The sequence below is a fragment of the Xenopus laevis genome, chromosome 9_10S (genome assembly GCF_017654675.1).
Source record: "Xenopus laevis strain J_2021 chromosome 9_10S, Xenopus_laevis_v10.1, whole genome shotgun sequence".
Classification (NCBI taxonomy): domain Eukaryota; kingdom Metazoa; phylum Chordata; class Amphibia; order Anura; family Pipidae; genus Xenopus; species Xenopus laevis.
Genome location: NC_054388.1, coordinates 33,013,846 through 33,135,741, shown reverse-complemented (window position 1 = coordinate 33,135,741; position 121,896 = coordinate 33,013,846). Strand labels below are relative to the sequence as shown.

General features: G+C 41.2%; 1 protein-coding gene, 1 long non-coding RNA gene and 1 pseudogene across 4 annotated transcripts in view; 2 read left to right on the top strand and 1 right to left on the bottom strand.

Annotated features, from left to right (window-relative positions):
* Positions 1-16,934: 16,934 nt before the first annotated feature.
* Positions 16,935-65,074, top strand: LOC108702746 (annotated as a pseudogene).
* An 11,770-nt stretch (positions 65,075-76,844) lies between these two features.
* Positions 76,845-86,404, bottom strand: LOC108702745 (chemokine-like receptor 1). Of its 3 annotated transcripts, none has more exons than XM_041578808.1 (3): positions 86,339-86,404; positions 84,734-84,767; positions 76,845-78,357 (listed from the first exon to the last, which is right to left on the bottom strand). In XM_041578808.1, exon 3 carries the CDS (start codon positions 78,332-78,334, stop codon positions 77,228-77,230), a length of 1,107 nt encoding a protein of 368 aa, XP_041434742.1. In that variant the 5' UTR covers positions 78,335-78,357; positions 84,734-84,767; positions 86,339-86,404; the 3' UTR covers positions 76,845-77,227. The 3 variants fall into 3 exon arrangements, with proteins under 3 accessions (XP_041434742.1, XP_018093880.1, XP_018093881.1); XM_018238391.2 differs by lacking the exons at positions 84,734-84,767; positions 86,339-86,404 and adding exons at positions 79,049-79,098; positions 81,190-81,250; XM_018238392.2 differs by lacking the exons at positions 84,734-84,767; positions 86,339-86,404 and adding an exon at positions 81,190-81,233.
* A 33,570-nt stretch (positions 86,405-119,974) lies between these two features.
* The window catches only part of LOC121398955, a 5,171-nt gene continuing 3,249 nt past the window's right edge, over positions 119,975-121,896 (top strand). Inside the window, exons 1-5 of the long non-coding RNA XR_005964652.1 lie at positions 119,975-120,481; positions 121,007-121,188; positions 121,480-121,571; positions 121,670-121,731; positions 121,857-121,896. The exon at positions 121,857-121,896 is cut by the window's right edge and continues 94 nt beyond it. This is a non-coding gene — a long non-coding RNA (uncharacterized LOC121398955). The remainder of the gene's footprint in view (positions 120,482-121,006; positions 121,189-121,479; positions 121,572-121,669; positions 121,732-121,856) is intronic.

The window sequence follows — 121,896 nt, the reverse complement described above, 5'->3', positions numbered from 1 at the left end:
TGCATAAAGTAGCCTAACCCAGGCAATGAAATTGGGGCCAAAGCCAAAGGAATTTAGTGTTTCCCACAGATATGACCATTCAATGGAATTGAAGGCTTTAGCTGTATCTAAAGACACCACCACCCTTTGAAACAGTGTTCTCATGCTCAATTTGCATATTTGTGTACAGTCCCCTTAAGTTGATAGTAATAGATTTGTTTGGCATAAATCCCGACTGGTCCGGGTGAATTATTGATGTTATTACTTTCAGCAACCTAGAAGCCAGGATTTTGGCCAAAAGTTTGGCATCAGTATTTATCAATGAAATTGGGCGATACGAGTCGCACTGATCTGGGTTTTTGCCTGGTTTATGAATTAGAACTATCAAGGCAGAGTATAAGGACGGTGGTAACCTCTTTTTCTCAGCTGCAGCTTCTAGTCCCTGGCCACCTTTTTGTACCACTCGGCCGTCAGCCCATCAGGGCCTGGTATTTTGTTGCTGGGGAAGGACTGGAGTGCCACCGCCACTTCAAAGGGAGTGATTGGATTATCTAGGTAGGCCTTCTGTTGCTCATATTGTTGAGGGCAAGTAATTTTTTAAAGATATTTAGCCATGTCTTCCTGTGAGCAATTAAGTTGTGATGTGTACAATTTGGCATAAAATTCCCTAAAAGTCTCTATAATTTCTTTTGGGGAGGAGGTGATATTCCCATTTCCTGTCACTATTCTCAGAATTACCGTGCTAGGCGTAGTGCTTTTGGCCAAATATGCTAGTGTTGACCCACCCGTTTCCCTGTGGTCAAATAATCTTTGAGCTGTATATAGCTCTTTCTTCTTTGTGAGGGATGTAATGGCAAGTTACAAGGCCTGTTGCGCTTTACATAGTAAATTATGACTAGTATCTGTGGGATCATTATCATACACTATCTCTGCCCTGTGTAGGTCGGCTGTAGCGTCTGCTACTAGTTGCTTATTATAGTTTCTTGCCACCTAAATGGCCCTAGAGAGAGAGCCACGAGCCACTGCCTTAGATGCTTCCCAGCCCATTTCAGGAGAAACCGTACCTTTATTGAATTCCTAGTATTCTGCATACGCCTGATTAACCATCTCCTGTACATCCTTGCTTCTCAACCACAAGCGACTAAGCCCCCACAGCCTTTCAGTGAAATCAGTGCCTACCTGTACCGTTACCATCAAAGGGGAGTGGTCTGAAAAGGCCCGTGGTAGATATTGAATGTCAGATACCAACAGAAGAAGTTCTGCAGATGCGGGATAACATATTATGGGTAGCTGAGTGACAGGAATACTGTGTAGCCGCCGGATTTTTCCACCTCCAGATATCCCTCAGACCCATCGTATCCGCCCATATTGCCAAAGGTGTAGGTGCTGTTGCCTGGGATACCAATCTGTCAAGTGTGGGGTTTAGCTGGGAATTAAAGTCTCCCAACAAACAGTCAGGAGCAGGGGGGAGGTCCATTATCTTATTAAATACCTTCCCAAGCGTGTCCATTGACATAGGGGGAGGGAGGTATATGTTTGCTAATTTTAAAGGAGTTTAGTTCAATTTACAGTGAATAATGATGTATCTCCCATAATTATCGAGATGGATCTTGATCAATTCAAACAATATATGCTTCTTAACCAATATAGCTACCCCACGGGCATAAGTGGAGAAAGTGGCATGGTAATGATGTACTACCCATGCAGGATTTTTTGACCCACTAATAGGGTTTCTTGTAGCAATAACAATGCAGGAGAGTAGGTTTTGATGTACTGAAATAGCTGAGCCCTTTTAAACTTTGAATTTAGGCCCCTTACATTCCAGGAGCATATTTTAATGTTAGACATATTATTATGTTATACCTTTGTTGAAGCTACTCAGGACTGGAACGTGCATATTAGGATGATTGCTGAACACCTTCATACATACATAGCATGTCGAACATACAATACTCATAACTGAAAGTATCAGCCCCAAGTTTAGACTTGAGCCATTCCTCCATAAAGGCCTCCATCTGTGGGCTTTCACAGCCCTCGGGTAGGCCTATCACCCTCAGATTCGACTTGCGTTGCCTGTTTTCCAGGTCATCGACATGATCAATGAGCAGGCGTTGGTCTCGTTGCAACTGCTTGACCTGTTGCTGAATTGGCGTCATAACATCTTCCAGGGCCCCTATCCGTCTTTCAGCCTCTGTCGTACTCTCGCGGAGCTTTTGCACATCCTGCCGCATCAGCTAGAGATCCACTTTGATCTTCTCCATTTTGGAAGTCATCAAGGCAGCAGTATCGGAGATTTGCAACGTTAAAGAGGCTCTGGACTCGGATATCGCTAGCATTAGCGTTTGCAGTGTAGGTTCGGGAGCTTGATCTTCCGAGCAAGGGAGTTGGGTCCACCAGTCTCCACGGCACCACATCCGCCATCTTGCCTGTTAGGTATAGCAAATAACTTTTGGATACTCTCCGATTTCCCAGTACTCTTATATGGCATTATGATGTACTGCTGATCACTGACTCTTTACTAGGTCTTTGGCCGAAAATAGGAGCAGGAACTGGGTCAGGATAGTTATTCGTACGGGAGCTCTAGCACTGCATGTCTGCCTTGGTTCACAACCTAGCTCCGCCCCCCCAGGGTCTGCCCTCTTTACATTTATATATACATTCAGAATGTGTTTAAAAAAGTGGATAAAAGCTAAAAATTCTTACAAAAGCTTTTATTTCCATACAAGCAAATGCATTAGGAACACTGCACATTCTATTCCAAATTAAAACTTGAAGAAAAAAAATCATCAAATTTGTGTTATTCCTTTACAGAAACTGAAGAAAAGGGAATATTAGGCTGTTCCAAAAATAGCAGTGTCTGCATTCTTCTTACAAACTCAAACATTCACTGTATAAAGTGAAACATATTTCAAGGTTTTGCTTTCCTTTGAATCACTGAACTAATATTTAGTTGTGTAGGGGACATGAGGAACCCTTCCCCTGTTTGTCTGCCTGTGACATCATCCAGCCCAGTTGCATGCTGAATAGCGATCCGATTGGCTGGGAACCCCAGTGCATCCTTGGGAGAAAGGGTGTGCCTGACTTTGGAGCCAAATGCACGGGGTCTCCCAGAGAGCTGAGAAAGCCAGCACGAGTAGCTGTAAGACTGTCATGTACAGAGAAGATGTAAAATCTGTGTAATCTGTGGAGGTACAGATTGAGCCCAGCCTGTTCCCTGCCAAGATGGCCTTTGGTGAGATTGATCCTGCTGCAGAGCTAATTACTTCTGAGAGCACCCCGGTGAGTGAGCCACCCAAGGGAGGATACTGGCACGGATACAAGCTTGGGGCCCCAAAGTGTGGTGTATTTACTTGCTACGTTGAAGCTGCTGCTAACTTCCAAAGGATAGGTACTTTTGGAAAATGGTAGTGCTACTTGGGGAATAAGAGCTCTGGGGAAGGGACATTTCATTTGAACTGTGTGGTTATTAACGCCTTCCGGAGGATTGGGACTGTGATATTTAACAAAGACTGTGTTAAAGTAACAGTGATTTAGGTAGTGTCCCCCGTGTCCCCAGTGCAGGGGTGCATAGTGTATTAGTTGCCCAAATGTTTTTCTACATTTTATCTAAAGTTTGTATTCATTTGCAAACTGTGAGTTTTATTACACACCCCCCTGAGGTGTGTTCCTCAGTGTTCCCTAGCTGGAGGCACTGCGCTGTAATTCCCAGTTCCCAGTATTTTTCATAAGTAAAAGGGACTCAGAGCCCCTGGATTGCCAAGGGTAAGTTGCTGTTTAAAGAGACAGTAACCAAATTAGTGTTATAGTTGTATAAGCAGTGTTTCTGCTGCACAACTGTGTTGCATGAAGTCCACCAAAGTCTGGCACCTGTTGCATTCCACAGTTCTTCTGCATTTCTTGGTTTTGCCTCAGAAACAGCATTTTTGAAGTCACCCACAAGTTTCTGTTGGATTCAAGGGCGATCCTGGCCCCTCTGCCACCCGAGGCAGCAGCAGTTGCTGCCACTCCCCTCCCCCGTGCGCTTACCTTTTTGCGCCTGAGGGGGTCCGGGGGGGGTCCACTAGGGCAGCAGAGAGGGCCAGTGCACTAGTGCAGAGAGCCTAACTGCGCTCTCTGTGCTAGAAGAGCCAAATTTCCAGTTTGAAAACTGGAAATTGGACTCTTAAAGTACCAGGAGCAGCATTTTTGCCGCCCCTGGTACCTAGTGGGGTGCTGCTGCCTGAGGCGACTATATGTATTGGGCGTAAAAATGTTCAGAGGACCCCAAGCTTTCATATTTGGGGTGATTTATCTTTATACCTAATAAAATATGGGAAATACGATGGTGGAGGTTTTGAGGCAGGGGTGTCCAAACTACCGCCCGCGGGCCACATCTTCCGGGCTCTTGCACTGACGTCTGGCAAGTGGCCTGCCGCATCTTCCGGGTCCCTGCGCAGGTAAAGGGGAGATTGTAGGAAATGCTGCCGATACGGGTCGGTCTCTCTCTCTCTCTCTTATTCTTATTGTCTTTGTAAAAAGGCAAGTGAAGGCCGATGATAAAGCAAAATGAAAATCAACTCTGTGCAAATTCAAACAATAAGCTTGCACCCCACACTGTTGGTTGATGTCACAGTATAACACAGGAAAGGCATTGATTTGTGTGCACATAGTCACTGGTCTGTAGCATACATGTGTCTGTTGCAAGGGAGGTGTAGGCCTGTGGCAAGGGAGGTGTAGCCAGAGGCCTGAAGCAACAACACTTAACTTTGGACAAAATACTGTTTGCATTGAGCATAGATCAGTACAATAAACTCTTGATTCTGCAGAGTATTTCTATTGCTCAAATATACATTTATTAAGACTGTGTCTGGTGACATAATGGCCCACAAAACTTGGAATAGTGTTATTACATTGTGCATTGATGTCATGAAATTCAAAATGAAATCAGGCCAGGGACCTATCTTAAGAGTTCCTGATGCACTATATTTCCCTAATATTCTGATTATCTGGTTTCTGACCTTTCTGTTTGTTCCTGACCACTCTGATTGCAGGCTGCCCTGACCATTTCATGTATCTCTGTGTCTCGCTCTCTCTCTCTCTCCCCTCTTTCTCCTCCTGTGTCACCATTGAAAAGATCACAATCCCACGTGATGCAATTTGTGGGCGGAGTTACTGGCGTCTTGAAAGACGCGAGTGCAGGGGGATCGTGCTGATAAGCAGAAGAGCAGGGGACTGTGCAGACTGGTGATATGGCAGGAATTTTCAGCCATTTTTTCCCATTATGATTATGAAACTACTGTGCCCTCGATACAAATGTGTATCTCTTGCACAGAAATACTCACATCTATGGGGCTGAATTATGAGTGCAGGTAAATTTGACTTTTGCAGTGCCAGTAACAACCATGAGGAAATTCATTTGAGCAGTCTACTAAAGTTTAAAAAATACAAGCAAAGACCTGATTGGCTGCTAAGACAACTGCACCTATGTTTGCAAATGAGACCCCTGTTTCCAGGCTATAATTGCTTTTCTGTGACATAAGTATCGTGAGTCCCATGTTGATCGATAATTAGCGAGACAATTGCTAGCATTTTGTTGACATGCTTTGCCTCAAGGGAGCCCCTAAGGACTATGGGTGTGGCTTTGGGTGGGATTGGGGGTGGGGCTTTGGGCATGGCTAAAGCAGGTATTTTTTTTCTAGAAAAGGTGGCAACCCAAACTGTATCCCCAGAATCGTCAGGCTATTGCACAGCTGCCTAAGGAGGTAAAAAGGACTTCCGTGTGCAAATTGGCCAGTTAGGGAGCTTTAAGCAGCAGCACTTTAAATTTGCTGTAAAACCTGGAGCATACCTCCCAACTGTCCCTTTTTCGGAGGGACAGTCCCTCTTTTGACAGCTCAACCCGCAGTCCCTCATTTGTACTGGAAAGTCCCTCTTTTCTCTGCACTGAACATCCAGAAAAATAAACAAAGTTTCTCACTTAATTAGCTTTTAGCAGAGAGCCCAGAATAGCTAACAGGTGCAAATAAGATACTTTGTAACAATTTTGAGACACAAAAACAAAGTTTAGATAAGGAGAAATATTTTCAAACTTTTCATAACCTGCCAAATTTTGTAAAACAAACATGGTAATTAGGGGGTGTGCATCACAATAGATGCATATAAATAGAATTGCTACCGTTACATCTCGCTCTGAGTTCTGGGGGTATTTATACATGGAATTGCCTTCATGCCATCCTACTATTAATTCTGGGGGCAATTATAGATATTGCCTTTATACCACCCTACTATTAATTCTGGGGATATTTATACATGCTATTGCCTTTATGCCACCCTACTATTAATTCTGGGGATATTTATACATTCTATTGCCTTTATGCCACCCTGCTATTTACTCTGGGGATATTTATACATGCTATTGCCTTTATGCCATCCTACTATTTATTGTGGGGTGTATTTATAAATCGTATTGCTTCTGTTCCATCTTGCTCTGAGTTCTGGGGGGATTTATACATACAATTGCCACTGTACCATCTTGCTTTAAATTCTAGGGGTATTTATTCATAGTATTTCCTTTATGCCATCCTACTATTTATTCTGGGGGTATTTATAAATGGTATTGCTCCTGTTCCATCTTGCTCTGAGTTCTGGGGGGATTTATACATGGAATTGCCTCTGTACCATCTTGCTCAGAGTTTTGGGGGTATTTATACATACAATTGCCACCGTACCATCTTGCTCTGAGTTCTGGTGGTATTTATACATACAATTGTCTTTATGCCATCCTACTATTAATTCTGGGGGTATTTATACATGGCATTGCCTTTATCCCATCCTACTATTAATTCTGGGGGTATTTAAACATGGTATTGCCTTTATGCCATCCTACTATTTATTCTGGGGGTATTTATAAATGGTATTGCTCCTGTTCCATCTTGTTCTGGGGGTATTTATACATACAATTGCCACCGTGCCATCTTGCTCTAAATTCTAGGGGTATTTATACATGGAATTGCCTTTATTCCATCCTACTATTAATTCTGGGGGTATTTATACATGGTATTGCCTTTATGCCATCCTACTATTTTTTCTGGGGGTATTTATACATGAAATTGCCTTTATGACATCCTACTATTTATTCTGGGGGTATTTATAAATGGTATTGCTCCTGTTCCATTTTGCTCAAGAGTTCTGGGGGTATTTATATATAGAATTGCCACAGTGCCATCTTGTATAATGCCTTGTAAGGCTATACGTTTACTGGTATTTTTTTTTATTCAGGCTCTCTATCCCAGTCTTTCATTCAAATCAATTTATAGTTGCTAGGGTAATTTGGACCCCCAAATAAAAAAATGAAAAAAAAAAAACAATTGCAACGTTTTTCAGAATATCCCTCTCTGCACCATATTAAAGTTAATGTTAAGGTGAATGACCCTTTTAATGCTGCACTGATTAACCTTTGCTAGTAACACAGTAAAAATGTATCTCATACTCATGCTCAGATCCTTTGAGAACAGGTATGGGACCTGTTATCCAGAATGCTCAGGACCTGGGGGTTTCAGGATAATGGATCTTTCTGTAATTTGGATCTTCATACCTTAAGTCTACTAGAAAATCATGTAAACATAAAATAACCCTCAATAAGGATTAATTATATATTAGTTGGGATCAAGTACAAGCTACTGTTTTATTATTAAAGTGAAAAAGTTGGATCATTTGATTAAAATGGAGTCTATAGGAGACAACCTTTCCGTAATTCAGTGCTTTCTGGATAACAGGTTTCCGGATCCCATACCTGTACTAAAAAACTAGTTGTCTTTCTCAGATTGATTCTTTTTCTCTGTCCCTATAAATCAGCAGTATATATGTGTGTGTATATATTGCAGCCAGAACAGGAACATGATTCATACATATTATAGGCAGATATATTATAATTTTGCCTGCATTCTTTTCATAAGAGTAATGTTGCTGTGGACTTAAATGATTGAGAACATGCATGAACTATTATTTTGAATTAGTATCTACTGTATGTACGTCATGAGCAACAATATTGATTATATTAGTGTGAGCTTTACTGCAACAGTTTAACTGCTCCTATGACATTAGGCCAATAATGCTGTGTTCCACCCCAATGCACGTGTGTGTGTGGGGGGGTAGGGGGCCCAGTTGTAAAATTTATGTACCACGGCCTTTAGGGGTCTAGTTACGCCACTGTCTTGCACTATTAAAAGAAAAGAGGTCCCTTACAACTGAAAATGCAGAATGCAATTTTGGAAGCAAACAAGATGTATAGCCACACACAGTGCAGTATTTTACCATTGTTTCAGTGTAATGTAGTCAGCAGGGTTTGTGGCTGATGCAACTGTGACTGATGCATTGACATTTGCATGCTTTCTGTGCTTGCATTCTATCACAAATCAGATACAAGTTGCTGTAATTTCTGGCACTCAAGGTTAATATTTAGTCATCTTTTGTGCTTCTGATTCTTTAGGTGCAAGTATGCTGCTTCTGACTGGGACAACTGCAAGTGTACTTGCCGTCATAAATGCTCCCTGAAAACTTCTAATTCAACTATATACAGTATCTAGGTTTCAGTCTGGGTTCTGGGACCTTTTTAAAGATATATATAAATGTGGCATAAGCAGTCACTGTGCCAGGCCCGGACTGGCAATCTGTGGGTTCTGGCAAATGCCAGAGGGGCTGCTGGGCCTCTGTATACTTGGAATGGCAGGGCCTATTTTGACTCCCAGTCCAGGCCTGCACTGTGCTATTATTCTGATTCAGCTGCTATAGCTATGTAATTACTGATCCCTAGACTATCCCAAGTCCCAATGGAATGGCAATAACTTACATAAGGGCAGTATCCACAGATAGGCGACTCAATGGAAGACACAGATGAAGATTTCGAAGAGGTTTAATCTTGCAGTGTAAATCTTAGTGACAAATTCCATAGGTCAAAACAAAGTAGCTTTACCAGGTACAGAGAGATAGATGCAGTGCATGCTTACAGATACTTGTCTGCAGGAATACTGACTATGGGAGGGGTGGCTACCTGGGCGGAACCAAACTACAGGGAAGAGAGAGGAACAAACTAGCTACAGGCAAACTTAGCTGATGAACATCATAACACATGCATGTGGGACACAACACTCCCCGCCTGAAATCTTTAGATTTCATTAATATTATAGCAACATTAGTCTAATGTTAAGTTCATAGCTCAACAAATTAGTTCTTTAGAAACCTGGAAATGAAACAAACAACAATAAACATAGCAATTATGTGTGCTTGAAGAAGTCTCAGTAGGTTCTCTTGACAGAAGTTCTTGTAACACAACAAAGAACAACCCATCTTCAAGTCAGAGAGGCCACAATATGTCAAACCTCAGCTGACTCACAATTGTAATCCAAGAGATAATAGTTTTCAGGAGTCTCAGATCTTGCTTTGACCTAAATAGTGTTCTTCACGAGGTAGAAGCAGCACCACCTCGGTAACAGGTCTGAAGAAGATTTTAGTTGTACCTCCTTTATTAATCTTAACTTCGACCTTCCTCACCTTCCCATCTTCACTGGGAATGGCTTTGACAATAAGTCCAGTTGGCCAGTCATTGCGAGAAACTTCTTTATCTCTCAGCAGCACAAGGTCTCCTTCTTGAAGATTTGGCTTAGTCTCTTGCCATTTATGGCGGCTTTGAAGGGTATGCAGATATTCCTTCCTCCAACGACTCCAGAATACATTGGCCAGATGTTGAACCTGCTTCCACTGACGTCTGTGAATATTAGAGCAGTCCAAGTCCACAGTTGGTAGTGGGGTGTTGCCAACCTTCTGGGTGAGAAGAGTTGCAGGAGTCAATATTGTTGGAGAATCCGGATCTGAGGACACTGGTACAAGTGGTCTTGCATTAATTATTGCAGAAACTTCAGCTAGAAGAGTAGTCAATGTCTCATGGGTAAGTCGAGAACCTGAGTCTAACAACATGGAATTTAAGATTCGCCTTGCAATTCCAATCATGCGTTCCCAGGAACCTCCCATGTGGGAAGAGTGAGGAGGGTTAAAAACCCATGAGCATCCACTGTTTTTCAAGAAATTATCAAGTTGCAGTTCCTTGCAGGCTCCAACAAAGTTGGTTCCACAGTCAGACCTGAGTTGCTTGACAGGACCTCTAATGGCAAAAAATCTGCGAAGTGCATTGATGAAACAGGAGGAGTCCATAGATTCAATTACCTCAATATGCACAGCTCGTACACTTAAGCAAGTAAACAGTACTGCCCAGCGTTTGTTGTTAGCCATGCCACCACGGGTCTTGCGTGCAAAGACTGACCATGAGCCAAAGACATCTACCCCAACGTAGGTAAAAGGTGGGTCAGTGCTCAATCTGTCTATTGGGAGATTGGCCATTTGCTGATGATGATGAGTTCCTCTCAACCTACGACACTTAACACACTTGTGAATCACTGAAGAAATGCATCTTTTCATGCCGGTGATCCACAGACCTGCTGATCTGACAACACCTTCGGTGAACTGTCGGCCTTGGTGCTTCACTTGTTCATGGTAATGCTGAACTAAAAGAACAGCTACATGGTGACTGCCAGGAACAATGACTGGATTTTGCTCCTTGCTGGAAAGGTTGGATTTCCCAATCCGACCTCCTACACGTAACAACCCATGTTCATCAATGATTGGATTAAATTTTAGAAGAGGATTGTTTTTGGGAACCTTGCAGTTTTCTGTGATAAGGTTGATCTCTTTTGTGTAGATCTCTTGTTGCAGACATTGAAGTATGATTCCTTCAGCATGAGAGATTTCTTCAAAGGTGGGATGATTCTTACAAATGTGCCAACCACGGCACTCAAATGGTATTCCAGAATTACCTTTGAAGCAGCAAGCAATATGTCTCAGTCGGGCAATGACACGGATTATAGATGACCATGTTGAGAATCGCTGGAAGCGGTGTGATCCAAGTGTTTTCTTCTGATGTATGGTAGTGTAAAGAGTGACACTTTCAGGTCTGATTTCCTTGTCAACTTCGGAATCCACTAAGTTGAAATTATCGGTAGGGCTGGACTCGGATTGATCGCATAAGAAATCTGGGGGCAATAACCAGTTTGACCTTGCAAGTTCATTTGCTGGTAATGCTCTAGTGCCATGGTCTGCTGGGTTCTGATCAGTTGAAATGTAGTGCCATTGTTGTGGTGTGGAGAACTTTCGGATACGTTCTACTCTGTTGCTGACATACACGTAGAACCGTCTGGTTTGGTTGTGTATGTACCCGAGCACAACCTTGCTGTCAGTGTAGAAGTCAAAGGAATCAATCACAGTGTCCATTTCACTCTTTATGGTTTCTGCCATTTCTACAGCTAACACAGCTGCACAGAGTTCAAGCCTTGGAACAGTGTGTCCGGACTTTGGTGTTAGCTTAGTTTTGCCAAGGAGAAATCCCACAGCAGGTCTATTATCAAGTCCAGAAAGACAAAGGTAGGCTACAGCTGCAATCGCCTCAACAGATGCATCTGAAAAGATGTGAATTTCCTTTCTTCTAGCAGAAGCTAGGGAGATGGATGTGTAGCAGCGTGGGATTTGGAGACTTTGTAGTGCCTTTAAGGAATTCTTCCATGTTTTCCATGCTTTCAGCTTATTGTCAGGTAGTGGAGTATCCCAGTCTACCTTCTCCAAAGTGAGTTGCCTCAACAGAAACTTCCCTCTAATTGTGACTGGAGCTACAAATCCCAAAGGGTCGTAGATACTGTTGACTACTGACAAAACTCCCCTTTTGGTGAAGGGCTTATCGCAGGTTGGCACTTGAAAGGTGAATGTATCTTGCTTGATATCCCAGAGCAAGCCGAGACTGCGCTGCATGGGAATGTCTTCAGAGCCTAAGTCAAGATTCTTTAGGTTAGTGGCGCAGTCATCTTTGTCAAAGGCCTTCATTACCTTGTCGCTGTTGGAGGTGATCTTGTGGAGTCTGAGGTTGGCCACAGACAACATTTCTTGAACTCTTCGAAGAAGGTCAATGGCTTCTTCCTCTGTAGGAAGGGATTTAAGTCCATCATCCACATAGAAGTTTTTCTCCACAAAATGACGTGCATCAGTTCCATACTCTTGTTCACCTTCCTGGGCGGTTCTTCTCAGCCCGTAGATTGCTACTGAAGGTGAAGGACTGTTCCCCAATACATGCACTTTCATGCGGTAGTCTATAACCTTGTCATTCAAGTCATTGTTCCTATGCCATAGGAACCTAAGGTAGTTTCTGTCCTGTTCACAGACAATGAAGCAGTGAAACATTTGTTGGATGTCGGCCATTACTGCTATAGGCTCTTGTCTGAATCGGATAAGCACTCCTATAAGGTTATTGTTCAAGTTAGGCCCGGTAAGGAGAACATTGTTCAAACTGACTCCTTGATATTGAGCACTCGAGTCAAATACTACTCTAATTTGACTAGGTTTGCGGGGGTGGTACACACCAAAGGATGGAAGATACCAGCATTCTTCACCCTTCTTCAATGGTGGAGCAGGTTCAGCGTGATCATTTTCTAAAACCTTCTGCATAAAGGATACAAAATGTTTCTTCATCTCTGGTTTCCTCTCAAAGGAACGTTTCAATGAAGCAAATCTGGAAACTGCCTGCTGACGGTTGTTTGGCAGTCTCTCTCTAGGTGTACGAAAGGGTAGAGGGGCTACCCAACTGTTTTCTTGGTTTTGAGTGAATTCCTTATCCATGATCTTGAGAAACTCTTTGTCTTCAATGGCAAGTGCTGGTTTTTCATCATTACAAGTTGAAATGAATACTGTGTCACCAATGCAATCCTCCTGGTGATTAAAGGTGGATTTACTGACACTGGTGATGGATTGCCAGTCTCTGGTGCTGTTGAATCTCTCCTTTACACTGTAATGATAAGGACATGGTTCGAAAAGAGTTTCGCGTCCATTAGGTAGCACGTAAGTTTTGCAAGAAGAAATGTTGGTAGCTCTTTTTGTTCTGTTTATACACACATTGCCAATGATAACCCAACCAAGATCAAGGCGCTGGGCATACGGAGCGTCCTGGGAACCATTTATTTGCTGGCGTGCTTTATGCACCCTTAGAATGTCTCTGCCGAGCAAAAGAAGAATTTCTGCATTTTTATCAAGTGGTGGTATGTGTTCAGCTATAGCTCTTAAGTGTGCATGATGGAAGGCAGCTTCAGGAGTAGGGATCTCTTCTCTGTGGGAAAGAATCTGGTCGCATTCAACAAGGGTAGGCAGTGACAGTTCTATAGTACCATCAAGAGAAGCTATCATGAATCCATAAGCTCTTCTTCCGGACACTTCTGTAACACCTCCACATGTGCCAAGTGTATATGGTAGGGAATTTCCTTTAACCCTGAAGTAGTCAAAGAATTCTGACTTGGCAAGTGAGTGGTTGCTCTGATCATCCAGAATTGTATATAGTTTCATGGCTCTTTCAGGCTGTCCGTTGGGATACACTCTGACTAGGCATATTTTTGCACAAGACCTTTCGCAAAGATCTTCTCCGCAAACCTCAGTGCATGTAGAAAATATTGAAGTAGAGTCTGCTGTCTGATTTGCATTCTCCCCGCCATGATTTGTGGCAGGATCAGAATCTGCAGAAGAAGAGGTATGCTGAAGAGGATGGAGTGCTTGTACATGGGTATTGCTTCCACAATCGTTACATTTGATTCTAGCTTTACAATCTTTTGCAAGATGTTCTGTTGAAGCACAACACTTAAAACAAATCCCAAGTTTCTTTAAAATTTCTTTGCGTTCTTGCAATGGTTTTTTTCGGAACCCGTGGCAATTCTTAAGAGCATGTGGTTTCTTATGAATTGGGCATTGGCGATTGGGATTTTCTGTATTTTCTACTTCTCTGCTCTTTTCAGGGTTAGCAACAGGATCAGGTAGCACATTAGTCTTTTTAACCAACATGGGGCCCCTATGACTCCTGTGTTTATTCAGAGCAAATTTGTCTTTAGCGAAATTTGGACTCGAGATGTTTGACTCATTGAAAAAGAAGCTTGGATCATTCTTGGTTTCGGCAATGTTCTTGACAAAGTCACAGAAATAGAAAAATGGTGGAAAAGAAACTTGTTTCTCTTTCTTGTACTTTGAACCCATGGTTGCCCACTTCTCCTGTATTCCATACGGCAGTTTTGTCACAATTGGATTCACACCATGGGCTGTGTCAAGATAGCTAAGGCCTGGGAGGTGAGGATCTGCCTTAGCGAGCTGTAGTTCAAGCAAAAGATCACTCAGTTCCTGAAATTTCTGATTATCCTTACCGGATATCTTGGGAAAGTCTTTCAATCTTTTAAGCAGAGCATCTTCTACAGCTTCTGGACTACCATAACTCTGGTCTAGGCGTTCCCAAGCTGCACGTAGACCTGCAGACGGATTGTCAACATGAACAGCCTTCAGTCGCTTCACACGTTCTCTTGACTGGGGGCCTAGCCACTTTATTAACATGTCAAATTCTTCACCAGGAGGTATTCCCAGGTCATTTATGGCAGCCTTAAAGGTAGACTTCCATCCTCTATAATTTTCAGGGTGGTCATCGAAGCTTGTGAGGCCAGTGCTTGTGAGCTCACGGCGAACCATGTATCTAGCGAGATCTGACACATCGGCACATGGTGGCCTAGGAAAGTATGGATTTGCATGAGGGTTCGAGTCAGAAACAGGTTGGAAGTTCGTTGCTATAGCAGGATGTGATTCAGAAGAAATGTTGTAATCAGCAAGCATATTGGTAACCTGAAAAGGTGATGGTAGCTTCGTTTGGATGTTGACCCCTGGGTTGACAGACTGATACTTAGTAGTCTGAGACTTGTGAGGCAAGGTACAGCTTGAGGGCCCATCTTGATGGGCAAAGGGACCAGAGGGTTTAGAGTCTTGCGTGGTCACAATACGTTCAGAAGGCTGATGTCTTAAAGGAGTGTCTGTGTCATCAGGAGCCTCAGAAGTGGCAGAGAAATTGCTGTTCTGGTTAAGGACATAGTTCTTAGTGCGCTCCATGGGATCCTCTGAATTTGCCATACTGACACTGTCTAAATCACTTCCAACAGCTTGTTCCAAAACTCTTAATTTTGCTTCTGCTGTAGCTTGCTCACATTTTCTGTCTAAGGCTTCAATTTCAGCTTTCTTGCGGGCAGCTTCTACTTCCATTTCTGCTTTCTTGTCTGCGAAGGCTGCTCGCACCTTGGCAGCCTCTAACTCTGCACGAGCCTTTATAAGTTCACTAAGCGTGGAACTTCTTGAGTGGGATGATCTTGAAGATCTCTTAGTGTGTCTAGTAGATGTGGAGGGATGAGATGCAGTTTCTTGCAGCTGTGTAATTCTTGCCTCTACATTAGCTTTAGTTTCAGACACCTTTTTACTTCTCTCCTGGTTCAGATATCCAAACCTTTTTAGTTCTTCTAAAGATTCTTCTGTGTTAGTGCTCTTTAGGAATGACATGTACTTAGTGCAGAGCCTCTGGTAGCTTTCATATGCAGACTTGAAGTGTAAGAGAGTGCCCTCTAGTTGCAGTACTCTCTGGCTAGGCTGTGTGACTTCAGACATGTAATGCACAGTCCTCTCCCAGAGGTGTGTTAGATCAACTGAGAACTCATCCATAGTAACTTCAAAGTTTTCTTTGGATTTCCAAGAAAGTTTAGTTATACGTTTGGGTCTGACACTTGCTTCTGTCAGTATATCTGTACTTTCCTCTTGCAGCAGATTGTCAGGCATTTGCTGATCCTCAGTGTTTTCAGCTTGTCTCAGAGGGAAGACTTGTTCAGCCATGAGTGTCAGGTTACAGGGAGCTGTGTGTGAGTTGATACAAAGTAACAGTTTGCAGAACAGGAGAGATGTTCTGCAGGGAAAAATGCTGCCTCTCTTTAGCTTCACAGTGCAGGCTGATGAGCAGTACTCAGAATACACAGTTTATAATGCAGACACACAGTTTATATTCTCACTGGCCTCCTCACAGATTAGTGCAGTGTAGCTGGAGTAGTTCTGACTGAGATGCTGTGTAAATTCTGTAATATGCTGGTCGCAATGTACTGCGATCTGTAGTGTGACTAGCAGGGCTCTCAGACTGCTGAATATCACAGTGATGACTGTATGGTCTTCTATTCGTTTTGACTATTCTGATTCAGCTGCTATAGCTATGTAATTACTGATCCCTAGACTATCCCAAGTCCCAATGGAATGGCAATAACTTACATAAGGGCAGTATCCACAGATAGGCGACTCAATGGAAGACACAGATGAAGATTTCGAAGAGGTTTAATCTTGCAGTGTAAATCTTAGTGACAAATTCCATAGGTCAAAACGAAGTAGCTTTACCAGGTACAGAGAGATAGATGCAGTGCATGCTTACAGATACTTGTCTGCAGGAATACTGACTATGGGAGGGGTGGCTACCTGGGCGGAACCAAACTACAGGGAAGAGAGAGGAACAAACTAGCTACAGGCAAACTTAGCTGATGAACATCATAACACATGCATGTGGGACACAACAGCTATGGTTCCAGCAATCCCTTAGATCAGGGGTGTCCAAACTTTTTTCACCAAGGGCCATATGCAGTAAAATACACAAACAGCAGGGCCACTCACTCGAGGTGAAACAGGAAATGCTCAGCCTTGGAACTGATGACGTACATCTCCCAGACTCTCACTGACACTACTGATGTAAGCTTTCCAGACAAATACAATTTCTATTACACCATTAAGGGCTCATGGAAACGCTGAAGTGAAATATACATAACAAGCTGTCTTTATACACATTACAGTCAACCCCATCCTCGCACACCCGATCCATATGCACCAGTGACAATAAACTGCACGTCACGCCGGGTACAATCACAGAGCAGTGTGCGACCCGCTGAGCTCATTCACACCAGCCAGCCACCCTTAGTTTGAGCGACAACTATCTCCGCCAATCCGAATGCTCCAAAAGCAATGTTTGCCACACCCTTTCATTGCCACACCCAATCACATCGTATGACTCCATGGTGGCTTCCTTCCAGAAGCTGACGGGCCGGCGCTATCAGCTTCTGCGCATGGGCAACCCAGGCAGAATGAGTAAATTCCGATACAAATTCCAGCAGCACTCCGGTATAGTGAAAGAAATGTATTTGTGCAAATGAAGCAACGTTTCGGGCATCACCAGCCCTTTATCATGCCCGAAACGTTGCTTCATTTGCACAAATAAATTTCTTTCACTATACCGGAGTGCTGCTGGAATTTGTATCGGAATTTGCACTAGACCTGGACAGACAGAGTCGCAGCTGGCACCCGACGCTACAAAAAGGGGTGAGATTGATTGTGTAGCACTACACTCTATGCTCAGGCAGAATGAGTAGTCACGTGCTAGTGATACGCAATTCTCTGTCAGCAAAAGGGGTAGGCGGGAATTAGGATTGTGGGGGTAAAGTAGTGAGTGGAGATGTGCTGCAGGCCAATTAAAAATGGATATCGGGCCGCATTTGGCACGCGGGCCATAGATTGGACACCCCTGCTTTAGATAGTAAATAAATAAACAACCCCAGACTTTACCACAGATGGACTTCAGCCAGGATCGCTGCCAATTTAATGCCATTGTAAGTCCTGTAAAACAACATGTATTTATAAAACGGGACAATTATTTCATGCGATTGTGAAGATAAAGTATAAAATTATATTCTTGAAAAAAGCAGCAAAAACACTGGTGCTGAGGGCCATCACTTTGAAACCAGAAATTCTTTGGCACATCGACTTCAATATGTTCCAGGATCCCAAGTTATTTTACAACTGTGCCATACCAAATTATATCTTTTTTTTAAATTAAGCCTCACACAAACATTATATATATATATATATATATATATTATATCAGCTGTTTGGCAGAAAAAGTTCAATTAATCATATGCAAAGTCCTATGCTTTGGTCACTACAGACCTTTCTCAAGGACCTGTGTATCCACAAACATACAAAGGTATGTGACTATATATTAGAGCAGGGCCGTCCAACGGGCGGCCCGCGGGCCATATGCGGCCCGCATATGGCTCTCCACATCAAAGTCTGCCTGCTGTGTCTGTTTACCATATGTAAACTTTAAAAGGTATCACTACAGAGATTAACTGGCCCCTGCATTGTCTAAACAACAAATTCAGACTAATCCCCAGTATTGTTCACACCTGTGATCCCCCTGCATTGTTCACACTTGTGACACCTCTATTATTGACTACTCTTAAAGCCCTGTACTGTTCTACCTGAGACCCAGACTGAAACTGCCCACATTGTTCACCTGTTCACACTTTATTCAAAATGCTAATAGGGCACCAGCACTGTGTCACTGTATGTAGTACATTTAAGACTGGTCCTGATTCCTGTCTCCTGCTCTGTTCTGTCTTCCCTATGCTCCCTGTGTGTGTCATACTTTGGTATTTATTCTGGGGGTTTGTTAGCATTTGAAAATTATTGTAAGGGGCCCCTAAGGTGTTTAATCATATGCTGGGGTACTATATTATACACAGGGGAGGAGGAGGCATATGGATTTATGGGTATGTCTTATATGACAGCTTTTTTCCTTGGCATCTTTGCCAGGGCAGGCACAAGGTAGTTCGGCACCCCAGGCAAGAGCTTCAATCAGTGCCCCCCTGTCCTGTATTATCATTTCCCTCCTTACCATGATGGTAAATTTTTTAAATAAAGAGAGCAAGAAAGTGTGCAACACTTTTTCATTATTATTTTTATATTACTGCCCCCTGTACCTGTGCAAGCAAGCTCAGCAGCCATTCATCATACAGCCCTCCTGCAGCCATCGTATTGCCCCCAATCTTTACCTGTGTCAGCAGCAGCCAAAAATAAATCTGATCACATCATATTGCCCCCAAGTATTTATGTACCTGTGCCAGCACCCAGCCCAGCAGCAACAGCAAACATATGGGCCCCAAATCTGTACGTGGCTGTGCCAGCAGGAAGCTTCACACTTTACAGTAATAGAAAGAATGTCTTCAGTTCAGTGCAACTGTGCAAGGCTGAGAGCAGCGAGAGCCACACCAAGCAGTCCCCCAGCTCTCTGCTTCTCTCTGTCATCCATCACATCAGTGACATCATTGACGTGTGTATGCACGTCGCGGTGCACCGCACAGAAGGAGCTATTACTTGCCGGCAAGAGGGAGAAGGAGATGGATTCCACCCAACTGGGTGACCATGATTACTGAAACAAATTATTATATAAACGCTTGAAAAAAGTGCGCCTCTCAATGATGGCACCCTAGACAGCCGCCTACTCTGCCTGCTCCTAGTTCCGGCCCTGATCCCTGCAGTGAGCACCAACCATTTGGTTTTTTGGTGTGCTATTAATGTGGGCATTGTCTTGTGGTAACATGGGTGTGGTTTAAAGTGGGTTTGGTCTAAAAACAGGGAGTGCCTTACACTGGCTTCCGTTATTGGCCCACCACCATGTAGATTGGAAAAATTCCGGCCCTCTGTACCATAGAAGTTGGACAGCACTGTATTAGAGCATTTCAAATAGTGCTGCATGTTTCTAGCACCAAGTGAGGGTTTAGACTGCCCCCTGCTGGAGGTATATTTTGTAGCAAAGCTATTGTGTAAATGCAGAAGACAGGCGTAAGCTTCATCAGTTGCATCATATGAAGAGGAAGCTGTGCACTTGCCAGTCATGAGGTCACTGTGTGTACAAACATTTTTATGTGTGGGATATATGAGTGTAAAGTCACAGCAATTAGTGGGGGGTTTCCAAAGGAGGGCACTTACTGGCTTACTCAGTCTTGTTCTCTAGGGACAGGTGTTATTGGTACATTATGGTCTGAGGAAGGAACAAGCCCTTAAAAATTCTACTGTGGAGACATTATCTAACTCTGAAACATCAGCTAGCTAATGATCATTGCTGACCCTTTCAGATACACTTTTCTTGCTGGGGTCATAGTCTCAATGATTAATTTATTGAGGGTTGGCTAATGTCTAGACTATGGCCCATATTGGCTTATTGTAATCAAACCAGCAGACTCCTAGTCTTCTAACTGAAATAATTGTCATGGGAAGGCATTAGTGTGTTTTTAATGTATGTTAGACCCATAGGATCATGGCCCCTATGGCTTCATTCCCTACTAGGGTTGCCACCTTTTCGCAGGGTGGAATCCAGGCACGGGGCAGGGGGCAGGGGGCAGGGCAGTGACGTGGCAGAGGCGGGGCAGTGATGCAGCAGGGGCGTAGCTGTGATGTCAGTGGTTGGGCTTTGATGCAGCGATTGGCCAGTCATAGGAAATCCTGCCCGGTTTGCCTAATTTGAAAAACCGGGCAGGCAGTTTTGAGCTGGCCAACCCTTCAAAAACGTGGCTGTCTGTGTCAAAACCAGACAGGTGGCAACCCTATTCCCTACCAATACCACTATCCAGTTCTTTGGCCCTTAGGTTGATGACCATATACTGCCTCACTATAACATAATGCTTTGCAAGGGGAGGTCCTCCCTCTTTGGCCTGCAACAGTTGATCTGAGTGTATGTCCATTGAGCCTGGAGTCACCAAGGCCCCAGAAGTGTTAGGCCTTAAACGGACAACCCCTTCAGGGTAGTTGAGGAACAGGGACCCTGTGAACAAAGTTAGCTAGTTTGCAGGATAGCCACTGTTATAGCACTCTCTAGGAGAAGAGAGTCAGTGAACATTAGTTAGCAAGAGCAGCATTTCAGCTTCAACAAGGAGGATAGACGGGAGTAGCTCTCCTCCAGGCCTTGCTTGTCTGTAGTGAAGGGTCCACAGTACTAACAAGGGAAAGAGGTTATTGTTCTATCCCTGTTCCACGTCTACTGTTGGGGATCTGGACCTCATGGGGTACAACCTGGAAGGTGTATACTTTCAACTCCCCCTGCTATTCCTCCAGTGGTGCCGTTCTGGATTTATCTGCTACACCTGTGACTGTACCTGGCATTTATTGACTTCCTTGTGCATGAGTATTATCAACCATGTATGTGGCTCTTTATATTGAATAAAGCCTAATTGCTTTTTTCTGTTATTTTCTATATACACTTTTGGCAGTATAGAGGTATAGTCCAACAACACCCGTATGTGCTCTTTTTTCTCTCAGCGAAAGCCCATCCATCCTGTTGAAAGAGGGTCCAGTGTAGCCCATGCTCTACCTCACGAATTGCTATTTGCCTGTTTAAGCCAAATTAGGGTTACGGTTGCCTGTGGTCCTTTTCGGTAAGCCATGCCTACTTATTGGGGCTACAAATAACATAGAATTTACCTAATTCGAGTCAGATGAGGAGTAGAAGGTACCATCACATCCAGACATTGCTATGAGTGGTGGTATAACACTGATTTACAAAGGACACATCCAAGTTATCTTATTTTAGAGACAGTCCTCCCAAGATCTTCCTGCTCAGTATTTGCATATTTCTGCATCTTGTGCCTTCTGTTTGCAAGTGAACTTGTTTCTCCAGAATAATTACCCAAACCTCACAGTGGTGACCTTGCCACAAACTGAAAGGGGTGCTCATTATTCATTGTTTTGTGCATCTACAGCGAGTGACCTTCGGCAAGTGAAAAATGCATTATAGTACGGGCCTTCTCCATGGACAAGTGAATAATAACATTAAAGAGCAGAGTTTCTCCATAGCAGTTACTTTGCTGATTAATATTATGGGGATAGGGAATGATGGGTATAACAACAGTAGGTAGTAGTGTTTTCATTAAAGGAACATTAAAGCATTAGAAGATGTTGCAGTGGGTCCATGCTCTTAACTCAAGAAGAGTCTGTTTGTGGAGCTGATATTGTTGATATTAAAGGGGACTGTTATATTGTTAAAAGAATAGGATGGTATAAAATACAGGTTCATACTGCAAGAGAACCTGCTTAATTCTGCTCACAATTGGATGCAGTGACAGTGATCCCAAACACAAGGCCATAGTCGCATAACTTAAAGCATTTAGGCCCCAGGTAAAAGTTTGCTCTGGTGCCCCACCTTTGCACTGGGTAAGGTGCCACCTATTCCGTTTTTCATGGGGCTGTGCCAGTGGGGAAACTTACCTGACCGGGCCTCCCCACCAAAAAATTGTCCAGGTTAGCCCCTCACCGTCCATACATTATCTGCCCATGCATTGCCAACATGACTTATGAACATTGTGCAAAGCTGGCCCATACTGCTTTAAAGGAGAACTAACCCCTGAAAACAAATATTCTATTAATGCTGTATTTTATATACTGAACTTACTGCAGCTTACATCCGCCTTATGTTTCAGAATCTCTTTAATATTAATGATTGATGCCTTCACTGAGAGTCACCCTCTTGGGTTTTGTTAGGTTGTGTCCGTGACACTGCACATGCTCAGTGTGGTCTGGGAAGCTGTTGAGAAGCTCAGTTTAGGGGTTGTCACAGTTCATCTTGCAGAACATGAGGTTCACATGTAAAAGTTGATGCTACAGGCTGATTAAATAATGGTGCAAACTGCACTGGTTTCTGAACTGTCATATTATGACCTTCTGAAGTAATTAATAAAACATTTATATTACAGTATATTGTGAGTTTGTTCCTAAGCTCAGTAAGTGAGAGCAGCAAAGAGCATGTTCAGTGAATCAGCAGAAAAGAAGATGGGGAGCTACTGGGGCATTTTGGGGGGCTGTGGTTGACTGAGTGGTAGAGAATCCCAAAAGATAATGTAAAGCTTTTCTAACTTCTTTGTTTGGCTTTAGTTTTTATTTAAGGGTAAAACACATATGGGGGAATGTAATATGTTTCATTAGTGCAAAAAAAACACTGCAAAAACCATTGCAAACGCTAGCGACCATTTTTGCTTCCTTTTTGACCAATTACAGACCTCGACAACGTTTGCGACCAAGTGGCTTTTGTGAACATTTGCAGTGTATGTAATAACATTTTGCGGCTAAATATTTAAAGAAACTCCTGAACAAGAGTTAACATTAAGCTTTGCTTAGTGATGTAATGCGCCTGATTTTACATTGAGAGCATTTAATTACATTCCCCTGTAGTGCTTTGACAAGGAAAAGGACATTTTGATATAGGAATTTTTTAATTTAGTAACAGAATTAGTCTGGATGTGAGTACTTGTGCGAGTGACTGTATTTGTAGCCCGGCTAATGCAGAGTTAAGTGGAGAACAGCTGAGAGCCTTGACTCGTGATAGATCTTGATTGTGTTTCTTGGGCAGCACTGCTAAAGACTGTTTGTTCTGAAGCCTTTCTGAAGATTAATGCCCCGTCTATAAAAGGATTTTTCATTCATTACAGTCCCTTTAAATTATAAAAGCAATTCCATCTGCATCAGCTGGCGGTATAATCTCCTGCATAAATCTTAGCGCATATCAGCCGGCCCTGCTATTGTGATGAGACTCCCACCAGGGAATATCTATTCTATATGCTGTATCATACCTCCCAACTGGCCCATTTTCTGTGGGACAGTCCTGATTTTGACAGTCCCGGTTTCTTACTGAAAAGTCCAGGGTTTCTCTTTGATCTTCTGCACTGACGCCAGAAAAAGATGCAAGGTTTCTTAAACTGAATTAAAATAAGAGGCTTTTTGGCAGAGAGCCCAGAACACTGAGCAGCTGCACTGAGATACATTTATAACAATTTAAGATAAGCAAAGATGCAATTGTAACAATTCAAAATAAGCAAGTCTCAATGTCACCCAAAGGGGTGGTCTACCCTTGAGATAACTTTTAGTATGATGTAGAGCGTGATATTCTGAGATAATTTGCAATTGTTTTTCATTTTGTATTATTAAAGGTTTTTGAGTTATTTAGCTTTTTATTCGGCAGCTCTCCAGTTTGCAATTTCAACAGTCTGGTTGCTGGGGTCCAAATTACCCTAGCAACCACGCATTGATTTGAATAAGAGGCTGGAATATGAATAGGAGAGGACCTTACTAGAAATATGAGAAATAAAAATTTGCAATAACAATAAATGCAAAAGCTAGAAATAAAAATTTGCAATAACAATAAATGCAAAAGCTTTACAAAGCTTTTGCTTTTTAAATGGGGTCAGCGACACCAATTTGAAAGCTGGAAGGAGTCAGAAGAAAAAGGCAAATAATTATAAAACTATAAAAAATAAATAATGAAAACTAATTAAAAAGTTAGAATTGTCCATTCTATAGCATACTAAATGTTAACTTAAAGGTGAACCACCCCTTTAATTAGCAATACTGTTATAACACATAAAACATTGCCCTCAACATCCCAGAAATGTGTTTAAACTTTCATAACCTGCCAAATTTTGTAAAATGGACATGGTAATTAGGGGGTGTGGCCACAAAATGGGCATGGTCAAACATTTTTGCTGTTTGTCCCTCTTTACATTTTTCAAATGTTGGGACTCAAGTTATGCTGTATAATGCTTCTCCTAGCCTCATGATGCCTAGTCTTCACTCATCTAGCTGTTGCACAACTACAATTCCCAGCATGCTTCAACTGTCTAAATATATCTGGTTGAGCCATCGCTTTGCTTGCGTAATGCCCAAGAATTTCTTTAGAGAAGAATTGCCAATGCTCAGACTCCATTGAAAATTGACAGTTTTCTCTGGGTGACAAGTGGCTATGTGTGCCATCTTATAGATGGAACAAATCCAAGGAATGTATCAGTTTTATCTTAATAATTACAGGTATGGGATCCGTTATCCGGAATCCCATTATCCAGAAAGCTCAGAATTACGGAAAAATTATTTCCTTTTTCTCTGTAACAATAAACCAGTACTTTGTACTTGATCCAAACTAAGATATAATTATTCCTTGTTGAAACCAGATTATTGGGTTTATTTAATGTTTACATGATTTTCTAGTAGACTTAGGGTTAGTCCACACGAGGAGATTCGGGGAGATTTTGTCGCCTGGCGACTAATTGCCTCGTCTTCTGAGCGACAATCTCCTCGAACTGCCTCAGCGTGTTTTCGCATAGGCTGTAATGAAAAGTCGCCTGCGCTAAAGCACACGCGGCGATGCGTTTTCAATAGTTGCCCGAAATTGCCTCACATAGGCAACTTCGGGCGACTATGAAAAAGCATCGCCGCCTGTGCATTAGCGCAGGCGACTTTTCATTGTAGCCTATGGGAAAACAAGATGAGGCAGTTTGGGGAGATTGTCGCTCAGAAGACGAGGCGATTAGTCGCCAGGCGACAAAATCTCCCCGAATCTCCTTGTGTGGACTAACCCTTTAGGTATGAAGATCTAAATTACAGAAAGATCCGTTATCTGGAAAATCCCAGGTCCCAAACATTCTGGATAACAAGTCCCATACCTGTATTATGCGTGGTGCTTAAATTAATTACTAATAAGATCTTAGTTAAAAAAATGACCATCACAGACTGTGGGGAAATAAATAGAAATAATATAATGTAGTAGTTATGAACTCATGTATATTTGTGCACTGTATAGGTGATGGCAGATTAAAAGAGTTTGTATTATTGTATTTTGTATGATATATTGTAATTTTTGTATGATGTAGAGAGTGATGTCCTGGAACAATTTGCAATTGATTTTTATTTTATATTCCAATTGGTTTTCATATCCCAAGCAAAAAAGTCAAACTATAATAAATAATGAATGATTAGAATTGACCATTCTTTAAAGGGGTTGTTCATCTTCTAAAAACTTTTTTTGGATTGTTTTTAGATTGTTCACCATAAACAAAGACTTTTTTCATTTGCTTTTCATCTTTTTTTTTTTATATATTTTTTACCATTTTCCCAAAATTTAAGTTTAAAGTAAACCAATATTTACTTCTATAAAAGGTTGTCAGGATTCATTGTTCCAACATTTGACATTCTTGCTTGATTTTTCAGCCTGACTTACTACTTTCTCCTGTTCAGTGTCGGACTGGGGGGCCCGGGCCCACCGGGCCTGCAGCCTCAAGGGCCCTCCACACTGTCCCCCGGCCACCCAGCTGCAAACGATACCTCTTCCACTCCCTCCACGGATGCGCACGTGTGCTGGTAAGCAGAAGAGGGAGGCAGTGCAGGAGCGGGTCCAGGGCCCCCAGCTGCAACTATTGAGTGGCACCGATACCTCTGCATGCGCACGCACGCTGGTGAATTTTTTTCAGCAGAAGAGGGAGTGCAGGGGCCACCAGCCGCAAACTATTGAGTACCCCTTGGATCTCCTATTCATGCACACTTGCAAATTTTTAGTGCAGAAGAGGTAGCACAGGAGCAGGTCTGGGCCTACGGGGCCCAAAGGAGCCTGAGCCCACCGGGTTTTTTCCCGGTGTCCCACCGGCCCAGTCCGACCCTGCTCCTGTTACTATTATAAAAAGATTACATATACTGTGCACATAGGAGTCCTCTTGCGCCTGAATTTAGGCATATCAAATTGCCCATCCCCTTAAGTGCTCTGCCTTATCTTTGGGAGAACTTGATTAAGACATCACACAGAGTAGCCCGGGAGAGCACAGAAATGAATTTGCTTGCTGCCTTGTTTACATTCTCCCAACACATACGGACTTAGCCTTAAGTAACTGATTATTCCTTTTTCTAACCTAAGTAACATAGGAAACCTACATAAATGAATATACAATTTACCAACATAGAGGGAACATGTTCTGGTTCAACTGCAATGTTGTGTCACACTATTTACAGGGAATTGATGGCAATCCCAGACTGGCAATTTGTGTATTTGGCCAAATGCCAGAGGGGCTGCTATCAAATGCTAAATACAGCCATTGTTTAGAGGGCTGTTTGGGCCTCTGTGTATTTGACCTCCCAGGGCCTGGTTGATGTGACGGAGTTGGCCAATGCTGTAAACTTCGAACAAAGTTTCTTTCATAGTTTAAGATTGTAATCTCATATAATGAACTTCCCTAACCCAACCAGTTGCTTGGGCAGGAGTTGGGGGCTCCGGGAACATGTTTACTAGTTGGTAATGCACCTAGATCTTACTCCGTGTGTGCTTTGAGTGAGGAGTTTCATAGACCCACCCTGGGTCTACACATTGTCTTTTTACATTCACCCGTCCAAGAAGGGGGTTGAAATGAACAGGGCTGGATTTAAGAACGGTGTGCCCCAATGCCCCCCTTGCAGCCATCACCCCACTCACACGCACCTACCCTCTTCACTACCAATCACAATCCTCTTATCACCCTGCTGGCTCTGCTTTTTCTTGCCCTTTCCCAATCGCTTCCACCAAGGGCAGGAAGATCCAAAGGCTGTCAAAATCTGCAGCCCCCCTGTGAAGATGTGTGGCCTGAGAATGAAAGTGGTCTGTGTAAATTGATTAAGGTTCATTGACCAGAGATTGCAGATCCCTCATAACTGTGCACCAACCTTATTCTACTCTGTAAGGCCAGGGTGTGCAGGGAGCGGTCTTTGCTATACACCCATGATGGTGACACGCACAGCAATCATGTTGGCCTTGTTATTTGTTTCGAACAAAATTGCAGAGAGTCTTCCAGTGTATGGGGTCCTGGCCATGTGAAAGAGTCTACAATGCTACAATTGTTTTCTTGGCTAACTTGTATATTTATGATTGTTTCTTTCTTTAACTCTACCTCCACCTCATTCCCTTTCACTGTTGGAGTTCCACAAGGTTATTTCTTAGTCCCTCTTCTGATCTCACTCTATACTGCTTCTCTAGGAAAACTTATTGTCATTTGGACCTCAGTACAACCTTAATGCTTCAAGTCAACTTGTCTTCTCCTGACCTCTCTCCTTCTGCCCTTTCTCAACAGACTGACTGACTCTCTGCTGTCTCCTCCTGAATGTCACAGTCAGGGCCGGAAATAGGGGTAGGCAGAAGAGGCACCTGCCTAGGCCAAATACAACCTTACCTCTTAAACACAACTAGACAAAATTCCCACCAATGTTCCCTATAATTCTTTCTGTACTATGTGTGCAAAACAATTCTTTTGTGTGCACATTTTAAACTATTTTTTAAAAACTGTGTGATCAGGTCAGAATTGTTGGGTTTTCACATGAAATTCTTTGTGCACACCACAATTTGTTGTGTGCTGGCCTTAAAAATTGTGAGAGCCTTAAAAATTGTGAGAGCACACCTTAGTGGGAACATTGATTCCCACCTTAAAGACTGCAACCTACTCCTTGCAGGCTTTCCAACATATAACCTTTCACATCTCCAATCTTTTCTAAATGCTGCTGCTAGATTCATATATCCCTTAGCTCCACATCAGCTGTTCTCCCATGCATATTCCTTCTCTGACTCCCAACCTCTTCTTGAAGCAAATTAAAATTAATAACACTTACATTCAAGGCCTTTAACAATACAACCTCTGCCTATACCTCAACTCTGATCTCAAAATACACTAGCTATGCTTCTGACCTTTCTTTTCTTTTCTTCTCCTCTCATCACTTCATCTTATTTCCGACTGCAAGACTTTTCTCAAGCTTCTGCCTGTCTCTGGAACTCTCTGCCTCAAGCTATCAGACTCTCCCCTTCCTTCAAAACTTTCAAACACTCTCTAAAGACTCACTTGCAATGGCCTTACGAGATATCATTGGGCCCCTTAGAAAATCATTTTTCAGGCCCCCAAAATGTCCAGAGGTTTTACCAATATGTATTGAAATTGTATATGATTTAGTGCCTCAAGGGGCTCCTTTGCCCCCTGGGATTTTTAATTAATAGAGTAGATCTAGGTCATGTACTTCATTATATGTTTACCAATGGGCACATAATTCTGCACAAGAAGACATTACATCAGCAGCAAATGAAGATGTGAATCTGTTCCTGAAAGTAAATGTCAGCATTCTTGGTTGCTCAGATGTACTGGTGAGAAGCTGTCTATTTCAGGTGCTGATAGGAGGACTGCACTGTATTTTATAAAATCTTAAAGAAGACTATTGCATTAAATAAGACGTGATGGAGAGAAGAAAGGGGGAAATTACTATTTTTTTTAATGGAAGCTTAATTAAAATATGCATATTATGATCAATATTACGGCAGAACTGATAGCAGTGCAGTCTGCATCTAACCTCTCTAAGTAGGCCAGGATTCAGATGTATGTAGTAGTGCTGGACGGTGTTGCTGGGGATTGAAGATTCTAGCTTCTTGTCCAATTGTAAATCTCTGTTGCCATCTTGTGCACAGATTTGGTCACTACATTGTAAAGCAAAAAGGCCACAACATATTTACTCTGCTAGAGTCTAGACAATATCGGTGCTGCAGCTAAAATGTATTATTATACCATCAGTGTATGACTCTGGCCTTCTACCCACATAAAAAGCACAGATAAGAGGTGTGGGGCTTTGTAGAGAATGAACTCTGCAAAATACTCTCCTTTAATTAGAACGTCTTTTTTTAGTACCCTTGCCCATAGTAAAAGAGTTCTAAATTCTCTAAAACTTTTTTTATCTCTATCTCCTTTCACCTACTATTTAATTGTCTGATAAACACTTTAATACCTGCTGGTATTAAAAAAGTATATTCTCAATTTGCAGCATGGTCATCCGTAGCTTTCAATTACCCGGCACCAAAATAAGCCCTGTTTCCAATGTTGGCCTGAAACTGAGCATCTCAGGGGCTTTTATCCAGGTGGATGGCAAATGGAACGCTCACTATTTAGTGTAAGTATACTGTGCATAGCAGACAATAGCAACTGGGATTGGAGTGACTAAGGAAATGTATAACCTGGCTGTGTTACTTCAACAAGGGCTTAACCACACAATAGACTTTGGTCGATAGCTGCTGAACTGAATGTAGTTTACACTGCATGGAAGTGCTTAGATGTAGACTGTACTGTATGTAGTGTACATTGCATGACAGAGCTCAGGTCAGCACAGCAGGATTCACTTTCTTGAACTTCTTTGAATTTACAGTAGATGTTCCAATTGTTTAATTTAGTATGGCAAGGTCTGGCAAGTCACACATTTGATCCAACCAGATGCCAGATGAAGGTAAAACTGTCTTTAGGTGGATAAAATAGGATGACAACCCTGAGCCCAGTTCTGGACTGAGAGTTAAAATAGGCAGTACACAGAAACCCAAACAGCTTCTCACAGGTCCAATAAATAATGACTGTCTATATCATCAGCCCAGATAAGTTATCAGTATAGATTGCTATTCCATGTCTGCCTTGCCCTGCACATAGTGATGCCCTTAAAAGCTCCAGTTGTAGCAGGTATTATAGAGCAAGCATAGAGATAGTGGGCAAGATTGTGACAATAGGACAAGATGGAGCAATCAGTGTTGCTCAATATGCAGTTATTCGGCTGCTGTTGAAATCCCAGAATGCAACAACAGTGTAATTCCCCAAGTCTGCATTTTTTATACAGTATGTTGTATACCTTATACATTATATGTTTATAGCCGCCATACATTGATGTGAGATTTAAATAGATGTTTCTAATTGTAAAGTCAGCAATTTACCTTTTTTACTTTAGATCAGATAAAGGAAACTTTGACTTGAAGGTGGAGGGGCTCAGCATCTCTGTTGGCCTACTGCTGGGAAGCGATGCATCTGGGACCCACCATCTCCCCTTCTGATTGTAGCTGCCATATCTCAAATGTCAATATACATGTGTCCGGGAAGTTCAGGTAAGTTAGAAATGGGCTTGATCCATAATTCCATTTGGGCCCTATTTCTTAAATAGTGGATCCTCAATTGCTGCTGTATTAATCCTGCTGCAAAAATACATCAGTAGAACATATTGGCCATTGGAAATATTGTGCAGAATAAATGCAACATTGTAAATTGGTATATACAGAGAATGTCTGCTTAATAATAACTGTCACTATTTTCTTGCAAACCGTGACCTATAATGTAACAATAAAAGGCACAATCTCTAACCTTGCTGTCTGTTCTGATCTTTTTTTTTAGCTGGTTGGTTGATGTGTTCCATAAAAGTATTGACAATGCCTTAAGAAAAGCAATTGAGGGTCAGGTAATATCGTTACATAACTTGAAATGATTTACAGTAATATTATTGAATAGAACTGTTTACGGAGCCTTAAATATTGATGATAAAAGGGGAAGAAAACACGTAAGCACTAAAGCAAATAATGCAATAAGTCACACGCCAGCAAAAATCACATTGTTCCATTCAATTTCAAAGAGTCTAAATTTTTTTTAATGAACAGGGAAAATAAATAAATGATAAAGTTGTTAGAAGACAATAACCACTGCCTTCTATTGAGCCTTGCTAGCTTTTATGCGGCAAATTTTTTCTGGTGACCGTTGTTTTTATTCTTATAAATCTTGACTATTTGAGGTTCCAAGTAATATCCTTGAGGATATTCATGTTTTTTCGCCTCGATTTTGCTCAAATCATGAAAGACGTAAAAAACATTTTTTTTTTTTATAAATCTGAGCTATAGAGCCAAACAATATGTAAGCAGCCACAAATAATGTGATTATTGGACTTTTGGGGTTCTGCACCCAATTTGCAAGTCAGTTAAGAGTTCCCCTATAGCAACATTAAAAACTATCACCAAGCTGCTCATGGCACTAGCTGAGTGTTTTCCCTCGCTGACTTTTTACTGCTACATGTTTGGCTTCTTTGGGTGACACACCTGCATAGATGTTTTTCATTAGCTAAAAAAACCTAGAATTATAGAATAGTTACAGAATCAAAGAATTATAGAAATACTGATTGTCCTTATAGATAAAAGGGCTCATACCAATGGCAGGGAATTATGTTTTCCCAATGAATGTTTTCTGCATTTAGCTGCTCTGTATTTATAAGGGCAGGCTGGGGGGCAACATGAAGGCATTTCTTTTTCCGTGCCATAACTTGTGCATTGTGCAAAAGAGCACCGTCCATACTCGCTGTCTATGGCAGGCAGTAAGTACTTGGATGCCTTGTGTTAGATGTCAAATATCAGTGAATAAGCACTAATGATGGCACTTTTTTAACTCTTAGTGCTCTTTCACTTGCATCCTAGTCTTTTATAAATGACCCCTAAAATATATATGTCATAGGTTGAACTAGGCTGGTGGGACACCTAGAAAAACCCCAGTGGGCCCTGACAACCCAGGTCCGCTCTCTGACAGTAGCCATGGGCGATGCCGCCCTCATCCCTGATTTGGCAAAAAGCACAGGCCATTCACACATGGGGGGTGTCAGTATCAGGCTTGCCATGCAGAGGATCAAGGCTGGTGTGGGGGCCTCTCATGCTTTGAATAACGTTTGGATTGTGAAGTCATTAACGTAAATTGGTATAACAGTTTTATTAATTAGCAGAAGCCAGAAACGCCCCTGGTAATTAGAAATGCTCTCTGGTATTTCCTTTTTCTAGATCTGCCTGGTGGTTACTCAATCTATTACTAGCAAACTCCAGCCACTTTTACGGACCCTGCCAGGTAAGAGATGAGTCTTGAGGCTGATTCCAGTATACCAAAATAAAGGAATTAAACTTACGCACTGTTTTCAAAAGCTTGCTCTGGGTTCTTTAAGCTCCCATAATAGTATGCTTTCTGTTTCCACATGTGTTGTTTATACAGATTTGGGACCTATTATCCAGAATGCTTAGGACCTGGGGTTATCCCAGATCAGGGATCTTTCAGTAATTTGGATCACCATTCACCATAACTCTATTAAAAAATAATTTAAACATTAAATAAAGACAGTAGGATTGTTTTGCCTACAATGGGGATTAATTATATTGAAGTTGGGATCAAGTATAAGGTAGTAGAAGAAGATGGTAAACAACGAGGGGACTTTTAGCTGTACACAGAGAACATCCCTTCCTTTCTCAGGCAATATTGGGAGATTGATCATTTAGAAATGAGTAAGCTTTTCCTGCAGAGAATTACTGTTAAAGGAGAAATAAACCCTAAAAACGAATGTGGCTAAAAATTCCATGTTTTATATACTGAACTTATTCCACCAGTCTAAAGTTTCAGCTTTTCAATAGCAGCAATGATCCAGAACTTCAGACTTGTCACAGGGGGTCACCGTCTTGGAAAGTGTCTGTGACACTCACATGCTCAGTGGGCTCTGAGCAGCTGTTGAGAAGCTAAGCTTAGGGGTCAACGCAAATGATCAAGCAGAAAATGAGGTTGGCCTGTAATATAAGCTGATGCTACAGGGATGATTATTAAATTCTGATGCTAATTGCACTGGTTTCTGTGCATGTAGTTCATGTAGTAATTATCTGTATTAATTACTAATCAGTCTTATATTTATGTTCCATGTGTACAGTATATTGTATGTGGGTCCCTAAGCTCAGGAAGTGATAGCAGCATAGAACATGTGCAGAGAATCAGCAGAAAAGAAGATGAGGAGCTACTGGGGCATCTTCAGAGACACACATCTTCCTTGCTAACGGGCTGTGGTTGCCTTGGGCTGGTACAGAAGCCCAAAACGTAATTTTCAACATTTCTAGCTGCTTCTTTAGTTAGGCTTCAGTTCTCCTTTAAACTCCAGCTTGTAATATATTATAATGATGCTTTGTCTTGTTGAGAAGTAGACATTCTGTTAATCTGACCAAGTGAACAATTTCTGTTTTCCTCTATAGTCACAACCCAAATTGACCATGTAGCAGCAATTGATTACTCTATGATGGGGCCTCCGTCTGTGACAGCTCAGTCGCTGGATGTGCAATTAAAGGTACTCTCTATATATAAGGGCTCCTCAGTGGTAACAGTCCTAGTCACTGCAACAAACAAAAGTGCATTGACATTGAGACCAGGGTTATAACTGACAGCATGTAATTGATGGTTATATGGATGTAGTGTTAGCATTCTACTTTATCCTACTCCGTGTTTTGTCCTGCTTACAGCTGCCTGTTATGAAGCAAAAATACATATGAGAACTCTGGAAGGTCAGAACTCGCTGCTCACCCGGCCTTCACACTAGCAAATTCTTCCACGTACCTGCTGGTTATTTAATTTCCTATTGGTGGGGTTACAAATGATTACTGAACATTCAGTCTGCTATCATTATTCTTAAAGGAGACGTATTTTGTGAAAAACAAGAATGTGCTGGTGCATTATACTCATTTAAATATAGATGGTATGTGCTTAAAAAAAAGTCATTTTGCAGGCTGCTTTATTGAATATTTCTGTTAAAATCCTTCCAGCCCCTTCTTTTCCTTTTGCCTCCTTTCCCAGGCCGTGCAGGGGAGTCAGCGACACTCAGCACATTGCACTGTAGGCATAGCAGCTAGTGAACTAAAACCTGAATAAAATCTGAATAAAAAAAAAATTGTAACCATAGTTTGTATCCACAGGGGGAATATTTTTACATGGCTCATCGGACATCACCGGAAATTTGCATACAGAGAAAAATAGAAGTTTGAATGGACGTGTATGCTGCAGCAAATAAATAACACTACACAAGCCCAGGAAAACTTGATAAAATTAATAAAGGTGTCCTAATGCCCTACACATGTGCCTACAGTATAGTTTAGGTGCCAAATGTTAACAAAAGTAAGGGGGAAGGAGGGTACCCTAAAAAAAAATTCTGATGTTTTTCAGCCCATCACCCTATGAAAAGTAAAACACCAGCGTTTTTTGGGACTTAGAAAAATGTTCAACTTTTTTTTTACAAACTCCAATCTACTCTATTGCACTTCGCCTGGTCTGACCTGGCGAAAGAGGGAAAGAGAGAGTTAAAAAAAAAACGTAGTAAATTTTGGGTAGTTTCGCCCCTTCGTGCAACTTTGCCTGGCGTTAGGCTGTGAAGTTGTGCTAGTCTACTTCGCTAGCGAATTTTCACCAGGGACACTTTTAGTAAATTGGCAAAGTGGCAAAATGACTTAACGCTGGCACATTTTCGCTAGCCTTAGCCACTTCGCCGGTTAGTGAATTTGCCCCTCTGTGTTTAATGCATTTCTTGTATTTACTTGCAACTGTCAAAGATATACCCAAACATGCGCATGGTTTTGAGGATTTCAGTTCCCTCTGCACCATTTCTGACCATAGAACCAGTAAATCTGACCACTTCACCCGAAGTGGACATTAAAGCCTATGTCATTCTACCCAACAGCTCCCTGGCACTTCTGTTTCTTCTTAACCTGGTTAGTAGCATCTATACTAAGTAATTATTCATGTCCATAAAAGCTAAATCCAATAATATGCTATCTTCTTGAAGTGTCTGAGTGAAAGAGAACAAACTAATTTATTGGATCTTCAAAAAGACTATCATTACAGTTTTTTCATATACTATATCTATAGCCTTGTTATAAAATAAGGGCCTATCAGAATGTTGAGCCTTAAAGGTAGCTTGAAGATGCTTAAACCCAACATATGTGATTGCACTAGATCGATCAGCTGTGCTGTTTGGTTGCATCTGTGTAAATGGTGGCCAATGTGGTGTTTACCATTTTGCAACCTGGTAATTTCTAACATCTGTTCCACAGACAACTACTGTTTTGGTGAAAGTAGCAGTGAATTCAGCGAGAATTGTGGGTAGCCTGGAACTTAGCAGGTAAGTGTTACTAATATTTTACTTTTTCAAATGATTCACTCTAGTAAACAGTAGAACATGAATCTTTGGGAGGTGATGATGATGGAGTTTATGCGGTAACACAAGTAAATGTATAAAGCAGAAATATATGTATTCCCTAGGGAATATATATGGGGATCAGCGCCTGTGGCAACAGAAATGAGAAACAAAATATAGTGTAATACGTTCAAAAAGGGAATGTCACCCTGTGCGCTTGAATAGAAAGGTGTACTCCCCTTTTCCTTGAGCCGCTGTTAATTGAAGAAAGGAAAAAGAAAACTAGATCCACGTGAATATAAAAACGAAAAGGTGACCTTCCTTTAAAAGAAAGCAATTCAATAGTGGAGCGCCTCCATACTATGTACAGAATGCCTACTTACAAACCACTATTGTGGCAACGTGCATATCAAGATAATTCCTTTCTGATTCCTCATCCAGCTCTCCACTCCTGTTTGACTCCGAATAGGAAATAGGAACCGAGGATAGTGTGATATCGCTTTTATTAAAACATAATTAAAAACAAATAAAAATGTACACTCACATTTACCCTCCTTGGGTAATACGCATTTAGTCCCAACAAAAGTTCGAGTGCGCTCCCTCAGGGCGATTCTGCCAAAACTTTCGTGCTCCCCTGTGGTGCCTCTCCTGGGTCCAATAGCGCTCCCCAAGCGTACCTAACGCGTTTCGCTGTTACTGTAGTCAGCTTCCTCAGAGGTATAGTTCTTGTGGGTTCCTATTCCGTCTTTTAAATGTCTATTCCGGTGTTGTAACATGGCTTCTGCTTCCACTTCCGGTCCATGCGTTCCACTTGATGCGTTCCAATGCGCTCACTTCCCCTTCAGCGCATGCGATGTTTAGTTTTTTTTCTTTTATCAGGATTTACCTGATCGATCATGTTATCTTATTACATCAAAAAGTCATTACACAGTTTTGGCCCCACATTCATTGCCTATTTCAAGCATCTATCCCAACAAAGAGTTATATACATTCTTTCTAATCAAATCCACCGAAGTAAAATTTGGATGACAGGGGATCTTGGGAGATGTAGTTCCTTACAGGTCCCCTTCATTCAAATTTAAACTATCCCTTGTTCTTACTACTTCCTCGTTCTTTCTCCCATATCTTTCACCTATTTGACTGCATATTGGTATTTTCTTAGTTTCTCCTTTTCTGTTGTGTATTTAACCCTTCAGTTTACGGTGCAAAGTTCTCTTAGGGTATTTCTACTGTAAGGTGTCTTCAATAAAATACTGTTCAAATTTTGGTTTCATTTCTTAACCCTATATATTCACCATTCTACTTTTTTTCTTTTTTCAGTTTTTTTGGTTTTCTTTGCTTTCTTTTTACGATGTTTATAGAAACGCCCTTAGATTTATATCTATATTTAACCCTCGTGGGGCGAGGGTCTGCATTTTGTAAATCCATTTACTCTCTTCTTGTAGTGTTTTCTTTGTTAGGTCACCCCCTCTCCAATCTCTTTTTACTATGCTTATGCCCCAAAACCTTAGGTCCTTAGCTTTCTGGTTGTGATGTTCTTTGAAGTGTTTCGGCACACTGTGATTTTCCACCCCTTTTTCTATATTCCTCACATGTTCATTTATTCTATCCCTTAGTTTTCTATTGGTTTTTCCTATATACTGGAGACCACAGGGGCATTCTAGACAGTATATTATATTTTGTGTCGTGCACTTCATGCAATGTTCGATGTTATGTTTGCTTTTTGTGGCGTTTGATACAAATTGTTTTTTTTTCTTTCCATACTTGCAGGCTTTGCATAATGCGCATGGAAAGAAACCCTTCCATTCCTCTTTTGGTTTTTTGTTTTGTGTTCTGTCTGTTGGAATGAAATTTCTTACTAACATTTGACTTAAATTATTCGCTCTCTTATAAATTACTCTAGGTTTCTGTGGGATTTTTCCTTTTAGTAATTCATCCCCTTCTAGGATGTTCCAATGTCTATTCAAAATTCTTTTTATTTCTTGTGCTCCTGTAGTGTAGGTTGTTATGAATGACAATCCCACTTGTTCATCAGTTGTTATTTTTTTGGGCTTTTCTTTTAATAGTTCTATCCTCTCTGTTTCTTTTAGTTTCTCCCTGGAAAGAAACAGAGAGGATAGAACTATTAAAAGAAAAGCCCAAAAAAATAGCAACTGATGAACAAGTGGGATTGTCATTCATAACTACCTACACTACAGGAGCACAAGAAATAAAAAGAATTTTGAATAGACATTGGAACATCCTAGAAGGGGATGAATTACTAAAAGGAAAAATCCCACAGAAACCTAGAGTAATTTATAAGAGAGCGAATAATTTAAGTCAAATGTTAGTAAGAAATTTCATTCCAACAGACAGAACACAAAACAAAAAACCAAAAGAGGAATGGAAGGGTTTCTTTCCATGCGCATTATGCAAAGCCTGCAAGTATGGAAAGAAAAAGAAACAATTTGTATCAAACGCCACAAAAAGCAAACATAACATCGAACATTGCATAAAGTGCACGACACAAAATGTAATATACTGTCTAGAATGCCCCTGTGGTCTCCAGTATATAGGAAAAACCAATAGAAAACTAAGGGATAGAATAAATGAACATGTGAGGAATATAGAAAAAGGGGTGGAAAATCACAGTGTGCCGAAACACTTCAAAGAACATCACAACCAGAAAGCTAAGGACCTAAGGTTTTGGGGCATAAGCATAGTAAAAAGAGATTGGAGAGGGGGTGACCTAACAAAGAAAACACTACAAGAAGAGATGATGGATTTACAAAATGCAGACCCTCGCCCCACGAGGGTTAAATATAGATATAAATCTAAGGGCGTTTCTATAAACATCGTAAAAAGAAAGCAAAGAAAACCAAAAAACCAGAAAAAAGAAAAAAAGTAGAATGGTGAATATATAGGGTTAAGAAATGAAACCAAAATTTGAACAGTATTTTATTGAAGACACCTTACAGTAGAAATACCCTAAGAGAACTTTGCACCGTAAACTGAAGGGTTAAATACACAACAGAAAAGGAGAAACTAAGAAAATACCAATATGCAGTCAAATAGGTGAAAGATATGGGAGAAAGAACGAGGAAGTAGTTAGAACAAGGGATAGTTTAAATTTGAATGAAGGGGACCTGTAAGGAACTACATCTCCCAAGATCCCCTGTCATCCAAATTTTACTTCGGTGGATTTGATTAGAAAGAATGTATATAACTCTTTGTTGGGATAGATGCTTGAAATAGGCAATGAATGTGGGGCCAAAACTGTGTAATGACTTTTTGATGTAATAAGATAACATGATCGATCAGGTAAATCCTGATAAAAGGAAAAAAACTAAACATCGCATGCGCTGAAGGGGAAGTGAGCGCATTGGAACGCATCAAGTGGAACGCATGGACCGGAAGTGGAAGCAGAAGCCATGTTACAACACCGGAATAGACATTTAAAAGACGGAATAGGAACCCACAAGAACTATACCTCTGAGGAAGCTGACTACAGTAACAGCGAAACGCGTTAGGTACGCTTGGGGAGCGCTATTGGACCCAGGAGAGGCACCACAGGGGAGCACGAAAGTTTTGGCAGAATCGCCCTGAGGGAGCGCACTCGAACTTTTGTTGGGACTAAATGCGTATTACCCAAGGAGGGTAAATGTGAGTGTACATTTTTATTTGTTTTTAATTATGTTTTAATAAAAGCGATATCACACTATCCTCGGTTCCTATTTCCTATTCGGAGTCAAACAGGAGTGGAGAGCTGGATGAGGAATCAGAAAGGAATTATCTTGATATGCACGTTGCCACAATAGTGGTTTGTAAGTAGGCATTCTGTACATAGTATGGAGGCGCTCCACTATTGAATTGCTTTCTTTTAAAGGAAGGTCACCTTTTCGTTTTTATATTCACGTGGATCTAGTTTTCTTTTTCCTTTCTTCAATTAACAGCGGCTCAAGGAAAAGGGGAGTACACCTTTCTATTCAAGCGCACAGGGTGACATTCCCTTTTTGAACGTATTACACTATATTTTGTTTCTAATTTCTGTTGCCACAGGCGCTGATCCCCATATATATTCCCTAGGGAATACATATATTTCTTCTTTGGACTTTTTTTTTTCAGCTGAGGGACTGTGAAGGGATCGGCAAGAAATACTTAAAGGACTGACATTTTTTACTAATTTGCAGTGTAAGCAATATATGTTTTACAAGTAAATGTATGCCCCAGCAGAGGTTTTTTTGCTTTGGTGCTCAGAGCATTAAGAAGCATGCTTATTTTTGTTTTTCTCCCTTGATCCTGGTTCTAGGGTAGAGATACAGCTGGTACATTCAGAGGTTGGACTCTTCTCAGTAAGTGAAGGGGCACAGTTTGTATATATCACATATGTTGACCCTGTATTATCAGAACTTTCTAACTCTCAGGCTCATAGACTTTTACTTCCTAATATTGGTCTTGTTACCCTCTTCCCTGATAAGCTTCACATCTCTGTTGCTTTACAGCTTTTTTCTCTTAGACTCCATAACCTCTGCAGCACTTACTTCTCAACTTCTTTCTTGACTTCTCTATTTCCTTTCTCTACCATGTTTATTTGTGGTTCCTTCTTGGCCCCCTCCCAAGGTCCCAATATTTCTGCAGTTGATGGTAAGATACAGGCTGTAAACTGTCTATCAATAAACTAACCTCCTCTTTTTCCTGTGTGTGTTTTTTTATGTATTTTAGGTAGCAATATTAAATACAGCAGGGAACTATTACATCTCAAGCATACTCTTGAGGACAATGGTATGTATTTGATTTTTTTTAGCGAAGATCCCATATACATTGCAAAATGCTTTCACTTTGGCAGTGTTATTTCCAAGGAATAATTGTGCATACCATGCCCTCCTAGGCACATGGTTACTGAGTCAGCAACAGGGATAACAATGCAACCTGGGCTGCAAGACTTGGAGCTTACGTCTAGGCAGGTCCTGTAGTAGCTTACAAGTTGAATCAAACATTTGTCCTTTGCTCTGAATTGATCTGCAAAGTCAAACTATGTAGTAATTATGATTCATTGTTTGAGCCAACACTTATGAAAAGGCTCACACAATTTGCAGCTTTAAATATGGCCAGAGCAAGTGGGGCCTGGTACAAACAGTCTATCTGTGCACCCCCATATATACATATGGTCATATCTTAACTGGGACACTTAGATGCTATGTGGATATATGGCCCAACATAGGTTTTTCAACCCACCTGGTTGTACTGCTACCAGCTCTCCAGCTCAGAATTTCAATCGCAATCTGATTGCTAGCATCCAAATGACTATTACAACCAGAATTGTCGCTTCACAGAGCATTTGTTTTTGAGATGTTGGTATCAGTGACAAACATTTGTAAGCTGAAAATAGTCAGAAAGAGAAGGCAAATACAGGGAGTCCTCTAGTTACATACACCCAACCTACATACAACTCGCACTTACAAATGGGGGCTATTGCAGTAACATACTATGGTTGGCTTGACTTTTATTAGCATTTAGTTTTAATAAACTACCTGCCCCAATCCCCTCTGGTGTGTGTTGTCTACTGCAGAGCACAGAAAGGCAAAAATAAATATGCACAGAAAGATAAAAATAAATACTATGTTAAGACAAGCATCTATCTTGTTGCATTTAATAAGTAAATGTATATGTTTCAATTTATATACAATTCAACTTCAAAACAAACCTACAGACCCTATCTTGTACATAACCTGGGGACTGCCTGTAATTCAAAAACTATATATAAAAAAAATATATAAAGAATAAAAGCCAGTTGAAAAGTTGCTTTGTTAAAAGGTGAACCACCCCTTTAGGGTCAGTCCACACGAGCAGATTCGGTGAGATTTAGTTGCCTCACGAGGAAAGTTCGGGCGACTTTGGAAAACGAAGCGCCGCATGTGCGTTAGCTGAGGCGACTTTTCATTATAGCAGATGGGAAGACACGCGAAGGCAGTTCGGGGAGATTGTTGCCCAGAAGAATAGGCGATTCGTCGCCAGGCAACTAAATCTCCCCGAATCTGCTCCTGTGGACTAACCTTTAAAATGCCAGGAATGGGTGATTTTTAGATGTGGAGATATCTGATGCCCCTGTATCTATTGGGAAACCTTGGTTTATGCCTTATGCCTCTTTATTATAGAAAACCTGCAGAAAGGATACCCACTGCCACTGCTTGATCACATTCAACTTACAGACGTCATCCTAAAGTCATGTGAGGTAAGCGGTTTTATTTCCTCTAAGACCCATTTTATGCTGTGGTGTGACAATAATATGAATAGCTGCTTGGATAAAATGCTTACTGTTTGGACTAAAACACAACCAGAACTTTGACTTATAACCACAATTCCCAGCATTCCCTGAAATCTCAACATAGCTCAGAACCACCCTGGCAGCCATGAGAACTGAGCGCTATATTATTTCTTTTTGTTTTGTTTTTTCTATACTTATAGATAGGTAAATAAAAAAAGACCCAATGTAAAATAAGCCTCTAGAAAGATCACAATTACAGGAAAGACCATCTCTTATAGACTGCATTTTAAGCAAATAATATGAAATTTGTAAAAGTATTTCCTTTTTCTCTCTGTGAAAATAAAACATTACCTTATACTTGATCCCAACTAAGATATAATTAAATCCTTGTTGGAAATCCAGAAAACCCTTGGTCTGGATCATTCTGGATAACAGATCCCATACCTGTGTGTATAAAATAAAAATAAATAACTGGGCAAATTATGTTTCACTTATTTGTCTACAACTTGTTGTTTCGGCGCTTTCTCCTTTTCGGGGCAAATGTTCAATATGGATAAATAATAAATACAAGAGGATGTCTCATAGTTACTGCAAGGAGTATGAAGAAATCTTCTTTCTTTTTCTGCAAATTTTCTATTTTTATTGTGAGTGGACGCTGCCATATTCCTTGGTCTGGATGAAACCTTCTGAATAAACTGCTGTTGGAGAGCAGCGCTCAATGTATGACCCAACTCATTCCCAATAAGAACAGCCCCATTTGGAGGCCCACAGCAGGACTATTCAGGCTATACTAATGGTAATACATAAATGGTTCTGTTTCTGCAGTTGACTAGATTTTAGGCAGATCCTCTCAGCCAAATACATACTGCATTACTATGAACCCTCATTTTATGATTTTTATAATACAATCATGTCGATTGTTTCCTTTTTCCTAATTTGCATTCTACATATGTATGTTGTTAACATAAGATGCAGTTGAAAGTAATAGAGAGCAATATAAGTTTAATATTGATTTTAACCTGTGAAGTAGGATTAAAGATAAAGTAAAAGTTCAATCTGTTAGTAGGTTTAGCTGTTTATCTTAAATTTTGAACCACAAGCTTTATCTTTGCTGAACCAAATATATGGGCTGTTTGTTTGACATGGAAAAGCAGGCAGTGGCGTAAAAAGGGGGCCCGGACTGCGGTCTATAGCCAACAAGAATCCCCCCTTCCACAGCCACTTTCTTACCTGCAGCGGGGAATCATAACGAGTCAGCACGGTGGATAGTGGGCGGGGAGTGGGCAGGGTCCAGGCCGGAAGTGAGCGGAGGCGGGTAGTGGGCGGTAGGATTGGCGATTGGAGTGCTCTGGGCCCCTCTGAAATGTGCTCATTGGGCTGCCATTGTTTTCCCACTGGCGTCACTAAGATGGCCGCTGGATACCAAAGCACATGAGCTGAAATTAACCTGCGATTCTTTATCTGTAGTTTTATGTGCATGTGGAAGACGGAGGACTGTCATTTGTGCTCCAGTCTATATAACATATAAACTGAAGGCTTATGGGAAAGTGACATAATGCAATTGGTGACTTTTTCAAGTAATCTCAGTGCCACAGGGAAAGCATGCATTACGGATATGAATTTTAAGGCTTCTGAATTCACTAAAAATTGGCTTATCTTTTGACACACTATTTATATGGGGGTTGATCTTTTAATGCTGTGGGCACTTAATTGAAAATGTATGAGTGTAATAATAATAATGCAAGTCTTTCTGTTATTTCTGTTGATTGTTGCATTCGTTCCTGAAACTATAAAATTAAAAATAAATGAACGTCTCTCTCTTTTTTTTTACCAGTTCAAGGAAGTAATGGAAGGTTGTAATAAAAAAGGAATTTGATCATAGTGATGGTGACAAGGACCCTATATGCTGAACTTTCTGTTGTTTGCCTGGTGCTAGGGTTCACCAAGTGGTGGAAAAAGTGGATCTAATGTTGGTTGTGGCTGGGGAAGAGCCAGTAGTCTTGGTAGACACCAATGACCAAGTTAGAGAAAGGGAGGATCTTCAAGAATGTTTTAAGAAACTAGGTGAAAAGCTAAAGACATACTTCTAGGGTAATTATTAATTATCAGAACTATAGGCTGTCATATGTTAGGAAGGCAGTGGGATAGTTTTAGAGAACTGGGCTGATTTTTCCATCAGCACCAGGCTCTTTGCAGCTGTAGATGAGCTGCACCTCAATGATGGTGGTGCATCTGCTTTGTGGGATGTATTTGGCTGAAGTATCATATTCAGCTGGGTTCTTTTAGATAGAGGTTGAACTGGATGTTAATGTGCCCTTTTTTCACTTTACATTATTATGTTACTATGCTCCTATGCAAAGATAGAAAGAAATCAGTAACAGAGGGGCTGACTATGGTACTTTGTAGTTGAAGGAGAAGGAAAGCCTAAAATAATAATAGACACCCACACAAATATTTCAAAAGTTGTTGTAGTGTCAATTCAACTGTATCTAGGCCAGCAAATAAGGGTTTACCCCAAGTCTTAATGACCTTCAAGTAGGGCTTGTTTGGTGTATTTAGTCTCTAAACTTTAGAGGAGCAGACAAAAATTTAACTCCAACTAACTGGTCGCAGCTAATGCTTTGAGCCCCCCCCCTAGGGAACCACAAGTCTAAATTACCCTGCACTTTATAGTTAAACAGCTAGAAGACCATGTTTATTTATGAGTCATTCCAAAAATAACCCAATTCTCAATTTTGTATACTGTATATATTAAAAAAAAATATATAAATTTTATACACACACCAAACACCTGGACTTGTATGATGTCTAATTGGCAACTAGGCAAAAACACACACGCACACACAAGTATAAACACAGCATATTTATTGTAAGTTATCACTACTGACATGAAATGTAAAAATGTACATGATTGTGGTTTATTGTAAACACAGCATTTTTTTATTTACATTTTACACAGAAATTCACAAGGCAGGGGCTTTATAAATAGGTTTGAATAACAGTGAAACCCATGATATGGAGTATTCTAAGCTGAACAAACTTGTATGTTATACAAGTTTCTGCTAATGGCATGTGTATTACAAGTCAACTGGAATTTAGAAGCTGCCAAGTTGTTCCAGGACCTGTACATATATATACCGTTTTTCTTTTTGCCTTTTTTTTTTTACACTAAATTGGTCACCAACTTTTAGAAATTGTTTGTACAGAAGGAAGACTTTAGGTTGGACACACTAAATATGATCTATAGAAGGGTTTATTAACCTATGGGTCAGGGCTACCGTTGCCAATATATCGGCTAAAAAGCTGTTTAATGCCAAAGTTAAAAATACAAGACGGTGGTGGTGGTTACATAGTTACATAGTTAAATTGGGTTGAAAAAAGACAAAGTCCATCAAGTTCAACCCCTCCAAATGAAAACCCAGCATCCATACACACACCCCTCCCTACTTTTAATTAAATTCTATATACCCATACCTATTCTAACTATAGAGCTTAGTATCACAATAGCCTTTGATATTAGGTCTGTCCAAAAAAATCATCCAAGCCATTCTTAAAGGCATTAACTTAATCAGCCATCACAACATCACCCGGCAGTGCATTCCACAACCTCACTGTCCTGACTGTGAAGAACCCCCTACGTTGCTTCAAATGTTCTTTTCTTCTAGTCTAAAGGGGTGGCCTCTGGTATGGTGATCCACTTTATGGGTAAAAAGGTCCCCTGCTATTTGTCTATAATGTCCTCTAATGTACTTGTAAAGTGTAATCATGTCCCCTCGCAAGCGCCTTTTTTCCAGAGAAAACAACCCCAACCGTGACAGTCTACCCTCATAATTTAAGTCTTCCATCCCTCTAACCAATTTAGTTGCACATCTCTGCACTCTCTCTAGCTCATTTATATCCCTCTTAAGGACTGGAGTCCAAAACTGCACTGCATACTCCAGATGAGGCCTTACCTGGGACCTATAAAGAGGCATAATTATGTTTTCATCCCTTGAGTTAATGCCCTTTTTTATGCAAGACAGAACTTTATTTGCTTTAGTAGCCACAGAATGACACTGCCCAGAATTAGACAACATGTTATCTAAAAAGACCCCTAGATCCTTCTCATTTAAGGAAACTCCCAAACACACTGCCATTTAGTGTATAACTTGCATTTATATTATTTTTGCCAAAGTGCATAACCTTGCATTTATCAACATTGAACCTCATTTTCCAGTTTGCTGCCCAGTTTTCCAATTTAGACAAATCACTCTGCAAAGTGGCAGCATCCTGCATGGAACCTATAGTATCATCTGCAAAAAAGAAACAGTACTTTCAATGCTCACCTCCAGGTCATTAACAAACAAGTTGAAAAGCAAGGGACCTAGTACAGAGCCCTGCGGTACTCCACTAACAACACTGGTCCAATTAGAAAATGTTCCATTTACCACCACTCTTTGTAGTCTATCTTTTAGTCAGTTCTCTATCCAGGTACAAATACTATGTTCCAGGCCAACATTCCTTAATTTAACCAGTAACCTTTTGTGTGGCATTGTATCAAATGCTTTAGCAAAATCTAAGTAAATCACATCCACTGCTATCCTAGAATCGAGGTCTTACCTTCTCATAAAAAGAAATTAAGTTAGTCTGGCAAGATCTATTACGCATAAAACCATGCTGGCACAAACTCATAGTATTATGATTTGCTATGAAGTCCAGTATCTTATCCTTTATTAACCCTTAGAAAAGCTTTCCTACCACTGACGTCAGACTAACTGGCCTATAGTTTTGAGGCTGAGAACGGGATCCTTTTTTGGATAGAGGCACCACATTAGCAATTCGCCAGTCTCTCGGCACTATGCCAGATCTCAATGAATCCTGAAAAGTTAAGTAAAGAGGTTTGGCAATCACAGAGCTAAGCTCGCTAATTACCCTGGGATGAATACCATCTGGCCCCGGACCTTTGTTAATCTTAACATGTTCTAGTCTCTTTTGAATTTCTTCATGTATGAACCATGCATCATAAGTTGTATTACTAGAATTGGGACTATTAAGAAGGAAACCTTCACTTACTAGTTCCTCATTTGTGTAGACAGATGAAAAATATGAGTTCAGAATCTGCACTTTTATTTTGTTTTCATCAACCAGCTGACCCCCCTATGATAGTAAGGGTCCTACCCCTTCCTGCTTCATTTTTTTAATATTAACATATTTAAAAAATCATTTAAGATTGTTTTTTTTTAACTGCTTGCTGCAGTAAAACCCTAGGAGGGACCCAAATCCGAACCTTACACTGTTTAGTGTGGGTGTCCATTAAATATTGAGATTTCCTCTTGTTGGAAACCAGTACTTTGTTTAAGTACAGGGCTTAAGGATCATTATTGCTTACTTTATGTTTTGTTTTTTTCTCATTTTAGATTGCAAGCCCTATGGGGCAGGGACCGCTTATGTCTATTAGCACATGGCACATAACTTTTTATATTATACAGTTTACCCTGCTACTTTTACTGTATTGTAAAAACAGTGCTGCATGGTTTGTATGTTCAATATCAAGCTGCAAATAAGCATCAGTAAGTAATATGGCTACCAACTTATCCCAACTTATCTGGGGAAAAAAAAGTTTTTCATATATCCAAAAGCTTTATATTTTATAGAAGAACATGAAGTCACCAGTTTTACCTAATGGCACTGATAAAATAATGCTGTTGCATCCCTGCAATCATATGGTAAATCTGATAGAAAAAATACGAACTGTTGTAACTATTATATGTGATCTATTATATGGATTTATGCTAGTTTTAAAAGAATTTTTTTTTAAATAGGATTTTTTTTTAGGAAATCAAAGAGCTTTCTGGATAATAGGTTCCTGAATAAAAGCCACTGTACCTGTATCAAGTTATAGGTACAAACCAACAGTTTAGTTAAAAAAAGCAGCAACATTAGTACTGAACTTAGTATTAAAACACAAAGACTGGCTGGTGCTTTACACCTAAATATAATATACACTGGGACTCCAGTATAAAACTGATAAAGTATGTAAAAATGTTGAAAAAGTCACAGATGCAACAGAGAGGAGAAATACAGAGAATATTATAAGAATAAAAAACACTTTAATAGTGAGTGGCTGATGACCAGAGCTGCTCAGTTCTACACACAGTCCCCCTACGCTCACAAACAAACAGAATTTGCTCTATTTTACATTCACTTCAGCTAGTTTTCCCCCACATAATGCAACATTATGCATGCTTGAGAAAGGGGTCACGCCCCGAAACGTTGCATCCGCAAATAAACGAGCAAGGTCAAATCCTGCTAGAATTATCCATGTTGTGCTGGTGTGTCTTGTATCTACACTGCTTTCGAGGTTGTCCAATTCCTCTAAACATCTAGCACCTGGAACTCATGTGACTTCGGACGGCCAGGGTGTGCGAGTGTAAGTTTTTCTTTTTTTCTTTTTTGAGGCTTTTGTTGAGCAGAGAAGGCCTAGTTTACAGCTCCTCCCCCAGGAGTGACCATCGAGTGGCCCCAGAAGTGTCCAGCCCTGTGGGGGTATTCTAGGAATAGTTGGTCACACGCAATGACCCTGTAAGGCGGAAGGAGTGATTTAAAAGTCTGGGGAAGAGCCACGAGGTGGGACGTGGGGTCGGCTGTAGGGGGCATCGGGGGCAAGCGCTTACCTGTGAGTCGTTTTGTACATGATCCCCACTCATCCGTAGGAGGTTCAGGGGGCCCAGTGAATGAATGGGGGCTGTGAGCAAGTGGGACAGCAGTTACAATGGTGGAGGAGGAGGGGATTGTGCGCGATGTCTCCTGTACAGCGCGGCAGAATGGGAATGGGCAGATGAGAATGTGACAGGATTTAGCTGGACTGCGCACGCGCAGCAGGACTTAAAACGCCTCGGATGTGGCCTCTTCCGCCGCGTCAGCAGCTGCTGCTTCCATCGCCTGCGCGCACTGACATCAATCGTGTTTCCCTCGCAGCAGCAGCAGCATTATTATTGAAGAAGCTGTAACAACAATAACAGCAGCAGCATTGAGAGAGCAATAATAACAATAACAGCAGTGAGGGAGCTGTGGAGCTTGGCTGTGTCTGTCTCACTCGCACATGTGCCGCCACCTGTAACATATGGAATTGAAGTAAAACGCACCTATGCCACATAAGGTTGTAGAACGGTACGTGTGTCACGTAATATAAGTGACTTTTACTAAGGGGCACAGAGTGTGTGCAGTCTGGCTATTTACTACATGTTAGAGAATGGAAACAAAATGCCTATTGGTTGGTATGGGATATCTGCGCTGATCCAATTGATTGTATATTAGTCACTGTGTCAGTAGCATTATAGACTAAATTCCACTATAAGAATGTGCTTGTTAGGGCAATGGCACAGCGTAGCCTGAAATTGCTTTGAAGCCTGTGTGGTTCCCAGCCTGGCAGGGTGGTGGCAAATATTTAAAAATACCCGAATCCTACTTTGCTTCTGGGATGCCCAAGGCTGCCATCAGGGGGTACAAGTGTACAGGGCCTAAAGTGCCGAAAACGTGCCACCTGAACTGAGCTACCGAAGCCACGTAAAGACCCAAAGTCATGAAAAGAGCCAAACATGAATTCTTGAAGCCACAAGTTCAGTTCTACTGAACACCAATGTGTGTTTTTTTTCTTCTTATTTTAAGCCCTGGCCACCAATGTATCATTTTAATACTCTACAGGCCCCTGCCACCATGTTTTTTTTTTAAAATATTCTCTGGGGCCCCAATTTGTTTTTTAAATTGTAAGAAGTTTAACTTATAGGGAACCCTGACCACAAATGTTTTTTTTAAAAAAACTTGTATGAGGGTCCCTTGCGCCAATGTTGTTTTTTTTAAAATATTCTCTGGGGTCCCAATTTCTTTTTTTTATCTTGTAAGAAGGACCCTGGTGCCAACTTTTTTTTTTTTAACTTATAGGGGGCCCTGACCACCAATGATTTTTTTTAAAAAAAACTTTTATGAGAGTACCTGGTGCCAATTTAAAAAATAAATAAAAAAAAACTTTTATGAGTCCCTGGCGCCACAGTTTTTCTTTTAACTTATAGGGGGGCCCTGACCATCAATGGCTTTTTATACCTTGTGTGGGGGGAGTTTACTGTTTTTAGCACTGATGTCTGTGTGGTCTTTTAACTGTTGTGTGGGATCTTGGGTGGGCATGGCTCAGGGGACCCTGAAATTTTTGTTGTACTGGGCCCTGTGATTTCTAATGGCCCTGAGGATGCCTGCTGCTCATAAAGAACACCACAGAGAGGTTCTATGGGGCAGAGCCTATAAAGTTGTCCTTTTTAAACAAGGATGCACCAACTCTGGGATTCCGTCTGGACAAATTCTAGCACTTTATACATTGTTTAGATTGGACTATTTGTTGGCCAAACTGAAGTCGTGTGAGTTTCAGGTACTGTTAGGAATGGGTCATAAAATCCAAGCATGCTTGATAAAGGGGTGTTACTCAGAAAAGTTGCATTTTCACAAATAAACCACAAAGGTTTGGCCCTACTTGCATTTGTCACGTGTGACAGTGAATTTTATTACCTTCTTTATTGTGAGGGCTCCGATCTCTCCATCATTGGGCACGTAACAATCGGAATGCCAGGGTGTGCAGATATGGGATTATTCCTGTATAACTATGAATTAAAGTGCCAGAAGGTTCGGGTCGGATGCGGGTTGTGAGAGGGCAAGTGCCTACAAGATTGGGGGAGGGCTGTGATTTTCAGTTATGTTGTATGTCTCCTTTAACTTACTTCCCATATATACCCCCAGCATAAGTCATATCCCTCTATAGTATTGCCTAAGGGAAGCCATGTGGCAGTCCCAAATTCAAATGAGCACAAAATCAATGCTTTCACAGATCACATATGCAACATCTAAACAGTGAAAGTATGGCTCAGATGCACAAATATGCTTGCCCTGGGCCATGTGCACAGATTACACCAGTTACAGTTAATGCTTATGACTGAGCACCCCCTGTGTTAAAAAAAACTACCAAGTCTTAAGGGAGAATTCACAAAAGCGTTGATAGTGAGACAAATTAAAAGTAATGATAAAATTGTCCGATTTCCCTCCATATTCACAAACCTCTATTAAAGCTTCTGTGAATTTGTCTTTTAAACAGAACAGTTTCCAGATTTTGTCTTCCATGCAACATTTTAAATGAATTTTACCAAAATTTTTCTCTGAATTTGTCTTTAGTCATTAGGTGCCTCTCAGCTGTACATTTGCCTCGTAATAATTGTTGTGCCCTTCAGAGAAGGTACCATGCCACTTTAAAGGAGAATTCAACCCCTAGCATAAAAAACCCTTCCCCCTACCCTACATAGACCCCCTCCCTCCCCCCGCAGCCTACCAGGTACACGGGGCCTAACTTTTTACTGCAGATTTGGTGCAGATTCTGTCCTCGGGAGTTCATGGCCGCCATCTTCTTTTCTTCGTTAAACTTCGGAAGCAGACCATCGTTTGTGGTGCATACGCAGTTAGAGTAATACTCCGGTCCTGAACAACTGCGCATGTGCCGAAAGTCACGAAAATTATTGGAAATTTTTGTGACATTTTCTGTGACTTTTAGAAATTTTCATGACTTCCTGTGAATGCGCAGTTGTTCGGGACCGGAATGTTACTCCAACCGCGTATGCGCCCAAAACGACGGTCTGCTTCCGAAGTTTAATGAAGAAAAAAAGATGGCGGCCGTGAACTCCCGAAGACAGAATCTGCACCGAGGGGTAAGTAAAAAGTTAGGGGCATTTGCCCCGGGTACCAGGTAGGCTGGGGTGGAGGAGGGAGGGGGGTAGGGTTTTTTTATGTTATGGGTTGAATTCTCCTTTAAAGTGGGATTTCTGACTACACAGAAAACGGCAGTTCAGCCATGTTTTGTGCTGAGTAAAGTTTGTTCTACTCCCAGCTGCTGTGAACCTTTTCTGTACAGAGTCTAGAATATAATACTGGTGACGAGGATATGTATAACGCATGAAAAATTTACAACTACAAATACTACAAGATTTCAGTAGAGACGCCGTACGATCGTAAGAAGTGCTTCTAATTCCAGCGTGCACGAGGAGATACGGCGCTGAATGAGAATACTATTCTGCGGCTTCTGATATGCAACCGGTCTGACTCGCAATGACTGAACTACTGTGGGGTAAGCGCGGACGGTGTCAACCGTTCACGTATTATATTATTTTACTTACCATACTGCACTATTGGATGCAAGCTATTACCGAATCTATACACCTACGTGCTCTATAACTGCTAGACCTTTGTGAGTAGTTTTATTTATTAAATAGAATAGGTCTTGGCACAAACATACTACACCATTGGGATTGCTTTCTCTTTATAGGTTGGGAGACCCTAACATTGTTGTCCAGCGCACCAAGCACTACTTTTATCTATTTTACACAGAAAACAGGGCTTGTACCCTGACAATAGGCTGCTAAGTGGAAGAGTTATACTGAGCTTAACTCCATTTAAAAATTTTTGTGAGAAAATGTGGTTAAAAATGTCATTATCTTCTCTGTTTTTTATTTTAAAGACATATTCACAAAAGTGTGTAAACTGTTCTTACTTTCACCAGAATATGGAAAGTGTAGGCTGAGTCAGTATTTTTTCAGATTTCTGTTTGTGAATATGGAGATTATATTTACACCAGTTTTAACGCCATTGCTGCACTTGAAGAGGGACAAATGGAATACACAAAGTCTTATTATAGAACATGACAAAGGGAATATTTCCCACGAAGATTTCTTTCGGTATAACAGATTGTATGTATCAAAACTAATATATATATATATATATATATATATATATAATATATATGCAACGGAAGGCTAGGGCACACACATAAGGAGTTACATACCTGGGTGCAATACAGAGATGCAATATTCACTCAAGAAAGATGCTGCTGCACACCAGGGTTTATTGTGAAAAAGTTAGTCCTTTATTTGATCGACGTTTCGGTCCTCACCTTGGACCTTTATCCAAGATACATCAACAGACAAGTGAAAATAATTTATAGACTCACCCACCATACACCCACCACCAAGCCACGCCCCTGTTGCAGGTGTGTGTGATAATCATTAAGTGAACTTTCAATCAACTGACATGTGATTTCCAAAAAGTTTTTTTTAGGGCTGTAAGAAAATACAAAATACACATTATTATATAAATATTTGAAAGTGCTACCTATAAAACCAATAAAATGTTAAAAAACATTTAAAGCATGTCATATAAATGTTAAAACCAAACGCGGTGGCAAAAATATATCCTATTAAAAAAGGCTAAGACACAAGACTTAAGTTACATAATAATTTAGAAAGCCTGTTGCTACTATCTATTATCAAGAAAGGGAGAAAAAAGAGCAGTATTCATTTAATCCTCTTGGGGCCACAGTATCCAATGTTTTTATCCAATAAACTTCTTTTTGTAGTAGCATACGGTCCCAGTCACCACCCCTACTTGGTTCAGGCACTAAATCAATGCCCATAAATCTCAAAGTGGGCAATCTATGGCCTTTCAACAAAAAGTGTTTAGATAGGGGAAGGTCTGAGTTACCCAACTCAAATGCTCTTTTGATAGAGGACCTGTGATTTCCCATTCTTTCTCTTAAAGTGTTCTGGGTTTTACCAACATAGGTCAAACCGCAGGGGCAAGATATAATATAAATGACATGTGTGGTTGTACAAGTGATTCGGTGTTTTATATGAAATTCTTTACCTGAATGAGGGTGGCGAAAGGTTTTCCCTGCTGACATGTTTCTGCATGTGGTACACCCTGCACATTTATAGCAGCCCTTTTTAAGTTTACTCAAAACACTATTTGATTCATAGCACTTAACTGGATCTGTCTTCATTAATAGATCCCTTAGATTAGGGCCCCGTTTAAAGCCCCACATTGGTCTCCCTGTAAGGGACTTGGACAACTTTTTATCACTCTGTATAATAGGCCAATGTTTGTCCACAATGGATTTAATTGTGGTTGAGCCTGCTGTATAGCGGGAAGTTAAAATGAAACGATCTTGTGTAGTGGAATCATTTTTATTAGGCTGGGTGCCCTCACGTTCCATATATTCACGTGCTTGGGACAACGACCTAGATAGAACAACATGGTCATAACCTCGCTGTTTAAAGCGTTCAAAGGTTTCCTGCAATTGAGTTTCACATGTATCAGCATCAGAATTGTTCCGCATAGTACGGAGAAATTGTGAAAATGGAACAGATGCTTTCGCACTAGGTGGATGAAAGCTAGTTGAATATAACAAGGTGTTTCTATCCGTAGGCTTACGATATAATCTGAAGCCTAGTCCTCTATCCCTTTTGTATATTTCAACATCAAGGAATTGGATCTGTTGTGTGCTGTGTGAGACTGTCAATCTAACAGGACAAGGGAGCTTATTAAGATTTTCAACCATGTCTATCAATTTAGATTCATTCCCTCGCCACACTATCAGTATATCGTCTATAAAACGTTTATATAGTAGATATAGATTTTGTATTGCCTTCCAAAGGTCCATAAGGATGTAAACAACCCCCCTGGTAGACCTATAGTCTCCTCTAGGGGTGGTTTGTTGCATCCGATTGGTCTTTTCCTGGATTATCATTTACAAGACACAGTACAGTCATTGCCCTGTTACCTAAAAGACACACAGCATTTACTCAAAATCTTATCTGACTTGGTTTTACCAGAGGAGTCTATTGTTCTAGCTACACTTGATGTTTGCAGTTTGTACACCATAATTCCTCATCAGGAGGGTATTGATGCAGTACGGTGGGCGTTACTTAATTCTGCTGTTTATGATGGTCCTCCCATTGATTTTATATGCCAGTTACTTGAATTAACATTGAAATTCAATTATTTTCGTTTTGAAAAACAGTACTATTTACAGAAGATAGGCACATCAATGGGTGCTTCGATGGCTCCGGCTTATGCCAATTGCTATATGGCCTATTATGAACAGCAGAATATTGTAACTAAATACAGTGATTCTCTTCTACTATATAAACGTTTTATAGACGATATACTGATAGTGTGGCGAGGGAATGAATCTGAATTGATAGACATGGTTGAAAATCTTAATAAGCTCCCTTGTCCTGTTAGATTGACAGTCTCACACAGCACACAACAGATCCAATTCCTTGATGTTGAAATATACAAAAGGGATAGAGGACTAGGCTTCAGATTATATCGTAAGCCTACGGATAGAAACACCTTGTTATATTCAACTAGCTTTCATCCACCTAGTGCGAAAGCATCTGTTCCATTTTCACAATTTCTCCGTACTATGCGGAACAATTCTGATGCTGATACATGTGAAACTCAATTGCAGGAAACCTTTGAACGCTTTAAACAGCGAGGTTATGACCATGTTGTTCTATCTAGGTCGTTGTCCCAAGCACGTGAATATATGGAACGTGAGGGCACCCAGCCTAATAAAAATGATTCCACTACACAAGATCGTTTCATTTTAACTTCCCGCTATACAGCAGGCTCAACCACAATTAAATCCATTGTGGACAAACATTGGCCTATTATACAGAGTGATAAAAAGTTGTCCAAGTCCCTTACAGGGAGACCAATGTGGGGCTTTAAACGGGGCCCTAATCTAAGGGATCTATTAATGAAGACAGATCCAGTTAAGTGCTATGAATCAAATAGTGTTTTGAGTAAACTTAAAAAGGGCTGCTATAAATGTGCAGGGTGTACCACATGCAGAAACATGTCAGCAGGGAAAACCTTTCGCCACCCTCATTCAGGTAAAGAATTTCATATAAAACACCGAATCACTTGTACAACCACACATGTCATTTATATTATATCTTGCCCCTGCGGTTTGACCTATGTTGGTAAAACCCAGAACACTTTAAGAGAAAGAATGGGAAATCACAGGTCCTCTATCAAAAGAGCATTTGAGTTGGGTAACTCAGACCTTCCCCTATCTAAACACTTTTTGTTGAAAGGCCATAGATTGCCCACTTTGAGATTTATGGGCATTGATTTAGTGCCTGAACCAAGTAGGGGTGGTGACTGGGACCGTATGCTACTACAAAAAGAAGTTTATTGGATAAAAACATTGGATACTGTGGCCCCAAGAGGATTAAATGAATACTGCTCTTTTTCTCCCTTTCTTGATAATAGATAGTAGCAACAGGCTTCTAAATTATTATGTAACTTAAGTCTTGTGTCTTAGCCTTTTTTAATAGGATATATTTTTTGCCACCGCGTTTGGTTTTAACATTTATATGACATGCTTTAAATGTTTTTTAACATTTTATTGGTTTTATAGGTAGCACTTTAAAATATTTATATAATAATGTGTATTTTGTATTTTCTTACAGCCCTAAAAAAAACTTTTTGGAAATCACATGTCAGTTGATTGAAAGTTCACTTAATGATTATCACACACACCTGCAACAGGGGCGTGGCTTGGTGGTGGGTGTATGGTGGGTGAGTCTATAAATTATTTTCACTTGTCTGTTGATGTATCTTGATAAAGGTCCAAGGTGAGGACCGAAACGTCGATCAAATAAAGGACTAACTTTTTCACAATAAACCCTGGTGTGCAGCAGCATCTTTCTTGAGTATATATATATATATATATATATATATATATATATATAAACTACTAGGGGCAGTTTAGGAAGGGTGTTTCAAAGGTCTCAATTTCTCATCCCAAACTTGTATCCACCCATGTGTTTTCGCCTTCACACTGTATTATTTCCTTGTGTGCAGAAAGATCAGTGTTTCAAACACCTCTGTGTGTTTCTTATGGTCTTAATCAGAGATTAGGGACACAGAACTTGTACACTATAATGTAGACTTGGGAAGCACTTACAACAGCAGGATGACTGCAATTAAGCTTAAAAAAGGACCTAGTGAGGCCGAAACATGTTGTGTGGATGCACAATAAATGCTTAATTGCAGTTATCCTGCTGTTGTGAGTGCTTCCAAAATCTACATTATATTGTATGAACATCCTCCCGGGCCGAAACATTTAAGGGAAATTAGAGACCACTGGGTGCTTTTATGGTCACTAACTAGCCCAGGCTTCAAAATGTGTGTGTTGGAGACTTTATTTAAGGGGGGGATGTTTTCACCTTTGGACTTAATTTCTAGAAATGTCTTAGTTGGCATTCTTTAATATTCTTTTCTGTTATATAGATTTAGAGCAATGTAATAATGCAGTCTATAACCACTTTATACAGTGCCAGCTGCAACAAGCATATTTTCATAGGCCACTCATTGAAGTAGTGCTTCTTCACTTTCATCCTGGGGCTGCCTCACTTGGGGCCACCTGGGAACTTCTGCTTCGGCTACCGGGTCACTTCACTGGGGCGCTCAACCCAGCGCACTCTTCCATTTGAATTACACAATATATAGTTCAGGGTACGCTCACCTGGTCTAGCCCTCTTCTCCCTGCTATTAAAGGTGATTGGTAAATGTAGCTATCTCTACCCTGTGTAGCTCAGGTACCACCTCTTAAAGGTACAGAAACAGTGTATCACTCAAGCTCTGCTAGAGCTCATTCAAGGTACTGTATGCCTACTGAAGTGAAGGAAAATGAGCTCAGGACCTTCTTTGGGTAAAGAGAGCTGAGGATACAGGCTTGCCTCTTTCCTTAAACCCAGTGCCTACTTCACTCTCCTCTGGCACAGGGCAGTTTAGGAAGGGTGTTTCAAAGGTCTCAATTTCTCATCCCAAACTTGTATCCACCCATGTGTTTTCGCCTTCACACTGTATTATTTCCTTGTGTGCAGAAAGATCAGTGTTTCAAACACCTCTGTGTGTTTCTTATGGTCTTAATCAGAGATTAGGGACACAGAACTTGTACACTATAATGTAGACTTGGGAAGCACTTACAACAGCAGGTTGACTGCAATTAAGCTTAAAAAAGGACCTAGTGAGGCCGAAACATGTTGTGTGGATGCACAATAAATGCTTAATTGCAGTTATCCTGCTGTTGTGAGTGCTTCCAAAATCTACATTATATTGTATGAACATCCTCCCGGGCCGAAACATTTAAGGGAAATTAGAGACCACTGGGTGCTTTTATGGTCACTAACTAGCCCAGGCTTCAAAATGTGTGTGTTGGAGACTTTATTTAAGGGGGGGATGTTTTCACCTTTGGACTTAATTTCTAGAAATGTCTTAGTTGGCATTCTTTAATATTCTTTTCTGTTATATAGATTTAGAGCAATGTAATAATGCAGTCTATAACCACTTTATACAGTGCCAGCTGCAACAAGCATATTTTCATAGGCCACTCATTGAAGTAGTGATTCTTCACTTTCATCCTGGGGCTGCCTCACTTGGGGCCAGCTGGGAACTTCTGCTTCGGCTACCGGGTCACTTCACTGGGGCGCTCAACCCAGCGCACTCTTCCATTTGAATTACACGATATATAGTTCAGGGTACGCTCACCTGGTCTAGCCCTCTTCTCCCTGCTATTAAAGGTGATTGGTAAATGTAGCTATCTCTACCCTGTGTAGCTCAGGTACCACCTCATTCAAGGTACTGTATGCCTACTGAAGTGAAGGAAAATGAGCTCAGGACCTTCTTTGGGTAAAGAGAGCTGAGGATACAGGCTTGCCTCTTTCCTTAAACCCAGTGCCTACTTCACTCTCCTCTGGCACAGGGCAGCTAAGGTGCAAACACAGATTCAATACCAATAAGTAGAAGCAGTTTAACTTAAAACACATACTTTCATATTTACAAATTCTCCTATAACAGCTATTTATTTTGAACTCTACCCATTCTTTCCTACCACAACTTTCAAACCCTGCATGTGACATGGTGAGCCAGCCAATCAGAGTAGGTTAAGGGAGAAGGGGCTGGTAGTAGAGTAGACACCTGCCAAAAACCTGAGCATCCCCTATCAGACATTCCCTGCCTGGTCAATGTGAACCCCACAATACGAACCCCCATATATTTTAAAAGGGGAGTGGATTTGACACATAGAAATTCATCACCTGTGTAACTCAAATCCAAAGGATTTCCCTATACCTCTGTAATGCAAATGGATTCTGTGCATTATTGCTCACCTACCAATATTTTGTGTTAATAGGAGAAACAACTGCATAGTAACCCTACAGGGATTGGCTTTGTACCCACAGGCATTTTTACATCTGACAATGAATATTTTGTTGTGCATGTTAACATTCACTGATTTGGGCTCAGGTCTGGAGAGTGAGGAAAGGTGAGAGCCAATTTGCTCATGTGCATTATATTCCCTATGGGGATGGCACCTGATCAGCTAGACTATGAAAGGGAGAGTCTTGTGCTTTTACATCTCTTTTATAAGGATTTACTCTTACTGTGATACATTCAAGTGTCACACTAAACCCTGAGTTTATTTTATTAATGTTTTTTTTTCTCTTCCCCACCTTTTTGATGCGTGTATGTACCAGCAGGTGCACTGATCATTCAGCCTTCATACCATGATGATGAATGGTGAGAGAATGCAAAGAATATCCATTATTAACAAAATCTCCGGCCAAGTGTGATAATGCTTGTTGGAGCAGCCATACCTTCAGTAGGACTGGTGTCACTAACAGGTACTGAACATTTCAGTGTTTCTTTATTGCAAGCCATTTTCTTACTCCCTCCCCCTCTCTATTAACATAGACAGACCAATACCCAGAATAAAGATACACACAGCGACATGGAAGTTAATTAATTATGTAACAATTTATTATTGATAATGATTAAAGAACTATGCTTTTTTTGATCCTGAGGAAGGCGAAAAACCTCTGAGAAACTAGAGGAAAAAATTCCTTCCTGACTCCTTAATGGCAATCGGATTTGCTCCCAGGATCAATGCGCCATATTTAATCAAGGGAAATAGGGTAAGGGAAACAGAAATGAATATGGCAACATACACATGAGCGCCTTTAGGCTGCTAGGTGAACACTTCATTCTGTTCCATTCCATTGGACTCCACATAGCCTGTAGACCCGGCTTCTACAGTCTAAGGGATGGAGTGAAAAAGAATGCAGGGTCTACCGAGTGGCTTAAGGGGGCTTCTGTCTATGAAACCATATTTTAGATGGAAAGGGAGGCACTGCTGTTGGCATTGCAGTGGAAGAATGGAAAATTAAAAGCAATTTGGCAGCATACACATGAGCACCATTAAACTGCTAGGTGAATGCTGCATTCCATTCCATTCCATTGGACCTCAGGCAGCCTGCAGAACCCGGCTTCTGCACACTGAGGGAAGGAGTGAAAAGGAATGCTGGGTCTACCGAGTGGCTCAATGGTGTTCCAGTTTATGATTCCATATTTTATATAGAAAGGGGAGGCACCACTGGTGTAACTATGATTTAAGGGAGGGCTGATGTAACTATGATTCAAGGGGGGGTCAACGCTGGTGGTATTATGGTGGAAGGAAAAGAAATAGAAAGCAATATGGCAGTATACACATGAGCATCATTAAGCTGCTTGGTAAATGCTGCATTCTATTCCATTCCATTAAACCCCATGCAGCCCACAGACCCCGGCGTCTGCACACTGAGGGATGGAGTGAAAAGGAATGCTGGGTCTACCGAGTGGCTTAAGTGTGCTCCTGTTTATGATACCATATTTTAGATTGAACCGGGTCGAACACCACTGGGGAGCTATGGTGGTAGAAGGAGGGGCAACGCTGGTGGAGCTGTGGTGGATGGAGGAGGGGCACCGCTGGTGGAGGTGGAAGGAGGAGGGGCACTGGTGGTTGAGCTGTGGTGCAGTGGGGGGCACCAATGGTCCTACTGCAGAGGAAGGAAGGGAAATACAAATCAAGATCTCACGCTGGTGATTTTGGCATTGCAGGTTGATCCTGGAACTCTACATTGCGGTATAATCAAAGCTCCTAAAGGCTTCGGCAATCTCCTTTTCCATTGCCAAGGAACCCTCGGAGGGAGGAGTTAGAACTAGATGTTGATCTCCATCCTCAGAAAGTCTAACATCCTCAGGTATGAACGGGGGCTGCACTTTTCTCTCTATCAAAGCCATCCAGTCAATGCTCTGGTTAATAGACAATATAAAAACATTCATTATTAATTGTTACTTAGCACTTTTATTTTATTTGAAATATGTTTGATTAGCATATAAACATTGGGAGTACATGTGTACCTTTAGTTCATTTCTGTAGCTACCAAAAGTTGACTGAAATATAAACTTACTCGAAAGAAGTAATGATGCATAAGATCACATGCATCTTCCTCACTTGAGCCCAGCCGCTTCAATGGGTCCCGCTGTAAGAGCTACAAAGAAAGAGTATGATTGACCTTAAAAACATTAGCAGATAAGCTCTGTTGCTGCGCTATGTGACAGTTAATGGCTATAAAGGCTAATATACAGTTAGACTGCATAACTTGGAAGGAAATTATTTAAGGGTGCAAGGATAGTGCTACCTGTTCATGAATTACTGGTTAAACCACAGCTTGCGCCCTTAACTAACTGAGTAACTTACCCCTGACATTAAGTTGATGGCATCTCCTGCCAGGAACGTCGGGAAGACTAAGCCTGTAGATGGTCTCAGCATTGGTCTCTGCGATGTGGAACATAAGAAAGTTATCTGTTACTATAGTTTATAGAACTAATCAGGTGTAAGTGACTAAGTAGGCTGCAAAACCTGTTGCTACATACATTAAGGAGGTTTTGTAAGGATAGATTGTAGTGGGTATATCTTAGGATACCATGAAATAATTATATTCCCTACCAATGCAATCAATGCAAAAATGCTGCCTCACAAACAACTTATTGCTCTGTTGCCATATGTAACTAATATAACTGATGCTTGATGTTATTTCCAAGTTAATAAACAGTTGTCTATTCAGTCCAGTTCTTAAGCTTTCTACTTACCTCCCCAACTAGCATCTCATAGATTACAATGCCCAGAGACCACCAGTCGACAGATCTTGAGTATGGCTCCCTGGCGAGGACTTCTGGTGCCATGTAGCCAAATGATCCTTTCAGGCTACTTGTTCGGCCTTTGTAGCCAATTCCTGAAAAAACAGTTATTGTAAGTAAGATGATGATCAGTTGGTGCATATTTATCTGTATTGATTCAGTTTAATGATGTTTAGTTTAATAATGAAACTGGGTAAAATATTGTCTGTTCAAAAAATTAAACTACAAATGTCAGTGACTTCATGAACTTCAATAACATTTTTTGATGTGTTAGTTTACGAGAATCCTTACCATCTTTGCTCAGCCCAAAATCAGCCAGTTTAATGTATCCACTGCTGTCTAAGAGCAGGTTTTCCGGCTTGAGATCTCTGTGTTAAAACAACAGCAAAAGTTAGCAAAGTACAACATATCTGGGACACTGTGACAAAGAGGGAAATAATTAGTGATGTAACGTGAATAATACAACTCATTTTGTCAAATATAAGGATATTATAAGTCACTGAGTAGATCCATGGCCTTTTAAAAGCACTGAAGTTCTCTTGCTCTTGTGGACATGCTCTACAGGGTGCTCTTGTGGACATGCTCTACAGGGGATATAAATATTTGCTTCTATTCCTTTGTCTGATATGTTTGGCAGTAATGCTCCCATACATTTTATATTGCAAAATGTTTCATATACATGACAATAATAAATATACTTACCGGTGTATGATGTCATTTTCATGTAAGTAGGAAATGGCCATCAGTGTGCAAGCAGCATAGAACCTGCAAAGACACTCCCATCATTAGGTTATTGAATACATAGTCATATATTTGTTAGTGTAGTGTATCTCTGTCTAAATATTACTGGCTCGCTGTTAGTCAAGAGACCCACTTACTATCATGGTATGTTCTCCACTTAAATAAATGTTATATATTTCTAAATAATGATGTTTTCTTACATCCTCTTGCCTTTGTTAGATAAACAAGGAGCCAGACCCCATATACTATTTACTTTGTATGAATGGCACCCACATGACTATAGGTAAAGGTTCATTTGTACTTACATAGCTCTTGGTTGTTCAAATGCACCTTCCCTCTGCAGGTATGTCTTTAAGCAGCCGCCAGCAACGTACTCCATCAGAAAGAATAGATGGTATTCTGACTGGAAGGTGGCGTGGATATCCACAATGAAAGGGTGGTCAGCAACGGCGAAAGCAACCCGTTTCTCTAACAAGATCCTGAATATTAAAAGCATTCATTGTCAAAACAAGCCAGTAGGAAAAGTGTCTCTCTGCCCATATGAGCCCTATTCTTGTCTTAGATTATTAAGTGTGGTACTAAAAGGAGATGTTAGTGCAAGGTCCCAAGACATATCACTAGTTTGGCATTGCTTTTATTATCAGGGTAATCTCTGAGTGCTATAGCTGTTTGAAAGGGACATGGGTAAGTAACAAAGCCAACCATGCTAAAATGATCATTTCCATAAACTGACCTTTCAATGCCCCTTGAGGTGGTGATGCTCTCTTTTTTCAATATTTTCAGGGCATAGGATCTTTTGGTTGCCGCGTGTTCAACAAGGAGAACCTGGAATAAGAGAGAATCTCAGGAAACGCAGTAAGATACATGCCGAACATCCATACCCCTTTCAGAGAGCTGTAAGAATCGATCCATACTTGCCCCCAGCATTGCAAGGTAACAGAACTAACTGTTTAGCCACTGTTCTTGCATGTGCCAATAGTCATCCTAATTATGGATTAAGTTTAATATTACCTTGGCAAATCCGCCCTCGCCTAGGAAACCACGTTGGTTGAAGTCTTGCAGTGTGTAATTGGTCAACTGCAAAGCCCTGAAAAAGAAATACCCAAAATGAAACTCATTTTTTATTTCAAATGAAATGTTAATAGTATCATCATGTTCAGGTTGCATCTTACTGTGGGTCCTTCATCACTGCCAGTGGAAATCCTTCTGCTGCGTTATCAGGTGGAGTTGGGCTGATGTTCTCTTCAACCACAGATATCTCACTATAAGGAAAAAGTAAGTTTGTTATTTTGCTTTTCTTTTTACCCTTAGCAGATTCATTCTCCATAATCCTCAATAGCACAGCACCCCATAGCCATAATTCATAGGTGGCTTTGTGCTATTGAATTATGTATTGTGTAATCTCCCAGCCAAAGTGCAGGTGCATTTTACCATCTGTCCTCTTCTGTACCAATCTAATACTTTACTTTAATTAGAAGAATAATCCTGTTATTGTGAAGGTTTTATTGGTCTTATTTGATGAAAGTATGGGGTAGGCATTTAATCTGGTCTCTAATAAACTCAACAATATCCTCACCTCTCTGATGACTCTTCAGGCACCTCTTCTAACTCTGGCACTGGTTCTTCAGTGGATTCATCATGTTGATGCTGCAAACAAGGGACAATTGTGCAATGAATGAACATGGCATCACATGGATATGATAAAAGAAATGTTTATGTTCTGGCCAAGAAATGAATGGCATCAGTATAAAATACTCACTTGGAAACAATCACTGGCAGGTTCTGAAACAACCTGAACCTCAGGTGCGCTGACCTCTTCTGCTGGGAGGTTTACACCAGAGTCACTAGCAGTCTCCGCTGCTGCATCTAAAGAGACAGTAAATAAACATAGTGAATGAATTTTCAAATATAAAAACTTTCTTGAACCTAAGGCTTAAGGATGTTTCTTGATTTGGTAAGATGCTATTAATAATCAGTGGTTTGAAAAGTACATGCAAAAGCCATAAAATCCATCTATAGTTCTGTGGGGCTTAGTCTAATGTCCATGAAGGGGTAGTGGATGGGATGTTAGGATGACACACGTTACTCCATATAATGCCAATAGAAAAGAGGCTAGAGCCTGTTATGACTCACCTGGAACATTCTCTGCTTCCCTCCGAGCTATCTCCTTATTGAGCTTGAGGAGAGAGGAGTAAAGGGCTTTCAGCCTCTTCTCACTGCTCTTCCTCAGCTCCTTCATCAGGGCTCTGGTCTTCCTGTCCTTGATGGCATGGTATAGATTTTCGGCCCCTGCTGCTATCTTCATCTCCTTCTGGATGACTCCCACCAGCTCCTGCTTCATTCCTAAAAGTGAGACACTTACCTGGGGCTCACACGCATCAAAAGACTGTTTGATGTCGACAGTCTATAGAGAATGGGAAAAAATTAAGAAACAATGATCAAGTGCTTGCAAACTATATTGAATATTGAACAATGAAACATGATATTTGTGGAGAACATCAGAAAAATATAACAACTGTTTGTCAAATGGGTTTACGAAATATTTCTTGCAATTCTGAGGAATTTTCTCTTTCTATCTGTTGGTAAGGTCTCTAATCGTCAGGCATGAAGCGACAGCTTGATATTTCCATCTGCCTTACCTCAGAATGCCGGGGCCGACGCAAGATGTTAGAATGTCCGGCTCCCATCTTGACGCTCCTTTATGAGAAAAAAAAGGTTGGTGTAAGTGGCTGCTTCAGTGGAGATAAAGAATACAACTGTTTGTAGCTGCTGGTAAACTACAAGCTCAAGACAAGCACCTCTCTGTAACCTCACTGCTACACATCTGAGCAGGTAGGGAAAGGGAAGTTGATATGGGCAAAGTAGTAATTTTATGACATTTTCACACTTCTTATCCCCATTGGTTTAAACCAGTACTAGTATTATTTATTTTCAGCCCATCTACTATTCATGTCCTAAATTTATTTCCAAACTGGTGTGTGGTTGTTATGGTAATTAAACTATAGCAACTAGACAAGCTGCAAAAGTCTTTGCGTGACCAAACAAAACATTTCAACTCTTCCTTTTTTCTGTTTAAATTCTTCCTTATTTCCATTTACAATAACACATTGTAATAATGCCACCTACATGGCCAGTTAGTGTTATTAGTGCCACCTACAAGGCCAGTTAGTTTACCCCTGGAATTGTGGAAAGCAAACTAAGTCCTGCCCTGTGGTCTTTAAGCCCCTGGCTCACAAATATATATGTGGGAATATTGAATAATGGCTGGGACTAAAACTATATTGAGCAACATGTCAATTAGGGAAGGGCGAATTTGACCCGTTTCGCCAAAAATTCGCCACTGGCGAAATGTCGCAGACGCCCATTAAAGTCTATGGGCGGCAAAAAAATTTCGTTGCGCGTCTTTTTTTTTTTTTTTTTTTGACACACACCGCCATAAAAGTATGTGCGTTATTTTTTTTGGCGAAACGAGGCAAAAAAATTTGCCAAACCCTAATGGAAAGATTATTACACAATAATTCCTAATGCTAGGCATGTTTATTTTCTGATATTTACTACTTTTGTTTTTATTGCAGCCCTTTTCTTATATATCATCCACACTAGTGCTGATGCTAGTGACAGTTGCTTTTAACAGTTGCTTTTGACAGTTGCTTTTGACAGTTGCTTTTGACAGTTGGTAGGATGAGTGGGACCCTAGATGTCAAATCATAGTTGGCATTTATAACTAAAGAGCGGCTTAATAAAAGTTCAAAAGTAGCAAGAAATATACAAGGAATATGAAATACACATTGCCTTAAAGTTACAACTCGTAGGGGATGCTGGGAATTGTAGTTCAGCTGTATCTAGAGAAGCACAGGTTTAGCTTTAGGGTCAGTGAGGTTTTGCTAGCAGTTACATAAAAAGGTTGAACTTGATGGACGTGTGTCTTTTTTCAGCCTCATCTACTTTGTAAAACATTTTACAGAAGTCAAATGCAGGATCCTTACCTTCCTCCAATTGACCCTAATTGGGTTGGGCAGGTTGTTGTTATTCTTCTGCCTTTTGATGTTAAAAAAGATTTTTCTTTCTTCTTCAAGTCGCTGAGAATTTGGTGAAAATCTCTAAAAAATCTCTAAAAATCGCTTTATGGGGAGAGAAAAAGAGAGGAGAAGTTGTGAGCTGAGCCCTCTCTGCCATATATATCTGTATATACTGGGTTTTCCCTTTCACAATTTTTCCCAATAGTACTGCACTACTGAATATGCTTGCCCCTCTATAAATAACCAGTCACACAAATCAGTAGCAGATTTAATAGAATGAAGCTGATTAGGAGAGATACAAAAGGTTGGCGCAATCAAGGACCCTGGACACCCCTGCCACCCAAGTGTTGGTCCTGGTTTCCAAATACACATGTAGGGGGGACTTTACAGAGTAATAGCTAAAAACCCTTTTTGGGTGTGGGTGATTGACATAGCAATGAATTGTTGTGATTGGGATTCTTATGTTGGCCATACACAGGCAGGCATACATACAATAGCAGGCAATGGGGGTCAATTTTGAGAGCTTTGGTACCAGGGGTAGTTTTGGGTGGTTTGTTCTCACTCCCCTATGCTTGTTTAAATCATGTGGGGCAAACCATCCCTAATTCCCCTTTTGTAATATGTCATCTCCCCCCCCCAGATTCTGTAGTAGTTCCACTTACCTCTGAATCCTGAACGGAAATAACTGCCATCCATACCTGAGCCCTCAAGTTAACTTCCCTGGCAACTTTCATCCAATCAGAGCTTCCCTGAGAGTGATGTCATACTGAGCTAAGTCATGGCACCCCAGTCACTGGCAGCCAATCATATGCTCAGGTACATTTGGGACATGTGACCAGTCAAACTTGTGCTTAATGAAACAGAATCAACCCCAAACCTAAGCAGCTTTAGAACCAGGGCCATCATGAAAACTCATGGGGCCCCTGACTAGACTCCCCAATCTCCACTGATGGTTGTCCTGCTTAGATCTCCTCTGTCTGGTGACCCACCAGCTGTTAACTGAACTACAACTCAGCTACTGCTTGTCACAGGGAATGCTGGGACTTGTAGTTTGGCAATGGATAGACAACTACAAGTATCATCACCAAGTCAGTCAGAAGTATTCTATTAGGAATTAGATTTTTTTATTTTAGTTTATATTCGATTTGCAGCTCTGTATGTTTGACTTTCAATAGGCTTCATGTTTCTAAGGCTCTCACCTCCTAGCAACCAGGGAATGGCTTAATAGTCATAGCTAGACATAGTATCCTTGGAAGTTTGCAGGTTTCCAGTTTATATGTAGCTGTGATCACATGGCGAGAGGGATTAGACTTGCAGCCACTGCATTTGCATTTTGATTCTCAGAGTCACTGGCCCCCAGTTTCCCTCAGTGCACTCTCATGTCTATATTTAGTGCTTTTGGTATTTGATGGGATGTACACTGGGCCCTCTTTTCTCCTGAGACTCCAGCGGGTCTGTTTCCCCTATTAACCCCCCCTGCCAGTAACATACAGCTTTATGGTAATGACACAGAGGGGGATTCTGTATCAGCCAATCACATGTGAGATACATGTGACACAGAACCAAGGCCACCATCATATCTCATGGGGTCCCTGAGTGGACTCCCCCCATTCCTACTAATGTTTCCCTGTCACCCCTTCAACCCTTTGGTTGACTTCTGTACTTTATTGGCTAGTATCTTGTCGCACATGGCTCCTTTTATAACCGAGCCATTTATTAATAAGAGGGATTTAAAGCATTGACAGATGTAAAGCCATGCACTTTAAACCCTCTGTGTTAATGTGTTAATGTGTTTCCTTGTCAGAGTGATCTATGGTCAGCAACAGAAAGATTTGTTATATCCATATTAATCTTCTCATCTGCTGCTTTATATGCCTTTTTAACAGGAAGGTTTGAGACACACATTAGAAGTATTTTTGTTTTGAAGTTACATTACATAGTTAAATTGTTTTGAAGTTAAATGACATAAATGCACAAGGCTGCAGGCTGAGTTATTCAAAGAACTCTTAGAATCTTTTAATGTATTATATGGGATTATATTCCCCTACTGTAAATTATAAAGTCACTGAGAAGCTCTGTGACCATATAAAGGCACATGGCTGCCGGATGAGTTATACATGGAACTCTGAGTATCACTTGTATTATAAGGAATAATGTACCCCTTGCTTTAAATTATAAGAATATTAGAAGTCATGAAGGTGTTCTATGACCACATAAAGGCACAAGGCTGCAAGATTTCACACTTGGGTCCCAGCATTTAACATGGTGAAAGGCTCTACTGCGTATTTCTGTATTGGCGTTTCAGACGAGAGGGGAGGGGGAGAATGGCTCTGCAGCAGCGCAGGTCTTTGTAATGCAGCTTGTACAGGAGTGTACACAAGACTATTGGTAATGTATTTGGGGGCCAGACAGGGTTACATACAATAGTCTGTAGCTGGCTTTACTAGTGAAAGAAAATACAAGAGGACTATCAAGAGGGGTTTAATCTTTCTTTATCCTTTATGGTTGAACAGTTACGCTTGCATCCATGGGTGGAGCTTCCTGTCAGACAGCTCAGAGCCCTGCCTCTAACCACAGAGCTGTCAGGTGACTGCGATGCCAGCAGGTGAATGGTCCAGAGCTGGGCCCCGGGGTAGGAATTGGTGGGTACACGTGTCAGGCTGAATGGTCGGCCCTCACACATTTTCACCTCACAAATCTGGCCCTCGTTGCAAAAAGTTTGGACACCCCTGGTCTAATCTTTTCTATACTTATTCAAGCTGATATCAATGTATGGATGGAACATGGCAGCAACTTAAGCCTTTGCCTGGTTGTTGTTGATCAGTGTAATACTCCCATTTAGACCAGGGCAACACCCACAATCTATATCTGGAGAACATCATTATTTAAGGTAGCATGCTAAGTCTGATTACCAACCATGCTTAAAGGAGAACGAAAGGCTAAAATTAAGTAAGCTTTATCAGAAAGGTCTATATAAATATATCAGTAAAAACTCAAAGTAATGCTGCTCTGAGTCCTCTGTCAAAAGCAACACTGCATTTCTTTCCTTATATTGTGTGCACATGGGCTTCTGTATCAGACTTTTTGTTTTCAGCTTAAACTTCCAGGGCTTGGGCTTGAGCATGCTCAGTTTGCTCCTCTCTCCCCCTCCCTCCTCCCCACCCTGCTGTAATCGGAGCCCAGAGCTATGAGTGAGACAGGGAGAGACTCTGGCAGGAAGTGATGTCACACCAAGCTAACATGGCAGCTGCTACCCTAAACAAACAGAGAGAGCTGTTTACTCTGGTATGGTAAAGCATTCTGCAGAATAAATATAGCTTACACTATTGTGGCTAATCTATTGCCAATAAACTGTCTGTAGCTTTCCTTCTCCTTTAATTTAACAAAGGCCCCGCACATTTCATATGAATAGTTTCCAGTATAAGTTCACCGTGATCACTGATTGTGTTTGTTGGAAAACATTTTCATGAGCGTTTGAGGTGGCATGGGTTATTGGTTTAGCCACCTGTGTTCAGATAAGGGCACTCTAAACTCTTCCTCATGTAGCTGGACCTGGCTGGAGGACCACAAGGCCAACATCCATATAATATTCCATCTAGAAATGGAGTGCGCAACAGTTGCCCATTTAACCAAAGCATTGCAGTAACTGTAACTGATTTAGCTTTCTTTTGACGATGTAGAATTTCCCAGGAGCATGACCAAGTTTGGGCACTGTCCTTCCTTCCCATAGGGATAAGAAAATTAGGTGGGAATTCCAGTTCTATAAGGCAGATTACAGACAGCCAACAATAAAAGATGGTTGTAATCAGAACAGTGTAGACAGGCAGTCAGCACAACGATTTTCACTCTTTCTTTGTGGGTGGTGCACACTTTCCAGTGGCCACTTTCCACTGGCACCACATGCAAAAACAACTTCAGGACAGCACCATCAAATATTTATATATAATAAAACGCCTTTATTTAGCTTCACAGGGGCATCACGGCAACGTTTCAGGCCACATGGCCTTTTCTCAAGCTTGAGAAAAGGCCATGTGGCCTGAAACGTTGCCGTGATGCCCCTGTGAAGCTAAATAAAGGTGTTTTGTTATATATAAATATTTGATGGTGCTGTCCTGAAGTTGTTTTTGCATGTAATCAGAACAATGTAAATGTCACCGTATTAATTAGGCCACTAATGAGTGGAACTAACAGGTCTGGATCTGCCAGGTCAACAGAATGCAATGTACACACCAACGTGATTATTTCTTCTATGTTATGTGGCTTTTCCGATAGGAGGCTGCAAATAAACCGTAGGACTGCTCTAAAGCAAATGGACGTGTGTTGTGTAACATGTCACACATCATTCACTCATTCTTCTTACCTAGTGAAATGTCCAGACAGGGGCTATTAAAATAATTCATATTATCCGTGATTAAACCTATAATCAAAGATTTATGTATCAAATGGCCTACCAGCACAGACATTACACAGAATCTAGTTCCAGTTTATGTAAAATACTTCTGTAATATTTTGTGCCATGTCAAGGAGTAGCGTTTCCAGACGAAAATCGCTGAGGGCAAAGATTGAATCAATATTCCTCATAGCAGAGTTCAGATGAAATGAGGGGCACTGATGGATTTAGAGATATCGGAATTGCAGCACGCACAGGGGCGGTACCTGATCTAAAATGGGATATTGTACATTTTTGAATTTCAGAATGATATTTTTATGCAAAAAGCATCAGGTCCTAAAATGACACTTAATCATTACCCACTTTTACATACACATTTACTGAGCTATTTTCTTTAATTGCTCCATCCCAAAATTGTGCCCAAGGCACACCCCTATGTTATCCCTACTTCTGTTTCTGTTTTACAGACAACTGTGCAGCCAGGGTTGCCAGGTTGGTGCGTTCCAGCCAAATTGGGCTACTTATTTATAGCCCAGGTGGGTATTGAAAGTACAAACTAGCCAAGGTACAGATTTGGGGTACTTTTGGGGCTTTGGCTGGTCTGTACTTTGAAAACCAGCCAAGTGGCCTTAATGTGCCACACCTGCATCTCCAATTTCATGTTGGATAATGTAGTTGTTTTAATCAATTTGCCAACTGCCAAGTTTAATGTCAGACTACAATACCCAGCATATAATGGGACTGAATTATGTAGAAGTCGGGCGTTACCAGATTTTGGGATCTGTACCCCAGTCTCCCGTCACCCTTAAGCATTCTTGCATTTTCTGGTTACTTTCCTCAATTTCAGAGAAGCCTAGGGGTCCAGTGGCCCCCTCTAGAGGAAGATTACCTGGTGATCTAGTGGGGGTGTGACAGGATGCCCGTTGCACCCACAGTGGGGACGCCCACCATGTCTGTCCTTCTGCACACCGATGCATGTTCTGTAAGACTGCCCCTGTGCTCTTCAAGGTTTGAGCATCGGTGCGCTTGTCATCGCGCCTTGGAGCGAAATTCAAATATTTAAAGGCGCAGGCGTCTTTTGTGCATTGCCAACGTAAAGGTTCTTATGGTTCCTGGGTGCTTTCTAGACTCCATGTGGTAAAATTCTGTGTTCAACCCTTGCCTGTCCCTGACTCTGATTGAGAATTGCTGCTGTGATTATGACCTTGGCCTGTGACCCCTACATTGCTCATGTTACCCATTTTAAACTCATTGGTTTGACCTGGCCTGTTCCTAGGCTTTGCTGACTGCTCCCTCGTTCCTTCCGTACACGTTTGGTTCCTGTGCTCGCACAGAACTCTCTCCCTTGCTCTCCCACAATAAGACCTTGTGGCATCAGAGTAGGGCTCCACACAAAGCCAAAGGCGGCTGCTATAGGCAGAGTGGGCCGAGACCGGGGCCTAGGAATTCGTTCTGGGTTTGGGATTCTGTACCTTACAGGCAGTAGGTGTTGTTGGAACACAGGATGTTCTCCCTTTGTATAACTACATTTGTACACAAAAACAAGAGATCCTCATAAATATATAGGACATTAAGACATTTTGTGCATTAAGCTAATGAAAAATGCCCTCCCTTTTAAACAAAACAAGGATTGTTTGTCCACTATATTGCAAATTTTTCATGCTGGCCTACTAAGTCATCCCTGGTCTGGCCAGTCCTACGCTCACTTTCATCTGATCATTAATTTCTAGTATTTCTTTGGGCAGTTTCTATAGTTTTACTTGCAATTTTTTTTCTAAGCTTAAAACAATATCATCTGTGTGTATAATATATATGGGGGATAAAGTCATGTCCCTGGTGCCATTTCACCTGCCTACATATGAATTTACGGTACCACAGACATTTATGATCATCAGTTTTTATTGCTTGTTACATTACAGACAAAGTTAGCACATTTTCTGGAATAACAAGCAGCCAAACAGTAACACAGACTCATGGGTCAGACTAGATTGTCATCATATGGAGAAAGTGGGTGCTTCAGATGTAGTTATAGCTCTAGGCCCAATTGTTCTCAGAAGCTTATGTAGTTCCTTCTTGGTGCAATTTGCTTCTCTTTACCAAGAGTGAGCTGCACTCCAATCTGTGCTTGGCTTACTCTTCTGAAAGGGAAATGCTCCTATTGTTTAGTGGTGATTAGGGAAAGCCTGTTTGTCTAACCCCTGTGGCAATGGGGGGGGGTGTTTTTGGCGCTCTGTGCCTGTGGCAATAATAAATACTGGGTCCCTTTGTGTTAGCTTGCATTATTGAAAAAAAAAGTTAGTAGTCTCTTAAGTATCAACCTGCTAATATATATACAGGTATGGGATACATTGGCTGGAAATTCGTTCGCCAGTTAATGGGCATCACACAGCTTGCAACTCGGTCTGAAGGGGCTGAATTTGATGCTTAATTCTGCCTGTGTATGGCTAACGTTTGTCGGTTACTGAGGGCTGACAAATTCTTCTAGTGAGTACCGCATTGGGATATTTATGGGGGCCCTCTTGTGACAGATCTGCATGTGATTAGGACTTTAGACTTAAAGGGGAAGGAAACCTAGTCGGCGCAAACCCCCCACCCCCTCCTGTTTGTTGCCCACCCTCTCTCCTCCCCCCTGGCCTACCCGTCCCGCTGGACGACATCTTCTTCCACGCGATCTTCTTCCTGCTGTGGACGGCGTTTTGGCGCATGCGCAGTAGGATCATTTCACCGGTACGGATCTACTGCGCATGCGCCAAAAGTCATGCGCAGTAGATCGTACCGGCGAAATGATCCTACTGCGCATGCGCCGTTCACAGCAGGAAGAAGATCGCGTGGAAGAAGATGTTGTCGGTGAACTCCCTGGACTGGACCTGCGCAGAAGGGTAAGTAACAAGTTAGGGGCATTTGCCCAGCGGGACGGGTAGGCCAGGGGGAGGAGGGAGGGTGGGCAACAAACGGGAGGGGGGTGGGGGGTTTGCGCCGACTAGGTTTCCTTCCCCTTTAAAGGTCATGGGAACTTCTGCATTGAAATCCGTTTTTAAAAAGAGCAAATGGATTTCTTTATATTTAATTTTGAAATCTGACATGGGGCTAGACATATTGTCAGTTTTCCAGGTGCCCCCAGTCATGTGACTTGTGCTCTGATAAACTTCAGTCACTCTTTACTGCAGCCCATCAGCAGACCAATGGGAAGGTAACCACATAACCACGCTCTGGTAGATATAAGAACAGCACTCAATAGTAAAAATCCATGTCCCACTACAACTCCTTCAGTTACATTGAGTAGGAGAAACAATAGCCTGTAGTGCAGCATTGGCTCTTTTCTGAAAGCACATGACCAGGCAAAATGACCTGAGATGGCTGCCTACACACCAATATTAAACTATAAAAAAATATACTTGTTGGGTTAGGAATCAAAGTTAACATGGTAGAGAGAATTATTTAAAGGATAATTTCGAATTAAAAACTACACCATAAAAATCATGGCAGAATTCTTTTAAGCCTCATCGGTCCGATCATTTTGCTGGTCATAGTGTGCAAATATCTGCTTATTTAGCTACCATGTTAAAGAAGCAGATATTCAATTTATGGACAGCTTCACTTTAATAGACATTACTGACAGCATAGTGACACATGATATCCTTTCTAGCTGAAAACCACTATTATTTATGGATTATTGGTGTCATTATTGCTAACTGATATATCCTATTTGTTTGCTTAAACCTCCCACTAGGGGCACTCTTGCTTTGGACACTTCAGATTGCAGCCATATGTCAACTTCTGCTCATATTCCTGTTTACAAAAATGCATATTAATAAAAGACAAACAACGGGTAATAGAACTGGAGAGGGGGGTCCCATTAACTTTTTTTTGATACTGAATAATCAGTGTATAAACTCTCATTATTTCACACTCTGTTGAAATTGTTGACACTGTTTATATGGAGAAATGCTGGGGGGGGGGGGGTTTCCAATAAAGATCCCATTCATTCCTGTCCAGTATGGCTAAGATAGGAACTAATGACAGCTCAGTGGGTGTTTGAGTGGGAGGACAAGATAATGTCCCCTGATTTTTCAGTCTTGGTATTCTTGTATTACACACGGGCAGACCATCAATAACCAGCTGGTTATACTTCTACCAGCCCCTGTGTCAGACATTAACAGGGCTCCCCCGTCTCAAACTAACCAAAACATCTTGCCCCCATCTGTTTCTTGGAGACAGCTATAGTGGCAGAAAAAAGAATGGACAGAGGAACGAGAGAGTGGGTGGATGAAAGGGAGGTGGACTGAGGCTGAATGAACAAGATGGAGTGGTCTGTTATCATGAAATGATGGTGTTACACTACAAGAGGCAACACTACAAGGGGTTCTAAGGGGCTGTTTTAATAATCACGAGAACTAATTAATATGGAACAATTAGGAGGACTCTATAAACAACAATTGAATATATAGAGAGAATTTCTATAAAGCCAATGATTAGAGCAATAATAGGGTTGAAGGGTAGGATGGAGCAATAGGCAGAATTATAGGGAGGGTTTTAATTGGAGGGAGTTGAATGGAGCAATAGGAGGAGTTAATTGGAGGATTAACATTAAGGGGTTATATAAAGCCTCAGAAAAAGAAATTGGCTAATTTCCAGTGACTTCAATGTGGTTTGTGAATTTTTCACTGTTTTGGGGTTTCGCAAATTTTTCAACGAAATTGGGCAGATTCGCCAATCACTACTAATCTGGCCTCGAGTGAAACCTGCATAAATCCTAATTAATTTCATCCCTAATTGTTTATTGCTACAGGTTCCTAAAACCCATATTGGTGCTTGGCATGCCACTTGCTTTGCCCTGTGCTCTCCATTGCTCATCTTGCCTGCACCTCCCTGAGCCAGGGAACTTCTTTCACAAGAGTTAGAAAATAAATTATCACCTTTCTTACATTTACTGTACTGCTGCCTGACAATGTCTTAGTCAAATTTAACTATGGAAGAGGATGAGAAAAGCTCTGGCCAAGGGGGGTACAAGAGACCTTTAGAAAAGCATAAACTGTAAAAACCTCTAATATGAAAGAAAACAACATACACTGCATGCATTGTTTAAAATTGTAAATGTAATGCTAGTTAGCAAATGTGTAACATGCTTCAAACATTATATTAAACCCAAAATATGAGTAAAAATGAAAAAACTGCCATTTTCAAGCAAAACTTTTAACTAAATGTTTACAGCAAATCAGCAGGCCTGAGGATTAATATGTACAAAATGCTAGTGCAAGTATGGGACTTTTTATCCAGAGTGCTCTGGACCTGGAGTTTTGCATATAATAGGTCTTTCCATAATTTGGATCTTCATACCTTAAGTCTACTAGAAAATCATGAAACATTAAAAAAACCCTATAGACTGGTTTTGCCTCCAATAAAGATGAATTATATCTTCGTTTGGATCACGTACAAGCTATTGTTTTATTATTACATAGAAAAAGGAAAACACTTTTAAAAATCTGGATTATTTGGATAAAAATCTAGTCTATCGGAGATGGCTTTTCCCTAATTCTAAGCCTTCTGGATAATGAATTTCTGGATAATGCATCCCATAGCTGTACTTGCCAAAAAAAACCAAAAACAATTTTTCCAGTTAAAACAAATGCAATCAGGCAACATGGTGCAACCCCATCTCTTGATTTTTCATATAAAAATGTATGATTACTTGTATGCATAGCAGAGACTACTCCATCTCCACTGCACTAGGACTGAATCCAATGATTAACCAAGTCCTTACTGAATGTAAAACATTATGAAAGACGCATTAAAAAAGAAAAGCATAAACAAACTGGATATTTTGGTAAGAACCAACACAGATGAATTTAATTTAACTTCATCTTCCCTTTAAAGGAGAACTAAATCATTACTAAAGAAGTAGCTAGAAATGTTGTACATTATGTTTTGGCTTCTGTACCAGCCCAAGGCAACCACAGCCCTTTAGCAGTAAAGATCTGTGTCTCCAAAGATGCCCCAGTAGCTCCCCATCTTCTTTTCTGCTGATTCACTGCACATGCTCAGTGCTGCTGTCACTTCCTGAGCTTAGGGACCCACTCACAATATACAGTACACATAGAATTGAAATGTCCCAATATAAGGCTGATTAGTAATTAATACATGTCAGCACAAAAACCATTGCAATTAGCATCAGAATTGAATAATCAGCCCTGTAGCATCAGCTTATATTACAGACCAACTTTATTTTCTGCTTGATAATTTGAAACAACCTCTAAGTTTAGCTTCTCAACAGCTTCTGCCCACTGAGCATGTGAGTGTCACAGACACTTTCCAAGATGGTGACCCCCTGTTACACGTTTGAAATCCTGGATCATTGCTGCTATTGAGAAACTGAACCTCTAGGCTGGTGCATTAAGGATATTATATAAAATATGTTAAAGTTTAGTTCACATTTAATTGTAGTTTGCAGAAAGAATATTAAAGGCAAGTAAATCATTTTGTTTTGAGCCAAGTTGGTTTATCAGTTGTGTAATTTATATGCAGTTTGTACACAAACCCAATGATACCCATAAAATGATTTAAACAGTTAATATGTAATAAAAGAAACATCAAACATCAGCCTTGCCTGTTTTGTGCTTGTAGGGTACTGCCAGTACAAATAGTAATAGGAATATGAGAAAGTGTTAATGCTTGTTCCAAATACAAAAACTAAGCTTGCATTACTTGGATATTTGATGTGTTTTTGTTTCTTCTTTTGTAAATAAAATCCATCATTGCAGTCCTTACCTGTCTGCCAACAAGCACATATATGATTGGATTGAGGCAGCAGTTGGTGTATGCAATACTAGTTAAGAGTGGAATAAGTGTATAAATATTGTGCATTAATGGAAAGTTCCGAGTATTAAAAGCTGTTATATAAGTAATTTCTGCTATGACCAGTGGTGTCCAGGTCAAGAAGAAAATCAAGATGACTGCCATAACAATTCTGTACAGCTTTGAAGACTTCAGTGTGTGCGATTTATTGACCTGCCAGGCAATAATTATGTTGGACAATATGATTGTACATAAGGGTATGAAGTAGCCAATTAATATAAAAGGGACTATAAGACCCTCTATCAAAGGTTTCATTTGAAGAAATGTTTTGTCACAATCGCTTGTGTTTTCAGGAGACAGGCAAAGTTCTGGATTGGGAGGTAGGTCAAGTATAGTGCCAACCCTGTTAAAATGAATGTCCCTTTTAACAAGTCTGTGTCTAGTATTGATTTGCTTAATGTTCGCTAACCCACATTCTGTTTTGTCACCACTCTTATGCTCATTAGTCAAAAATATGACAGGCAAACTAAATAGAAAGGCAGTTACCCAAATCACAGCACAGGTCAAGTGGCTGACACGTCTGGAGAAAACTTTAAGGTGCCATATCGGTTTTGCCACAGACAAAACACGGTCAATATTTAGAGCTGTTATAATAAATATACTGCTGTACATATTGCAAGTTGACATAAAATGATACAGTTTACATATGAGTGATCCGTAGAGCCAGTCTTGCTTTAACACAGAAGCTGCATAGAGAGGCAAGATCAGCAGAAAAAGGAAGTCTGCTACAGCTAGGTTCAAAAACCAGATTTTGCATTTCTGTTGTTGCATGATGACTGCTGAAATTAGGATCACCCCAGCGTTGCCTATTAACCCAATGATACAGGTCAGCACATACACAATGAAACTGGCATACTGGATCACTGTCGGACTGCTGGTGTTGGTAGAAGCATTGATAAAGTTCTCCAGCTCGTCCATCAAATCCACGTTTTCGACATCCATCTTTTAGTCTTGTTTATTAAATCCTGGAAAGTAAAATTGATCGTTACTTTTCAAGACAATTAGAATCTGAAACATGATAAAGTCACCTCAGTCCCCCATAATATAAAATACTATATAGTGGTAGATCTTATGTAGAATGCTGGTTAAAATTATGCCTTGTACGCACCTGTAGCTCTGCCTTTGTCCATATAAGGCTGATACATCGATATGAAATATTAGAGACAGGCAGTTGCAGGTTAAAGGAGAATTCAACCCTTAACTATTAAAAAAACCCTACCCCCTTACGTAGACCCTCTCCTTCCTCTCCCCAGCCTAGCTGCTAACCATGGGAAATGCCCCTAACTTTTTACTTCCCCCTCCGTGCAGATTCAAGGATCGCAGTTCACGGCAGCCATCTTCATGGTCTTGGTGTCTTCTTCCAGCGCTTCAGCAATTTCCTTCTATATTGGCACATGCGCAGTTGTTGCGAACCGGGAAATTGCTCCAACTGCGCATTTGCTGATTCACCGGTCTCAGATTACCGAAGACCCTGAAGATACTGCGATACCTGAATCTGCAGTGAATCTAATATCATTAATGCAGTGTATAAGAAAACTTGTAATATAAAATGCAGACATCATAAAATTGATCTTACATGTTAAAATTTTAAATGAATGCATTAATTAAGTGATTATCTGAAAAACTGTTTATATCCACAAGATGTCACCAGTGAACCTTATAAGCTTGTGTTACAGTGTCCTTAAACATCAATTTGTTACAAAACCCTAAAAGGGAAGAAAAAGAAACAAAATAGTAACAAGTTTGCATCTGTAATATATAATAATTTCCTCCCAATGTAAATAAAACATAAAATAATTTCCAAAGAAGAATATACAAAGTACTGTGTCCAATATTAGAGCAACTATATGTGTATATTATGTACTGCTCTCATTCAAGTCAGGAAACAACTTAAAGGTGGCCATACACGGAGAGATCCGCCTGTTGGCGATGTCGACAAATGAGCAGATCTCTCCCCGATATGCCCACCTTGAGGTGGGCAATATCGGGCTGATCCGATCGTGAGCCCTAGGGCCCAACGATTGGATCCTAACAAATTGTAACGGGCGGTCGGAAGATCTCGATCAGGGAAGCCAGTCGGGAGGGCCCCAGCTGCCGACTCGGTCTGTCAGCAGCTTTTATCGTCCTGTGTATGGTCACCTTTAGTTGACCTGCCCATTCGTACCTTTGGGCATGACACAATTTAACTTGTGAATCCAAAATGCCTCCCATCTTACTAGCATTTTTTCTATATTAGCTCCCCTTGTCTGAGTCTGTATTTGTTCAATCAGCATACATCTACACAAAAAGGCATCATGTTTGGCCACAGGCTGTTGTGCAATATCTTGTTTGCGATCGCCCTAATTTATAACCCTATCAGGGTCTAAGGCTACCCTGATGCTCGCTTGATGCATGCCTATTTCTTTTAATTGACTCACTGTTTTGCCACAATAAAGTAACCCACAGGGGCATTTAATTATATATACAACCATTGTAGTCTCACAGGTCATCCGCTGTCTGACTTCATATCTCCATATATGGGTGTGTGAAGTGTGTCCCTAAGATCAGGGTCCCACACATTATATATCGTTTGCATCTGTTTACACCATGTTGCACATTAGAGCCAATCATACCTCTTTTCATTACATATCTATTCCTTGGATCAGAGGGACTCTTTTGTTGTTATTTTAAATTCTTTGAACAGGAGTAGCTAAATTTTGTTTTTTTGCTCAATTTATCCTATAACTGCTCATCTGTCTGGATCATATCCCAATATTATCTGCTTTACCTATGTACTGTTTGAATTGTACTGACTCACACAGTAAATATCTCCTTTATGTAAGTCCTTGCCTCACTCTTTCATTTTAGTACTCGTGTCAACAACAAATTACGATCTAACCCCATTGCCCAATCCCTAGCAGTTATTACCAACTATATAACTCCCAGGTACTGCCGATCAGGCCTACCAAAGGGGCCAATACTGCAAAAAAATTAATCTTAAAGCATAATGTATAAATTAAAATTAATTTATCAAATTTATATCTGGCCAAAATTAGCTTTAATTTTAAATCTTACTGCACAGTACAGTTTCATATATCATTAGAAAGGGCAGCAGAATTATTTTTTGTTCTCTTTATTTTATCTGTAAGAAAGAGGAATAAACATATGTTGGACAAACAATACGGCAGTGAAACAATGAATTAAGGAACAGAAGTCAGATATTAGAAATAACAATGAAAATTCTCCCACTGACACTTCTGGACGTCTGGACTTAAAACCACAACCAATCCCAACTCAAATGGTTAGTTCTTGAAGTGGTGCGTAAACCTCAGAGACGTGGCAATATAAAAGAACTACTCCTCCAAAGGGAGGCAGTGTGGATAAAGAGGTTAAATAGCTTGGTTCTTACCAGTCTAAATGAATATTGGAGCATTGCATAATTTTTGTGATATCTTATGCTTGTTCCTCTTTTTTACAGATAAAGTAAACGTAGGAAAAAAAAATTCTGCACAGTATATATATTGTGACAACTAGACCTGTAGGGGTACCTGGGTCAGTGTCTTGGGGCCGCTTTCCACAGTCTTTTAGGGTAAAAACAGTCACAGTAGTCGCTCCTCTTAAAGGCAAGTGCCTGCAGTTTATTCTGTTACACAGTCTTTAGTAACAAGCACACAAAGAAATCAAAACAAGGAAAAATAAACCCTTGCACCAGAGCGCTGGCTAAACACAGTTGGCAGCCTAACTACAGTTGGGTGGCTTTCCCAACACCAACTTAAAACAAAAGAATCAAAATATAACAAAACTTTGGTAATCAGTACCTTCCTTGTGCTGTGCAGCTTCTGCTCTCACTCTCAGGTGGGAGGGGTCCCTCCTCCCAAGATCAGTCAGGTACTTTAGCTGCAGCAATTACCTTGCAGCTTTGGTCTTTATTAATTAATCCATGTTCCAGGGTGTTGTATTATATAACACCCTGGGAGAAACATATCGCCCATCTATAACTAACCCAGCTGCTTTGTTACAATATATATATATATATATATATATATATATATATATATATATATATATATATACAGGGCCGGCCTTAGGCCAATTGGGCCCAATTGGGCCCCGCACCTCTGGGGGCCCCGCACTGCCCCTTTCCTTTCTATTTTGTGCCTGTATGCCCTTATTTTCCTAAATACTTGCTATGTCAGTAGCCAGCAACACTTTGTCTAGGGGCCCCGCCAACATGGTCCCAATTGGGCCCCACATTTGATAGGACCAGCCCTGTATATATATAGACAAATACAAGAGTCCTCTGCACTCAACCCATTATCAATATATTTAAAACAAACAATCCCTGTTTTGTTTAAAGGGTAAGGCATTTTTCAGTAGCAGTATGCACAAATTGTCTCTGTCTTAAATATATTGATAATGGGTTGAGTGCAGAGGACTCTTGTATTTGTCTATATGTATTTTGTGGTCACAGCCTCATTGGTTTTAAAAATTAGTGGTGAGCACAACTTTCCCTTGTTTGTTATAGTTATACAGGAGCAGTGACCAGCTCCATGTTGTAGCTCCCACCCTTCCCAGCTATGGTCAGGTGATCCCACCGGTGTCTTATAAAAGGGCAGCCAAGTTTGGGAGTTGCACCCCCGCCTAATGGTTTTAAAAATTTGTGGTGAGCACAACTTTCCCTTGTTATATATATATATATTAAATTATATAACATTATGGTCACTAATACCCAGGGATTCATTTACTTGCACATTTGCTATATGTTTTTGGTCATTAGAGATCACTAGATCCTGGTTGGCTCCTCAACAACTTGTGCCATAAAATTGTTATGCAACAAGTTTAAAAACTTCCATTAAACTCGGACACAAAGTTTTAGGGGCGGCATGCTGCCTGGCCGCTGGCTGAAGAGTACCAGTGCTCTGGTGTTTGAACTATGCCGGAGGTGTGGTCGGTGGGCGCTAGGACTGTGCCTAGGGGTACCTGCAATACAAATCCGGCCCTGATTAAACTGTGCTGCCAGTAATGTTGCTCCAGTCAATATCTGGGTAATTAAAATCACCCATTAGCATTACTTTCCCCAAACTAGCAGCCTTTTCTATTTGCATCAGGAGCTTTGCCTCCTCCTCACTTATATTAGGGGGTCTATAGCATACTCCAATTAATTTGCTGTTTTCTTTATAATCGGGGAAGAGCTCCACCCATTTGTCTTCAGCCCTTTAATTTTCTAACATCACCGCCTCCTTTATATTAGCTTTTAAATCCTGACAGACATACCCCTCCATCTTTTCTATTGCCTCAGTCCCTCTGAAACAAAGTATAGCTGCCGATAATAACTGCCCAGTTGTGCAACTCATAAAATGTGCTCTTAAGTCAGATGTTATATGTCCTCCAAAAGATAGTCTTTGAATTTATTTTGAGGGAGATAGAGATTCTCTCTATTATTATTAACATGTATTTATATAGCTCCAACATATTGTAAAGCAAATGTGTTTATACAACTAAATCACATGAATAACATACATACTGTACATAGAACATATGGAACCACTACCAGTACAAAAGGTGAGGAAGGCCCTGTGCAAAAGTGCTTAAAGGGAAGGGAATAAGACACAAGGTCTGGGAGTGGGGTGAGAGATGTAGTACTGAGAGAAGATCAGTATTAAGTGGGTGAGAGATGTAGTACTGTATGTGGTATTGCATTTGGTAGTTAAACAGATGAGGGTGTTTTAAGAGATCTTTTGAAAGCAGAAAGGTTGGGAGAAAGTCGGACAGACCATGGGAGAGAATTCCAGAGGAGGTGTGCAGCCCTTGCAAAGTCTTGACTGTGAGCATGTGAGGAGGTAATGAGAGAAGAGTTGAGTAGCAGGTCAGTAGAGGAGTATTGTAAGTGGTTGGATGGTTATATAGAGATGAGTTCATAGATGTAAGGTGGGGCAGAGTTATGAAGTGCTTTGCATATCAGGGTCATTCATTTGAATTCTATTCTGAAAGGTACCAGAAACCAGTGCAGGGATTGGCAGAGTGGCATGGCAGAGGAGGAGCGGTTGCTGTGGTTTATGAGCCTTGCGGCAGTGTTCATTATGCACTGGAGAGGTGACAATATCTGGCGGGTAAGGCCAATTGAAAGAGAGTTACAGTAGTCTTTACGTGATATGACAAGAGAGTGAATAAGAATTTTGGCGGCATACCTTAGGTGGAAGTGACATGATTTAATAAGTGACTGGATATGAGGAGTGAAGGACAGCGGAGAATCTAGGATAACCCCAAGGCACTGGGCCTGGGGAGATGGGGTGATAGTGGAATTAATAGCTATGATAGATACTTTAGGGTGTTAGTTGGAGGAAAGAGAACCATTTACGTTTTAGAGAGGTTACATTTAAGTTAACATTGCAACATCCAAGTAGAGATAGTGGACAGGTAGGAGGAGACCAGAGTTAGGATTTCTGGGTTGAGATCAGGAGAGATGGATTTGAGTATGATCAGCATAGAGGTGGTAGTGGAAAGGAAATGTAGGAAGTATAGTGGGAGAATAATAAGGAGCCCAAAACAGAGCCTTGAGGAACCCCAACAGAAAGAGGAAGGAGAGAAGATTATTCTCCATTGTAGGAGACACTGAAAGAACGATTAGTGAGGTAAAAGGAGAACCAGGACAGGGCAGTGTCACGAAGGCCAATTGAAAGGAGAGATAGACTAAGTTAGAATGGAATTTGTAAGTTTGTAGTTTACATGAAGAAGAGGAGTTACCTGGAACAGCCAAACAGCTTACTTTATAAATGTCATGCATGGAGAGGAAAGTAGAGAGGCTGAGATTTCTATAGCTTTGTTACTTGATGGAGGAGGTGGCAAAAAATGTTTTATGAAGCATGAAAGTGCAAAAATGAGAAAGAATAAAGCATTTTTGGAGTAGCAATCTAGCAGGAACGAACGAGACAGTTTTTTTCTTGTCCCAGCTGGTTCACTATTGATTGCAAGGGAATCCAGTTCCTTGAGCCCTGTCAATGCCTTGTCCAATTGCCTTGTACTGTATAACTGCCATTTCCAAGCACTTGTGAAATATTAGGGCAAAGTATAGACTCCAGAACCAAGTTTGGAAGCTATAAAAATATCTTGCTCACTGAGGAGTGGACACATATTTGTGTTTGAGATATTTATCAAAAGCACTAAATCAGAGTAGGAATAACTGACAAAAGTTATTGGAATTTACAGATACAAGTATTGATATGAACGGAATTACCAGAATAAGCAGTATACAGGAGTTGCAATAGAGTGGTGGATATGGCAGTATACGGAAAAGAAGAATTACCAGAATAAGCAGTTGCAATAGAGTCGTGTATATAGCAGTATACGGATAAGCAGACTTACCAGTATATAGCAGTATATGGATAATCAGAATTACCTGTAGGAATGATGAGAGATAGTAGTTAGTTCCATGGAACTGCTTTGTATATGTCAGGCTTTGCTGGGATTCGAGCCAGGGACCTTTGGGTTTCTCACTCAATGCCTTAACCACTTAGCCAGGTGAGCAGCCTACAAGGTACCTCGCTATCTGTTATCTGGCATTTGTAGCCCTAGCCCAGCAGCAGCCTGGTTGGTGGTTTGGAGTCAGCCAATCAGGGCTGACTCTGCCCTATTTAACACCGGCCCTCCTCACACTCCTTGCCTGAGCATTGGCTTTCATAGTACTTTGGCATCGCCCCTAGCCAGGTTTCTAGCTCAAGCCCTTTTCCCTTGACTTTACCTTGCCTTCTGGAGCACTGTAGTTTGCCCTTAGCTCTGGCTCCGTGCTTTTGTCTTACTCCTGTACCTGCTTGGTTTTCTTGTTCCTTCCTTGTACCTTTCCCTGCCTTGTCCTTACCTGACCTTGCCTTGCCTGTTCCTGTCCTTCCTTGTACATTGAACCCTGTCTTATATCTTCCCTCGACTTGCTCTGTCTTATCCAGTCCTCTCCTGCTATCCAGTCCTCTACTGCTCCCGCACTGTCCAATCCTTCCAGTCTGCTCCTGTCCTGATTCATCGCCCTCTCCATCCTGTTTCCTACCCAGCCTGCTGATGTTGTCCCATTATGATCTACATACTGAAAAGCATTGTTAGCATTCGGTTTCATGGAAAATATTACTTCAATATTACACTGATTTTCAAGAAAATGTATATTGCTATATTTAACAAAGAACTATTTCTTATGTAACAATAATATGATAAATATCTGAATTCAAAGAAAGAAACAGGAGGGTAATTTAGTCAAGCTGTTTGCTCGCAAGGTCTTGAGATCTAGTGATCACCAGCTAAAGCTCTACTGGCAGATCCAATATACTTTGTGGGCAGCCCAGCTCTAGAGGTATTCAGAGATGGCATTTGAAATGTAAGAAGCAGTAAGAAAAAAAGGTTTAAGGGGGGTAACAACAGTGGTGGGGTGCGACCAGGTGGTGGCTCTGAGAGGAATGGAGGAGTTCGCCAGGAATGTTTAGAGTCAGAAGAAGGTGGCTTTGGAAGTCATGAGAAGGAGTTTATTCTATGCTTTATGGAAAGCAACAATAAGGATTTTAGGAGTGGTGGGGCCTGTTCTCAGATGAGAGAAGGAGGATTCTAGCAGCAACATTTAATACAGACTGTAGTGAGGAGAGGTGTGAATTGGGGAGGCCATTTATCGGTTTTATAAGTTTTTTTAATTTGATTTTTGTGATTTTATTGCACTTTTAGTCCTGCATTATTGTTCACTGTATGTTTCTTTGCACACTGCAGTTTGGAGTAGCAAGACATATTTATTCCTGTTGGATTCTTCTGAATTTGCACTTACCGAAAAGCCATATGACTTTCTGGGCTCTTTGTACAGTTAGGGGGTCCGACTATATATAATACACATATTGAAGGCTTTATTTGCAGAAGGTGAATTGGAAGCTAAGGCAGCTAAAAAAAATCTATGCTTATTGGGCATCAACACAGTCAAATAGTTAGCCGCTCCAAACTTACCCCCCGTGGGTTTTCTCCTCCACTTGCTCCACTCCAGGACCGGGTGCTCAGCCACCAGTGCTTCAGCTGTAGTAGATAAAACACAGATAAAAACAGATAGGCGTCACTCTGGATAAAATGAAAAGAGAATATATTCTAACAATGGATGGATCCACATGGCCACATGATATATAATATATGTGGCCCTTATTGGGCATCAAACTGTTCAGTAGACCTCTGGTGTTTATCTTTGTATGTAACAAATTGGGTGCGATACTTGACTCAATTTGCGATCGTTTTAGGTGAAAAAGTTTATAAAAACTGCAAAATTAAGCAAAGCTTTGTCATTTGGATTTGAAAGAAAGCTATACTTATTTTGCATTCGTCGGAATGTTTACTTTACAAAACTACATGGTTTTTTAAAGTAAGCCTAACATTAGTGGAATTTTGGCCTTGAAATCAGAAGTATGCAGATTTCTGGTGTGGTGCTTTGGAAATTTGGAAGTGTACTGCTGGGAGTTATTGACCTATACAAGTAAAAATCTCCATAGCTGACTGCTGAGATGAGCAGGTTTTCACATACATGGACAGCTTTAGTTAGAAGGAGGATTCAGGGCAGACAGTTGTTGGTTTGCATTCACATACCTCCCAACATTTTGGAAATAAATAGAGGGACAGTTTTGGGGCCACACCCCCTAACTACCATGTTCATTTTACAAAATTTGGCAGGTTATGAAAGTTTGAACATATATATTTTTTTCAGTTATTACAGTTTTGCTAATAAAGGTGAATTGCCTGTTAAGCTGTGAGTCTAACTTTTCCCAAGGGACCTGTTATCTTAAATTTTTACAATTACTTATTTACTTATTTAGAAATTGTTATAAAAGTATCTTATAAGCAGCTGTGGCTGTTCTGGGCTCTCTGCCAAAAGCCAATTAAGTTAAAATCTTTGTTTCTTTTTCTGGCTGTTCAGTGCAGAGAAACTTTCCAGTACAAATGAGGGACTGCAGGTTGAGCTGTCAAAAGAGGGACTGTCCCTCTAAAAATGGGACAGTTGGGAGGTATGCATTCAGCATAGGGGAGGGTCGGACTTTGCTACTGGTTTTGTGACATCATAGCAAGGTGCTGCCACTCCCACACAGTGATCACTTGACCTGGCTCTCAGAGAAAGTCTGTAATATTATTTTTTTTTTTCATTTCTGAAGAGGTGCAATGCCTAGCGAGACACGCCGAGACTGCAGGGAGAGAGGCAGCAGCCTTACCTGCTTTCCTCCCGCAATTCCACCTGGGCTGATCTCATTGCCAGGCACCGCTCGCTTCTGGCTGAGCACGGGACAAGGGGAGCGTAGCGTCGCTCCCTGCCCCCCTATACATCGGATGCTCGGTAAGGAAATGTGGGGATAGCAGCATCTATGGTTGCCATCTTTTCTGAAAAATTTTACCTGCTGGTGGGGGGTGGGAACAAAAGGAGTGGTCCATGATGCAAAGGGGACGGAGTCACATAACGTGATGCAAAAGAGGGTGGAGCAACATTGCACAATGGCCAGAACGCTGGACAAAAAAAATAAGTTGAGCGAATTGGGGACGGGCCAAGGGCTTTTTTTAAGGGTATTAAAAATTACCAGCAACCACAATTTGGGCAATTTAAAAGGATGGAGGGGAATTGTTATTCTTCCCTGCAGTAATATCAATTGTTTTAAAGTAATAAAAATAATACAGTGTTGTACTTCACTAGTAAAACTGGTGTGTTTGCATCAGAAACACTACTATTGTTTATATAAATAAGCTGCTTTGTAGCAATGGGGGCAGATATTCAAAGGAGCAAAGGCTCGTTACACAGTAGATAGCAGATAAGCTCTGTAGAACATAATGTTATCTGTTATCCACTATTTAACCAGTGAAATATTGCCCTTTTTCAATTTCTGACATTGAACAGCAGCTCGTTTATATGAACCATAGTAGTGTTTCTGAAGCAAACAGACCAGTTTTAGCAGTGCAGGGCAACGCTACATGATATTTTCATTATTTTGAAACACTTTAAGTTTTTTGATGTTACTGTTCATTTAAAAAGTAAGCATTTTTGGTAAACAAATGTGCTTAAGAATATTATTATTTTCATCATATCTGTCCGTGTGGACAATTTTATTTTTTACAATAGTTTCCCGTTTAAACCTGTCTAATGTTTCTGCCAATACAACAGCCTCAGGGAGCTGAAAAAAAAACCCCTTTCTGTATGTCAAGATGGAACCTCCTTTCTTCTAATCTCAGTGGGGCAAATTCACTAAGATGCGAAGCGCCGAACGCTAGCATTAATTCGCTAGCGTTTGGCATTTTCGCTACTGCGCAAATTCACTAACGAACGCTGGCGTAGTTTCGCTAGTGTTACTTCGCAACCTTACGCCAGGCGAAGTTTCGCTAGCGACAAACTACGCAAATTCACTAACTTGCGCAGTGTACTGGACGCTACCTTTTACGCTAGACTTCCTTCGCCACCTCAGACCTGGCGAAGCGCAATAGAGTAGATAGGGATTGTTTAAAAAAAAGTCAATTTTTTTCTTAGTCCCAAAAAAACGCTGGCGTGTTTTCTACATGATGGCTGATAGGCTGAAAAAGATCGAAAAATTTTTGGGGCTCCCCTCCTTCCCCCCTACATTTCCTGACTCATGGCAACTTACCTAGACAGTGGGCACATGTGTAGGGCAAAATAAAATTTTTATTTGCAGATTTGAAGGTTTTCTAGGCATTTGTAGTGCAGATACGTGTTCCTCCATTGAAATTTGAATTTCGCGCCGTATGCAAATTAGCCTTCGCTAGCATAACTTCGCTTTATATAGCGAATCAACGCTAGCGCAACTTCGCAACCTTACGCTACCCCTGTGCGCAACTTTGGATTTTAGTGAATTTGCGGAGCCCTGGCGAAACTACGCCTGGCGAAGTGCGGCGAAGTTGCGCCTGGCGCAACTTCGCATCTTAGTGAATTTGCCCCAGTGGGTGCAGTTGTGTTCACTGTAATAAAGCATCAGAAAGTTTACTGTAATATCCAATTTTATATTTATAAATAGTTATCACATTGCCTCTCCTTTGGTGAAGACAATCCTAACCTAGCCAACCTTTTCTCATAACTGAGACATTTCATTCCCTTTATTAACTTAGTTGGTCTTCTTTGTACTTTCCCTATTTTCAAGGACTTGACACTAAAACTGCACTGCATGTTCAAGATGAGGCTTTCCCATTGCTTTATCAGCATAAAATGATTCCTTGTATGTCCATATTGTTTCCTTTTTCAGTTATTTTTAATTTCCACATTCTATACTTTGTATTAGCATGTCGTACTAAACTATATGTAATCTGCCTCCTCTAACAGTTCAAGTCAGGAATTAATATTCTTCATCTTTTGCAACACTGCTGCCACAGAATATTTTCTTACTTACCCCAAAGTCCTTGTTTATATGGAAATTGCAGCATAGTTGACAGAATTGTGGTCAGAGATGTACACACAGTTCTTTGGAAGAAGCAAATTATTTTTCAGCTGTTCCATGAGGCTGGTTAAGTGAGTTAAGCAAAGTAGCTTGGATTGGTGTTGTTCCATGTGGGTTTACCAAATAAATGAGGGGGCATCATTGGCTACCCCTGTTACTAAAGTTGACTTTAAATTGCATGTGCTTCTCTAAAACGCTAATGTGCGATAAGCGTTACTACTGGAGTAATGCTTTAGTGTCAGTACAAGTGCATTCAACAAATGTGCCAAGGACATATGAAACATAATATTGGTGCCGAGCCAATAGCAATGCAATTCAGTGTGGGGTCCTTATTTTGAAACTTTATAAATAACAGGAGGAACAAGCAGAAAGTCTTGATAGGTAAAGATTAGAGAAATTTCACTGCAGAAATGACGCCAATAGACGCCCAGGTTAAAAGATTTGTCCGTAGACTTTGCTGTTTTGCAAATTTTCAGCAAAGCGAAACAGGTCAGATTCTCCCACCACTATTGATAATAGGTAATGAAAGGCTTTCAGATAAAGTTGCCACCTTTTACTGATGACATGGGTGGGTGAGCTTCATCATGGGGCAAGGCTATGATGTGGTGATCAGTGATTGGCTAAATCAGGGGATCCTGCCTGGTTTTTCTTATTTGGAAAACATGGCAGGCAGTCTTGACCCAGGCAGCCGTTCTTAAATCCTGTCCAGGTCAAAACTGGACATATGGCAACTCTATTTACAGAGCCAGAGGTCATTGACCAACCTTTACCAGTTTTGTAGCTATTGAATATATCTATTGAGTACAGAGACAAGTGTTTTAATTGTAACATTAATATATTATCCATATCATTATATGTAATGTTTGCCTCCATTAAAGTGATTATTAGCTAATGAATTTGCAAACTTGTAACAGTGAATTAGGTTATTCTGAACAATAGGTAGACTCACCTCATCTTACGGGGGGTCCAGGTGCACATGTACCAAACCTTCAGCTTAAGGAAAATGTTAGAACATTGTTGCATATAATGAGCCGGCGCAATCAGGACCTCAATCAATAAATGTTATTGTTAAAAGGTTCCAACACCCTTAGGGTCTGGCCACACGGGCAGATTCGCCAGGCGACAAATCTCCTCTTCTTCGCGGCGACTAATCTCCCCGATCTGCCTTCCGCCGGTTAAAATGTAAATTGCCTGTGGACAGGTACATGGAACAATTCACTTTCTGAAGTCGTCTGAAGTTTCTCGCGAGCCAGTTACGGGCGACTTCGGAAAACGAAGCATTCCGTGTGCCTGCCCCCAGGTGATTTACAGATTGGGTAGGTTAGTCGCTGCGAAGAAGAGGAGATTTGTCGCATGGCGACTAATCTCACCGAATCTGCCTGTGTGGCCAGACCCTTAAACATAGTGTGGACAGAAATCTTGACGCATTTCGTGCCTATATGGGGCACATAGTTATAAACTAGCGATAGACAAACTGAACATAGAATGTAAATGAATTTTAACCAATCAGAGAAGTGGTAACAAGTAGACAATAGCAGGGCAGATTTTAAATAAGAATACGCATTTAAATATAGAATTTTATTAACTTATTACAATCACAAAACTGCTGACATATAGCCATTAGTATTGCTGATCACAAACCATACCATACATTACATTATACAAATATATATGTTCCTTACAGTTTTTACAACGACATATAGTTAAGGGCACACAGTGAGCGTTGGTGCTCTAAAAATACAAGTTAATAATAATATAATATTGACCCCACTAGCACTCACAAGACATACAATATTAGACCATTTATCAACTGTAATTCAAAATATGTTATATATTTCATTAAGGGCCGTGGAACTTTTTGACAATAAAATATGCACAGCATATATTGACTGAGGGCCTGATTGTGCTGGCTCGTTTTATGCAAGAATCTCTAAGCTAATGAATGTGATTGCTTGAACCAGCAACATAACTAGAGGGGGCGAGCCCTGGTGCGGGACGTGCAGCCGGACCCCCCCGCCCCCCTCTGTACACCCGGAACCGGCGGAATTAGTGGCGTGTGAGCTGCCGGGGGGCCTAAGGGGGTGCGGGTCCTGGCAAAATTGCACCCCCTGCTCCCCCGGTAGTTACGCCACTGGCTTCAACCATCAGTCTTTGGAAAGAGCAAGATTTGGAAGATTTGGATCTGAAGAAGAAACCATTCATGCAGGCTTAATGCAAAAAGAAAGCTTTTTATTCATCAGGCTAGTGACAAAATTGCAAATAAAAAAAGCAAAACTATGCCAAGGAGACCATAGTGATGACCAGTCTACAAGGTGAGACGGTGGAAAAATGGCATGACTACAGTAATAATAGGTTTTGACATGGGGCGAAGACCAGGAGGGACAGCTAAATGGAAAAAAATCTAAATATTGCATCCCTCAGTGAGGGTGAAAGTGTTATGTTGTCTGTAGTAGAGGTTGCTACTGATATGCTAGAATTTATTTACAAGGCAAATAAATATTTAGCCTTTTTAGTTAGTTTAGTCTTTAATAACTAAGGGCAGGGTTAAAAAAACAGGCATGAAAATGTATTTACACACTTGCACCCTACCCTGCATGCTGCTGAATGGCCATGAGCATTTTGCAGGATTTGAATGCTACTGTATCAATAAGGGGTAGGCAAGTCTATTATATCCACTCCTTTCACAAGATATCAAGGTTTTTGGAAATTTGGATCGAGAAGACTGAGAATTAGAGAACTGGTGAATTCTCTTGGAAAAAAGACAGAATTCAAACATTCAAAACAGAAGCTAGGTATAAACATAATAACAAATATTTCTTTACTTTCTTTAGAACATTTTAAACACTTGGCTGTACTTACTACTGTAAGATGGAAACAAAATCTGAGATAGGGCTTAAAGTGGACCTGTCCCCCTTACAAAAAAATCTGTATAATAAAAGTCCTTTTCAAATTAAACATGAAATTCCAATTTCTATTTTTTATTAAAGCATTCATAGCTGTTGTAAACTCATTTAAAATTCGCAGCTGTCAAACAAGTATTGTCTGCCCCTCCTATATGCCTTATGCACAGAGGCACTTTCCATTCAGCACTTCCTAGATGTCACAGCTCTCCCCACATTCCCCCGTTCTCTTCACCATTTAATTGTGTAGCCAGGGCATGGGGATGGACATCGGGTCCCCCATTCTGGTGCATAATCAAGATTCTGAGATGATGCAAGGCTTGCCTTAAAAGAGAATTCAACCACCCACAGTCAAAAGTCCCCACTGGCCCTCCTCTGCTGGCCCCCCGCCTCGCCCCTGCACACTGTCACATTGGAATTGTGTCCCTTTAGAAATACTGACCGGCACATGGAGAACAGCGGAGCACAGGGGCACCATGTTCGCTAGCTTTGGCTTCTTCCGGATCCTCATCTTGCCGTTCGGTAATTTACGGAGTTTCCGGCTCCAACTGCGCATGCGCCATATATGGACATATCGGCGCTCGCTTAACAAAGAAGCCAAGGCTGAAGAACATGGCGCCCCTGTGCTCCACTGCGCTGTTCTTCATGTCCGGGTCAGTATTTATTAAGGGACACAATTCTGGTGTAACAGTGTGCAGGGGGGCCAGCAGAGGAGGGCCAGTGGGGACTTTTGACTGTGGGGGTTTAGTTCTCCTTTAATAACAGTGTCCACAAAATGGCTCCTTCCTGCTTGCTGTATTTATGAATTCCCAGACTGAAGGAAACAAGATTCAAATAATTTATAGTGTATTATTAAAGTTAATTTTGCTTGATGTGATAATGTGATAAAATAGCATTTTGAATAATTTTTTTTTCCCCCTTTAAAATACAGAATAAAAATAAATATTTATTTCACAAATTAGCAATTTAGCTGGGATATTAAAGCTTGTTTAGAGTGAAAATGTACTACAGAGGAAAATTGAAAGTTTAAAATAGAATTCCCTTTTCATCATGGAAATCATAATACTGTGGATTATGAAAAAGATGTCATAATAGTAACAAAAGGTACACAAAAGTGCCACATTTTTTATACACCTGCATATTGGAACTGGAACTGGTCAGCTGGATGAATTTCACTCAAGTGCAACTATAGACAGAGGAGAACACCCTTGATCTACAGCCACCTCGGAGGTGGGGTTAATCCCGGGGCACCGACTGTGGGCATATATACACAATATACACAAAGAATAACTTGCAAGCATTATGGCATCATAATTCAAACAATTTTGAACACATGTACATGTGAAACACAAGTGCTGTTGTGTGCATTTTGATACATTGGGCACAATTGCACCAGGTGCAACTCCCCTTATTAATGTAACATTATTATTTTAACACAGTATGCAATCAGTTTTTGTTTGACTGAATGGTATGAAGTTTTTTCTACTGAACCAGACAACCAGGTCTGCTTGTAGGGGGAATACTAGAAGAATATTTTCCTTTTCCCATGGATCTTATGAAAGACCAATAATAGCTATATTTCTGTCTAATCAGTAGTAGAACCAGACCTCTGTACTTCCCGAGAACTGGCATAGATAAAACCTGCCCTGCCCTTGGCACAAAACATGTTGTGGCACACTCAATCACAATCATTTTTAGCATAGCTCTGCTTTCCAGGTGTTTTCTCTTCCTTAAAAATACAAAATGTACTAGGCAATGACTGTGAATGCCATATTTTTCCTACTTCGGAGCAGAAATCATGTACTAAAAAGGTTTACTAGACCTCTAGACTGAATAAGAATCTGTATAAGACAAAGATACCCTACCCACACCAATAATTGTGATAATCCAGTCCAGTGGTAATAGTTCAAATCCAGTAATGAATGTTACTAAACCCATCTAAAAATGTGAACACTTACTTCTGCTCAGAAGGTGCTTGCCTCTGTCTTTGTAATATGATGATGTTTCCCTAACTGCTCAGCAATGTCTGCTGACACTCCTGTTTCCTTCTGCATTTATAGCAAAAGTTATTATTTGCCCTGCATAATGGTGCTCTTGGAATTGATAAACAGTGTCTTTCAACTTCTCAACTTAAGCCTCAACTGAGACTTAGCTATGAATTTTCTAGTGGTTTAATTTACAAATTCTTTAAATATTTAAGTTAAAAGGTTGCTTTTGTATAAATAGTTTCATTTTCTTTATTTTCTTAAGGGACAGGGAAATTCTAAACAGATCCATTGGCCAAAAAACGTTGAAGGCAAATTGCAAAATTAATTAAATTGTATTGAAAGAGTTTGCATAACGATTCATCTCTAGTCATTGTGTGTAGGTATGTGCACTGGATTTTATTTGGAGGGGTTGAAATTGATGGAACTTTGGTCTTTTTTCAACCCAACCCAATGGTCAGTAATCTTTCAACCGTCCATAAAGCTTGCACACTCACAATATGCTTCTTCTGTAGGTCAGTGCTGAATGATAGATGCAATAAAAAAGGACCAGTACTCCAGTTGTATCATTCATTCATTCACTGTGAACTACTATATAATATGCTGTATCAAATGTTTATAGTTCAGTATATGTTATGTGAACTGGTACCTGGAGAACAGTTTGAAGGGAGGTATATTTCCCCTAGGTGCATCTGTTACTCCCATTACAATGGGAATGAGGGGGTTCAAGCCCCTATGAAATCTCACCCTGGGAATTATTAGCAGGGCAGATATGCTAGGTGCTAGAGAGAACAAAGGCCCTGAGTGGTATTGAGACCGGGGAAACAGTTTAGAGCTGCTATTTGTTTTCACAAAGTAAAATAACTGTGATGGTACAGTGACTCGGCAGAGTTGTATGTTTGTGTTTTTCCTGGGAAGCCCAGTAGGAGACTGGTAGTTGAGAGGAAAAATACCCTGTGTATTAGTTAGAGCTCGAGTGTAGCAAGGGTTTTGTTTTATTTAGTTTGCTCACAGAATTTGAACATATGAATAATAAATTGTGCACAATATCTTTATTCCTGAAGACGGCTCGATCTACAGAGCCGAAACAATTTTTTTTTCTTTTGACACTATGCTAAGACCTGTTTGGTGCGTTTTTTTCTTCTAGTTACTATATACAGGGCAGTCATCAGGAAGGGACAGGGGGGAGAGTTGAAGGGGGCCCCGAGGGTAGCCACCAATATTTTTTAATGGGGGGGCCCTGACCACAAATGTTTTTTTATGGGGGGCCCTGACCACCAATATCTTTTTATTTTTTATTAACATGTGGGAACCCTAGCCACCAATATTTTAACTGTGTGGTGGGGAGGGCGGACCTGTAGGTAGGGCTTGCGGTGGGCTTAGCCCAGGGGGCCCAGGAAATTTTGTCGTATGGGGCCCTGCGATTTCTGGTGGCGGTCCTGACTATATATATATATATATATATATATATATATATATATATATATATATATATATATATATATATATATATATATATATATATATATATATATATCTCCTTCAAAAAAGTGTTTACATTTCTTTTATTTCCATAACACTCGTGTATCCAACGTTTCGGCCCACATTGGGGCCTTTATCAAGGATCAATTACAAGTGAGCTAGTGGTCATGTGGTTACAAAGGGACTAAGCAGCAAGTAAGTTGTAGGTAAAACCTAGTCCCTTTGTAAAATGTATAATGAAGCAATAGAATTCTTAATGAATCAAATATTTGAGCATAGGACTGGCCAGATATGGGATGACTTTGATGTAGTTGGCCAGCTTAAATATATTGCAATATATGGACAAACAATCCCTGTTTTGTTTAAAGGGTAAGGCATTTTTCAGTAGCAGTATGCACAAAATGTCGCTGTCTTAAATATATTGATAATGGGTTCAGTGCAGAGGACTCTTGTATTTGTCTATGTGTATTTTGTGGTCACAGCCTCATTGCACCCCCGCCTAATGGTTTTAAAAATTTGTGGTGAGCACAACTTTCCCTTGTTTGTTATAGTTTTACAGGAGCAGTGATCAGCTCCATGTTGTAGCTCCCACCCTTCCCAGCTATAGTCAGGTGATCCCACTGGTGTCTAATAAAAGGGCAGCCAAGTATGGAGGTTTACTTTGAATGCAGCAAGTAAGTTGCAGGTAAAACTTAGTCCCTTTGTAAAATGTATAATGAAACCATAGAATTCTTAATGAATCCAATTGAAAATTAAGCGTAGGACTGGCCAGATATGGGATGACTTTGACGTAGTTGGCCAGCTTAAATATATTGCAATATCTGGACAAACAATCCCTGTTTTGTTTAAAGGGTAAGGCATTTTTCAGTAGCAGTATGCACAAAATTTCTCTGTCTTAAATATATTAATAATGGGTTGAGTGCCGAGGACTCTTGTATTTGTCTATATATATATATTGTGAGACACCAGCTGGAAAAGTTATAAATGGTGTCTATATTTCACCTAGGTTTCTTACCTATACATGGTGAGGGGCTCCAGGGAATAGCTATAGGGAGAAAACCAGCTTATGGGTTTTCTCTGAGTTGTTTTGAATTTCTGGTCTGGGTCCTGGAGTCCGGAGGCTTTGTAGAGCATTGGGTGGGATGAAGCTTCCATTCCTAGGTCCATTACGGATTTTGTGCCAGGAGCATGTTCGGCTGACTGAATGGTAAAAGGAGTGTTACAATTCAGAACAGTGAGAAGGGGGAAGCACTGAGAGGAGAGATCAGGCTCCCTAAAACCAAGCCAGCCACACTCATTGAGAGAGGTACTGGGGCTTGTAAGGAGGCATTGAAAGTTCCTGACTGTTTGGATTTATGCCATGCTGAAGGAAGCTGTTTTCATTTTACTCTTGAACTGTGTTATTTTGCTGAATAAACGAGCAGGCCCAGTCCTGTTTACAAACTCCACTTGCTGATCACTTCATGTTATGCAAGCACTGCAGCCACCAATTGAGCAAATCCCCACTATATATATATATATATATATATATATATATATATATATATATATATATATCTTCACTAGGGCAGCACCCTGCTAGCGTCGTGTTACCTGGGTGCAAGGTAAAAGATGCAGATACTCCAAGAAAGACCAGCAACACCAGGATTTCCGTGTATCAAAGCAAAGTGTATTCAATTATTGCATGAATAGCCGACGTGACGTTTCGGTCCACGCAGGGACCTTGAAACCGTTGCCATGAGGAAGGTCCCTGCGTGGACCGAAACGTCACGTCGGCTATTCATGCAATAATTGAATACACTTTGCTTTGATACACGGAAATCCTGGTGTTGCTGGTCTTTCTTGGAGTATATATATATATATATATATATATATATATATATATATATATATATATATATATATATATACACACACCACAGGTCCGCCTCCTGCCCCTCAGGTCCACCCCCCACCACACAGTAAAAAAAAACTGGTTGCTAGGGTCCCCACATGTTAATAAAAAATAAAAAAACATTGGTGGTCAGGGCTTCCCATATTAAAAACATTAGTGGTCAGGGCCCTCCATTAAAAAAAATTGGTGGCTAGGACCCCACACGGTAAAAAAAAAACTGGTGACCTGGGCCCCCTCACGCTATAAAAACATTGGTGGCCAGTGCCCCCCTTAAACATCCATGTAAACAAAATTGGTGCCCAGAAGTTTAAAAAAAATTAGTGCCCAGGCCTCCCCCCCACAACAGGGAACACAAAGGGGGGGGCCTGCCATGGTGCACTTACTTCATTAGCGTGGCCCACCTGCTGTCAGTGAGCTGCCAACTTCAGAAGGGAGGAGGGGAGCACATGTGGCTGCATCTTCTTCCAGTGACAGCATTTTCTTCGCTTATTGGTCACAAAATGTTAAGTTCCTGTAAGCCTGCATGGCGATTGGATGAGCTGGAGGGGAAGTTCAAACCTCAGATATTCAATCTCTGAGCAGCTCAACTGGGACTTAAAGTCTGTGTCCAATAATGGAACGGAATGGACAGAAGATACCTCCCCCTGTGCTCCTGTCCTCCCTTCCGAAGTTGGCAGCTATCAGAGAGCAGGGGGGCCTGGCTAATCAATCAAGTAGGTGCGGTGCAGCCAGGCCCCCCTTACCCTCTGGCCAATACAACTCTCCCCCCTGTCCCCTTTTGATGGCGGCCCTGCAACTTGTACTATGAGCTATCTTCCATAACCCTGTATTCCCTCACTTGCTAAAAAGCCACCCAGCCCCTTCTTGAAGCTATTTAATGTATCAGCCTGTACCACTGATTCAGGGAGAGAATTCCACAAAAAAACCCTTATGAATATTTAGGCGGAACCTCTTTTCTTCTAATCGGAATGGGTGACCTTATGTCAGCTGGAAAGACCTACTGGTAAATAAAGCATTAGAAAGATTATTATATGATCCCCTTATATATTTATACATATTTATCATATCACCCCTTAAGCGCCTCTTCTCCAGTGTGAACATCCCCAATTTGGCCAGTCTTTCCTCATAGCTAAGATTTCCGATACCTTTTACCAGCTTAGTTGCCCTTCTCTGTACCCTCTCTAATACAATAATGTCCTGTTTGAGTGATGGAGACCAAAACTGTATGGCATATTCTAGATGGGGCCTTACCAGTGCAGTGGAAGATTGACCCTTTTCTGCCATGAATCAATGCCCCTTTAAATACAACTCATTAGATTTGATTTGCCCTTGATGCTGTTGACTGGCATTGCTTGCTACAGCAAAGTTAATGTTCTACAGGGACTCCAAGGTCCTTTTCCATAATGGATTTGACTACTGCAGTCCCATTAAGGGTATAAGTGGCTTGGATATTTTTACATCCTAGGTGAATGACTTTACATGTATCAACATTGAATCTCATTTGCCACTTAGCTGCCCAGATTGCCAGTTTGTTAAGATCCTGTTGCAAGGATGCCACATCCTGGAATTTATTGGGCTGGATCGTTTTATGTCATCTGCAAACACTGATACTTTACTTACAATGCCCTCCCCTAAGTCATTAATGAACAAGTTAAATAAAAGTGGACCGAATACTGAGCCCTGGGGGACCCCCACTAAGAACCTTACTAAGTAGATAATGTACCATTAACAACCACCCTCTGTACCCGATCCTGTAGCCAGTTTCCGATCCATGTGCAAACGACTTCATTAAGCCCAACAGACCTTAATTTAGTAACATAGTTGCCCTTTTATTGGCCACCACCTGACTATAGCTGGGAAGGGTGGGAGCTACAACATGGTGCTGGCCACTGCTCTTGTATAAACTATAACAAACAAGGAAAGTTGTGCTCACCACTAATTTTTAAAACCATTAAGCGGGGGTGCAATGAGGCTGTGACCACAACATTCATAGGATACATCTACACAGGGACTGCTTCTAGGTTACTGCAGGGTCCAGATGCATGCAGATCCAGGCACGTGCATTTCAGCTCTCTACAGTAGGTTGGGTTTGGCCAGGGGTGCCCAAAAGGTAGATTGGGATCTACCGGTAGACCTTTAGCTGCTGATCAGTAGATCTCAAGACACTGTCCACAAACAGCTTGTCTAAATCACCCTCGTATTTCATGCTTTTCATTCAGATAATTATTATGTTATGGTTATATAAGAAATAGTTATTTGTTAAATATAACAATATATATTTTCCCATTAATCAGAGAAAATAAAAATACATTTTTAAAGAAAAAATTAGAAATGGGCCCTTGATCACACTAGCCTAGGGTAGCCTGTGCATTAATCCACCCCTGTTTAGACTCATGCAACTACATGCGACTTATAGGATGCGATTATGGCAATCTGGCACCATCCTACAGAATCTCCTGTGTAGTTTAGCTTAGAAATGTAGTAGCAGAACGTCTGCAATAAATAGTATTTATTTAAAGATAAATGGCATTAATGTTACACGTTAGCATATAGTGGCTCAAATTAACAGAATTGTAAAATCTGTGTTATTTGTCCAGTAGAATATCTTGATAATGTGCAGCTTGTCAAAGGTTAGTTTGCTTAAAAAGTGTTAAGTGCCAGGTAACAAAGCTGACATAAAGCAGAGCAAATACCACAAAGAAAAGAAGATGAGATGAAGCTCAGCCATAAAGTAAGGCAGAACTGTTGCTTGCAATGAGTATCAGATAGGATCTGTGACAGAATGCATGGTATAAACTATTTTATTATAATATAGTCAATTATTATTATTGGTTATACACGTTATTTTAGGAACCTCTGCTTATTACCTGGACATTGACAAATAGTATTTCCATGCAGTTGTAGATGATATCTATTGGAAATTGTCAGTGCAGCAGGAACACGACGTGGCCAATCTTAAAGATGGACAGCAAGATGCTGCATATCCCAAAAAGGGCAAGTGAGGCTGTGGAAATATTGACAGAGAAGCAGATGTAGAGATGGTGAAAGAGGTTTAAATTGCAACTGGTTATTTTCAGGGTATTTTCTCCTAACTAACCTTTTAGCCATAGAGCTCCTACATGGTGGTCCTGGTGAAGTGTAGCATAATATATCTGAGGGACATACAGTAGATGGTAGAGTGACCATATTGAGCTAAATAACATTAGGATGCAAAGGAAGATTTGTGAGTCTCCTTCTGGAACAGCATTGTTACTCAGTGCCATGCCGGTAACCAGAGTACTTCCCATAAACATGAGATTCATACCAAAGAGACCTGAGAACAGTCTGACAGTTTTTTTTGCCTGTCTGTGAAGAGTAGTGGATGACGTACAGTGACGATATCCATGAACTCTCATAATTCCTCCCAGGGGCATCAAGGTCCATATATTATTCTCTACATGTTGATTGATCACCTGGATGGAAGAAACACAGGAGGTTGAGGTGAGACAATGAGAGAACCACATTCTCTAATACTGCACTGACAGGTGGTACCAGAGTGTTGCTTTCATCTATAAATGTTGTAGAGACTCACACAATGTCAACTTTAGGGACACCATTCCTTTTGGGCCCATTGTCTGACCTTATTTTTGGGTAGAGATTAACTCTACTCACACAAGAACCCCAGAGATGACTCAATGGTGTAATTATCTCACAGTGTAATTATCTCACCAAACCCCAGAACAAACCTCTAGGTCCCGGCCTCAGCTATCGTTTCCGCCTATAACTGTCTCCTTTCGTTTTGGGAGGAGCCCTCTGCTACTTGGATGCCGCCATGTCTTATAGTGAGAGGACCAAGGAGAGTTCTGGGCAAGCTATGGAACAAACGTGTGCAGGAAGAACCGAGAACAGGGGATGTGGTCGAGGGACAGGCCGGGTCAATATCAAACAGATGGGGCAGAACCAAATCAGAAGACAGAAACATAGGGGTCACAGGCCGGGTTCAATAATGAGTTCTGAAAGACTGGCAGAGGTCAGGACAGGCAGCCATGATGTTAGCCTGTCCGGCACTAGTGTTTTGTAGTAACATCCACAACCATTTGTAGAAGCATTACTGAGTGTCCTTGAGTAAATGTGGCCTAAGTGGTCAAAGTGCATTATTCCCTAATTTCAGGCCAATTGCCCTTATGACTGGGAGTGAAGGGAAGCTGTAGGTCCTTTAATTTGCCAGTGCTCCATCCACACACCAATAAGGGACATTGTCAGATGGAATGTTCTGTGTAGACAGACTGAGAGTTAATAGGGTCACAGAATGGTCTGTTAAAGCTGACCATCTTATCAGCCAGATTGTCCAACCAATTTTTGGCCAAGCATGACCACCTTAACCTACAGAAATGTGTCTCAGACAAGCAGGACATTCTCCTTTAAAGGGATACTGTCATGGGATTTTTTTTTTTTTTTAAAAAATGAATCAGTTAATAGTGCTGGAAATCCATTTCTCAAAAGAGCAAACAGATTTTTTTATATTCAATTTTGAAATCTGACATGGGGCTAGACATATTGTCAATTTCCCAGCTGCCCCAAGTCATGTGACTTGTGCTCTGATAAACTTCAATCTCTCTTTACTGCTGTACTGCAAGTTGGAGTGATATCACCTCCTCCCTTTTCCTTCCCAGCAGCCAAACAAAAGAACAATGGGAAGGCAACCAGATAGCAGCTCCCTAACACAAGATAACAGCTGCCTGGTAGATCTAAGAACAACACTCAATAGTAAAAACCCATGTCTCACTGAGACACATTCAGTTACATTGAGAAGGAAAAACAGCAGCCTGCCAGAAAACATTTCTCTCCTAAAGTGCAGGCATAAGTCACATGACCAGGGGCAGCTGGGAAATTGACAAATGGATTTCAGTGCAGAATTCTGCTGGAGTAGCACTATTAACTGATGTGTTTTGAAAAAAACATGTTTTCCGATGACAGGATCCCTTTGATGCAGACGTAGCACCTCCTTTCACTTGTGGTGGGCCAGTCCGACCCTGATTCCAGGAAAAATGAAATATCGATAAATTACTTTGACACAATAATGCTCCCAGAGGATAAAGTAGCAATCATTTCTCCGTAATTTATATATTTTGCTAATATAATCATAATTTAATAACCTCTCTTTCCTAACGTAATCATTGATGGTTTCTTATTAATGACTGAATCATAAGAAGACTCAATGGGGCAAATCTACTTACCTCCGAAATTGTGCCAGCGACGGCTTTGCTGACATCGCAACACTTTGCCAGGCATAGATTCGCCAGGACAACGCTAATTCACAAAATCCGAAGTTGCGTCCAGGGCACCAAACGCTTGCGAAGTTGCGCTAATGTCACTGCGGCAAGCAAAGCAAAGTTACTCTAGTGTTGGCTAATTTGCATACGGCGGGAAGTTAAAGTTGAATGGACGTATATGGTGCAGCCAAAACATTACACTACACAAGCACAGTGAACCTTAATAAAATAAACTAGAGTTGTTATATTGCCCTACACATGTGCCCACTGTACAGTTTATGTGCCATATGTTAGGAAATGTAGGGGAGGAAGCCGGGTACCCCTAAAAAAAATTACGATCTTTTGCAGCCTATCACCCTGTTAAAAGTAAAAAGATGCCAGCGTTTTTTGGGACTTCGAAAAAATGTTAACTATTTTTTGACCAAGTCCTATCTAGTCTATTGCACTTCGCCTGCTCCGAGCTGCGAAGGCAAGTCTGCCGCAAGAGGTAACGTTCAGTCAAATCTCAATCTTAGTGAATTAGTGTAGTTACGTCCATTCGTCATAGCGCAACTTTGCCTGGCATTACGGTGCGAAGTACCACAAGAGTCTATCTCCTTCACTAGCGAAGTTACGCCAGCGCCCGTTAATAAATCGCGAAGTACCGAAATGACGTCACGCTGGCGAATTTTCACCAGTGTTAGTCACTTCGCCCTTTAGTAAATTTCCCCCAATGTATTATGTCATTTTAAGGATAATATGAGCTTCCATCAGTTTGAGTTTTCAATCTGTTTTTCTAGTCAGGTATGGCTGGGTATCTGCATAATGAAGGACTAGTCTACTACGTGATCTTAATGTCAAAAGCAGAAAGACTCTGCATGAACTATTTACACTACACTTATGCCCTATGGCAGTGCTGTCCAACTTCTATGGTACCGAGGGCCAGAATTTTTCTAATCTACATGGTGGAGGGCCGATAACGGAAGCCAGTGTTAGCCACTCCCTGTTTTTAGACCACACCCAATGTTACCGCAAGACCATGTCCACATTAATAGCACACCAAAAAACCAAATGGTTGGTGCTCACAGTGTTTATTTAATAATTTGTTTCAGTAATCATGGTCACCCAGTTGGGTGGAATCCATCTCCTTCACCTTCTCCCTCTTGCTGGCAAGTAATAGCCCCTTCTGTGAGGTGTAGCACGATGTGCGTACACACGTCAATGATGTCACTGATGTGATGGATGACAGAGAGAGGCAGAGAGCTGGTGGCCTGCTTGGTGTGGCTCTCGCTGCTCTCAGCCTTGCACAGTTGCACTGAACTGAAGACATTCTTTCTATTACTGTAAAGTGTGAAGCTTCCTGCTGGCACAGCCACGTACAGATTTGGGGGCCATATGTTTGCTGTTGCTGCTGGGCTGGGCACTGGCACAGGTACATAAATACTTGGGGGCAATATGATGTGATCAGATTTATTTCTGGCTGCTGCTGACACAAGTAAAGATTGGGGGCAATATGGAGGCTGCAGGAGGGCTGTATGATGAATGACTGCTGAGCTTGCTGGTACAGGTATGGGCGGGATGTATTATGGATGGCTGCTGGGCTTGCTGGTACAGGTATAGGGAGCAGTAATATAAATGAAAAAATGTTGCACACTTTATTGCTCTCTTTATTTAAAACCCATCATGATAAGGAGGGAAATGGTAATGCAGGACAGGGGGGGCACTGAGTGAAGCTCTTGCCTATGGTGCCAAACTACCTTGTGCCTGCCCTGGCAAGGATGTCACTCATATGTGAAAAAAGCTAAGTCATATAAGACATACCCATAAATCCATATGCCTCCTCCCCAGTGTATAATACAGTACCCCAGCATATGATTAAACACCTTAGGGGCCACTAACAATAATTTTAAAATGGTAACAAACCCCCAGAATAAATACCAAAGTATGACACACACAGGGAGCATAGGGAAGACAGAACAGAGCAGGAGACAGGAATCAGGACCAGTCTAAAATGTACTACATACAGTGACACAGTGCTGGTGCCCCATTAGCATTTTGTATAAAGTGTGAACAGGTGAACAATGTGGGCAGTTTCAGTCTGGGTCTCAGGTAGAACAGTACAGGCTTTATGGGTGTGAACAATAGAGGTGTCACAAGTGTGAACAATACAGGGGGGATCACAGGTGTGAACAATACATGGGATTACAGTGTGAATTTGAGGTTTAAACAATGCAGGGAGAAACAGATAATAGAGAGCATTCACCCGAACACGCTGTATGCCGACCTTGCCGTCTGTGCTGACACATGCACGCGTTTCCGGAAGAACACGCTGAATACTGTATCCAAATCATGGAGCACCAGGCAGCATTTGGGGTCATATAAAAAGTCCAAATTTATTGAGAATAATCATAAAATCATATTAGAGCAACCAAGTGAACATAGCCCCACGCTTAATGCGTTTCGTGGCCTCACGCCACTTCTTCAGAAGCACACAATGCAGGGGCCAGTTAATCTCTGTAGCGATACCTTTTAAAATGTACATATGGTAAACAGACACAGCAGGCAGACTTTGATGTGGAGGGCCATATAAGGGGGGGGGGGGGTTGGACAGCCCTGCCCTATTGCAAAAAAGTGTCCTGAGTTACAAACTTTCTCTGGAAGCAAAATCAGAACCATGGCTATCAGTGTCGGACTGGGACACCAGGGGCCGACCAAAAAACCTTAGATCAGATGCCCACCCTCAGAATTATCATTCTTCTTCTCCTCACTCAACCTCTATTCTCCTAGTCTCTCTTCTTTACATACTATAATCTATTATTCCATCTATTTGGCCTCTTTGTTCTCATAGAAATAGGGAATTGCCATGAAATAGACTAAATGTTTAGCAGCATGAGGGCCCACTGACACCTGGACCCACCGGGAGTTTTCCTGGTATCCCTGTGGGCCAGTCCGACACTGATGGCTATTTATTGGGAACATGGAGTTTTATGGTCATGGCAGAAAAAGACATCCTATGAAGTGATAAATGACATTTTACCATCTGGCAGTTTGACAAAAAAGTTTGGGTTTGAAGGATGCCAGAAGAACACCATGCCTGAATACTTAATTTACAGTAAAGCTGAAGGAGGAATTTGTTTTCAGTGGTTGGGCTGGAACTAGGGGTAGGCAGACGAGGCACCTGCCTAGGGCACAGCAATCAGGGAGCACTGGGCAGGTGCCTGTTGAAGGGCCTTCTGCTTACCCCTGATCTGGGTATGCTTTCTCCCTGGTTCCGTGTTCACCAAGATGTCTCTTTTCTGCTAGTCCCCTCCTCTACGTGTGACGTCAATGTGCTCACGTGCATGGATGGAAGCAAGGTGGCCGACTGGGTTGTCTATGGTGTCCAGTCGGCTTGGCCCGCCCCTGCCTGGTTCCAGTAAAAGTAACATACAATGACAAACTTGAAAAATCACATGATTTCTGTTTATTGGCAACTGTTTGGGAAAAGCTCTTTCCTGTTTCAGCACAATAATTCCCCCATACACTAAGCCAGAATAGTACAGAATGGGTTTGCTGAGATAGGAAAAACCTGTATAGCCTGCACAGAGCCCTGACCAAACCCACATGGGATGAATTGGAACCAAAAACTGTAAACCAGGCCTGATCCCCAACATAAATTGACCAACGCTACTAATGCTTTTGTGGCTGAAATCCCACCAACACTGTTCCAACCTCTAGTGGGAACCTTCCCAGAAGAGAAAGGGTTGTAATAGCAGCAAAAGGAGAAGCAATTTCATATAAATCTCCTTTGTTTGGGAATGAGATGTGTTTGCTAACCTAGTGTATCTTCAGTCACCAATTAACAATTCGATAGTCCCCTTAAGGGACAAATCACCCAAAAATGTCAGCTGTGTCATTCACTCTATTTTCCAAAGTGTTGTTGCTATAGGAAGGTTGATTGCCTTGACTATAAGGTGGGTGTGAATTTATGGATTGGTGTAAAAACAAAGAGATGCATACAATGGCGTAAATATAGAGAAAGCAGACCCCTAGTTGCAGGGGGGCCCGGACTGTGGGGTCTGCTTCCTCTATAGCTAATAAGAAAACCCCCTCCTCCCCAGCCAATCTCTTACCGTTGAGGAAAGGGAAACAATTAGGGCTGGGAAGTGGGCTGAATCGGCCAGAAGTGGGCGGAGGTGGGTGGGACATTGACGGGCAGAGGCAGGACGTGGGCTGGGCGTGAAGTAGGCAGGAGGCTGGTGATCAGAGTGCCCGTGCCTCTCTGAAGGTTTTTTTGCAGGGGGCCCGGTGCACTCTAGTTACGCCACTGGATGCATACCCACGATAACTGTAACTATTACTACTACTATTGATGCTGAACCTTTAGGCTGGTTCAATAAGTTCAGTATGTAAAATATAGCATTTCTAGCTATATCCATTTTTAGGGTTAAGTTCTGCTTTAAAAAATTCTACTTCCTTCCATTTATCTTGTATTCAGTTGGAGTCTCCTGGATTTACAGTATAAACCCCATCCGGTGCAGGGTTGCAGTCTGGGTGCAGCTGATCTGTACCTGAGAACTACAGGGCATGCTGGAGATGTGGCTGAAAATATACTGGAAATTGCACCTGGGTGTCTGGGCAAAAATTAATCCATGTGTGATAAAAGTAACACAACTGGAAACATTTGCCAGTGTATAATATAAATAAATCACAGTGGGTATTTTTTTCAGAGACATTTTAAAAAACAGACTATCCAATATGGACTTGGACAGTCTGAAGTATGGTTGCCACCTGTCCAGTGACAGGATTCCCGAGACCAATCTCCGAACGCCACACCATAGCCCCATCCCTGATGTTATCGCCCGACACGTTCTTGACCCACCCCTGTACATCATCAATCTGCACTGTTACATCATGGCCCCACCCGAAGTTAACCAGGGGAAAGGTGGCAACCCTAGTCTAGATTACCAGAGGATCTCCCAGTGGCCCAAAGCCAAGGAGAATTCCCTTCAAACCTTTCTTAAATGTTGACAGTGGATGGGGTCACAAGTTCTTCCTGGTGTATCCAAGATGGCGGCTCTCATAGCTGCAACATTATGCTAGTGCACCACATAGTGGCATCATCATGTCTTGTTTTGGAGTGAAAATTTTAAATAAAAAGATGCCGTAGACCCAAGTTAAATGCCAAAATATAGGTCTTATTGGGTACATCTAAATTTGAATCTTAAATTGATTCACTTTTTCTTGACCCTTCTGCTCTATTCCTGACTTTGCTGTTTGCTGTCTGCCCTGACATTTGCCTTAATCTCAACTTTAAGCCTCTTTACCCTTTGGAAACCACATTTTGAACTCCTCTGCCTGCATTGTTGCTTCCTCCTTACAACTTAACTTAACCTTGGAAAGAGTCGTTGGGCGTAGACAGGTGGGTCATAAATGCAGGGGGTATCTGGGTGGCCCTAAAAGGCCCAGTGGGACATTGATCCAATATAAAAGAGGGATATGGCTGGTGTGTCCACATGTCCTTGGTCTACTGTATCAGCAGACACAGTCTCCAGTAATATAAGATTGGGGGCCAGTGCCCCCCACAATTTTTTCCAGGCCCCCACTTCATCTGTGTAAAACTGGGGGGCACCTGCACCCAGGACATTCAAAAATGGCCCTCCCTGCAATGGAACAGAACCCAGCTCCTGCGGAGTCTGCTTCCTCTGTAGTTATGCACCACTGACTAGTTCCTTCTCAAATAGACCCTTTCTGTAAATATCATAATTATACACACATCATGTTAGTAAGTTACCCAGACCACAGACAAAAGTGTAAGAGCACAAAAGCACAACCTATAGTGTATATTAAAAAAGCACTTCTGTCCACAGTCCGTTGGCTCTCTGGACCTTGCGTTAAAGAAAAAAGTCGAACAGACCGTAGCAATGGCAGGTGCAAAGCAGCCCTGTTCTTACCACTTGCTGTAGGGCAGGCGAGTAAATACAGTGCCCCCTTGTGGACTGTGCCTAACTTGCATGTGTGAATGATTACAGAAGCCTGCAGCAATTCTATGAGCAGGGCACAAAGAAAAACATGGGGAATTGTGGACATTTTTTGCACTTTACATTCTGCGCTGCATCTGCTAAATAACCCCTGTTTGGGAAGGTGCATCAGGCTTGCTCTTTGCTGGCACAGTTTCTGCACCCCTCCTCATGATACTTAATATAACTGATGTGTGAAAATAATACTTTCCAATTGTGTTCTCCTCTTTCAACAAATATGGCTTAGAGTGGCACCAAGCATTGTTTTCTGCTCATGGTAAATTACTTTGTGTATACAGCAGAGCAGAACTAATGATTAGAGCACAAAAACCTGTGTATTTGCACTGAGTAATCCTGTAGAGTATACATCAGCTTATAACATGCACTACTTATTGCTATGTAAATATATTTCGAAATAATCGCCCAGTAACTGCCCACTGAATGAACCTCAATTTTAAATTTCATATTTTTCATATTTTTTTGCATGCAACTTTTTTTTTTTTAGTTCCTTGAACCCAAAACTCATCTTTGCCTTGATTGTACATTTTCCTGTACCGGCTGTACTATAAAAATACGAGTGTATAAATCCCAGATAAGAGCCAGATACTGAAGCATGGGACATGGAAGCAATTATTTGGTGCGAGTGCAGTTCCAAGCCCAGAGAAAACCCAGAGCCAGGTCAAGGATCATTGGCAGCCAAAGCAAGTATGGTGGCAATCTGTGCATGCTAATATTATCCAATTACCTGCTCTCTGGCAGTGCTACTTACAAACATCGCACAACTTATATAAGGAAGGCGAGGACAAACAAGCAGCAGTAGTTATTGATACTTCAATGCTTTAAACTTTTTGTTATGCAATTGCACCCTCCCTTTTTTCTTCAAAATGGGTTTGCCCTAAACTAGTGCCCCTAGTTGGGACCCTGGACCCCTACTGGTTGCTCCAGTTTCAGTATTGGTGATTATACATGAATATAGAATTTTTCCTACCTGTATTTGTCGATTCCATTGTAACTGTGATGCATGATGTCTCTGTGCTGGCACCCCAGGGATAAAGCAGGTTCCCTCTGACTGCTCCCAGTGGTTTCCTCTCTATATAGGAGTCACTTTTCTTCACTGAAATCTATTTTCTTATTGTTTGCTTTCATCCTGATCTTCCAATTGCATTATTTGCCATTTGCTGCCTACTGTGAAAAAAAGTCTTAGTTTTCACACTTGTATCAGTATAGAATCCATGCAAAGAGAGGATCAGAAGGAGCTTAAAGGGAATCTGTCGTCATTTTAAACTTTTTTTTTTTTTTGCATTTTTATAAAAAACACACATCCATAAACACTGTCTGGCAAATAAAATGTTAATCCACAAATCCATGAATAAGTTATTTTAGTATGTATTTTGTCATGGGGGCTTCCATTTTTGCTCATTACACATTCATCCTGTGCTGCTCTAACAGCAGGCACAGCATTACCTGTGTGCTTGGAGGCAGCCACTCTGTAATGAAAAGCCAGGTCGCACTACAACATGAGAATCCAGCTCTACACTCCCCCTCCCCTCTCTGCCCATGCGTGTGATGTTTGGAGGAGAGAGGTCACATGGTTTGCAGGGAACCAATTACTTTCTCTTTCCTACGTCCTGCTCTACAGCTGCACTAACAGCCCCTCCTCCCACAGACACTATCAAAGCTCCTGCAGTTCTGTAAGTTTGTTCTCTGCTTTCCTTTGGAGGGGGGAACTTTCTCTCCTTGCTGCCTTCCTAGTTAGTTTTACTGGTTACTAGATGAGGTAAAGGAGCTGTGAGTTCCCTCTGCTATCCACCTCACACACACTGCGCTCCTTTCCTGCCTGCAATACTTCTTTTTTCATTAACTACTTCCTGCCTCCTTTCTCCTGAGCTATTTTAACCCTTCCTAGACTTCCTCCTAAGTTTTCCTGGTTTTCAAGTATGTCCTCCTTATTTTATCCTTTTTCTCTATTCCCTGTCATCAGTCCTGGCAGTGTACTCCTGTGTTTCTGCCATTCATGTTTGTGTAAACAAATATAATAAACTATCTATATAAAATATTTTTTCCAGTGCCCAAAATGAATTGTGTGTGTGAATATATATATATTTTTGAAACGTAAGTGGGGGCAGTGATCACAGGACTATCTTATTTCAGTCCTTCTGAAGTGGTGTCAGTGAGAGCTTATCTTGATTCCTGCCTATTGTTCAATTGACAGGCTCAGCAGACAAGGCTCTATTTACATTACAGCAGCTTGTAGGAGGGAGGGGTAATGACATCACTCCAACTTGCAGTGCAGCAGTAAAGTGTGACTGAAGTTTATCAGAGCACAAGTCACATGACCTGAGGGCAGCTGGGAAATGTCAAAACGTCTAGCCCCATAGCAAATTTTAAAATTAGATATAAAAAAATCCTTTTCTTGTTTTGAAAAACGGATTTCAATGCAGGATTCTGCTGTAGTAGCACTATTAACTGATACATTTTGTAAAAAAAAAAATTTTCCACGACAGTATCCCTTTAAAGTAAACAAATACGCAGATGCTATTACTCAGAATGCTTGAGATCGCTGTACCCAAAGCAAAATGTAAAAAAAGACGGTTCATTTGTCAACCTTTTGTATCGTGTAGACAGTGATATTTTAAGACCAAATTATTTTTTCTGTTCAGCAGCTTTCCAGTTTGGGATTTCAGCAGCTATTGCCATGGTCCAATTTGCCCTAGAAATTAGGCAATGGTGGGAATAAGTGACTGGAAGATAAATAGGTGAGGGCCTGAATAGAAAGTAACAATAACTATAAAATTGTGGCTTTTATAGAGGAACAGTTGTTTGGCTGTCGGCGTCAGTGACCACCCCATTTGAAAACTGGAAAGTAGCAGAAGAAGGCAAATACATAAAAAAGAAATATATAAAATGAAGACAAATTGAAAAGTTGCTAAGAATAGGGTACTCTATAACATACTAGAAATTACATTACAAGTGAACTACTCCTTTGTTATGGAATCCTCTTAGCTTTGTTACCATCAAGTACAAAGTACTGTCTAATGATAAGGCAAATGCATAAACCTACGGCCAATAGCAATGCCATGGTGTGGGGATTTTTGGATAATAGATCCCATACCTGTATCATATGTATAAACAGTTCATGTCTTTCTTTTAATGCCTCTCTTACAGATTAATAATAGAGCACCCAGATTTCTACATTTCAAAAGGAGGACGCAAGGCACAGCACAGGAATTCTACTAAACCACACCCAATGTCAAAAGGCCACGCCCAAGCTTATAACCTTTAGATAAAAATAAATGACAGATGATTGTAGGGTATTTATATATTTCTCAAAAATGATTGGGAAATTGTCCAAACTTTCAGCCCTCTTGGATGTGGTGTTAAAGGGGAACTGGTGTAATAATGAAGTAGGTTATAAATGATGTTCCTTATATCTAGGTTGTGTAGCAGCTAAGGTACCCTTTAAGACAAATGAGTGAGTGAGTGGAGTGCTAAAACAAAGAGATATTAGAGAGTAAAGTAGAAATCAGGTAGAGGGAGGGCTGCACACAATTATTGACCCATCTGGTTTAGGGGCCAGGACTCAGGGGCTACAGCAGTCACTGTTAGATTCATTAGAACCCTTAACTAAAGCATTTCTACTAACCCCTTCCTCACAAAATCTGATACGGGTGAGATCCTACTTTCACTCATGGATACTTTTTACTAGATGTGTCATAAAATTGAAAATGTATCTGTAAACTGGGAAGTTCAAGTCAGTAGATTCTCCCAGTGTGTTACAGTGAGCTGCTTCTGAGCCATAGCTACTCGGGACTCCCAGCACCTTTACCAGTGAGAAATGGAGTCCCACATCTGCGTTATCTGGGACAGAATAAATAAACATGGCGCCCTCAACTGTACAAGGCTTTAAAAGGTTAATGTAATACAGGAGTGCCCATACTTTACTAATGCAAGGTCTACTTTTAGTGATGTTGTCCCATTATGATCTACATCCATAAAAGCATTGTTAGAATTCTGTTCCGTGGAATATATTAAATATTATATTCATTTATTAGAGAATTTATATAGCTATATTTAACAAAACTATTTCTTATGTAACCTTAACATAAAAAATATCTGAATAAAACAGGAGGATGAAATGAACAAGCAGTGTCTTGAGATCTACTGATCACCAGCTAAAGGTCTACTGGTAGATCCTGATCTATCTTTTGGGCACCCCTGATGTAATAGATCTGATCAATCTCTGGAATCTGGTTTCATAATCTACTTCTCAGGTTAAGATTTTTTGAGCAGGGTGCTCTTAAAGTTTTGTATTGTTTATTGGCAATTTTTATTTGGTAATTAATCTGTAGGGATGTAGCGAACGTCGGAAAAAATGTTCGCGAACATGTTCGCGAACGTCCAGACAAAAATGCGAACGGTTCGCGAACGTTGCGAACCCCATAGACTTCAATGGGAAGGCGAATTTTAAAAGCTAGAAAAGACATTTCTGGCCAGAAAAATGATTTTAAAGTTGTTTAAAGGGTGCAACGACCTGGACAGTGGCATGCCAGAGGGGGATCAAGGGCAAATATGTTTCTAAAAAATCCATTGTTGACACAGCGCTGCGTTTTGTGCTGTAAAGGGCAGAAATCACACTACGTCACTCAGGTGGTGTTTCTGGAGACGGTATTATTATTGATATTTAGACAGAATGTGAAAAAGCTCATACAGCTAGGTGGCAGTGGTTTGAAGAACAGATGCAGATGAGAGATCAGCAGCAGGACAGACAGCTGCCCAGCCCACAGCAGCTACATACAGAGCACTGCAGTAGAAGGTAGATTACTAGCCAGCAAAGCTACCTAACCTAAAATGTCCCTCAAATCCCTGCAGAGTTCTGTCCCTACAATACAGAGCAGTATCAAGTAGATTACTAGCCAGCAAAGTTACTATCAACTGTCCCTCAAATCACTAACAGCTCTCTCCCTACACTAGCTCTTCCAAGCACACACAGGCAGAATGAAAAAACGCTGCAGGGCTTCAGTTTATATATGGAAGGGGAGTGGTCCAGGGGGTGTGGGGGTGGTCCAGGAGGGAGAGCTTCCTGATTGGCTGCCATGTATCTGCTGGTCTGGGGGAGAAATGGCAAAAAAAAGCGCCAGCTAAGGCGAACCCAAATTGCCGAACGTTGCGTTACGTTCGCGAACATTCGGCGGACGCGAACGGTCGATGTTCGCGCGAACAAGTTCGCCGGCGAACAGTCCGCGACATCCCTATTAATCTGTATGTTTAGGGTCAGACTAGGGGGCCTGGGGCTGCTGCCTTAGGCCCCCCACACCTCCCGCCCCTTGCACAAAACCCACTACGGGCCCCACCAATATGGCAACCCTCCTCCAGCTGCCTCCCCGCCCCCTGGGGAGGAGAAGGAGGTCAGGGCAGCAGATTGCGACATGGACTGGGTCTTTGTCAGCGGGGGGCCCACAAGAGCCTGCCCCAGGACTGGATTTGGGTTTCTAATGTGGTTAGACGGTATGACTCCCGTAAAATTTCACCGCCCTAGGCCCGGCCCTGTATGTTCAGTGTATACACTCATTTATTAGACACCACTATGGAATACATTGGCACTTTATCAATACGTGTCAATAATAATTTTAACCATAATAACTGCCCTGTGCAGCACTTTAAAGGGACCCTGGCAAGAGCTTGCTCTCTGAAGAAGGGAGGAGTCATAAGATTTATCACCTGATTGAAATGTTTCCAGTGTTGTTCTGACTGTATTTTCTCTGGAAAAGTGATTAAACATATCCAAATGACTCACTAAACAACATTTTTAGAAGGGCGAGGTTGTTTTTTAAAAGACTCCTTTAACAGATTCATTACCACATGTATCTCCCATATAGCAGCTCATATAGGGAAAAGTGTGTGGAGACTTGTGGGACTTCTGAAACCACAAAGAGCATCAAAGGCATCAAAGTCATTTATAGCATGTTTTTTTCTTTTGTTAAGGAATATGTGACTATGACCTCTGTCAAAACATCAGGAGTGTGGCTCCAGCTTCTGACACCATATGTAACATGTCATAGAAGAGCAATTGTCGGGACACCAACAGGTTTTGAAAGAAAAAATGGCCGATTGGCTGAAATGACCAGCGGTTGCCTCATATTCATTATTTTAGCAGTATAAACATTGCTAATATCTTGAGAGCTAGGGGGAGGGAGGGAACTAAATAGCAAAAGTGCTTGACCTGAGCATTTTTATATTTATTTTGAGGGTTTCCATTTCTTTTAAGAACTCACATTTTTTCCTTTTCCCTCCTTAATCCGCTCAGTCTGACCTACCTGCCAAACTACTTCCAGCAGGAATTACAGCTTCTCTTCTGGAAGCCAACAAGATTTCCACATATGCAATAGTTGCCATTCAGTAATGTGAGACTTTTTTTTGTCCAGCAGGTGGAGCTGTTGGGTAAAATGTTACCGCTAGTAGCGGAAGGAAAACAAAGCAGTAAACATCTAGTAAAAGTAATTCTAAAACAACTGGACTTGCTGTGTAGTCATTGAAGAGTAGACATTTCTTCACTCATCCGAGCAGCTTCTTCAGTTCAACTTTCTAAATACAATAAATTAAAAATTCTGCATCATTTTTGAGTTGAGTTGGGTGTCAGATATTCATTGACAGTTAGATCCAATATTATATATATATATATATATATATATATATATATATATATATATATATATATATATATATATATATATATATATATAGTACCTGTATCTTTCCTAGCAGATGTATTAGAGCTCATTCAAATAACTGATTCCAGTAAACAAAATAACTGTATTTTGCATAAATCCTGCATGTAGAGACATGGGGGCAAATTTACTAAAGGGCAAAGTGGCTTACGCTGGGGAAATTTCGCCAGCGTGACGTCATTTCGGAACTTCACCAATTTACTAACGGTTGCTGGCGTAAATCGCTAGCGAAGGAGATAGACTCTGGCACAACTTCGCACTCTAATGGCAGGCGAATTTACTCTCTGGCAAAAGAGCGTTACTATGCAAATTCACTACGTTTACTGACCGTTACCTCTATTGCCAGTCTTGCCTTCGCCACCTCAGACCAGGCGAAGTGCAATGGAGTAGATAGGATTTACTTGAAATTTTGTTCCAAAAAATGCTGACGTCTTTTCCTTTTTTCAGGGTGATAGCCTGCATTTTTTTTAGGGTACCTGGCTTCCCCCCTACATTTCCTAACATGGCACATAAACTATACAGTGGGCTCATATGTAGGGCAATATGACAACTCTATTTTATTTTGGTTCCCTGGGCTTGTGTAGTGTAATGTATTTGCTGCAACATATACGTCCGTTGTACTTTAACTTCCCGCCGTATGCTAATTAGCCAACGCTAACTTCGAACTGATCGTATTATCGCTAGCGCAAATTCGCAAGCGTTCGGTACCCTGTGCGCAACTTTGGATCTTCGTGAATTAGCGTTGTCCAGGCAAATTTACGCCTGGCGAAGTGTTGCAATGTGCGCAAAGCCAGCGCTGGCGGATTTTCGGAGGTAAGTAAATTTACCCCATGACATCTGCTGATTCTAATAGAGATCAGAAATGTAGCAACCACACTACTAAATCAGCTGTTGTTATTTAGAACAGCATTGTCCAACTTCTTGACACAGGCAGCCATATTCAGTTACTTCGAAGTTTGAAGGATAACCAGAAGAACTGGAAGCTGCTTTTACCTACTGGACGACTTAACCATGACAACAACCTCAAGGGGCAAATTTACTAACTGGCAAAAATTGCCCAGCGACAGCTTCGCAGCCATCGCAACACTTTGCCAGGTGTAAATTCGCTAGAACAACACTAATTTGCGAAGCTGCGTCCAGGGTGCTGAACACTGGTGAATTTTCCAATGTTACTTCAGCAATCAAAGCAAAGATGCGCTAGCGTTGGCTAAATTGCAAATGGCAGCAAATGATAAAGTTACATGGATGTATATGTTGCAGCAAATACATTACATTACACAAGTCCAGGGAACCTTAATAAAGAAAATAGAGTTGTTATATTGCCCTACACATGAGCCCAATGTATAGTTTATGTGCCATATGTTAGAAAATGTATGGGTGATCACTCAGAAAAAAGGAAAAAACGCTAACGTCCATTCGCCGTATCGAAAATTCGCCTGGCGATAAGAGTGCGAATGATCGTTAGCGTTTGTCTCTTTCGCTAGTGAAGTTACTCCTGCGCCCGTTAGTAAATCGGCGAAGTGCCTGACAGACATAACTCTGGCGAATTTTCATCAGCATTAGTCACTTCTCCCTTTAGTAAATCTGCCCCCAAGACGCAGTTCATTAAAATTTCTATGATCCCTCAAGTTCTACCCCTTTGGTCCCTTCAGGATGCCAAATCAATTTGACATAGGCAGAGGGAGGTAGGCTAAAACTTCGTCACCATTGAGAGTGTGTGTCAGTTGGTGCAACTGTGCCTGAACATGGTGGAACATGAAGGTGCCATCACACATGCAATTTAAGTGGTACAACATTGAGCATATATATACCTATAGGCACTGCCAGTGTTGTAACTATCATACAGCAGAAGGGGGGCCCTGACAATAATAGGATCTGCTGTAAAGTTCTAGTGTCGCTGTAAATGAGCACGGTAGGCGGGGGGGGCCTCATATCTTTAACCTCTAAAGTCAAACAACAGCAGTATCCCGCATAGCAGTAGGATGACAAAAGGAGCAGATATATTAACATTAAAGGGATACTGTCATGGGAAAAAATAATTTTTTCAAAACACATCAGTTAATAGCGCTGTTCCAGCAGAATTCTGCACTGAAATCCATTTCTCAAAAGAGCAAACAGATTTTTTTTATATTCAATTTTGAAATCTGACATGGGGCTAGACATTTTGTCAATTTCCCAGCTGCCCCTGGTCATGTGACTTGTGCCTGCACTTCAGGCGAGAAATGCTTTCTGGCAGGCTGCTGTTTTTCCTTCTCAATGTAACTGAATGTGTCTCATTGGGACATGGGTTTTTACTATTGAGTGTTGTCCTTAGATCTACCAGGCAGCTGTTATCTTGTGTTAGGGAGCTGTTATCTGGTTACCTTCCCATTGTTCTTTTGTTTGGCTGCTGGGGGGGAAAAGGGAGGGGTGATATCACTCCAACTTGCAGTACAGCAGTAAAGAGTAATTGAAGTTTATCAGAGCACAAGTCACATGACTTGGGCAGCTGGGAAATTGACAATATGTCTAGCCCCATGTCAGATTTCAAAATTGAATATAAAAAAATCTGTTTGCTCTTTTGAGAAATGGATTTCAGTGCAGAATTCTGCTGGAGCAGCACTATTAACTGATTCATTTTGAAAAAAAATTTGTTCCCATGACAGTATCCCTTTAACCAGTTTGTTGTAATTAATAAGCCTCTAGCCCAGTGATTCCCAACCAATGACTCGTTAGCAACATGTTGCTCATTAACCCCTTGTTATTGCTCCCAGTGACCTCAAAACAGGTGATTGTTTTGGAATTCCTGGTTTGGAGGCAAGTTTTAGTTGCATAAAAACAGGGGTACTGCCAAATACAGAAGCTTGTGTTGCTCCCCAATGTGAATGAATGTGGCTCATGGGTAATAAAAAGCTGGGGACCCCCGCTCTAGGCCATCAAAGCAGAAAAGCCCAACTGAAACCATTTCCAGTTTGACACAGAAGGGAGTGAAATGACTTTCTGACTCCAAAATGGAAATCAATCCAGTTAAGTCCAAGAATCAACATTATTTATATTAATATCAGAATGCTTTTGGTAGTGGCCATCAAATATATGGCTGCACTAACTCCTATCACAAGTCATGAAGGATCTTGCAACCAAGCAAGAAAACGCAGCAGGTCAGAAGTCAATGAGGGAGAAAGGAAAATATTGAAGTTGAGCAACAAGAGCCAGGAACAAATCCCTAGCAGACTGGGAATTCCATGCACCTCAGATGAGCAGGGTATTCAGGGTTTAATGTGAATTAACAGAACACTCTTTCCACCTACTTTGGGATCTGCAGTTACTCTTAGATTAATTGTGTGGATACATTTTCTTGGTTGCTAGGGTCAATGAGCCCAGCAAAAGGATATTCCATTAAATGGCAGACAGAAGATCTGCATAAATATCATTAAAAACACAAAGGGAAAACTAACAAAGTGTCTTAAAATGATTTTGCTTTCATTATAGTAAAAGTGATCTTCAAGTTGAATTATCCATGGCATTTAGAATTTAGCTACAATCCTTTGCTCTCCTCAGTTTCCAACTCATGTTCGACAGACACAAACTGTCTTTGGTGTTCGTTGAACATGAGCTTGAGACGGGTTGTCTCTGTATTTTTATACAGTATCATATGGCATAATAAGTAATGCATTCACTATGAAGACTCTGTCCTGGTGGGGTTGTCGTTCAGCAGACAAGGTCTGAGGCATTCTGGGTATTGCAGTTTAACCACAGCTGGGGACCCGAGACTTGTTTTTTTTAGACTTTTGCACCCTTAGTTCTTCTTTACAATGTTATATAAATATAACAACAACTTCCAGAACCGTTACATAACAGTATACGTGAAACTGAGAGACAGGGAGTAACATGGTTATTTACCCAGTGGCACTAAGGCAAAGTCAGTGCAAACCTCTATAACTTCCCCCTCATTTCACTGAAGCTGCAAAGACTGGGCACTAGCGCCACTGACTACTTAACCCTGCTGTTGTACAACTTTCTTTTATTGTTACCAATTAGTGATGTGCGGGCCGGCCCGCGGGTTAGTCAAGTTTGGGCCAACCTTGCACCCCAATTTGCAGGTGCCAAGTCCGTGTTGAGTTCTTCCTACTGCTCTCCCCGCTCTCCACCTTACACTGCCAGCTTCCGACTTCTGGGTTCTGGTTTTATAACCATGCTCCTGCTCGCCCGGCCCCTTTGGTGACATCATTGGCGGCGCGGGTCTATAAAGGAACCCGGAAGTTGGGCTCGGGTGGGCATTTGTGGAGGGAGGCCGGGTGTGGGTCGGGTTTTACCAGACCCGGACATCACTATTACCTATGCATCAGGTAAACTGCAGAGACACTATTTCTTCTCTATGAAGCTAACCCAGCAATATACTATTTCAATCCAACAGAGGAAGACTCCCCTCCCGCCTGTCCATAGAAAGGTTTTCATTCCTTAAAGAACTGGGCACTGGAGGCTTTGCCAAGGTAAGTGATGTTTTTCCTAAGTCCATTATAGGCTTTTTTGCCAATTTCTTTATACACATTGTCCTGTTACAGTTCTGTGAGCTTGTGGGGTTAATGCCATTAAAAAGGCTGTCCTTTATGGCTTATACTGTCCATGGTGCATCCCATTCTATTATTCCTTTTCCTACATGTGACTGAGGTCCTAACCCAGAGGTCCCCAACCTTTTGTACCCATGAGCCACATTCAAATCTAAGAAGTGCAACACAAACATGAAAAAAGTTCCTGGGGTGCCCATTAAGAGCTTTCATTGGCTACCTGGTAGCACCTATGTGAACTGGAAAATTACAGGAGGCTCCATTTAGCAGTACAATTGGTTTTAATGCAACTAAAACTTGCCTTCAAGTCTGGAATTCAAAAATAAGCACCTACTTTGAGGCCACTGGGAGCAACATCAAAGGGGTTGGGGAGCAACATGTTGCTCATGAGCCACTGGTTGGGAATCACTGTCCTAACCTAATGGCCTGGGTTCTTTACATCTATTTCAGGTACTGCTGGCAAAAGACTGCACCACCCAGGGATTGGTGGAAAAAAGGAGAATGTTAAAAAATGCAAAAAACACAAACAGTTTTCAGGTGCTGCAAGGAGCAAAAAACGACCCCTTCCTCACGTGCGCTTATGGAGCATTCCAGACCGCGGGAATGATTTGTCTGCTTTCATATGTTCTAAGGTAGTGAGGCTGACATAGTACACACATCCAAGTGCTCTTGTTTTGCAAGACAGACCAAATTCTCTCAATCAAATGGAGACAGTACTTATAGGCATAGTGGATGTATGAACAAGCAGTATATATTGGGGAAGGGGGTGTAGTCAAGCTCAACAGGGAGTTGAAATATATAGAGCTGCTGTACACAAGCCAATAAACAATTACTGTAGAAAAGATAGTCAGACCATCCTATTCCCAACGAACTCTGTATCTTTAATGTGAAACCTGTGCCCCTGTTTCTGATTTCTATCGTAGAAACTCTTGTGCTTCGTTATGGAATACTTACCTGGAGGAGACCTGGCAACATTTTTGTATAGACTTGTACCCCTGGAGGAAAGAGATATACAGTAAGTTCTAGCAATAGAGAAGCAGATGTGCAGACAGAATTCTGTTCACTGGTGTGCAGGAAAAAATAGTGATTTTAACTTTGTTTTTCTATCTTCAGATTCTTTGCTGCTGAAATAGTTGTGGTCTAAAAATCTTACACTGAAAAGGCATTGTTCATCCGTAAGCTCCAGCACCCCCCTTCCCCCTTATTAATTTGATTGGTCACACCAGGGCACATTTATCAATGCATTGTATCCTCTCTAAATGTACAATACCAATGGCTCTCACGATCCCTCTCTCTACAGAGATTTGAAGCCCCAGAACATCATCACGCACAGCCAAGGG

Coding starts and splice junctions, on each gene's coding strand:
- LOC108702745 (XM_041578808.1), bottom strand. CDS start 78,334: ATGGATGTCGAAAACGTGGATTTGATGGACGAGCTGGAGAACTTTATC.